Below are 106811 nucleotides of genomic sequence, written 5' to 3'. Positions count from 1 at the left end.
GAAGTATTACTTGCCAATCTGAACCAAAGCGAAGCCGAACGCGCCCGTGACGAAGTGCAAGCTACCCTCCAATGGCTACTTCGAGAAGCGTTGCCTCAGGTATCCTCTTTTTTTTTTTTTTCTTCTCTTTCTACTTGTAATTAGAAAATGTTCTAACTTGTAATTTTCTTTTGTAGGTTGTGCGTCGGGTCCTTTCTGAGACCTCTTATGATGATGCGATGAGCGCAGCCCTCAACGCTTCTCATGAGGATGGGGAGAAGACTGGCTTCCTGCTTGGTCTAGGGTTTGCTGAGAGAGGCTTTCCGCCCTCCAACTTCCCTTTATTCAATGTTAATACTGAAGCTGCTTATGACCAAGCTGTGAACCAGTACGCTTCCTTCCCGCATCCAGTGGTGGAAAAGGTGAATGAAGCTGCTGCTGCTGATGATGGGCTAAACATCCTTAAGGCTTTCCTTGGGCAGCCGCGCTCTGACGGTGCTGGTCCAAGCGGAGGTGGCCCTGAAGCCTGATCCTGAAGATCTTTTCCCACTGCTAGGATAGACTTGGCTTTGTATAGATTTCTTTTAGGCGGGTAGTTACCCAGCCATTCTTGTAATAGATTGTGAAATATTAATCTTTTTGCGTATAAGATTGTTATTTCCTTCCTTGGGTTCCTTGCTTTATAAACTTATGACTTGCATACTTAGTTTGAATTAGCAATTTTCCAAGTGTTTAGAATAAGGACCTTTGAACGTGGTTGATGATGGGTTAAAGTTTTGCCTCCTCCTTCGTGATTGTGCGGTTAAAACCATCACTTGCACTTGGTAGGATGGCTAATCTTTACCCTCTATCTGACCTGCGTGTAGGTTTTCCTTTTCGAAATTTCTAAGGCATTAAGTTAAACCTTTGAACGTGGTTGATAATGGACTAAAGTTTTCGCTTCCTCTTTCGTGATTGTGCGGGTGCAACCGTCACTTGCACTTAGTAGGATGGCTTTAACTTTAGACCTATATCTGACCTGCGTGTAGGTTTTTCTTATCCTTTTTTAAGTGTTCATAAGTTAACCTTTTAACGTGGTAGATGGTAAGTTAAGTTTGGCTTCCTTGTTTGTGATTGTGCGGGTAAGACCGTCACTTGCACTTACAAGGATGGCTAAACTTTACCTACATCTGACCTGCGTGTAGGTTTTCCTTAGAACTTTTTAACATTTTGGCGTTGTGTTTATGCGGGTATTGCCGCCTTCCACACGCAACTACTTCTTCCCGTAAGGGAAGTTCATAGGTTACAAGCTATCAATACATCATGAAAGGAGAATCATTTCCATTAGAAGTGGCTCTAGGCCTTTTCTTTACAAGTTGGAATTGATCTACATATAACATTTGCGTAATTGAGCTCCATTCCATGTTCTAGGGATGGGAGTGCCATCGAGCCTTTCGAGCCGGTATGCGCCCTTTCCCAGAACTTCTTTGATAACGTATGGCCCTTCCCAAATCGGGGCCAACTTTCCTGGGCGTTGTTGGTTCGAAGCCTCGTTGTTACGCAGTATGTAGTCTCCTTTATTGAAATTGCAGAGTTTTACCCGCGTGTTGTAGTATTTTTGCATTTGTCGTTTGTAGTTTTCTTCACGCACGGCGGCTAAGTCTCTGCGCTCTTCGGTTAGCATAAGGTCTAACCGTCTTTCCGCATCATTGTCTTCTGGTTGGATTAAGACCCTTGGTGAGGGTAAACCGATTTCGACTGGGATCATGGCTTCAGTGCCATAAGTGAGACTGAACGGGGTTTCTCCCGTACTGGTCTTCTTCAGCGTTCTGTTTGCCCAAAGGACGTGTGGAAGCTCGTCCACCCAACCGGATCTATGTTCCAAGAGTCTCCTCTTTATGCCTTCGACGATGCTCTTATTTGCTCTTTCCACCTCACCGTTACCTTGCGGGTGTGCCACTGAGGTAAAGGTGTGGGTGATTTGAAGTTCTTTCAGCCACTGCTGTAGCTTCTTGTCAGCAAAGTTGGTGCCATTATCGCTTACCAAATTCTGTGGAAGTCCAAAACGACAAATAATAAATTCCCAAATAAATTTTTTGATATGCTTTGCGGTTGTTTGGGCTAAAGGTTTCGCTTCTATCCATTTGGTGAAGTAGTCAATGGCTACCACTAGGAACTGAACATTCCCAGCTGCTGTAGGAAATGGGCCTGTCACGTCAATGGCCCACTTCTGAAATGGCCACGAGGAAGTGACAGGAACAAGTTCATTTTTCGGGCGATGCGTGTTGGGTGCGTAAAGCTGGCAAGATCTGCATTTTCTGATGTATGCCAACGCGTCCATATGCATCCCCGGCCAGAAGTATCCCGCGTTGTTTAGCTTGGCTACCACAGCGCGGGGGCCTGCGTGTACTCCACAGATGCCTTCGTGAACCTCCCTTAGGAGGTAGTCGGCATCTTGGTTGTCCACGCATCTTAACAATGGGCCAAGAAAGTTACGTCTGTAAAGGATGTCATTGACCAGCTGATAATTCAGTGCTTTACAGCGTAGTTTTCTTGCCTGTGACTTCGACTCTGGTAACGTTCCTGCTTCAAGGTATTTTATTATTGGGGTCATCCATGTTTCTGTACCGGTTTGGATGACACAGATTTCCTTGTGCGGGACTGATGGTGTTTCGAGGAGTTCCACGCGGATGTCCTTTCCCAAGTGGGTGAAGGCCAGTGATGCAAGCTTGCTTAACGCATCCGCAGATTTGTTTTCGCTGCGCTTGACGTGTATCACTTTACAATCATTAAAATCGCGCATGATGGCTTTGGCCTGGGCAAGGTACAGGGCCATTGTGTCGTTCACAGCCGTGTACGTCCCGTTTATTTGGTTTGCCACTAGCATGGAATCTACATGGGCTTCCAAATTTTTTACACCCATTTTACGCGCAATCCTCAATCCGGCCAGGAATGCTTCATATTCAGCCTCGTTATTCGTACTTGGAAAATCCAGCCGAATAGCATAAGTATATTCCTGGCCTGCTGGATTTGTTAATTTTAACCCTGCGCCTGAACCCTCGTTACTAGCTGCTCCATCAGTGTAGAGTCGCCAGACCTCATTGATTTCGTGTGCTGGGGAGGGTTGAACCTCCTCCTGGCACTCTTTCTCCCGTGAAGCGGGGACTTCTGCAATAAAATCAGCCAGGACCTGGCCTTTAATGGCTGGTCTCGGCTTGTATTGAATCGCATATTCTCCCAATTCAATTACCCACTTGGCTAGACGTCCCGATAACTCGGGTTTGCCTAGAACATTTGAGAGTTTGAAGTTGGTGAGAATAGTGATTGGGTGACCCTGGAAATATCGTCTCAACCTGCGTGAAGCGTGAATAAGTGCCAAGACCAGTTTTTCCAGGGTAGAGTACCGGGTTTCCGCGTCTGCCAGCACGCGGCTAACATAATAGATTGGCATCTGGATGCCTTTTCGTTCTACAAGCAGGACTGCCCCGGTTGCTCTATCTGTTGCGGAGAGGTATAGGATTAACTCCTCCCCCGCTTGTGGTGCTGTGAGTGTTGGGAGTTCGATCAGGCGTGATCGAATCTCTTGAAAAGCTGCTTCCGCTTCTGGTGTCCAGCGGAAGTGCGTTTTCTTTAAACAATTTCTTAGCGTTGACACAAATGGGAACGACCTATCCGCATGGTTTGCCAAAAAGCGGTTAAGCGCGACTAGTCGTCCATTCAGTGTTTGAGCCTGTTTTATGGTGGTAGGTGATTCCATTTTGACAATGGCTTCGACCTTTTCAGGGTTCGCTCTGAAGCCATCTTTAGTAATAATGACTCCCAAGAACTTCCCTTCTTCCACCCCAAATGAACACTTGCTCGGGTTGAGCTTCATGTTTATCTTTCTAAGTGTGTTGAAAGTTTCCTCAATGTCTTTCAACATCGCCTCTGGCTCGGGGCTTTTGATGACCAAATCATCCATATAGACTTCCAAGTTTCTCCCAATTTGGGCGTGAAACTCTTTGTCCATTAGTCGTTGGTACGTGGATCCCGCGTTCTTAAGTCCGAATGGCATCATTTTATAACAAAATGTGCCATCGGGCGTCCGAAAGGCGGTTTTGTCCTGGTCATCTACAGCCATGTGGATTTGATGGTACCCCTTATACGCATCCAAGAAGCATTTAAGGCGAAATGGTGCCACCGAATCCACCTTGAGATCAATTTCTGGCAACGGATAACAATCTTTGGGGCATGCTTTATTCAAATCTTTGAAATCTATGCACATGCGCCATTGTTTGTTATTCTTCGGTACCATTACGGGATTTGCAACCCACGTTTGATATTTGCTAACGCGCACGATGCCCGCATCAAGGAGTTCCTTGACTTGGGTTCTGCACGCGTTGGTTTGCTCGGGCCCCATTACTCTGCGCTTTTGTACGATCGGCGTAACGGCCGGATCGCATTTGAGCTTATGCTCTGCCTTACCCCGGGGTACACCAGTCATGTCGGCTGGTGTCCACGCGAAGATGTCTGCGTTTCGCTGCAGTAAGCGCTTGAGTAAGGTGCGTGTTGGATCAACAATTGTCGGGCCAATGGTAACGGCCTGATCGGGATATTTCCCATTGAATGCCCACTGTTCAGGTTCAGTGATGGTTTGTTTGGCCATCTTCGGTTTGGGTTTAGAGGAGACAGATGCGATGCATACCTGGGGAATGCCCGTGATCATCGCTACGCCTTCAGTTGTTGGCCATCCCATCATGCCGTGGACTGAGGATACCACGGCGTTGAATCTTGCCATCCCGTCTCTCCCGAATAGGATGTCATACGTATGATGTGGTTTTTTCATTACAACAAAATCCACATCCTCCGTGCGTGAATAATTCCCATCGGTGAGAGTGACGGGGAAAGATAGGATGCCCAAGGGAGTGTTCATGCTGCCGTCAAACCCTTCCATTGAAGCGTAGACCGTCTCCAGGCGTTCCTTGTCTTCATCGTCGAGCTTGTCGAAGAACTGCCTGTACATCACTGTCGACGATGCGCCATTGTCAACGAGGGTGCGGGAGGTGATGTAGTGCCCCAGCTGGCTTTTAATGACAATGGGGCCTTCTTTGTTTGGGCCTCCCGGCACTCGCGGGAAGCGCACTTCTGCTTCCTTCCATGCGCATGGTTCGGTTATCGGTCTCTTTCTTCCTCTGACCTTACCCTGGACCATGTTGATGCTAATGTCGACGGGCTTTCGTCCGTTACCCCTGTACCTGTTGTCGTTCCTTCCTCCCTTCTTGATAGATGCCACGAGGTGTGCGAGCCTCCCATCCTTGACAAATGTCTCGACGATGTCCCTCAAGGATGTGCACTCCTCAGTGCTATGGCCCTTTGTCCCATGGAAGTCACAAGACTTGCTTTGATCCGCATTGGGTTTCTGTCGGATCGCTGGGGCTTTTGGCCATGGCAGTTTTTCCGTGGCAAATATCTCCGTGACGCTCTTGGTGAGTGGCGTCCAACGGTTTTTCCGGTTCGAAGGGTGCGTGTTGTCCCTTCCGCCAACCAGAGGGCGAGAGCTTGAGGGGGTGTCAAAGTTTATCCTTGACTGCCAAATACCTTGCCGCCTCTTTTTGTTTAGCCGGGCGGTTCTCACATTGTTCTCCCTTGTCCTCTGCGTGTAGAGGTTTGTATTCTGGGGGAGATCTCTTCCCAGCTGTTTCTCCGTTTCGGCAAAGCGTTTGGCTGCCGTCATTATGGCATCCCACGTGGATGGCATGCCGTCTTTACCCGTCAGAGTGCGGATGAGTTCTGGGTATTCAGCGCCCTGAATGAAAGCGGCGCGAACGAGGTCTTCACTGATGTTGCCCAGACTCAGCTTCTTGGAGTTGAAGCGGGTGATGAAGTCCAGTAAGGATTCATCCTCTTCTCTCACACAGTTGAGGATCGTCCACTGCTCCTCAGTGTGCTTCCTCTGTTGACTAAACTGTTGACTGAACTTGTTCTGGAAGTCTGCCCAGTCATAAATGTGGTGGACCGGTAAACGGTCGAACCATGCTCTGGCTGCTCCTACCAGAGTCATCTGGAACATGTAGCACCACGTGGGTTCCGTCCAGTTACTGACGGTTGCCCCCGCAATGAACCTGTTCAGATGGTCATCTGGGTCGGATATACCATCGTATGTGCCAATATTGGACATTTGTTTGGCACTCCTCGGGGCGATTGCTTCTGCAATGTCCCTTGCAAATTTTGACATTCCTGCGTTTGTGGCAGTAGGTCTAAAGGCCTTGGAGAAGTCACGCGAGCTTTTTTCCGTGACTGGTTGGAATGCTTCCCCAAAATTCCTTTTTGGCTGGGGATCCGTTTCCTTACGCTTCCCTTTCGCCCTATGGCGAGGGTTCGCGTCGGTGTCGGAGTCTTCCCTCTCGGCGTCTGAGTACTCGTACTCACTACTCATGTTGAGGTGCTGGCGAGTACTACCGAATTCCTCAGCTTGTTGGACTGAACGCAAGCGTTCGTCCAACTCAGCCTGAAATTCTCTTTGACGTGCCTCGGCCCATGCCTTCACTTGATCAAGTGTTTGGCGAGGGGCTCGAGTTCGTTTTTCCAGCTGGTCATCAGTGAATCCCAGTGGAATATTTACTCCACTTGCCCCTACATGAGTGACTGGGGTAGTGTTCGTAAAATGTACTTCACTTGCCCCAGCTTGGGTGGCTGGGGTAGTGTTTGTAAACATTGTGTTGCCGGTGTTTACCCCAGTGGCTGGGGTTGTGGTTACCGGAATTTCTCTAGTCATCTTGGAAGTTTTGAAAAACTGGAGAAAGATGTAGTTCTAGCTTTATGCACGGATGGCGCCAATGAAGAAACACTAAGTGACCCCTGGCAGATTATGGGTAATCTGGGGGCTAAGTAATGTTTCCCACGAAGGTTAGGTCCAGCAGAGTAAGTTGTACTTCAAGGAACCTGCAAAACAGACACCGTAAGCTCGTCACTGAGAAGGGGGGGGGTTCCTCCTTGTGACCACCCTCCGGCGTGAGAATCAGTCTATATTGCTCTTTAAATATAAAAGTATATGAATACTATTAGAGCAATTATCAAGTAAGTTATACGAGATAGTAGATGATGAAATGATAATACCATTTGCTGTCTTTTATAGCCGAAGGTGGGTTTCCAAGGGGTTTAGCCGGCCCAACACGCTACCAACTGTAACCTATGCACGTGCCCTACCTGTGAGTGGTGGATAGGTAGCGGCTGACACAGAGCAGGCGTGCCGTGCACTCTTCGTCTTCTACCCACTGCAGGCTAGGCACGTGGTCTGGCAGGAGTTGGTGGGCAGGCGGCGGCTATTGGTCACAGTGCTGTGGCGTGCTGTCTGCCACGCTGCTGTCAGTGAGCTGTCGCATTCTTGGTCAGATCTCTTGTCTTTACCTCGTCAGGTATCACGCAAAAGATCCTCCATCATACAGACTGGCCCATTTTGGCGGGAGTTTTCCCCCTCCCGCCTCTGCTCATTCTTTCAGGTGACACTGAATATTTGTAAGTGTTAAGCCTTATGCGTGTAGCTATGCTGTGCGGGTAGCCTTCCCTGATGGCTTGTATCCGCAACTGCGGGAACAGGCGGGTTACTTTACCATTGGGAGGCTTTTCCCTGCGTATGCAGCTTGCATACTGCGCGTAGGCTTCTCTGAGCATGGTGGGTCCTGCGGGAGTAGATGGTCTTTGCGCAGACATCCCTGTTCAAGGTGAGTCATGCGGGACAAATATGAATTCTAACTATTACAACTAACACACATAGGTTTATAAACTTAAAAAATGTTGTATGCGCAAAAGTAAAATTTGTTTAACCCACTTCACCTAACTAGGAAATTGATAGCAATAAAAGTTGACATGATTATGATTTTGGCTTTATACCCAATTGTGAAAACAAGGGTAAGCACATGGCTTGCTATTCTTCAAGGAAAGTGTTTTCATTAAAGCATTTTTTTTTCTTGCATATTATCGTCATTATTTTCATTTTGATATAAAATTTACATCTAACATTATAAGTGTAGTTTGACGTGACGGGATTTAAATATTTTGTTAACTCTTATTTGATATAAGTGTTTTGTTCGTTTTCTTATTATAAGTGATATTGCACCCTCTTGTGAATACTAAATACGAGATTAAACTAATGATGTATAAATATGGTCAAACATAATTTCAGGCCGTCTCATAATCGTAAGAACTTTTGTGGCAATTGTAAGTAAAAATACGGGCCCTAAGTTTAAACTTTTATTTTATTTATCCTTAAACTTTTAAATTGCTTAAACTATATAAATGACTTATAACATTTTGTAGTTTTTTTATATATAAAATGGGTTTAAAACTATGCTATGATTGTTGATTCTCTTTAAATATACAGATTTAAATTATTATTTTTTTAAATTACGAGCTTCTTACATAATAAGAGTTTTATGTAATACATTGAACATTGTATAGCCCAAAGCACCATATATGCTCTGGTAACCCCCCAAAAAGTTTTGAGATCTACAAATATAATAGGGATAAAAAAATATGATTTTATAGGTTTCTAATCATGGTAGGTAAATGTCATCCGGTCTTTCCCTTTTCCTAAATTTGTCCATAGAATTTAGACACTTGTTTTAATTGCAATATACGGTGGGCCTCTTATGAACAATTTTCTGATTAAAGCTATATGGTTATTTACATTATGTAAAAGTTTCATAAGACAAGACAAAGTAGAATTAGGTTAAAGATGATTACTAACACTAACCATTCACCGAGCATAATCACAAGTTGTGTATCCTTGCATCTTCATATCATTATATTCAAATCTTGATTTGACACAGGGCTGGCTCAACGTGTTCGGAGGCCTAAAATTAACTAAATTGTTGAGGGTTTTTTTCTTGTGTATAGCTATAAAGAGTATCCACGAATTATAAAATATGGATGATATGCAATGATAATGGGTACGTGACGTTCCTCCTAAACTTGTGGCTAATAACCGAGTTATTAATTCTAAAAAACGACTTTCGAAAACCCATAATACAAACCTGTATTTTAGATTGAAACCCTATAAAACTGGAGGCCCAAAGCCTTCCTTATTTGGCTTACCCTAGAGACGGCCCTGATTCGACGTGATTACTCATGTGCTACATGATTATCGGAAACCTTGGAATCGAATAGAGTAATAAAAAATTTCCCTAAAACCGTCTTTGGGTGTTAATTGACGAAACCGTATATTTATCCTCTTTATGGTCGGCTCAAAATCAGTTTTTCATGACCCAAAGAATTATGTGACAACTTAGAAGTAGCATATGATGATTGCTACTTCGTACGCAAACATCGCACTACCATACGCCACCATTATGCTACCTCTTACGCTACTCAAAATAATGTATGCCAATATCGGCGTAGCATGCGCCGAGGCAAGATTTTGACTTCCTACATCCTTTTCCACTCCACGCCCTCCATCTTCATTCTATTCGCACTCACAATCACCAATTTCACACACAAACCTGAAAAACACAAACATACATAAAGTACCGATGCTTCATACAATTATAACATTTAAAACATCATACTAACTCAATTATTACCAAGTAAACCACCCAACCATCATATACTGCAAACACAGATTCTGCTTGTAGGGAATCTTAGGTATTGTGATGTGATGGTTCAGTTCACTAATCTTTCTAAGAGGCAATTGCTCATGATGTTAAAATATATTTTTCTTGCAACTTTTCTATAGTTGTACGGGGCTTCTTTTGTACTTGGGGCGGCTCTTTACAAGTTTCACCGTCAAATAAGAAGGATTGTTATCCTTATTGCCCGTTTCCTCGGTGTCGAATATACACAACAAGTTGTCAAGCTGATGTGGGCGCTTGTCAACACGATGCTTTGGTTAATCTGGAAGGCAAGAAATACGCTTATCTAATTTCCGCCTAATTCAAACACTATGTTACTTTCTTTTATTTTCTAAAAGAGCTAGGGCAAGCTCTTGAAAGTACAAGTCCCCTTGATATTTTGTAAACATTAAAATACAAAAAACCAAACATGATAATAATACGAAAAACAATCTTTAACCATGTTTGATCAAACCCATGATTGGAGACAAAACCATGACGATGACATTACAACTCACCATCCATTTATTCGTCCTTATGTTATGTTACGTATACATCTTATCATCATTACTTTCTCCTAACCCACTTCATGCATGTCCCAACTTTTTCTTCTTTACGTTTCTCATTCGTATCTTTCGTGGGTGACAATATGACATATATATACATATATATATATATATCTTCTGTGACGGTTACGATGAATACGACCGTGAACTTGTCACTAGCTAAGTGTTTTTTTCCTATATGTTATAGAAGTTTGTAGAACAAGTAATTAGGACCCATTAAGAAAATATAAGTTTTGTTTTATTAAAAACCTTAATGAGTTAATGTAGTATCTTTTGTATTAATTTTTTTTCAATTTTTATCTTATTGATATCATTATAATTTTTCGAATCAAATAAGTTGTTCTTAGGAGCTATAATAGGTTTTTAATTTAATAAACACTTTTTTTTCGAACGGTGACTTTCACAGTTAAGCTAGCACTGCGCGACCAAGTCGCGCCCCACCACCCCACTCAGGCCAGCTATGTTGACATGATCGGGATCCAAGCTGGCGTCCAAGTTTGGCTTGGCGTTCCCGGTAAAACCCAGTTTGCTCACCTCGCCCGAAGGCACGACATGTATTTTTATACTCTGGAAAAATCAGGTCGGAATCAGGATTCGAACCCGTGACATCCGGGTCATCCATCATCTTCCTGGCCATTGGGGCAAGCCCTGCTGGTTAAAAAAGTTATGACACTAATAACAGGATTCTTTATTTCTTTATTTATTTATTTTCTGTTAGTCTGTCATATATACATGCATGTAGCTTGTCATTAATGTATTGATAACCTAATTCTTAGCCAATTAACCAATCACATGATATTGATGAACTCTTCTCTTGGTAATGATAGAAAAGATATCAGAAGATAATCTCATTTGATTGTTTTTATTAAGCAAATGCATTTAATTATTTTACGTAGATCAGTTGTAGCATTTAATTCCAAATTCATGGCATTAATGTGGTTTAGGCTGTGTGTGGTGAAGGTTCAAACATGACACCAAGTCACCAACCCCGAGCCAGATCAGCATGCTTGGGCGTCATTGCCATTATGCGGGTGCCAAACTTCAAGTCGCCTAAGGTTTAACGAGCGCTAGGCCTAGGGATGTTGGAGAATCCAACTTGTTCTCGGTACAAAATATTAGGGAGTTTGTTGAATAAAAATAAAGTTACATTAGGAATAATATATGTGCTCTCTTTCAAATTCGATCTCGAGTAAGGTAGATTACCAACAAAACATCCTTTGGAGAAAGGGGATTAAACATTGTAAGGCGGCTAATAATGATTAGACTTTCAATTAAGAAAAATTCAATATAAGTCAAAACAATTAAGGAAATTTTGATAAACATGTCTCTTTGGATAAGAAATAGATGGTAGTCGTATAAGCTTCAATGGTCTTGATGGGATGAAGTGAATTTTGACGTGGCAATTTGGTTGCGGTTTATATAATATGCTATTATTTTTGTTTAGTGCAATTAGGGTTGCAAATGAGACAAGTCGAGCCCGAGCTCGACTAGGTTCGTTTACCTTACACAAAGCTCGAGCTTGACTCGTTTTGAGCTTTATATTCAAAGCTCGTGCTCGACTCGTTTACTATTTATTAATTACTTTTATATATTTATAATTGTTTTTATATATTTTTTTAATTATAATTTAATGTACAAAATAATATATATTATTTAGCTATTTTATTTATTTTTTTTCATAATATATATTTAGCTATTTTATATAAACGAAAGACTCGTTTAGGCTTGTGAGCCGACTCGAGCTCGATAAATGAAGTTCAGACTTGTTTACTATATGAGCTTACTTTTAGGCTTGGGCTCGGGCTCAATTAAGCTCGGTTCAATCGGATTATATCACGAACCGATTTCGAGTAGTTCATGAGCAGCTCGGCACTTTTACACCCCTAACTGCAATTATCGTTATTATGGTGTTTTATTTCTTCTGATTGTATCTGGCAACTTGCCAACTCAAAGTCTCAATCATCTAAAAAGAAACATGTACACTTTTGGACACAACCAGCTAAAAGAATCATGTACATTGCATTACACTCAGTAAAAACAGTTTCACAGCGGTAATTTGGATAAGAAATAGATCGTATTTATATAAACTTAAAAGGCTAACTTACACACATTAACACATCAATATTACTAATTAATATTGAATTTACACTTTTATAATCAACAAGACTCTAACTCAATCATTTTATTTATTAATTTGTTATTTTTATTCGAACGCCAACAGTCTATGGTATAACTCGGAGGAAACTGTTTTGGGACCCCCATAGAGTTTCTCCCGAAGGTCATAATCCTCCCAGTGTCCTCAGAGGAACCTGCTTCTCTAATGCGAATTTTGTCTTGTTTTGAAAACTCACGGGGCCGATAACTTTCATTCGAAAACCATGGTTTTTCAGAAGATGATTTTGGCTAGGAAACTATCGGCTCAGACAGATTTCGTTGTAACTTTCACGTTACCTTTACACATGTCAAACTGTGAGTGGTTAACCAAATATCGCGTCACGAGTACCAATGTCACGTTGCAAATAAGTTTGTATGGACTATTTTGATAATTTTAAAAATTTTTGGACTATTAAGGGATTCTCTCCCATGTTTTGGACTATTTTGGGAATTGGCCGTCACAAGAGTCGAAACAGTCTTACCTAACGTAGACAGTATAAAACGCACGCTTTAACTCAGATTCAAACTGACGACTTTTCGAAAAAAGAAAGCCTAGTTTTTAGGGGGGAGGGGTAGTGGATGTGGTGTGATCACTCATCACACACCCCACCCAATTATATTGTGCCACAACACCAACCCAAATTCCATCACATGTGATGGTTTTTTACTAGGGGTGGTGGTGTGGTGTGATGTTGTGTGATATAACTTTTTATTTTTTATTTTTTTTGTAACTTTAAAAATTAAAACAATATTTAATAGAACTTAAAAATAAAAACAATAGTTTAATAGAAATAAAAAATAAAAGTTACAACGAACGTCTACTCCTCGTCTGAATCCGGAAATTCCAAACCTAAAGAACCTATATGCGCAACAAGATCCCATCTCAACCGATGATGAATATCTTCATCCCGCAAGTCTAATTGGACATCATCGGGAACGGGAACATGACTACATGAGTCGGAGGATTCGGTACCCAATCTGGAGAAATTGCATTTCCATCTTCTTTTATTAACATATTGTGTAATATGATGCATGCATACACGTAGCTAGAGATCGTGGGTTTTTTCATTGCACGAACCGGTCGACTGAGTATGCACCATCTACCCTTTAAAACACCGAAAGCTCTCTCGACATCTTTTCTTGCCGATTCTTGCAACTTCTTGAACGCCTTTTCATTGGTCTCGACAGGAAACGAAAAGGCTTTCACAAAAACAGACCATTGCGGGTAGATACCGTCGACAAGATAGTAGCAACGTCTGTAATATCTCTCGTTGACAAAGTACAGACAGAAAGGTGCGGTGTCATCTGTTACGTTCTGAAACAACGGTGATGTGTACAGAACAGTGATGTCGTTGTTTGAGCCGGGAACACCAAAATAAGAATGTCAAATCCATAAATCATTTGACGCAACAGCTTCTAGTGAGATGGTCGGTCGTTTGATATCACCCCTAACATACGCCCCTCGCAACTCCCGTGGACAATTCCTCCATTCGATATGTGTACAATCGATGCTACTGAGAATCCCTGGAAAATGCCATCTAGCCTCGTGTGCGGCGTAAAGACGTGTAATGTCGTGTCTTGTTGGTTTTCGTAGGAACTCTTTGGCATACAATTTTATAATCGCGTTACAAAAAAATTGTAGACATTCATGTGAAGTTCTCTCAGACATTTGTAAGTATTCATCGAATTGGTCGGGTGGGTTACCTGTCGCTAGTTGACGAATAGCGGATGTGCATTTTTGAAGCGGCGTAAAACTTCGTTTGCCTCTAGCGTCGTAAGATTCTTGAAACCATTCTTCGTTTGCTTCGACGTCGGCTACAATCTTTAAGAATAAAGATTTCGCCAAACGAAAGCGTTCCCTAAACGTCTCGTCGTTGTACTTCGGCTCCTACACAAAATAGTCGTTCATTAGCACGTCGTGGGCATGAATATGATCACGCTCCACCACCTTTTTCTTTAGACGGCTCGGGCCTTCCAGTTCTTTGTATAGCAACGGGAACCATTCGAGAATGTCATCGTCCGAAGACGAAGAGCTATCGGTGTCTAAGGGCATCGAGTGTTTCGGAAATTCCATATTTTTTTGTTGTGAATGAAGGGGAAGTTTGAGAGTGTTTTTGAGTTGGATTTGGTTTATGTTTTTGTTTTGGTTTTATGTTGGTTTTTTTTTATTATTTAAACCCCCTCCAACGGCTAGATCCCCACCCAACGGCTACATTTCTTCTTGAAAATCACACCCCACCAAGCGTGATGGCCATCACGCAAAATACCATTTTGCGCGTGACCATGGGAGCGGCGGCGGTGTGGGTTTTATCATCACGCGTGACGGGGAGGCCACCACGCACCGCCCGGTCCGCCCTTATCTTAATTGTCAACCAACTAGACTATATCTCTTGGTAAAAGTAGTTCCACAACAGTAAATAAACTCAGAATATTAACTATTACTATTAACTATTCCTATCTATCACATCAGACGATGTATAAAACGGTATGGGCCGGACCACTGTATCAACTAAGTAGTACCCAAGTGTTTCCCAAAATATACCACTCCCAATACGACGTCGTATATAACGTGTAACAATACAATTTACAAAACAGCCCTAACCCTATTTCACGTGGCACCTATAAAACAGCCACGTCAGGTTCATGATGACATAATAAATCAGTACTACTCTCTTTAGATCTAGTGGTCCTCTAGTCTTATAACTTTGCTCATTATCATCATCATCATATATACCACCTCACAACACACACATTAATATTATTAATATTTGCTACTACTACCATTTTTGGTTTGTTACAAAACAAGTGACATGGGGGAGGTTGGTTTTTGGTTTATTTTTGTGTTTTTGTTACAAAATATTTAATCTTTTTGCATGTTTTGATATGTTTTTTTTTTTAGCAAATGGAAAAGCCACTAGAGGAGAAGAAGGTGGAGGAAGAAGCAAAGGCTGAGGAGAAGAAGGTGGAGGAAGCTAAAGATGCACCGCCACCGCCGCCGGAGATTGTGTTGAGAGTGTTTATGCATTGTGAAGGTTGTGCTAGGAAAGTCCGGAGGTGTCTTAGAGGCTTTGATGGTAATTTGTTTCTTAAATCTTGTAGCGTAATGTTATGACTTCAAGATCTATGAATGCAGTTTTTCAATTTTGAAAGAATTTGTTTTGTTGTTTAAAAAATAAGAGTGGTGCAGTTTGTTGTCTGTTTATATCTTAAAAGTTAAATCTTGAACTTTTTAAAGACTTGTAGATGATTAAATTTTGAACTGTGAACGTAGTTTTTTAAAAGACTTTGTTTTGCCGTTATAAAAGGTAGCAGCGTAGCTTGTTATTCATTTACTTTGTAAACGGTACTCTTGAATTATTATTATTATTATTATTATTATTATTATTTTGAAAGGCAAATTTCATTATGGCGGACTCGAATTAAAGGATGTTTGGTTGTTTAATAGAGTTTGTCAACCTCTTGACAACTCTTGGATTATATTATTAATGGTATAACAATATTATTCATTTTTGTTGGGAAAAAAATGATAATTTTTGAATTAATTAATTATTATAGGAGTAGAAGATATTCAAACGGATTGCAAGACTCATAAGGTGATTGTTAAAGGAGAAAAGGCAGATCCACTTAAAGTTCTTGAAAGGATTCAAAAGAAGAGTCACCGGCAAGTCGAGCTTCTTTCTCCGATCCCAAAACCGCCAGCTGACGAGCCGAAAGCGGAGGAGAAAGAGCCTCCGAAACCCGAAGAGAAGAAAGAAGAGGTTAATTTAATTTTCATCTTAATTAAATATTATTAGTGTAGTAAAAATCGGTATAGACAGGTGTCTAGTCGAGTTTCTTCAACTCCGCCAGCGTTACTCAGGATTGATAATAATTAAAGTTTCTTAGGTTAATTTTTTATCTAGTGGTGTATACTTAATTACTAATAATATTATGATGTTTAACAGCCTCCTCAGGTGATTACAGTGGTCTTGAGAGTGAATATGCATTGTGAAGCTTGTGCTCAAGAAATCAGAAAAAGGATTCTAAGAATGAAAGGTGTGTCACTTGTTTTAATTTATTTCATTTTTTACCACCAAATTGTATAAATCTTGTTAAAAAATTAAATATTAATAAGATTTTACAAGATCCAGATCCATTTTGCATCCATCAAATCAAATTCATTAAATTGAAACAATCCATTTATTATTAGTCAAAATATTCTAAGAAAATCCCAACCACCTAACATACCATTTAATATTATTAAATATTAATAGTTGTAGACTTTTAAATTTTAAACTATTTTTTTTTTCGAACGAAAACTTTCATAAATATAAATAACGAAGCACCGATTTGTATTTTTGTGAGTATTTAGGGGTGGAAAGTGTCGACCCGGATTTAAAAGCCTCACAAGTGTCCGTTAAAGGGACGTTTGCGGCCGCGCAGTTGGTTGATTACGTGCACAAGCGCACCGGAAAAAAAGCCGTCATAGTGAAACAAGACCTCGAGCCAAAAAAAGAGGACGATAAAGGTGGCAAAGAAGAAAAAAAAGATGAAGGAAAAAAAAAGGAAGAGAAAAAAGGCGATGACGGCAATGAGGGAAAAGAAAAGGAGAAAGAAAAGGAAAAGGAGGAGAAAAAGGACGAAACCGGTAAAGAAGAACCAAAACCCGACGGTCAAACAGTCGATGGTGATGATGCGAAGGTGTTAGAGATGCGTAAAAACGAATACTACCTTTACCACCCTCAACATTACCAAATCCAACCGCGGAGACAAACCGCGTGGGCTTACGAGTACCCGCCGGCCCCACAAATGTTTAGTGATGAGAACCCGAATGCATGTAGTGTAATGTAAAAATGTGGGCCCACGAGGGGTAAAATGGGAAGAAGGATAAAAAGCACATGGGTGGTGATCGTGGTGGCGGTCATGTGGGTTTTGTCTCTGGCTGAGCAGGAAAAGTTGTAAAATTGTGTGAGGGCTTTTGTACTTTTTTTCTTTTTTTAAATTTTATTTTGGATCCTAAGACCTAAATGGTGGTACTTTATTACAAAAATAGTAAAATAATAATGCGGAAAGTCGTATATATATATATATAAATAAATTAATTAATAATTTTCAACTTTATGTTTAAATAATGTGTGTTAGTTGTTTTAGTGTTTGTTTTATTTGCATGCTTGTTTATTTAGGATGTGGGTTTGAATTAACAACTAACTAAAATCTTGCCCTTATTAAAATAATGTTTGATCTTAATTTGAATCAATGGGAACGGGTGGTGGTTTTAAAAGTCCATGTAATTTGTTCAAATTTGTGATATTAGTTCAAAAGTTTTAAATCTATGATTTCCGTCTCTGTGGTTTCATTTCATTTGCAAGTAAACCTGACCCTACCAACCCCGTGAGGGGGCTTACGAATTAAGACTGGAGTTTATTTGGGTAGAAAAATGACAAAAATGTCCCTTACGTGAGGAGCACGCTGATGGATTTATCGACCAGAATTAATTGGGTTAGTGGGGTCCCGTTTAATTACAAGTGAAATGAAACCATAGGGACGAAAATCGTAGATTTGAAACTATTGAACTAAAACCGGAGATTTGGACAAAACCGTAGTTTACTCTTTTAAAAGTAAACCTTTGAACATTTAGGTTTTGGATGAAGTCTCACGAATGATAAGGATTAAAAAGAATTTGTTGTTAAGAAAACTCTTAATTTGAAAGGATTTGAACTAAAAAATTAAACAAATTCTATGCAAGATACCATGACCTATTGAAAAGATTTAATGTAGATGTTTTTATGGCTTAATTTAAAAATAACTTGTTGAATGGTTAAAGTCATCAAACAAAACTAAGTAGGTACATTTATAAATTTATAAATAATATATGAGAATTGTGTAAGGAAAGAAATTAAGATAAAACTAATTAATTATTGATTATGTGAATGATGGGTAACTAATGTAGATCAATCCTAATAACAAATCAGACAGAAAATGATGGTTGCTTAGACCGGTTGCTATGGGCGCTATCCAAGGCATCATTGGATCTTTGATGCCCCTGCACACATGCAGGGGGCTTGGAATGCCGGACCCGCTTGGGTAATTTTTGTGGGCTTTCTCTCTCTCTCCGTCTCACACACACACATACATATGTTTATATGTGTGTGTGTATATATATATATATATATTATGGGGCGCCTAAGGGGCTTTAACCCACAGTGACATTATAGGTTGGGGCTTCGATGCCCTCAGTGCTCATGTGACGCTGACGTGACATTGTGTAGGGGCTTCTATCCCCCCCTCCCCACCCCCCCCCCCCCACATAGAGAACAGTCTTATAGCTTGATTTGGAGATCCATTCATTACATGAACAATATGCAGAACTCGTCTGGTGAGAACATCCGCTACCATGATCCCCAATTTCTCAGGTTCAAAAACTCGGTTATTACAATGAACAATCATATATTTAGAGAAGAGAACGAGTGAAAATATGGAAGCATTACATGGAGAAATAAGTTACATGTCAATTCTATGATTTATATTTTGAATACAAACTAAAGGTTTAAATCACATATTAGACATATGATTTACACTATAAGTTGTATAGTTTGTGTCCCATAGGCCATAGAGATACAAAAATGGAATCTAATGTGGTTTTGAATTTGATTGATGGTATAAGACTATGAGGTTGTATTATTATTATTCGGAAGTCGGAAGGGACAGTTAAAAGCATTTAGTGGTGTCTGCTATTCTGCCTTGATAACTCCAAATCACTTGTCCTCAACATTGTACTATATCACATGCATGCACAACTACTTCCAATATTTCATTTCTAATTGTTTAAGACCACCCTTAGCGGCAACGTTGCCACTGCGTTATGTGACGAAAACGCGGGGTACACCGCCCCCCTTGCGTTATGTGAAGGTTGCATTGTATACAAAACGCGGGGGTTGGCACAGAAATAAAAAAAAAATAGCTGTTGGGTGGGTGGGTTTGGAGCCGTTGGGAATTTTAAAAAATAAATAAATTATATTAATTATATTTATACTATATAAACAAACAAAACTCATTTTTTTAACACATTCCTTCCACTTCTATACCAATTTATATCTTTTACACTAATATTTCTACCATCATGTTTCCAAACAACAACTAAAATATTCTCGGTTTCGGTCAATATGCCTGTCAAGCCAACCAAAATCCACAACCGAACCAATCTACCGCCCCGACGCCAACCGTACCCGTCCCGCAAATGTTTGACCCGCAAATGGCCGCCTACTTTGCATATCTACAAAACTCTATGCCAAACCCGGTGTCCGGTTTCCAAAACTCGACGGCGAACATTTTTGCCGGTTCAGGTTCCCAACCCGCCCCGGAGACCGAACCCGAGGTCGAGTTCGTGCCGGAGACACAACCCGTCCCGGAGAGTGAAAATTTTAGAAAAATATAAATGAGTTTTAGTTTTATTAGTATTATTTATGTTTTTTTATTTTTAATTTGATGTATTTTTTTTAATTTAGTTTAATGTATTTTTTATTTGGAAGTTTAATGTAATTTTTAATTTTATGTTAATTTATTTAAATGATTTAGTATTTAAAAAAAAACAAATAAAATTAATAATGACTGGCGCCACGTGGCGCATAATGCCTGGATGTGGAGAGTTATGACTACAACATGTTTTTGTACAAAACCATAACTCTGATTGGACGTCACGTGGCGTATAATCCCTGGTAGTGGAGCTTTATGAGTACACATGGTCTAACCATGTTTTCCCATTTTCTATTATCTTTATAAGTTAAGTACATGAATCATGAATGTTTTATATAATTGTGTCATTTTAGGTACACACTCTCACAACGAATGACCTTATCTAAAATTTTTAAAGCTGTATAGGCCTTTTGTTAAAACTTTAGTTCAAACATTAAGTACTCTTGTATACTATTTATGTATACTATTTATGTAACTTACTTAAAATACTAGGAAGAAAAAAAACACAACCTTCAACGTGCGTACATCCTCCCACCTCCTATGTACCAGTAGTTTACGTGAAAGTCATCGACAAAAATCTAATGTACCTATCCATAACTCTTACATGCCAAACCTTTATGTTTTACTCTTATGTATCTTGTATCATGTACCAATCGATTTGTAAGAAAATTATTTTTAGATAACCAATAACTAGTCAAGGGAAATAAACATCGACAATCGAATTATGAACCTAAGGATGATTTGTATCTAGTTTAGGCATTCGGGCTCATACTGCTAGGCCTTCAACGTGGTGTTTTGGTGGTCAGGTCTCATTTGGTTTTGTTTGCGACTTCCACATATATAATTGTTACACATGACGGAGGATGTGATTCTTTTTTCTTTCGCTTATAATTTCTAATAACGTGCATAAATTATTGTGGTTTGTCGAACGGATAAATTGACATTTTGAAAATTTGAATATATATATATTTTTAATTGAATATAATTTTTGACCCGAAAGATGTTACAAAATGAAAGAGAGACCTAAACATGTGACTTTTTAAAGTAAGATCCCTATAATTAATCTTTCTTTAACAAAAATTCTAGATTGGTGTCTTTCTAATTATCTTTTTCTTTGCTCAAACTGAATCCCCTTTGACTGATAGAAGTTATGAAGCTGAATTTTGTTTTAGATGCATTCCCTAAAATTCAAGAATTCTTTTCACACATCTCAATACGCAATTAATCCTACAGTCAGTACAAACTTCATTGACTTATACATATGGCATATATGCATGCTTTGCATATTCAATTATTATTATTATTTTATTTTATTTTCACAATCAACGAATAAAGGACAGTTACCCGGGTAGTCTAATAGTTAAATGTGACCCCATATGCTCAGGATCAAAGACATCGCTCTGGGCTGTTCAAACCCGCCATCTCTTGTTTCGAAGAAAACTCATCACCCGAATCCCCATTGTTGTAAAACTCAACTGAAATCAGATAAACTTTAGATCTTTTAGTCTTTAGTTCAAATCTCAACTTCCCCTTCCAATGCCAGTTGAGCTATAGCTGATTGGCGTTTCAATTTGATAATCTATTAACACATACTTGTAGATAACAATATGATCACATTATTTTCACCGCATGTATACTACTATACGTCTATACTTATATGAACAATTTACACCAAAGTAAGAAAACATGGGGAGTTGTATGAACTCAAACATTGATGCAATAAACTCATATTTGATCACTTCCATTTTCACCTTTTAACACACAAGCCATAATCATATATAAGTGATAAACCAACCTTTGCTAATTAGACTAGTCAATAGACCAATTTAGCATTTTAAGCCATTTTGGCATAAAATACTTATAGAATAATAAACTGAGATTTATTATTAACTAATTTAAAACTTTTCAAGAATTAATCTATATCTGTAATAATAATCATCGCATTGATTATTTTTATATGTTTAATCCCATCATCCTAACTAGTAGCTATAATATTTTAATATATTAGTTTTAACGTTTAAAATGTTGGGCATCCAATAAAGTAATTATAGAGCACACTTGATTTTATAATTCTTTATCATCTAATTAAAAATATGGAATGAAAAAACAAGTTAGGTGTTAAGCTTCTCGAACATTGTCCTTCAAAATCACTTTTTTTCGTATATAATGTTTAGAAAAAAAAAAGTAAATATATATATATTTTTTGAACGGCGAAATTTTATAAAGTATCGACCAACTAGAAGCTAGACGAGCAAGAAAGAAAAAAAAAGCTACATGAGAAACATGAGACTTTTCATTTACTCTTTCTAAGAAACCTTACATCTATTGTTTTCTACTCGAGAACAAATAGAAAGAAAAATATATATATATAACATCATCGAACCAATAGAAAGTAAATATTTTGTATTTGTAGAATTTCAGAAACTAAAGTTACTCCAAATGAAAGAACAAAATTTATTTCTTTAAAATTGTTTCCTTATAACTAATATAGTGTTTTATTATTTAACCTACAATAATATGTAAAGATATAATAAGTTAGTATAAATGTTTTTCCTAAAATTAATTTAATCAAATTAAAGTATCATGTAAAGATGCATTAATAAATGACCACCACTAAATTTAAATTTGTTCCTCAATTGCTATGGAAACCACACACCAAAATGAATATAGTTGTGGAGGTTGAGAAGAGCAGTAGAGTCCCACTCATAGAGTGACTTATGATGAACGTATTAGACATGATTTGCTAGACTTGTAGTTCTATAAAGCCAGTGTCGATGATAGAACTTCGTTGAGACGTATGATTGATGTTGAATAACTTTAAGACGAGGGTATATCTTAGCTTGTCTTAGGGGCCTAGCTTTTCTTATACTTTTGGTGGTCTTTACATAACTTATTGTCCTCCTTTATTTATAATGTTATATTTATCACCAACATACATTTTCTTTTTCTGTATTTTTCTGTTATTGATAGCTTATTGATGCTATGTTTTAGTAGACATTTAATGTCATGATACGAAATTAGTAGTACTTTGTTGACGGCATATAGCAATGTGAAATGAACTCGCGTATTATACGTTTTCTCTAAGTATACCACGTGAAAATGGCGAAAGAATCCTCAAAACTTGTTTTCTTTTTCATACTGTATTTGAATACGTTAATCTCTAACAACGGATACTAAAACCGAGGAAATTAAGTCAACGGATTATTTTTATTAAACTACATGAACGAAAATCGAAATTAACGTAAGTTTAAATTCTATCACTCTAATAGATAAAGTTAAAGTTCATACACTTATTACCCAGATTAACTTGTACAGATCTTCAATCCATAATTATTTGAATTACAGGGAATGTGTGACAAGTTTCATCAGCTAATGACAAAAAATACTTTCATAATTAAAAACTAGATGTTTTAATTAAGTATATATTTATTTACTTTTAAGTTGGTTTGGATCTGGTCTTGAGTCCTGAGTCCTGACAATACTTTGGTACTGGACTGTTGTGGGCCGATATCTATATCTTCAACTTTCTGTGATCCATGTGTGTGGGCCTGAGGGCCTCTAGAAAGTTAACCCATTGAAAAATACCAATCTTTACGTACTATTAAAGCAATACAATTTGTACACATGTCATTCAACTAGCCTATCCACATCAGTTGTCCACATGTCATTCAACTAGCTTCTCCACATCGATGCCAAGTCATCAAACATTTTTTTAATAAATCAAAAATTAGTTGCGTGGACTAGGATTCGAACCTAGGCTTTGAGCGAAATGAAAGTCTTAATACATAGCACATAAACCATCCAACTAAGCTATCTTGACGTCTTTAAGAATGAAAAATATATCCTATATATTGAAAAAACACATTGTATTGGAAGTGGACAATGGAAATTAACTCAAAAATGTAAATAAATCCTATGTATATTAGTGTATGTCCAACAGAATCTTCACAAAATATTAAACAATGAAAATTAACTTAAAAAAGAAAATCTTTAGATTATATATATATATATATATATTAATATTTTTATCTCTCTCTCTCTCTCTATCGGCTTACTAACTTCACCATCCACCATCTTCTATATTCCGGTAATGTAGATCGAGATTAATCGTTTTCCGGTAAGGCTATATATTATACTTTAATGGCCAACAATGTTATATGATTTTCCGGCAAGGTTATATCTTTTTCCGACAACATCATATTTTCTTCCGGTTATTGTAAATCTAACTTTTTTATCTTTATTTTCATTGTTAACTGATGTAGATGTCGTGCTCTAATAAAAAACAAGTATTTATAAAACTTAAATACCTATAACTTGTATGGGTAAGTAAGGTCGTCTCCACAGGGAATTAGTGGAAAGTGCAAGTAAAGTTCATGATTATTAATTAATTAACTAAAGCAGACAGTCGATGTCAAGCAGTTTGTAAAGATGATTATAAGAACACACGATTGCTTTTAAAGCTGTAAACAATTATGAGAGAAAGATTCCTTTCAGGTTCAGGTAAAGTGATAACCGACTAATCACAGATTCTTTAATATTAATTGCGCAGTAATTACTAAACCTAACAGTTGGACTGTGAGGACAAACGATACCCTAACCGAATTGTTGACACAACTGAACTCCGGTTTACCCAATTACCAGTTTAAAATATGAAAATCAGTTATAAGCAATAACTAACGATTATTGGTTCAATGACATAAGAGCTAACCCTACATATGATGAACACAACCAGATAAGTGATGCAAAGTTTGACAATCAAAATCATAAACTGTTTAAACAATCAATTCGTAATGTAAAACAAGATTAAAAATAATCAATCAAGTTTATAATCATTCAAAACATAGAATCTGATCAAAGTTAGTTTACACAAAACCCTAGCCTAAAGTGAATACAATGGTTTAGCCTGACATCGGCATCACGAAGGATTCGCTTATCTGATGAGAAGATGAAAGCATGCGATGAATGGAAGAACCGGAGGCTTCGGGATGGTGGAAAATCGTCATAGGGCTTGTACTTGGTTGGAGGAATGAAGGATAGGTCGAATGAGGGCTGAAAAACTGATTATATCAACGTTAGGGTTATTTTTCCCGTCAGGAGGATCTTAGCGCGTCGCTAACATCCCAGGGGTGTGATTTTCGCGCCGCGCTAAAGACTCAAAATTCTGATGATCTTAGAGATACGCTGACATCACCATCAGGACCTTTTAGCACCGCGCTATAGACGTCTGACAGAATTTTCTTTATTTTCTTCATTTATTTTGCATAGGAAAGCGTGCCAATCATCATGAATCTTCTATATCATCGTTCCAAGCCCGTAATTTATCCCGATAAGCGTCCTTAACGTCAAGCATACTGAAACACATAAACACGCTTGAAGTACCAAAGTTCACATAATATTTAAACTAAAATTAAACAAATAATATAATAATATACACGACTTTTACCCGAACCATCATTTGTCTAATTGTTTTAGGTGAAAGGAAAACGTCATAACAAAGATTTAAATTTCATGTTTTGAGTTTTTATTGTAATAAAGTTTAGTGTGTTTCTTACAGGTCGCAGTTGGGAAGATGGGGTTGCCTTTGATGCCATCTACTGCCCAAATTAGATCTTTAAGAAAGGGGTCAAATGGACAACTTTCAATTACCATTGTCTCAGAGCTTGAACATTTAAAGCAATATCTGTTGAAGATAAATGTTCGTTTTTAAACAAATCATAAATGGCGATTCTATGCCCAACAAAACACCAAAAAATGTGTCAATTAGTTAAAGAGTGACTGTAAGATATTTGTTTAGGTATATGCTTTTTTTTGTTATGCATACAAAGCATTTAACTTCATATTCAGCATGTTCATATTTTGCTAATATCATTGTTCTTAAAATTATGTCTTTCTCACATTATAAATGTATCCTATATATATATATATATGTGTTGTTCAACCTAGCATCATGACTGATGATTTCACAATTTAAATGCGTTCTACTTTTATCTTAAACAAATGCTGATTTCACTTAGAATGCAAAGAATAATGTTGATGACATATTGTCAATGGAGATGCAGTTAACATTTCATTTTGTTAATAATGGTCTGTGCATATCTATCATATCTATCCTGGATCAATTGGTTAGGATTTAAAGACAAACTAGGAACTGCTGCTACAATATGGTGGTCTAACAGTTGGCATCCAACTTCTAAGTTTCTAATGGTAATATTGATGATCAGAAACACAAAAAGTATTCTTGCTGCCATAGATGGGTATAAGTGGACATGTTATTACAATGGCTTTTATCATTTTGTAATAAATTAATTTAACATTTTATGCTAATAAGTTGTAATTTAGTCTTAAACAAAACAGTTTTTGTTTAGAATGCAATTCACTATACTAATGGCATTATGACATTTAAGTACCCCGTTCACCGGACGGGTATAAAACTAGTTCTTGTTTGTTGAACTTTTGCTGGTTTAAATCAATTTAATAAACTTTGAAAATTTGAGTCATTTAAGTTATTGTAAGCCAATGTGCATAGATCGTTTATGACGAATATTTGTAAACCTATTCTCGTAAATAGGTAGGTATAGATCAAATTATAAAACTATGTCTCGTACCATGTATAACACCCGTTGAATTTTTACACTTAGTGACGGATCTAAAGGTTTCGCTACATAGACAAATATGGGTTAACCAAAATGGTTCGAATCAAGTCAATTTCTAAAATCATTTTTAAGTCAATTTGTAAAATCATTTTTTCAGTTTGACCCGTTAATTTTTGACAAAAAATCAAAAGTTAAAACAAACCTAAACAAATCTAATTTTGTAATATTCTTAACTTATTTAAATAATTTGTATTGTATTTGATAATTCTTTACTTTTGAAAATACATTTTTATTATTTAGTTTTTTGTTCTATGTTTAATTTTATTTAATTACTTGTTGGTGCACATTTTGTGGCCGTCGCTTGGCGAATAGTTTAGAATGTTTATGTTGTATGCTGTACACCTAGGTAGTGGTTCACGCCGAAAGTGATCCATTTGAAAGAGCATTTTCAAATGGATACTCATTCGATCGAACCAGTTTCTGATTCGATCGAATGAGTCTGCCATTCGATCGAATAGGACTCATTCGATCGAATGAGTCCTGACCGAATGGCAGCGGGTATAAATACCAGCTTTCAGTCGTGAACAGGTAAGGTTTTCAAGGTTTTTGCGTGCCCGGAGCCCAGGTGCTGTCCGGATGAGGGGGGAGGCCATGCTCGACCTCCCCCTGCCATAGACCGTGATTTCAGTGTTTAACAAGCATGTAACCTTTCGTTTTTATCAATGAAATCGTTTGTTTTCGTGTTTGTTTATGTCCGTCTTTGGTTGTCAAACCTTCCGTCTCGAACCTGCTCGGATCGTCTCGGTCCGACCCGATCCTACAATTGGTATCAGAGCCTTATTCTGCATACAAACTAATCTGTTTAGGGGGAGTAGCTGTGGATTGGAAGCCTCTGTCATTTGTCCAATACATGTTGGTGAAGTAACCGTGTGGGTGAAGATTCGCCGATAGTAAGTCGCGCAGCGGAAGCGTGCATGTATTGTCATGTCTATATATTGGGATACACGTCAACGTCTGAGGGGGAATTTCTACAGTTGGTTGTTTTAAACAGATTATTTAGTCTGAAGATGTCAGCAATGGAGAACACTTTGCATCATTAACCGAGAGTTCAGTCTAAGGGGGAATCTTGCTGCAATGATGGTATTCTTCAACGTGATTATCAAGATAAAGCAGAAGATTTGACTGAAGATTGCAAGAGGTGTCTACAGCAATTCGCAAGCAACGTCCAAGGGGGAATTTGTTGGTGCACATTTTGTGGCCGTCGCTTGGCGAATAGTTTAGAATGTTTATGTTGTATGCTGTACACCTAGGTAGTGGTTCACGCCGAAAGTGATCCATTTGAAAGAGCATTTTCAAATGGATACTCATTCGATCGAACCAGTTTCTGATTCGATCGAATGAGTCTGCCATTCGATCGAATAGGACTCATTCGATCGAATGAGTCCTGACCGAATGGCAGCGGGTATAAATACCAGCTTTCAGTCGTGAACAGGTAAGGTTTTCAAGGTTTTTGCGTGCCCGGAGCCCAGGTGCTGTCCGGATGAGGGGGGAGGCCATGCTCGACCTCCCCCTGCCATAGACCGTGATTTCAGTGTTTAACAAGCATGTAACCTTTCGTTTTTATCAATGAAATCGTTTGTTTTCGTGTTTGTTTATGTCCGTCTTTGGTTGTCAAACCTTCCGTCTCGAACCTGCTCGGATCGTCTCGGTCCGACCCGATCCTACAATTGGTATCAGAGCTTGTATTAATGTTCGATCGAATGAGAACTGGTTCGATCGAATGAACCACAGATTCGATCGGATGAAGCACAGATTCGATCGGATGAAGAACTGGTTCGATCAGCTATTTGAATTTGACACTTTGAGCGGGAAAACCAGTTCGATCGAATACAAACTGATTCGATCGAATGAAGACATCTGGTTCGATCGAATGAACAGGCTGTCTGGGCGGGAAAACTTGCGTTTGAATTTGACACTTTTGAGCGGGAAGACTGATTCGATCGAATCAGTCAATCGAATAGGCCTATTCGATCAAATGGGGAACTCGTTCGATCGAATGTACTGATTCGACTCCTTCAACGCCAGCCCAGAAAACGCGAAGAACACGAAGAACACACCAACAGTTTAACGTCCAGAACGCAGAAAATCAAGAGCTCGGCTTGCTAGATCGGTTGTTAGACCTTTCTAGCGGTAACCGTGGCTCTGATACCAATTGTAGGATCGGGTCGGACCGAGACGATCCGAGCAGGTTCGAGACGGAAGGTTTGACAACCAAAGACGGACATAAACAAACACGAAAACAAACGATTTCATTGATAAAAACGAAAGGTTACATGCTTGTTAAACACTGAAATCACGGTCTATGGCAGGGGGAGGTCGAGCATGGCCTCCCCCCTCATCCGGACAACACCTGGGCTCCGGGCACGCAAAAACCTTGAAAACCTTACCTGTTCACGACTGAAAGCTGGTATTTATACCCGCTGCCATTCGGTCAGGACTCATTCGATCGAATGAGTCCTATTCGATCGAATGGCAGACTCATTCGATCGAATCAGAAACTGGTTCGATCGAATGAGTATCCATTTGAAAATGCTCTTTCAAATGGATCACTTTCGGCGTGAACCACTACCTAGGTGTACAGCATACAACATAAACATTCTAAACTATTCGCCAAGCGACGGCCACAAAATGTGCACCAACATTACTTTAAGGAACGACATGGCTTAAAATGTAACTAAATTCAATGGAAGAATAATGATATGAGCACAAAACTCAAAAGTGGCTACTTTAATGATCAAATGCACAACATACCAAAAGAACATGTACATTTACTATAAAGATAATTAGGTAAAATCGTAGTTCGTAATCTTATTTAACAATTCTATTATTTTAATGATTTTATGCATGGTTGTAAATTAAAATCTTGACTAGACGCCGATTAACCTTAGTTAATACCGATCAATCTCAGTTAATTCTGATTAATCTATTAAACATGCGTATTTTATTTTTAATGATCGTAATTTACTCTACTTTTTTTAACGGCCAACGAATCATTCAAATTGCATACTTGTTAAATTCATCATATCAGGATACACTTATTTTTCGATTCGGGAAACTCTCACCTAAGGCCAACGCCCGTGAACACTCAATCAAAGGCACGGCAGTGCGGTGAGATAAAATTCGTTCAGTTTAAGGATCCAACTACTGAAAGTCTCGGTTAATCTCTCATTATCACATGGTGTCTCTGAAACTAAATATTATGTGCATAAATCAAACCTTGTATATATGAAACACCAAGTCTCTACATTATCACTTCACCACTAACTCACTGACCATAATTAACTCTATTGAATTGAACTATTGAATCTAATAATTACGTTCTTGAATAAACAAGATTTGTACTGCTATATATTATTAAGTCGAGCCTTTAAACATTGTTTACGAATGTTGCCTTTATTTATATACTCGGGGCAATTTTATATGATACAACCAACATAAACATTAGCAAAAATGATTAATTATACATTAATATAATGAATCTGTTGCCATTACAGCCAATTTAAAAACTCATGTTTACCTTGATCTACGACATGTGTGACCGACCTTTATTTTGCATCAAAATCCGAGACACGTGGCTTTTGTCTAGGGGAAAGAACAATCTCATCATCCTCATTTTAATATTAATATATATACTATGTTTTTAATTACACTTAACTTTTTATCAGATTAAGTTTGTTACTAAATTAAATATTATTTATACTGCTTTTGTAAAAGAAATCACCGACACAACCATCAAGATGATAATTTGATAATGTCTTTCTTTTAACTAACTTTAAATAAAAAATAAATGATAACTCACACCATCTAACTTTTGTAATAAACTCACGTAGACTAACTAACCTAATCGAACATATTATTTATGTAACTTATAGCTTATATATTAACTACCAATATATATAATATTTATAGATACATTAAAATATAATAAGTAATAAATTAAGCGAACCCCTACACGAGCTCAAATTTGAAATATTACTCGTGAATAAAGCTTTAGGTCTAGAATTAAAGCTCGAAATAAAGTCTTATTTAATTTTATCATATAACAGTTAAATGGATGTTAACCGTGTATAAAATATCATTTATTATTACATGTTTTATTTTAACGGCAACTCACACCACAACCTCTAACGCTAATATTTATGACACCCAAGTGACCTTGTCCAACTCCTTAATACCGTTTATTCAGTATTTTTATTAGCAGTTGTAATAGCTTGGTTTTGAAAGAATCGACCTATATGTGTTAAGTTTTCAACCATTATTTTCATAGATACAACAATAACATATTATTATTATTATATAAAAGAGAATTTTGGTGCCGCTAACCAGGTGGCGGCACCAAACTTGTTCATACCATTTTGATATTTCTATTTTAGTGTTGGTAGCATAGCGAATGTAACGAGAACCGACCTAACGCCAATTTTACGTAATGGAAATAAACGAAATTCTTGTAAACTCACTGTATAAACGTCCGGGACTGACAATGCAGGGGTTTTGATGCCATTTGGTTTTTTCGTTTTAGTTCTGGTACCATAACGAAAACCGACCAGATACCAATTTTCTTTTTTATTTTTTGTTTTAGTTCCGGTACCGTAACGAACGAGAAAGAAACCAACCAAATCCGGGTAAAGTCACTACATTTTGTTTTAGTTCCAGTACCACCGTAACGAAACCGACCACCTGCCATATCTGTTTTAGGTCTGGTATCGTAAGAAACCGACTGAATTCACGTCGACTTATCATCTCAACGCTCGAGACCAACAACGTCTGAGTTTTACCACTACCTAGATTTTACCAACCAGCACGCCGGGCAAATTCTTAATTATTATATAAAACAAAAAGAAACTTAATTTCAAAAAGATATAAAGCACGTATCATACATATTTCACACCTCACCTAAGAAAAAAAAACACGACCAGAAAGAAAAAATCCTCCAAGTCGGCCATCAAAGCCACCCACTTCACCTGAACCGTTGGATCACCGCCACGTTTCATCATCTCATTTCCCAAACCCGAATCCTAAACCTTCCTCATCTTCCGACACGTGTCACCATCTTACTTCTATATATATACACCTCTTTCCCAAAACCCCAATATTATTATTCCCCAAAATCATTAAAAATCTTTACTTCAAAACCAACTAAAAATGAGTCGATTTTGGACCTTGATGTCCGGTCTTCATCAATTAGCTGGGTAAGTGAAGAGGTAGGTCCCAGCAGGGCTCAGTTGGTCCCGCATGACTCACCTTGAACAGGGATGTCTGCGCAAAGACCATCTACTCCCGCAGGACCCACCATGCTCAGAGAAACCTACGCGCAGTATGCAAGCTGCATACGCAGGGAAAAGCCTCCCAATGGTAAAGTAACCCGCCTGTTCCCGCAGTTGCGGATACAAGCCATCAGGGAAGGCTACCCGCACAGCATAGCTACACGCATAAGGCTTAACACTTACAAATATTCAGTGTCACCTGAAAGAATGAGCAAAGGCGGGAGGGGGAAAACTCCCGCCAAAATGGGCCAGTCCGTATGATGGAGGATCTTTTGCGTGATACCTGGCGAGGTAAAGACAAAAGATCTGACCAAGAATGCGACAGCTCACTGACAGCAGCGTGGCAGACAGCACGCCACTGCACTGTGACCAATAGCCGCCGCCTGCTCACCAACTCCTGCCAGAGCACGTGCCTAGCCTGCAGTTGGTAGAAGACGAAGAGTGCACGGCACGCCTGCTCTATGTCAGACGCTACCTGTCCACCACTCACAGGCAAGGCACGTGCATAGGTTACAGTTGGTAGCGTGTTGGGCCGGCTAAACCCCTTGGATACCCACCTTCGGCTATAAAAGACAGCAAATGGTATTATCATTTCATCATCTACTATCTCGTATAACTTACTTGATAACTGCTCTAATAGTATTCATATACTTTTATATTCAAAGAGCAATATAGACTGATTCTCACGCCGGAGGGTGGTCACAAGGAGGAACCCCCCCCCTTCTCAGTGACGAGCTTACGGTGTCTGTTTTGCAGGTTCCCTGAAGTACAACTTACTCTGCTGGACCTAACCTTCGTGGGAAACATTACTTAGCCCCCAGATTACCTATAATCTGCCCGGGGTCAAATAGTGTTTCTTCATTGGCGCCATCCGTGCATAAAAGCTAGAACTACATCTTTCTCCAGTTTTTCAAAACTTCCAAGATGACTAGAGAAACTCCGGTAACCACAACCCCAGCCACTGGGGTAAACACCGGCAACACAATGTTTACAAACACTACCCCAGCCACCCAAGCTGGGGGAAGTGAAGTACATTTTACGAACACTACCCCAGTCACTCATGTAGGGGCAAGTGGAGTAAATATTCCACTGGGATTCACTGATGCCCAGCTGGAAAAACGAACTCGAGCCCCTCGCCAAACACTTGATCAAGTGAAGGCATGGGCCGAGGCACGTCAAAGAGAATTTCAGGCTGAGTTGGAAGAACGCTTGCGTTCAGTCCAACAAGCTGAGGAATTCGGTAGTACTCGCCAGCACCTCAACATGAGTAGTGAGTGCGAGTACTCAGACGACGAGAGGGAAGACTCCGACACCGACGCGAACCCTCGCCATAGGGCGAAAGGGAAGCGTAAGGAAACGGACCCCCAGCCAAAAAGGAATTTTGGGGAAGCATTCCAACCAGTCACGGAGAAAAGCTCGCGTGACTTCTCCAAGGCCTTTAGACCTACTGCCACAAACGCAGGAAGGTCAAAATTTGCTAGGGACATTGCAGAAGCAATCGCCCCGAGGAGTGCCAAACAAATGTCCAACATTGGCACATACGATGGTCTATCCGACCCAGATGACCATCTGAACAGGTTCATTGCGGGGGCAACCGTCAGTAACTGGACGGAGCCCACGTGGTGCTACATGTTCCAGATGACTCTGGTAGGAGCAGCCAGAGCATGGTTTGACCGTTTACCGGTCCACCACATTTATGACTGGGCAGACTTCCAGAACAAGTTCAGTCAACAGTTTAGTCAACAGAGGAAGCACACTGAGGAGCAGTGGACGATCCTCAACTGTGTGAGAGAAGAGGATGAATCCTTACTGGACTTCATCACCCGCTTCAACTCCAAGAAGCTGAGTCTGGGCAACGTCAGCGAAGACCTCGTTCGCGCCGCTTTCATTCAGGGCGCTGAGTACCCAGAACTTATCCGCACTTTGACGGGTAAAGACGGCATGCCATCCACATGGGATGCCATAATGACGGCAGCCAAGCGCTTTGCCGAAACGGAGAAACAGCTGGGAAGAGATCTCCCCCAGAATACAAACCTCTACACACAGAGGACAAGGGAGAACAATGTGAGAGCCGCCCGGCTAAACAAAAAGAGGCGGCAAGGTATTTGGCAGTCAAGGATTAACTTTGACACCCCCTCAAGCTCTCGCCCTCTGGTTGGCGGAAGGGACAACACGCACCCTTCCAACCGGAAGAACCGTTGGACGCCACTCACCAAGAGCGTCACGGAGATATTTGCCACGGAAAAACTGCCATGGCCAAAAGCCCCAGCGATCCGACAGAAACCCAATGCGGATCAAAGCAAGTCTTGTGACTTCCATGGGACAAAGGGCCACAGCACTGAGGAGTGCACATCCTTGAGGGACATCGTTGAGACATTCGTCAAGGATGGGAGGTTGCAACACCTCGTGGCATCTATCAAGAAAGGGGGAAGAAACGACAACAGGTACAGGGGTAACGGACGAAAGCCCGTCGACATCAGCATCAACATGGTCCATGGTAAGGTCAGAGGAAGAAAGAGACCGATGACCGAGCCATGCGCATGGAAGGAAGCAGAAGTGCGCTTCCCGCGAGTGCCGGGAGGCCCAAACAAAGAAGGCCCCATTGTCATTAAAAGCCAGCTGGGGCACTACATCACCTCCCGCACACTCGTTGACAATGGCGCATCGTCGACAGTGATGTACAGGCAGTTCTTCGACAAGCTCGACGATGAAGACAAGGAACGCCTGGAGACGGTCTACGCTTCAATGGAGGGGTTTGACGGCAGCATGAACACTCCCTTGGGCATCCTATCTTTCCCCGTCACTCTCACCGATGGGAATTATTCACGCACGGAGGATGTGGATTTTGTTGTAATGAAAAAACCACATCATACGTATGACATCCTATTCGGGAGAGACGGGATGGCAAGATTCAACGCCGTGGTATCCTCAGTCCACGGCATGATGGGATGGCCAACAACTGACGGCGTAGCGATGATCACGGGCATTCCCCAGGTATGCATCGCATCTGTCTCTTCTAAACCCAAACCGAAGATGGCCAAACAAACCATCACTGAACCTGAACAGTGGGCATTCAATGGGAAATATCCTGATCAGGCCGTTACCATTGGCCCGACAATTGTTGATCCAACACGCACCTTACTCAAGCGCTTACTGCAGCGAAACGCAGACATCTTCGCGTGGACACCAGCCGACATGACTGGTGTACCCCGGAGTAAGGCAGAGCATAAGCTCAAATGCGATCCGGCCGTTACGCCGATCGTACAAAAGCGCAGAGTAATGGGGCCCGAGCAAACCAACGCGTGCAGAACCCAAGTCAAGGAACTCCTTGATGCGGGCATCGTGCGCGTTAGCAAATATCAAACGTGGGTTGCAAATCCCGTAATGGTACCGAAGAATAACAAACAATGGCGCATGTGCATAGATTTCAAAGATTTGAACAAAGCATGCCCCAAAGATTGTTATCCGTTACCAGAAATTGATCTCAAGGTGGATTCGGTGGCACCATTTCGCCTTAAATGCTTCTTGGATGCGTATAAGGGGTACCATCAAATCCACATGGCTGTAGATGACCAGGACAAAACCGCCTTTCGGACGCCCGATGGCACATTTTGTTATAAAATGATGCCATTCGGACTTAAGAACGCCGGGTCCACGTACCAACGACTAATGGACAAAGAGTTTCACGCCCAAATTGGGAGAAACTTGGAAGTCTATATGGATGATTTGGTCATCAAAAGCCCCGAGCCAGAGGCGATGTTGAAAGACATTGAGGAAACTTTCAACACGCTCAGAAAGATAAACATGAAGCTCAACCCGAGCAAGTGTTCATTTGGGGTGGAAGAAGGGAAGTTCTTGGGAGTCATTATTACTAAAGATGGCTTCAGAGCGAACCCTGAAAAAGTCGAAGCCATTGTCAAAATGGAATCACCTACCACCATAAAACAGGCTCAAACACTGAACGGACGACTAGTCGCGCTTAACCGCTTTTTGGCAAACCATGCGGATAGGTCGTTCCCATTTGTGTCAACACTAAGAAATTGTTTAAAGAAAACGCACTTCCGCTGGACACCAGAAGCGGAAGTAGCTTTCCAGGAGATTCGATCACGCCTGATCGAACTCCCAACACTCACAGCACCACAAGCGGGAGAGGAGTTAATCCTATACCTCTCCGCAACAGATAGAGCAACCGGGGCAGTCCTGCTTGTAGAACGAAAAGGCATCCAGATGCCAATCTATTATGTTAGCCGCGTGCTGGCAGACGCGGAAACCCGGTACTCTACCCTGGAAAAACTGGTCTTGGCACTTATACACGCTTCACGCAGGTTGAGACGATATTTCCAGGGTCACCCAATCACTATTCTCACCAACTTCAAACTCTCAAATGTTCTAGGCAAACCCGAGTTATCGGGACGCCTAGCCAAATGGGCAATTGAATTGGGAGAATATGCGATTCAATACAAGCCGAGACCAGCCATTAAAGGCCAGGTCCTGGCTGATTTTATTGCAGAAGTCCCCGCTGCGCGGGAGAAAGAGTGCCAGGAGGAGGTTCAACCCTCCCCAGCACACGAAATCGATGAGGTCTGGCGACTCTACACTGATGGAGCAGCTAGTAACGAGGGTTCAGGCGCAGGGTTAAAATTAACAAACCCAGCAGGCCAGGAATATACTTATGCTATTCGGCTGGATTTCCCAAGTACGAATAACGAAGCTGAATATGAAGCATTCCTGGCCGGATTGAGGATTGCGCGTAAAATGGGTGTAAAAAATTTGGAAGCCCATGTAGATTCCATGCTAGTGGCAAACCAAATAAACGGGACGTACACGGCTGTAAATGACACAATGGCCCTGTACCTCGCCCAGGCCAAAGCCATCATGCGCGATTTTAATGATTGTAAAGTGATACATGTCAAGCGCAGCGAAAACAAATCTGCGGATGCGTTAAGTAAGCTTGCATCACTGGCCTTCACCCACTTGGGAAAGGACATCCGCGTGGAACTCCTCGAAACACCATCAGTCCCGCACAAGGAAATTTGTGTCATCCAAACCGGTACAGAAACATGGATGACCCCAATAATAAAATACCTTGAAGCAGGAACGTTACCAGAGTCGAAGTCACAGGCAAGAAAACTACGCTGTAAAGCACTGAATTATCAGCTGGTCAATGACACCCTCTACAGACGTAACTTTCTTGGCCCATTGTTAAGATGCGTAGACAACCAAGATGCTGACTACCTCCTAAGGGAGGTTCACGAAGGCATCTGTGGAGTACACGCAGGCCCCCGCGCTGTGGTAGCCAAGCTAAACAACGCGGGATACTTCTGGCCGGGTATGCATATGGACGCGTTGGCATACATCAGAAAATGCAGATCTTGTCAGCTTTACGCACCCAACACGCATCGCCCGAAAAATGAACTTGTTCCTGTCACTTCCTCGTGGCCATTTCAGAAGTGGGCCATTGACGTGACAGGCCCATTTCCAACAGCAGCTGGGAATGTTCAGTTCCTAGTGGTAGCCATTGACTACTTCACCAAATGGATAGAAGCGAAACCTTTAGCCCAAACAACTGCAAAGCATATCAAAAAATTTATTTGGGAATTTATTATTTGTCGTTTTGGACTTCCACAGAATTTGGTAAGCGACAATGGCACCAACTTTGCTGACAAGAAGCTACAGCAGTGGCTGAAAGAACTTCAAATCACCCACACCTTTACCTCAGTGGCACACCCGCAAGGTAACGGTGAGGTAGAAAGAGCAAACAAGAGCATCGTCGAAGGCATCAAGAAAAGACTCTTGGAACACAGATCCGGCTGGGTGGACGAGCTTCCGCACGTCCTTTGGGCAAACAGAACGCTGAAGAAGACCAGTACGGGAGAAACCCCGTTCAGTCTCACTTATGGCACTGAAGCCATGATCCCAGTCGAAATCGGTTTACCCTCACCAAGGGTCTTAATCCAACCAGAAGACAATGATGCGGAAAGACGGTTAGACCTTATGCTAACCGAAGAGCGCAGAGACTTAGCCGCCGTGCGTGAAGAAAACTACAAACGACAAATGCAAAAGTACTACAACACGCGGGTAAAACTCTGCAACTTCAAGGAAGGAGACTACATACTGCGTAACAACGAGGCTTCGAACCAACAACGCCCAGGAAAGTTGGCCCCGATTTGGGAAGGGCCATACATTATCAAAGAAGTTCTGGGAAAGGGCGCGTACCGGCTCGAAAGGCTCGATGGCACTCCCATCCCTAGAACATGGAATGGAGCTCAATTACGCAAATGTTATATGTAGATCAATTCCAACTTGTAAAGAAAAGGCCTAGAGCCACTTCTAATGGAAATGATTCTCCTTTCATGATGTATTGATAGCTTGTAACCTATGAACTTCCCTTACGGGAAGAAGTAGTTGCGTGTGGAAGGCGGCAATACCCGCATAAACACAACGCCAAAATGTTAAAAAGTTCTAAGGAAAACCTACACGCAGGTCAGATGAAGGTAAAGTTTAGCCATCCTTGTAAGTGCAAGTGACGGTCTTACCCGCACAATCACGAACAAGGAAGCCAAACTTAACTTACCATCTACCACGTTAAAAGGTTAACTTATGAACACTTAAAAAAGGAGAAGAAAAACCTACACGCAGGTCAGATATAGGTCTAAAGTTAAAGCCATCCTACTAAGTGCAAGTGACGGTTACACCCGCACAATCACGAAAGAGGAAGCGAAAACTTTAGTCCATTATCAACCACGTTCAAAGGTTTAACTTAATGCCTTAGAAATTTCGAAAAGGAAACCTACACGCAGGTCAGATAGAGGGTAAAGATTAGCCATCCTACCAAGTGCAAGTGACGGTTTTACCCGCACAATCACGAAGGAGGAGGCGAAACTTTAACCCATCATCAACCACGTTCAAAGGTTCTTATTCTAAACACTTGGAAAATTGCTAAATCAAACTAAGTATGCAAGTCATAAGTTTATAAAGCAAGGAACCCAAGGAAGGAAATAACAATCTTATACGCAAAGAGATTAATATTTCACAATCAATTACAAGAATGGCTGGGTAACTACCCGCCTAAAAGAAATCTATACAAAGCTAAGTCTATCCTAGCAGCGGGAAGGGATCTTCAGGATCAGGCTTCAGGGCCACCTCCGCTTGGGCCAGCACCATCAGAGCGCGGCTGCCCAAGGAAAGCCTTAAGGATGTTTAGCCCATCATCAGCAGCAGCAGCTTCATTCACCTTCTCCACCACTGGATGCGGGAAGGCAGCGTACTGGTTCACAGCTTGGTCATAAGCAGCTTCAGTGTTAACATTGAATAAAGGGAAGTTGGAGGGCGGAAAGCCTCTCTCAGCAAACCCTAGACCAAGCAGGAAGCCAGTCTTCTGCCCATCCTCATGAGAAGCGTTGAGGGCTGCGCTCATCGCATCGTCATAAGAGGTCTCTGAAAGGACCTGACGCACAACCTACAAAAGAATTAAAGTTAGAACATTTTCTAATTACGAGCAGAAAGCGTAAAGAAAAAGAGGATACCTGAGGCAACGCTTCTCGAAGCAGCCATTGGAGGGTAGCTTGACTTTCTTTGTAAGCACGTTCGGCTCCGCTTTTATCAAGGTTGGCAAGTTGAATTTCCTTGGCGGCAGCTTCTTCGACGCTTTGAAGTTTCCTCTCAGTGCGGTCAAGCACCCCCCTCTGGTCAAGGATCTCTTGCAGCTTCTTGGCATCTTCCATTGCCAAGGCGTCATGAGCATGTTGAAGAGCTTTTAATTTGCATTTAAGCTGCTCATTCTCTTCGCGAAGCGGCTCAGCAACAGCTTCAGCCTTGGCAGCCCTCTCAGTTGAGTTTCGCGCAGTCTCCTTAGCCAGCCGAAGCTGTTCATTCACAGCTTGGGCAGCCTTGGAGCGGGCCTCGAGTCGCGCCTGGACTTCAACCTCGAGGGCCTTGAATGCCTTCTCCTTCTCGGCTGCGGCAGCGGCCAACTGCCGGTTCTCCTCCCGAAGAGCCCGCGCTTCAGATACATCTTTGGCGCGAGCTGCTTTTAACTTGTCGTTTTCACGACAAAGCAGCTCGACGCGGGGCTGCGTTCGGGCCTGGAGAACCCGAAGCTCATTGGTTAGCCTACCCTCTTGGTAGCTAGCCATGGCTTCCCCCAACGCACCATGAGGAGCAGCGTGGCGAGCCCAGTCCACGCACTCCACAGGGGTGCGAAGGGTTGTTCCTCGGCGTATGTTCCATCTTGGAACATACACTTCATTGGAATCCGACACTGCAAAAGAAACAAAGGCAGTTAGGAAAAGATGACAAAAATATACAAAGAAAAAAGAACCCTACGTACCTGTAGGGTCAATAACAGGCCGATAGCCGCCAAACCCATCACCTGAACCTAAAGGAAATCCATCCAACAGGTCAGGCAGACGGGAAGGTGGCATAGATCGGCGGGAAGCCCGGCGCGTACCTGATGGTCCGGCCGTCGGTGCCGTTGGCGCAGGTATAGTGGCAGCCGCCGTGGTAGCCATTGTTGGCGCCGACTGCTCAGCAACAGTAACCGCCGGCTCCGTGAAAGATGCTGTAAAAACTGCACTCACGGCCGGCGGAGACACCTTCGCAGCTGGAACAGCCTCAGGAAGGCTGGAACCAGCGGAAGCAAGCGTAGACGCTTGGGTCGACGCCTCGGGAAGGCTGACCGAGCCTACTCCAACTCCACCCTGGAATGCGTCAACATCCGCACCTGCACGAGCAAAAGTGTTAGAAAAATTTATTCGAAACAAATCTAGACAAGAATTATGGGGGTACTTACGGGGTCTCTTGAGCTTGAACGCACGGACGAGCGGGGGCGAACCCGATGGAGCCGGCCTCTTAACACCGGTAACCGTCGTCGTCGCTGCCTCCCCGGAGGTAACACTTGCAGCCTCCGGAACGGTGGTCTCTTCACCACCGGGCTTCCCCGCCACCTCTGCATTATCTGACTCCGAGTCAGATAGGACTACCGGGTCGGCCGTAGAGGCCACCTTCTCCTTGCCTTTCCCGACGGCAGCCTTTTTCTTCCGCACCAGCGGAGGACCTTCTGCGGATTCCTCAGAAGAAGAAATGTCATGAACTCCAGCAGCAGGCACAGCATTGAGAGGATCAGGGTAGAAGATAGGCTTACCTGGCCGTCGGTGGCTCAGGATCTCTTGGCCTGGCGGGTAAACCTCCACGAACCGACCCGCAGTCTGCTCTAAGATGGGCAACTCGTTCTCGTCCAGAGCACGAGTACCCATCCGCGCAGGACCATCTTCCTCCCGCGGATTCAGGAGCGATTGAAGATCGTTACCCTCTGAAATCAACAAGAAAGAAAAAATCGTAGTCAGCAAAAAGAAACAAGACATACCATAAGGGGTAGAGTTCGAACCATATTCAAGGACGATCGGAACCTTATCCGCATTCGCCGCCTTCCACACCCGGCTCATCCCCAGCATCACCATCGCCGACTCTGGAAAACGGAAAACCGGGGACTGGACCCGGGATATCTTCGCGAACCATTCCGCCTCCTCGTAGTTGATGGCGGGAAGGTTCGGAAGCGGCTGGCCATTCTTGAACTTCATGGCAATGGGGATGGCTCGAGCGGATATGAAGAAGAACTCTCTCCTCCATGAGCGAAGACTCCGCTCGGTGGCACAAATCTTTAAACCCTTGATACGGGTTGTAAGAGTGTACCACCCTTGGATGCACCTCCAAGTATAGAAGGTCATCAGGCGGTCAACGAGGGGCTCAAGGCCCAGTATCCGGCACACCCACTCAAAGTGCCGGACCTTGGCAATAGCCATGGGGTGCACCTCTGTCAAGTGCACACCGTGCCTCTCTAGGACACGGTACACAAACTTTGTCAACGGAAACCTAAGGTTCCCATAGACAAAGAATGCAGCATAAACCCCGATCTTGCCACTTGGGGCATCGTACACAGTATGGTGGGGCTCAGGAAACTCAGGCTCGAGAGACTCGAGCATGAACTTCCTGACGATATACTGGTACAGCTCGGCAGGAAGAGAACACTGGCATTCACCAGCAGTCTTCTGGTCATCAGCATCGTGAGAAGACATGGTGGAAGAAGAGATTTCGGAATAATGCTTTACTGAAAAAGAAATTCGCCGGAAATTACTTGAGAAGAAGAGAGGAAAGTGGAAAGTGTGAATTGCAAATAACCTTCTCCCCCTTTATATAGTAATCGCAATTAATGCGATGCATTTAATACGGAAGAAAGAGAAAGCAAAGGTGCAATGACACTATGACGCGTGGCAAAAACAAACTGGCAACAGCTGTCAAAAGGACGTGTGCCAGAGATTTCGCGGCCACGCGCCCGAAATCCCGTGCCCACGCGCCTGAAAAAGCAACTGGAATGACCACATAATGTCATGTCGCCATAACTTCTGGCACGTCCTGACACAGTCAGAAGAAACCGTCGCACGACGTTTGAGGTATTGGGTTGTTATCCATCCACCAACCCTTCAAATTTCAAAATTTAAAAATTTGAAGACTTAAGGTTCAAAAAATAAGCGGGAAAATACCCCTTGGCAAACAAGTAACCATAAGCCGGGTGTGGGTACAGTGTAAAGGCAAAACCCTTCACATACCTAACACCCGCAGGGAATTGAAGCCAAAATATTTGGCAACCAAGTAACCATAAGACGGGTGCGGGTACAGTGTAAAGGCAAAACCCTTCACATACCTAGCACCCGCAGGGAATGGACGCCAGGAATACCTTGGAAGTAAAGTAACCGTAAGACGGGTGCGGGTACAGTGTAAAGGCAAAACCCTTCACATACCTAGCACCCGCTGAGAATTGAAACCAAGAAGGATCTTCTGGGCAATGCTTGCGGAAGCGGAAATAACATCCCCGCATAGCGGGAACATCGAGTACTACGTTGTTTGAGGCTCCAAGATGGAATTGGTGGTTTAAACATAATTGATCACTATGTTCAAAACCTACCAGAACCACAGGGAGAATCCGCACAACTAAGACTCAGTGCTCCTGACTTGCGAGGAGGTTACAGACCTACCCGCATCATACCCAAAGACCAAGCAGGAAACTCGGGAATTTCTGCAAGTGACAAGGACTTCCGCGGGAAGAACCCCCATGGAAAACCTTACAAAAACCCCTTTTCAAAACCCTTTGCTTAAGTCCAAAAGTTCACCTCACTTTATTAGACATTCATGAGAAGAACATTGGACTGGGGGGACTTGAAGAGGTAGGTCCCAGCAGGGCTCAGTTGGTCCCGCATGACTCACCTTGAACAGGGATGTCTGCGCAAAGACCATCTACTCCCGCAGGACCCACCATGCTCAGAGAAGCCTACGCGCAGTATGCAAGCTGCATACGCAGGGAAAAGCCTCCCAATGGTAAAGTAACCCGCCTGTTCCCGCAGTTGCGGATACAAGCCATCAGGGAAGGCTACCCGCACAGCATAGCTACACGCATAAGGCTTAACACTTACAAATATTCAGTGTCACCTGAAAGAATGAGCAAAGGCGGGAGGGGGAAAACTCCCGCCAAAATGGGCCAGTCCGTATGATGGAGGATCTTTTGCGTGATACCTGGCGAGGTAAAGACAAAAGATCTGACCAAGAATGCGACAGCTCACTGACAGCAGCGTGGCAGACAGCACGCCACTGCACTGTGACCAATAGCCGCCGCCTGCTCACCAACTCCTGCCAGAGCACGTGCCTAGCCTGCAGTTGGTAGAAGACGAAGAGTGCACGGCACGCCTGCTCTATGTCAGACGCTACCTGTCCACCACTCACAGGCAAGGCACGTGCATAGGTTACAGTTGGTAGCGTGTTGGGCCGGCTAAACCCCTTGGATACCCACCTTCGGCTATAAAAGACAGCAAATGGTATTATCATTTCATCATCTACTATCTCGTATAACTTACTTGATAACTGCTCTAATAGTATTCATATACTTTTATATTCAAAGAGCAATATAGACTGATTCTCACGCCGGAGGGTGGTCACAAGGAGGAACCCCCCCCTTCTCAGTGACGAGCTTACGGTGTCTGTTTTGCAGGTTCCCTGAAGTACAACTTACTCTGCTGGACCTAACCTTCGTGGGAAACATTACTTAGCCCCCAGATTACCTATAATCTGCCCGGGGTCAAATAGTGTTTCTTCAGTAAGCTTTATATTTAATTAGTATCACATGTTACAAATTATATTGTTATTTCGTAACCTCTTTTATATGATGATTATTATTATTATTATTATTTTGTAGACCGGTAACGATGTTATTGTACCCGCTTTACGCATCGGTGGTGGCGATTGAAAGCGCGTCAAAAGAAGACGATCAGCAGTGGCTTTCGTATTGGATTTTGTATTCGTTTCTTACTCTTATGGAGATGCTTCTTCAACCGCTACTTGAATGGTAAACTTGTCATTGATCATAGAAATCCCGAGTGGGCTCGGGCTCGGGCTCGAGCTTGGCTTGTTTAAAGTTGTATTTATAAAGTTTGAGTTTGCCTCGTGCTCGGCTTGTTTATTATTTATTTCTTAGGTATCAGTCTATGTATATGTTTTTATAATTATTTTCATAAATTTACTATTATAATTATTTATATAGTAATATATATTTTTAGTTATTTTATAACAATGTTTATACACATTAATAGTTATCATATACATATACCAAGTAAAAAGTTATGCGCTCGATCTGAATCGAGCTCGATATGTGAAGTTTGGGCTTAAGCTTATTTTCTAAATGAGCCTTAGTAAAAGCTCGAGCTCGTTAAGGTGCGATTCAGTTTAAACTTTAATAAGCTGATCTTGAGTGGCTCACAGCTGGCTCGGACCAGCTCGTTTACACCCTATGTGGGCTTAACATAACTGAACCGTATTTAGACAATCTTTGCTAGTCAATACTTAGCATAATTAAACCCTTATAATAATCTCTATGCACTTGATATCATAACGATTATTGGTTCCTCGGTAAAATATCGGTTAGAAAATTGGTACCGATAATATCGGCGATGTTGACCAATACTGGACTAGTATATCACTATTATTCTCGATATCAGCGTTTTAAGTATTAAATTTTTATCTTTTAGTGTTCAATGTTAGTGTTTTAAGTCTTAACCACTTCCTGCAATTGTTAGTGTTTTGCAAGTTGTAAAAGGTTAATTTGTTACCGGTAGGTGAGTATACTGAACTATTAGTGTTAAACTGCTATATACATGAATTATACATAATATCAAAATTACTGATATCCTATCGTGATAACCGATATCTCATATATCAGTTTTTCAACGATATCCGATATTTTTCTGCATTAACTGCTTAGATTATTCTAATATTTTAATGTGTTTTTAATAGGATTCCGATATGGTACGATGTGAAACTGATAGCGGTGGCGTGGCTGGTGCTACCGCAGTTACGTGGAGCTGCATTCATCTACAATAAGTTTGTGAGGGAGCAGGTGATTCAAAGGTACTGTCCTGGGATTGGTGGTGGATCGGGAACTGGTGGTCACAAGTCGTCGTCGTCTCCGAACGGGAAGTTGAAGACCAAGCTTGCAGATCTTATTACTACTAAGAAGGCAAGTTGATGATTAGGATAGATTAACAGCTGATCTTGTTAATTACTCTTTAATATTTGATGGTGATGTTTTACCTAGAGATGGAGTTTGTTTTGATTTGATTCTCAGATGTAATGATGATATGATGTTAGTTTTTGTTTTACTGTGATGAACAAACTAGTTGTGAACTGAAATCAGTTAGTCCTGTTACTTTTTTAGTTGTATGCTTTGTGTGAGTTGAGCCTTTAGTGGGTCTAATTTATTTGTTGGGCTCCCGACTAGTTAACGATTAATCTTTGATTAATTGCTAGTCCTCAATAAACTGATTAATTTTGGAATAGTCGGCCAAATAATTGGTCAATGGTCAAATCCGACCAAAATAGGCTGTTTGCAGCAAGATTCCAACTAAAATCAGAGGTTTTCGGCTAAATTCCGACCAAATTGACGGTTCCGCGCTAGATTTCAGCAAAAATTAGCGGTTTAAAGCAAGATACTAGCCAAAATATGTTTGTACATGTATAAATATATGTATAAAACATAAAATAACATATAAAAATGTGTGCGTGTATATATAAAACTGAAAGTTATACATTAAAGTCTGATATAATTAATTTCGATTAATCTTGATTAATCGTCAATTCCCATTCCACCAGTTGACTAGTAACTTTTACAACACTAGCTATAAACATATACTAATTAATAGTCTAACAATGGATACAATACCTGGACACCAGTTACAAAGGCGATATATTAATCAAATATAATATAGCATTATAAGCCATCAACAGTTCAACACTTTTTTTTTGAACGGCAAACTAAGTAACGCCGGGTACCCCGTACGCGGCCCTCATTGGCTAAAGGTAGCCCGAGCCGGCCACTACTCCGGACGGACGGAGCCCCTAGCGGTCCACCTGTTGAGGGATTCACCGGATAAAACCCGACCCCCATGCCCGCCAAACGGCACGACAGCGAGGAGCCGGTAAAACCGGGTGAAATGAGAGATGGTTATAAAGGGTTTTCATGTGGGTTTCGTTCATATGGAGGTCATGGGTTCGAGTCATGAAAGGGGAAATTTTGTCAGCACTGTAATTAGGATTGTTGCTTGTTAAAAATAATTTAGGTTTAGACGATGTTCTAACTATAAAAATAATTTTTTTGTTTAGACGACAATTCTAGAGGTGGTCGGCACATGTGCACAAAACGGTTCCAATTGATAAACTGGTTCGAACCAGTTTGGTTTGGATTGAAATTGTTTTTTTTTTATCGATTTATGGTTGGTTCTTGATAGTTCTTTTGCCAGTTTTGGTCAGTTGAGTTAACCGGTTTGGAACCGCTTTCAATGTCAAGGAATAGAAAACGGTCCTGAGCCTACGATATCTATCGGTTCTGAAGTGATTCATATAATACCGGTTCCAAACTGGTCCATTTCTGTTTGGTTCGTCACAGGGCCGGCCTAAGGGGGAGGCAGGGTGGTCGACGGCCACAGGCCCGAGACCCCGTTAGGCCCGGATTTAAAAAAAAAGAAATTTATGTTTTTTTATGAAAAACAAATATGTATAATCAATGTTTCAACAAAATTACATATCCACTAGCTTGGTGTAGGGGCAAAGAAGTATGACATTTAATCTAGAGGTTGTGGGTTCTAGTCTTATTTGAGACATTTTTAAGTTTATTTTTTTACAAAAATATTTTACACTACTTAAATTATAACCAAGTATGCCCATTTAAAATAAAACTATTTAAAGTCAACTAAATGTTCATTTTACTTAAAGCCCAAAAAAATTTCCGCCTTGTCGGAGCCGGGCCTGGTTCGTCAGGTCGGTTCCGTTAACCGGTCAGGTTTTAGCGTGCACCTCTAGTCGGTAAGACAACCCAAATGTTCAATATCAAAAGGGGTTTGGGAGGATGATTGTATGTGGGCTGCTATTTAGTATTGGGCTAATTATTGTTATTCTCACATTGGATCACAATTTGGGTTATAAGGCCTTTTATAAAGGTCAGTCGGTCCAATTACATTCTAGGATATCTGTGCTCCTCTAGTCCGTATGCATAGCCATAAAGGTGCACGACTTGAGTATTTTTAAGAACCGAAACCGGGTAGTTAACCAGTTCCTGAAATGATCAACAAAAGTCATAACTCTTTTATTGGATTGCTAATACAAACTTTTTGGACGGAAATAACAAAAGTAATCAGATAACATGGACAATCTTGACAGTTTACTCTATAAATTCACATTATTATTTTCATTAAGGGTATTTTTTGTAATTTCATGCTTATTAACCATAAATAACTAACAGAGTTAGTGAATTGGACTTAAATGACAAGAAAATGAAACCATAATGACGAAAATGACTAATTTTTTGACGGAGATGACAAATCTGACCAAACCACATGAACAATTTTCGCATTTTACTCATCATATCCACTTCGCCGCATGACAACACTAGAGCAACATATATTGTAGTTGACGGTGACCTATGTGTTATTAGTGTGTAAAAGCATTTTGAGATTAACCTGTATTCTTTTCGTGTCATAGTTTTATCCTAGATCAACAAGTTTGGTTTCTTTTCTTATGATTCGTTAACATTTCGACACATTGAGCAAACCGTTGATTATCTTTGATCCAAACTTCATGTCACTCCGACTGTTTCACTTGCGAGTACTTTTCTCTAGCTCTAAGTTAATGCATGATAATTAATATACCAAACCAATCATGGTCAAGACCAAACAAAGAATACAGGGTGCACAGTGGTGGCGGCGGCAAAGCTTTTTTTTTTTTTTTAAATAATAATAAAAATTATTATTATTTTTTTCCTTAAGTGACCAACATGTTCATTATGGTTTCTTAGTTACAAATGTTGAGATATATATTAAGTGCAATTACTTTAATAGGCTTATAGTCTCTAACTAGATGACATATGTTATTGTGTATCTAAAGCTTGTGTTTATTGTCACACTTTAATTAATTACTAACAAGTTAACTACACACACGTGATAAAAAAATAAATAAATTATAAATATACAAGCTTCATGTAGCTAGCGTGGATGATTAAATTAATTATACATAAACTAAAATTTTAATCGATGTAATTATGAGAAATACGGAAAGAAGATGGAAATGGCGATCCATGTTTTAAGATGTAGGTGGAATCAAATACTCCACAACTTTATTCACCTTTTTGAAGGAAACAAAAAAGGAAAAGACAATGCCTTTAAATCCACACATTTTCTTTAATTACTCATTTTCTTTCTATTTATCATTCTATCCTTTAATCATGTACATGTTACCGAAACATCTATATCATGTGTACATATTACATATGTATGTTTTAAAAAAAATTGTATGGTTGTATATCTGAACCGTGTACTGGTTATGTTAAGAATGTAATATTTCATTGTATCGATCATGTTAAGGTTGTAATATTTTATTTATTGGTATTCAATGAAATTTAAATCTGACTATTTATACAGAATAACAAGAACGGATATATACGACATGTTAAGAACAATATATTGCAATAAGGCAAGATGACTTTATGAAGATAAACCATCACAACGTTTTAGTTTGATGTTAACGTTTGTCGACATTTTTACTGTATACAATATAACAGTCATATAAATGGAAACCCTCTTAGAATAAAGCTACATCCTCGATAACTCATTTACCACAAAGATGAGTTTCCACTTTCCACTAATGAACCAAATTGTCACCGATGTACCAGATTACCCCTAATCAATAATGTCTTGCTAAATTACCACTGATAATCAGTAATCACCGATATTCAATTACCAATATATATAGGGAATGGTTTGTTTGAGGACTCTTCCTGTAATAACTGTTTTTCTCATATGTATTATATGTCGCTAATCTTTAAGAAAATTAAAAGAAAAAAAAATTACATGTATGTAATCAACAAGCTAAAAACATGTGTAATGAGTACTGCATACATATATTTGACTCGTTAATAAATCGACCTACTTTTCTTTTCTTTATTTTTTTTGAAGTTTTTATGTGAATATATATATATATATATATTCTTGAAAGTTGATAGAATATAAAATTTGTAGAAAGAGAGAATAAAATCTCTATGACAGGAAAATATTAAACCGTCGATCTGGTTTAACGTGGTAATGTTACTTGCAATACATACCCTCAATGTACTCAACCAAAGAGTGAATTTATTTATAGTATGTCTGCCACTATCACTGCTTCTCAGTGAAGCAACTTCAACTGTATGCACATATATATATATTTTTAAAAATCATTAACTTCCTAAAGCAACTATTTAACTGTACCTTATAGTTGATTCCAGAAAGCCAACAAAACTATTTTGTAACTAGGTAATAAAACAATTAATATTTAATAGCATACATGTTCAAGTAGAGGTGTGCGTGGTGTGGTTCGGTGCGTTTTTTTTACTAAACCAAATCGAAAATCAAAACTTCGGTTTTTGGAGTTTTTGTAACCGTTCAGTTCCGGTTTCTTGGTTTCGGTTTTATCGGTTCTTGTCATTTGAGCTTGAAAACTTTTGGCCAAACAAAAAGTTGGCAAAAAAATGAATTTAGATGTAAATAATTTTGTTAATTGTAAAATAATATACTATTATACATTTGATAAAAAAATATTGGAGCTGCATATTTATTAAATTCTTATAAATTTCTTAATATAAAATATAAAAAACAAAAATTAGGAATTCAGTTTGGTTCGGTTCGGGTTTTTCGGTTTTTTTACATGCAAAACCAAAACCGAACCGTTAGTGCGGTTTTTACAAAAACATAAAATCGAACGTCGGTTTTTGTTTTGGTTCGGTTTTTTCGGTTTGGATTATTTGTTTTTTCAGTTTCGAATCGGATTTTCCAGTTTATTGGACACCCCTATCTTCATTAAGTGTAACAAATATATTTATAACCCAAACTTGAGACTTATAAACTACAAAAGCAAAATGACTTAAATTATTCAAAATTAAATAATCAATATCTCCAACACAACTTTCCCAAAAGCAACACAATAGTATAAAGAAACCACTTGAAAGATACATGTGATTGAAAAACACCTTATATATATATTCTTCACTATAAATGCAGCCATATGAACTACAAATCCATAGAAAGAAATTAGCTTAAATGGATCCACTTAGTATACATGCTTACAAGATTAATGCTCTCAAGAAACACAAAAGGCATCAGTTTGTGGGTACTATACTACTATACTCCTTAACAATATTAGCATGTACCTTGTTTTGTTCTAGCCCCTTATGGTACCCTCCATTTTGTGCTACATTTAATGTCATTTTCTATTTAACACTACCCAAGATATGTTCATTCTTCTTCACTAGCAAGGTTTTGTTCATTTTGGGCAACATCATTGTCATATTTCTTGTGGGAGAGTCAAAGTTTTTCACCTCCAAATCGAAGGCGTTGAATGCTAACTATAGTAATATTTGTCATGATGAGTACAAATGCAAGATCACCAAGCCTCGAGTTTTGTCGTCAACAAAGGCTAAAAACACGAGGGGACTAGCTACATGCTCTTTGGAAGTGCGTGATGATGAGGAGGTGTTTAAGTGTTGTAGCGGGACGGAAAGGAAATTCGAGATTGAGAAATTGAAGTTTGAGGATTTAGAGTTGGGGGAAGAAGAAAGTTTGCCTGCTGAAGAGTTGAACAAATGGGCTGATGATTTTATTGCTAGGGTCAATAGACAAAGACAACTTGAAGCTGAATTTTCTAGGTGATAATCAACATTGGAGGGTGATTGAAGGCAAATACTAAATGTAGAGGGGGGAAATGTAACTTTCTAAGGTATACGGCATTACAAATAACGTGTTATGTGACAACGTGTCCGACATTGGTTAACAGTGTGAATTTTGAAGCCTCTTGTAAGTTCGTGGTTGTTGTCTACTAATAATTACGTCTCATGGATTTAGTTGACCGGTCTTAAACATATAAGGTTAGCTTATAACTCCGGGTATTTTAGGATTTCCCGGTTATATATGCATCGAGAAAGATGTGTAAGCTAGTTTTAATGTATTTGTATAACTAGCTTGTGTAATAATAACATTAATTTTATTACAACAAATTCTTTAGCAAATTTCCATATTCCTTAATAGTTATAAAGCTATTGATGTCAATGTTAGATAATAATCAAACACTCTTGTAGAGCTGTAGGTACACAAATCCTATGTTGTTAAAAAAAAGGTACACAAATCATATTATTTTAAAATAGCTAGAATTAATATACTGAAATAAAAAGAACATGACTATTTATGAAACTTCACACTTCACACACGTTTTCACTTGACTTACTTTTAACATATTTAAATCCAACATTCTACAAAGTAATATTTTGTTTATTGCCTATATATTTACTAATAAATTACGATTAACATTAAACACCAATAATATATATAACAAAAAAAAAATCACAAGTGGTACAAAAGAAAGTACAGAATCCTATACTCCTTTTACTTTTTCTTTTTCTTTTTCATAAACATGGGCCTCCTCTCTATCTTTGAATCGGTGGGTTGAGAGTTGAAATCCCGTAAAATACATTTTGTTTATGTCTCGTCAATAAATATATTTAGTTTATGTTAATTAATCATTAAAACAAACATTTTTCTTGGTTTTATGTATCTTTTTTTACGCCTTCAAATCCATTAAACATAAAACCAAACACACATCCGACTACAAGAAAAAAAATACTGTTAGAGAACACATATAAAGACGACGAATGTGGTTGCTACATAATCATTTAATTTAAAATTATTGAACTTAAGCTTAAGTACTCATTTAATTTAAACTTATTTAGTTCAACATTTTTAGCGGTCCCAAAAACTTAAGCTCGCTTTAGTTTGTAATTAATGTTGTAAACTCAAGGTCGACTTGTTTATCATTAATATATTCTTTATTTATAAATAATTGTTATATGTGTGTGTGTAAAACCTTAATTTATACTATTAATATAGTTATATATGCATGGTAATAATAGCTGTTAGCTATACTTTTTTATATGAATACTAATTACATGATAAAGTGTTTACTTAGGTTTTCAACCTTATTAAAGCTCGATGTATGAAATTATGAAAGTACTTGAGATTGAGTTTGTTTATCAAACATGCTTTAATTTAGGCATGATCTCATATAAGTGAATTCGGCTTGAGCTTTTAGCGGGGCAATTTAAGTGACTTATCTGAAAATCAAATACTTACTAGACGCGTAATCACTAGTTATGGACTTATGGCCATTGAAAATCATCATATTAGTATTTAATTTAAATTATTATATTACAACTATTATATAATTAATTATTTAGTTTAGTTTATAAACATATATACGGTGAGAACGGACTCTACGCACATATATGATGCAAAAGCTACTTATAAAATTCGGTTTGGAGCATGCTTCCCACTATCACTTAATTCTTAGTGAAGCAACTTCATTTGTAGATCTTTTAAACAAGTTTTTGTGAAGCTTCCTTTGACTTCAATGACAGGAAAGAATATATTAAAATCTTTGTCTTTTTAACACTAACTTTCGTGTCAAGTTGCCGCAAATATTATACTATACATCTATTTTAAAGTAAAGAAAATTTAATTATTGTTTAAAAATAAAAAAAAAAGGGTGTTCACATATGATTATGAATATATGACTTGTTAAACTGCTTTATATTGTTAGGTCATCTTAAAACTTAAACATACATTTTTCTTTCACTAATTACAGCCTTTCTTGAGCCCACTTACGTGTACGTTTCTTGTAGCGAAACACTTGTATGTGTTCTCTTGAGCGCTTATGTCCACATTTACATTGGAATCGAAGTGTTCACTAGTCCGGCCAGTCATATACCTGTACACTTACATGTGTTCCCTAGCATCCATGTCCTCTTACATTGTAACACTTACGTCTCCTCGCTTAATTAAGGGTCCTTTATTGTGTTCATTGGCCTACTTTTGTATATACACTTACATTTGATATTTTGAGTACTTACTATGTCTTGGCCTACTTATGTGTCCACCCTTGGAACACTTTGGTGTGTTAATTAAGGGTAGTAAGTGTCCACAGGTTTTCTTAAAAGCTAGCCAAGTTACAAGGATTTCAACTCTTTCATTAGGGTGGCTCAAATCATTTTGAAGTCCAAAATAAAGTGAAAATCATGGGTCATTTTCAAAATTTTATTGTTGCTAAACACCACCAGAAAATATGGGCTTTGCCGATGAAAATTATCCATTGAAAACTACTGTCAAAATTCACTGACCGTCAAAATACATTTTCACCTTAAAAGTCGATGATCAGGTAATGATTTATGTGGTCAGATGACCGCTTGTGATAAGTGAACCTTCAATAAACTAAATTTGTTTTTGTAATAGTCAATTTATTATGTCTCATATATTAAAAGTATGCATAAACTAATAATAAATTACATAAATTAATTCACTGCATAAACTAAGAACTTAAATTACAAAATATAAAGATAAAGATTGTATCAACTAAAAATGAAAATTAAATAAACTAACTAAAAAGAATAGTAGACCATGCTCCACTACATCAGTTCGAAGCGTTAACTATTACGTAAATCCTTAAACCTTATCAAGTGGCCTTTAAAATCTACTTAAACAGTGGTTTAGGTTCTTCACCCTCATTATCCAACCATTCAGTTGAAAATGAAAGACAAGGTTTAAATATGATGTAAATGTAAATATGAAATAAAGACTTGTACTTTATTTATTATTAATAACTACTAAGAAACTAGCAAGTAAAAGTAGGCTAGAAATTTAAATTGAATATATATTTTTGTAAACTAAAGCAAACTTAATCTAAATGTAAACAAAATTCAAAGTCTAAGTGTATTTAATTGAAAGTAAATAACGAATATATCACTCAAGCAACTATGAACACCTAATAGTTAAAACCCAACACTACCACGTGGCACACACTGCTACGTGGCACACCCTTATCTCTCCATGCAAACACTTATTAGACCACCACCTTCACCTTCACCTTCACCTTCACCTTCACCTCCACTTTAAACTTAACCTCAATATCATCGTCATCCACCAACAATTTCAAACACTTAACACAAACACACAATTAATAACAAACAATGGATTTGTTAAACAGTTTCTTGAATCTTGTAGCACCTCCTTTCACTTTCTTCACTATCGTGTTCCTCCTCCCTCCATGGATGTTCTTCAAGTTTTTCCTACGCGTCTTTCGCACCGTTTTCTCCGAAACGTTGCCGGAAAAGTTGTTCTCATCACCGGAGCATCGTCCGGCATCGGCGAGGTACATATTAATTTTTTTACATCTAAAACTTTGTGTTATATTAAGTTATATTCAAACATGAACATTTGAATATAACTTTTAAAATACTTAGCTAAGTTTAGCGGGTCATGACTAGCATGTCATGTCATGAATATTTAATATCATGAATATAATTTTTAATAGACTTAATACAAAAATGGCTAGGGTGTAGTTTAGGGGAGTGCATGGTTTGGTCTGTGTCAGTAATCTGGGGTAAAACTGACCGTATACGGAAATTTCGGTTTTTGGATGTTTGTAATTTGTTTGGTTCGGGTTTTTTTTGTTTTAGTCATTTGAGCTTGATATTTTTAAATTCTTGGGCTTAGATTTTTGAGTCACATAAATTCTAATATGTTAGTAACTTTAAAAAAAACAACAAAAAAAATTAAAATCTAGAAATTATGTTTGGTTTGTCTTTTTTTCACAAAAAGACAAAAAACCAAATTTGTTCCGGTTTGGTTTTTGAGGTTTTACGGTTTCGGATTTGTTTTTCGGTTAAATGCACCAAGTACCGAAAATTCGGTTTTTGGATGTTTGTAATCGTTTGGTTTCGGTTTTTTTTTCCGTCATTTGAGCTTGATATTTTAAAATTCTTGGGACTTAAATATTTGAGTCACATAAATTCTTATAGATTTTTTAAAATTAAAAATAAAAAATAACAAAAAAAAATAAAATCTAGAAATTTTGTTTGGTTCGGTTTTCAAAAAAAAACATAAAACCAAACCGTCAGTTTTTGTTTTTGTTTTTGGTTTTTGAGGTTTTACGATTTCGGATTTGTTTTTTTGGGTTTCATGCACAACAGTAGCGTAGCTTGTTGGCCGTTCACTTCGATTCCGACACTTTTTACTATATATTTATGATCATACAAAAAAAGTTATGTAAAAAATAAATCAAACAACACAATACAGCATCTAGCTTATGAATATGCTAGCAGAGGAGCATGCTTAGCTCTCTCGGCTGGGAGAGAGGAGCGTCTCCGTGAAGTCGCTAACCGGTGCCGCCACATCGGATCGCCAGAAGTTATTATCATCCGCGCCGATGTCTCCAACGCGCACGACTGTAAACGAATGGTTGATCAAACCGTTCATCACTTCAATGGTCGATGTACACAAACCACTTCCTATATTTCATATTATCATGCATTTGATTGTTGCTTCTTAATCTTAGTGACATCTTAATATCTATTAATTGATTGTATGCATGCAGTGGATCATTTGGTGAATAATGCTGGGATTTCACAAATCGGTATGTTGGAAGAAGCCGATGATATTACGAATTTACGACCTGTCATAGTAAGCTTTAAATCTTTCATATGATTCCAATCTATGAACTATTTTGTGAAGTTTTATTATAAATAATCTCATGGGTTGATATTATATAGGATATAAACTTCTGGGGTTCGGTTTACACAACAAAATTTGCAGCTCCACATCTTAGAAACTGTGGAGGCCGAATCATCGTTATATCATAGGCAGCATCCTGGCTTCCTCTTCCAAGAATGAGTGTATACAATGTAATATTTAGTTATATTAGTTAGGATTATATGGTTAATTAGTTATTTTACCGTAATTAATAGATATGGCTTCATTAGGCTTTGATCATATCTAGGGGTTTAAACGAGCCAAGCCAGACTGTGCTTGACTCGTTTTCACTTACGAGGGCTCAAGCTCGGCTTGTTTCGAGCACTTTCTCTAAAGCTCGAGTTTGGCTAATGAGTTGATTTTTCAAGCTCGAGATTGATTGGCTTGGGCTTGACTTGTTTATTATTGTATAATTATTTTATATAAAAAGTATTTTTATATATTTTGAGAATTTATTATTCTATAATTATTTTATATAAAAAGTATTTTTATATATTTTGAGAAAAGCCTTAACACACTAAATCTCGTCTCTAGCTTGTGTCAGCGCTTAAACGAGCCAAGGCTTGGCTCGAGCTTAATTGTAAAGTGTGAAATTCATACATAGAAGTCTAAAAGAGTTGAAACGTAAATAATATGCGTAGATAATATGCTATCTTCCCATACAAGACTCAAGCATGGGCTCGATAACTAAGCGAGTTTTTTTTCAAGCTCGGGCTCGGCTCATTTTGAGCTTTTTTATCGATCTGTTCTCGAGTAACTCGCATGCAGCTTGGCACGTTTGCATCCTATTCATATCCCTAAATATGGTTAATTTATAGCACATATTAGCGTATATGTTTTTCAGGCTAGCAAAGCAGCATTAGCACAATTCTTTGAAACAATGCGAGTAGAATTTGGGTCGGACATCAAAATAACCCTCGTGACTCCCGGATTCATCGTGTCTGAACTTAAGGAAAGTTCCTTTCACACGAAGGCAATATGGTCGTCGACTATGAAGCTCGAGATGTACGTTATCAAGTTCATTTATTATTAATTATTTGATATTTTAGTTTCTTTATACGAAAAATAATTAACGAAGCGATGATCAGATGCAAGTAAACTTGTCTCCGGTGGGAAAGGTAGAAGGAACCGCAAGAGCGATAGTGAAACAAGCATTGAGAGGAGAACGGTACGTGACCGAGCCCTCGTGGATGAGGATGAGTTACGTGTGGAAGGTGTTGTGGCCGGAAGTGGAGTGGGCGAACCATTTGACCAACATGATGACGGTTGGTGGTGACGAGACTTTCGGTAAGAAGATTTTGAACATTTCCGGAGCTCAGGGTATCTTGTACCCGTCGAGTATTCAGGCTCCGGAGATGAAGTCGGAATGATTTGCGCATGCCTTGACGTAGCCAATTGGTTTTTACTTAGATAAGTTGTGTTGTGTTGGTGTGATTGTTCTTTAGTTTTTGAATGATACTTTGTTGTATTTTCTCGTTGGTGTCTAGTTAAGAAACCATTGTGTTTGTTATGTAAGTTTTCTTGATTTCGGTTCGACTAATGTTTTTAAAGACGTGCATATTGGCTATCAAGATGGTGCTTTGATCCCAGCTCGTGCTTTTTTAGGTAGGCGAATGTTAGTTTTTCGGTACTTTTTTTTTGAGTTCCTGGACGGAAACACGTTCAGTCTTTAATTCTTAAATACGCATTTTGAGTTCCCATACTTTTCGGGCGGGATCTTGTGAGGTCATTGTTATTGTTCTTATAAAAAGGGGGTATGATGGTAATCGCACATTAATATTAAAGGGCATGATGGTAATTTCACGAAGTCAACTGACTGAAGGGCTCACAAGATCCCAGCCGAAAATAACACGATGGTAACTTCACCAGGTCAACTGACGGAAGGACACAAGATCCTGGCCGAAAAGCACGGGGACTCAAAATGCGCAATTTTTATAATTCAGGATGCTTCTGCCGATAAAGATAATGCTCAAGGACTCAAATAATATTAATCATAGTCATGTTATTTTGACCTACAAGTCAAAAGTCAAAAGAGCTCATAACAAGACTTGTTGGCTAAGCAGGCTAAAAGCTTAACAAGCATGCATTGAAACTCATGCAACCTACTAAATGGATACTAAGGGTGATCATGGGCGGCCTCGAGGATGTGCGAGACGGTGGCCGAGTCACAATTTTTGAGCCGGTGGCCGAGTCACAATTTTGTTGGGGGTCAAAAAAATTTTATGTATATATATATATATATATATATATTATATATATATATAGAAAATAATTCTTATGCATTATAATTAGATTTTAATCCCTCTTAAAATAATCGGGCCAAAAATATTGTTTATTCATAATCCATTGAATAAAATTTAGGTTATTAGCTTATATATTTCGTTACTTCTAAGAGCCTACGGGTCTTTCTATTTCTGTTCGACTTAGGTATATAAATTCTCAGAGACAGCCCTGAGGGTGATGAAACACATTTCTTGTTGCAGACTGAAGTAGGCATGTAGATACACGTTACTAGTCGATAGCGTCACATCATCTTACAAGTTTAGCCGACCATAAGAATGTCGGCATAGCCGGCTTATCAGCTTCTAGCAGCTCAAAGGGCCTAGCCGAAACTAAGAACAACGATGAAAGCTAAAAACTTATGCTGCTGATATATGAGGTCATTTAACATTCGCACTGCATATAATGTTAGTTATATGTTTTTCAAAGGCGTCTTACACAAAACAAACGAACAAACGTACCAGTAATATAATACACCTCTCCGTCAATGTATAATGCACATTATACTTATAACCATACACGAGAACACGACCTTTTATGGTTCGCTATAATCATTCCTTCAACTCAGAAGACCACACAGAAGGCGGCTGTGAAACACGCCTCAGTCCAGTCACATCCAATAGCCTCTTACTAGGTGCGTCCAATGGTGAGGCCCCAGGCTTCACAAACAAGAACCACTTGTTCACCCACTCAACCATCTCAGGGAAAAACGCTACCCAATAAACCGTCGTCTGGACCCACCACGGCACCGCCACGTATACATCCCCTCGACAAGCAGCCTCTACAATAGACCGAGCAGTCGTTGCAGCCATCCCTATCGGCACAATACTCATTTCAGCCTATCATTAACCGTAAAAAGTTAAAAACAAACCTCATCGCTCGGTTATATCGTTTAAAAATATTAAAACAAGACTCACGTCTCTCAGATCTTGATCAACGGCTATCTCGCCATCTTTATTCAAAATTTTGCCTTGAGTCATTTCTGACTCGGTCAACCCTGGAGTCACGATGGTGATTCCGACTTCTGAACCGAGTTCCATCCTCAACGACTCGTAAAATGTTACAACTGCCGCTTTGCTCGCCTGCGACAATAATAATAATAATAATAATAATAATAATAATAATAATAAAACTTAAAACAAGTTTCAACAAGCATGAAACTTAATATATTAAATTTTACATTATAAAGACTCATTCTCGGTGCAGGCATCCAAGAAGCAGATGAAGCGATCGCTACAATCTTCCCTTTGCTCTTTCTCAAATGCGGAATCGAAAGATATGTCATATAAACATATCCCCAAAAGTTTATGTCCTACAAAGATATCAAGTTATTAATTAATAAACAATATATTTTGAAGCTTCAAGTTTAAAGTTGTCTAGTGGTTAATTACCATGACTGGTGTGATGCTAGTAATATCTGTGATATCTTCTAGCATGCTCATTGGAGTTATTCCAGCACAATTGACCAAATGATTCACTGTATTTAGTTCAACAAGAGATGATATTGATAATATTTAGTTCAATCTCAAATACCAAAAAAAAAACATGCCAAACCAAAAAAAAATAAACCAAAATAACATAACTGAAACAAAAACCGACTTGTTTGGTTTTATGTTTTTGTAAAAAAGGATCTTCCTATTCAGTGTTGGTTTTGCGTGTAACTAAAACACGAAAAAAGGTACCAAAATCAATAAAAATTTTGTTTTTTATATAACTTTAAGTATATTGTAATACTTTAATATATAGTTTAACTCGAATATTTTAGCCTTAATGTATAATAAGCAATTAATTACTAACTTAAAAGAAAAATCAGGCCCAAATTCATAATTTTTGGCCAAACTTTTTTTTCGGCCCAACATTTTCAAGCCCAAATAACAAAACCGAAAAAACTGAAAGGGAAACTCAAAAAACGTTACCCATACACACCCTTAATAACATATATGAAAAAATGAAACTCACATTGTCCAAAATGATTGATGGCTTCTTTAATCAGTCGCTTACAGTCATCGATATTCGAAACATCAGCAGGAACTGCAATAGTATCCGGTGCACCGAGTGATCGTGCAGTGTCGGTTACTTCACGGAGACTCTTCTCTCTTCGAGCTGTGAGAATTAAGCGTGCACCTCTTCTGGCGTACTCGTACGCCACATGCTTCAGTTTGATCCATACAAATAACAAATTAACTCAACAAAAACTCTTTTAACAAGTAACACCATTTATACTAGAGGTGGCAAGTGTGCATGAGCTAAAATCAAACCAGTTTTTGAGTTTTTAAAAACAGTTTGGTTTCAGGTTTTTTCGGTTTTGATTTTGGTTTATTAGTTCTTCGTTGATTTCAGTTCGGTTTGGTTTTAATTTTCTTTATTGTTTTCGACATTTGGGCTTGAAAATTATGTTTAAATAAATGTTAAGCAAAAAATAACTAATTTAGGCCTAAAATTTTCAGGTTTTCGGTTTTTATTTTGGTTTATTCGGTTCTTCAATTCGATTTCAGTTTTCTTTTGTTTATGACATTTGGCCTTGAAAACTGAAAATTTTGTTTAAAAACTGAAATCAATGTTAGGCAAAAAAAAACACAACTAGTTTAGGCCTAAAATACTTTTGTTAGTTTATAATTTACTAGTTTGAGGCCCGTGTATTACACGAGTAGTTCTTGAAAATATAATATTTAATAAATAATCAATATACAAGAAACAATAAATCCGTTAAACACTATTAATACATTCGTTGTACAATAGTCTTTAAATCAATTTTAAAGTAAAAGATAATTACAAATATCAAATGTTTGAAAAAAAATATGAAGTAAATATTAAATTAGCAAATTTTGAAGCATAAATTTTAAGAATGATAACTATTATTTTACTATTATAAATTTGTTAAAAAAGGTTAGGTTTGATGTAGAAGTGACAAGTGGCAAAACTTGTAGTCTTTTATTAGAGAGTATAGATTTAATTATTCGGCGTGTGTACTAAAATATTTGATATTTGAGTTAAACTATATTTTATTTTTTATAAATAACTTAAAATCTAAATCAAATCTAAATAAAAAATCAAAATATTTAAGTTAAACTATATATTAATTATTTTAAATAACTTATAACCTAAATAGAATAAAATGAAAATCTATAAGTTCCGTTTAGTTCATTTTTTTTCACTTTTAACTACACGTAAAACAAAACTCGTATCGAAAGTTCATTTTTTTTAAAGTAAAGACCACCAAGCCGTCGGTTTTTGTTTCAGTTCAATTATATATAATTGGTTTTTCGATCTTTTTTTGGTTTTGAAACGGTTTTTTTAGTTTCATGCACAACCCTGGTGGAGAATGAATGAATGAGTGAATAACGAACCTCGCCGATACCGGAAGATGCACCGACGACTAATACGACTTTACCGGAGACATCTTCTTTGGAAATAGAAGTTGAGATGAAGCAAAAGGCTTTGAAAAGAGTATAAAGTGGTGTGAGAATAAAGAATGCAAAGGCAGTTGTAATATAAGTGATGAAAGTGAGAAGTATTTGAATAATATTCATGATTATAAGTTGATGAAGGTAAAGTTGATGGTGATCATATAGAACATTTGAACTTTTGAAGTGAAGAAGATGAAGAAAACCGGTGGTCAAAAAGTCAAAACTCTAAACTCCAGAAGCATGGTGTCGGTCTAAGCGTGTAACACGTGGCAGAAGAAAGTCAACAGGACACGTTGGATGCATATAATTTATATTATATTAATAATGTATTAATGTTACATTGTTAACTAATAAATACTTAAATAGGATAATGTTTGCTATTAGTAGGGCCGTTCAAGCCGCTCGTTTATAAGTTGCTTGGAAATTGCTTGCTCGTTTTTTTTGCTTGATTGTAAACGAGCCGCTTTGCTTGGTTCGGTTTGTAAACGAGCCAAGCAACGAAATATTTTTATTGTATTTTATGTATAATTATATATGAGCAAATATATAAATATATAGACAACACAAATAAAATATAAGTATACAGTTTTTTAAACCCTTTTAGATTTTTCCTATTCCGTTAATTCTATAGTTTTATTAGTTTGATTCAAGTTTTCACAATACTCAAGTTTTTTTACATGTTCATTATATCTCACTTTAAACTTTTTTCTGTTAAAAATTTACAACCAATTATATGTTTGTTTAAAAACTACTAATTTATTTACAAAACATGTTATTTACAGCCTTCAAACTTGTGCTCGACTCGATTTAGGCTCGTTTCTTTTTATGATCAGTTCGAATTTCAACCGTGCAGTTCGGTTCGATTGTAAACAAGCCAAGCAACAAACAAGCCTTCGCTCGGTACAGCTCGGCTCGTGAACAACCCTAGTTTCATATGTTGATAGATGGACTGATATTAGGCTATCAGTATTAGCCCATCTTGAAAGGTCAAGCCCAATAACAATATTGATTAAATATTTGTTTTAGTTTTATTTTTATAGTTGTTTAAAGCTTTAAATATATTCAGTTCATCATTGTTTATTATTTTAACAATCCGTTATGGTAAAGGTGAAATATGTATGAAGAGAAAAGAAAAACGTTATAATGTGGAGTTTCAAATTTCACACCTAAGAACATGTGTTGTGATAGTGTAAAATGTGGTGGTGAGCTGAGGTGGACCAAAACGATTGGGTTGTATTTTTTATATATATATTTTTAAAATAATTAAATAGTCTTGCCCCTCGCCCTCGCTTCCGCAAACTTCTCAACCCTGGCCGCCCTTGCGCCCCTCCACACACCCTATGTAATCGTGTTAGTGTGTCACGCGCCCAAGCTAATTATGTGGTGGGCATTGCGCCCCTCTCGTAGCATACGCGTGTGGTCTCAGGTTGCTTTTGTACATATTTTTCTAATCTTTTTACCTTTTTGTGACGTGAAACATGAGTAGACTTGTTATAAAACTAACCATTTTACCTATCCATTAGTTGGACCAATTTATAAACCTAATCACATTAAAATTTATAAATAACTTAAAATACAAATATAATTAATTTAAAATAAAATAAGAAAGCAGTTATCTTTAACATATGAATTTATGATGTCAATATAATATATAGGTTGAAGTAGTAAATAATCAATAAAACAGATTTGGAAGGGAAAAAAGAAAGTAAAAAAAAAAATTAAATCCACTCTGCACAGATTTAAATAGATTTAACCAGAAATTATTAACAATAAAATTATATGTTGTCAACCAATCCAAATTATCTAACAAAAACATTAACACAACTATCAAACCTTGTACCAGAAATGAATCTTATTAGAACCTACAAACTTGTTGGTTTAGGCCTGAAATCTAGAGTTTAGATAATGTATGTAATGCACTATTAATTAACTAAAATAAAATGTACAAATGAACTAACTACATAAATTAAAAAAAAAAATTACTAAATGTACCAACAAAGCCATGATTCTACGGTGATAGAATAATCGGATCCATCTGTGAACGTTGACCATCGCCACCACTCGATTTTAATCTTCCAAGAAGCAACCATGCATCAGATAAAGAGCAGCCCTGCTCCATTTCTATGGCAACCGGAAGACTTGAGGCTTCATTTATCCTAACAACCATTGTTCCCTGCAATTCAATACCACCCGTAAATCAAACAACCAAATAAACAGCTTTGTGTAATTAAATTTAATTATTAAGTAATGGCTAGTTGACCTCAAAGTTGACTAAATAATCTTGAAACTGTTTCATTATATTCTTCATGTCTTGAACCCGAGATGGATCTGAAGAAGACAAGGCAGTGTTTATCTCTGCAGGAGAATAACCGATCTTTTTCTGTACAATCTGATAGATCAAAATGTTATCACAAGATTTATATGATTTAAACATTCGGATTTTAATATTATAAACGGAATAATATTAGCTAACTTACATTGTGATCAATGAGGATCTCAGATATTAAACTACCATCATCCACATATACTTTAAGCTCATATGTGTTTCTTTTCTTATACTGGAATTCCTTAACTCCAGTCACAAAACACTGTAGTTTTAAATGAATATTGTTATAAGTAAGATAATTTAACACATCTAAATAACATGATTAAAGGAAAAGATAATATCACCTTAATTTTACCCTCAACGTGAGATGCTTTATCTTTTGATTCAGCCCATTTGACTGACAAGTTGACCAAATATGTGAACGGATTTTCACTACTTCTATTCGCCATTTGGACATCTTCGCCATTAGAAAACGCCACTGGTGATGCCAGCTGGACGGGAACGGTGGTTTCTTCTCTAACCCTGCACGGGGTTGTTTCAACAGTTTCTCTGATGATGGGAGAAATAAAAGAAGCATTTTCCATGTTTACATTAACAGAATTTTCTGTTGCAGCCGTAGATGAAAATGGTTCAGTATTCATCCTACGGATGGAAACAGAAGATTCTACTTCGGTTCTTGGTGGCTGCTGTCCAACATGTTCCCGGTGAACAGGAACTGCAGAACTTGATGACACTTGACTGTTAGCGGGAGCTGCAGAACTTGATGGCATTCGACGGTTAACGGGAGCTGCAAAACTTGATGGCATTCGACTGTTAACGGGAGCTGCAGAACCTGATGGCACTCGACTGTTAACGGGAGCTGCAGAACCTGATGGCACTCGACTGTTAACGGGAGCTGCAGAACCTGATGGCACTCGACTGTTAACGGGAGATGCAGAACTTGATGACACTCGACTGTTAACGGGAACTGCAGTACTTGATGGCACTCGATTGTTAACGGGAACTGCAGAACTTGATGACACTCGACCGTTAATGGGAACTGCAGATTCTGATGACACTTGACCATTGAAAGGATCTGCAGCATTAACATAAACTGCAGGATTTGATGACATTCTGCTATTTATCGGAACTGCAGAATCTGACGACACTCGAGCATTAAAAGTATCTGCAGCATGAACAGAAACTGCAGGATTTGATGGCATTCTGCCATTAACCGGAACTGCAGAATCTGATGACACTCGACCATTAATAGGATTAGCAGCATTAACAGAAACTGCAGAATTTGATGACATTCTGCTATTAACCGGAACTGCAGAATTTCAAGGTTTGTTAACAATGATGAGGTGGACTTTAATACATGTTAATGGGTAAGAAAAACATAATGTGCGTACCTTCATTATCCACCTGCATTGGAGTTGCACCTTGAGGAATGGGATTGTTTAAGGGCGATAAATTTGAAGCGGGAATATCATTAGCGGGCCACGCTGCGCGAGTAGCTCTAGTTGATAAGGGAGGGATAACTCCTGTTCTTGTCCTAAAATTGAATTAAAATAACTTAATCAAATTAGCATATGTAATTTGCTCTAAATATAAAAGATTCGATATTTTTTTCTTTTTGTAGTGTCTGAAAACTGATTCTTTCATATTTGTATAAAAGCATTAACCACATGACATATTACAACTAAAAACAGTGGCATTGCTGCACTTGAAAAATATATGAGAATCTCATCAGAGAAAACATAATACCTATTTCCCCTTGGGGGCTTATTGACTTCAGTAACAAGTCTTTGCCGTGCTGCTTCCAGTTCCTCAACCGAACCTCCTAAAACTTGAATAACTTCTGGAACCAGCATTACGAGCCCGTGCCGTACATTTACATTAGAAATAGCAACCTAAAAAAGAACAAAATAATATTCATAAAATACTTGTCATGCACAAAATTTGTAGTATCTTTAGACAAATTAGAATAATTGCAATCAAGGTTGAAATAAGAATCAATGTTTGCAAGATATCAACTACGCAACAAACTAAATCATGTTCACAACTACAATAATAGGTTGCAAGATTTATAACATAACACCTTCAGTCCTGCAGGAGCAAGAGCATCTAGATCCTTGATAGGTTGATATTCCATGCCAAAAACGCGTTGAACACCATCAGTCATAGACAGCTTTAGGCATCTCTTTAAGCCAGGATTCGCCTTCTTGTAACGCTCTCGAAGAGGCTGACTAATGTTTACTATCTCATCAACCTGCAAAAATGAACTTATGTCAGTTTAGAGTGATAATGTTGAAGAACTCAATTACACATTCAAGATGCACAATCATGATTGCAAAAATCGCGCCTACGCACCAATTAATCCTTGATTAATAGCAAATCAGCGCTCGGCCGATGAGATTTCACCAATTCAATCCAATTAATCAGTAATCACAGAATTTGTCAAAACTGGTCATATTTCAGTCAACACTCGACAAAACTGGCCATATTTCAGTCAACACTCGACAAAACTGGCCAAATTTCGATCAAAATCAGTAAAATTGGGTCAAAATTGAAAATTTATGTACAACTTTTATCTGTGTGTATTTGAAAATTTACATATAAAATTTCAATCCAATTAATCCCTAGTCAGTACCGCACCACTCGACTAGCCCCTTGTGAGTTCTACAACACTGCACACAATGGATAAGACATTGCATAAAGTAACCTTTCAAAACTGAATCTGCAATAAGGTTTTCAACATTTGTGAACCAAAGCGAATAATAATGGAATCCCATCATTGCATTATTTCAAATTCCTAATAAACTTAATAATCTAAACAGTTCTAAAGTTATTTCAGTATCCGGAAACTTAGCAAACTTCAACTTACACAACAAACTTATTAACTAGTGCAATACATCACAACTCATCCAAGCATGCATATTTATGTTTATACTTATATATAACTAACTAGTTATGCATATATTAAAATTTAAATGAACATAAACGAACGTCCATGAACATAAATAAACGAGCAAAACACGTGTTCATGTTCGTTCATTTATTAAATAAACAAGCATAAACGAAATTCCTGCTGAACGTTCACAAAGCCTAAAACCGACACTAAAAATATCCAAACCACCTGTAACACAAACGGTCCAGGAAGATCAACAAGGTGCATTTTATGCACATCACTCGGAAGCACACCACCACCACAACAATTCATATCGGCATCCAAAAACCTCTCGAAACACAGTTTCGCCTTCTTCGCATCATCGAAGGTTACAAATCCCGGAACGGCCGTCTCGAGACCACGTAAACACGCATCCAACCATTCACGTTTTAATCTCAACCCTAACTCTTCCAAAACCCTACCAATTGGACTCTGAGACGTTGAATTCGTGTAATGTTCGGAAGAGTTTACAACCGGCGGTGGTGAATTGAAGATGTGTTCCGTTGCGTCGGTGAATTCTTCTTCGTCGGAGAGTTCGATTTGGATGGAGTTAGGGTTAGAGGTTTGGAGATTAAGAGGTTGTGGTTCGTGTTGTTGTGGTGGTGGTTGGTGCGTGACGTCATCTCCTTCTTCTTCTTCGTCAGATGAAGACGAGACTATACGTAGCAGACGTCTTCTAGAGGACATTGTTGTAGTCTACAATGGTGTGTTTCTTTTCCCTCCAGTTTTTCTGGCATTTTGAAATGCCACCCGGACTGATTACCCGAAAACACATACCCATTTACCTGAACCATACCCAAATTATATACCCAGAAATTTCTTTGTATTGCATAGGTTGTGAAGCATATATTATTTATTTATTGTCACTCTTCTATATATGAAATGTGCATTATATTTAAATTTGTAATAACTGTTGTATGTATAAAAGTTATAAAATAATTATAATGATTAAAATAATCTACTTGAAAGTCCCAACGGGTATACCCGATACCCGACGGGTAATGGAACCGGGTATGGGACACGTTTTACAAACGAGTATGGACATAGGATTACTAATACCCAGCCCAAACCCGACCCGTTGCCATCCCTAGGTATAAGGTGGGGCGTGAACAATAGGAGTCGGGTCTGAGTAATCTCGGCTCGTTTATTATTTATTAACTCATTTATATATGTTTTTTTATTATGTTATACATTTTGAGGAAAATCATAAACAAATTTAAGCTCGGCTCAAGCTTGTGTAGTATCTTGAACTGGCCAAAGTTTGGGCAAGTTTGGTTGTGTAGTATCTTGAACTGGCCAAAGTTTGGGCAAGTTTGGTTGTGTAGTTTACAAATTAATAATTAGAGCTCCAAAAGAGGTAATCATTAGAGATACATAGGGTTCGTTAAGGATTGAAAGCGTAAATGAGCTTCTCATACAATGCTCGATGATAGAGATCGATTCGAGATGATCAATCTCCCGATAAATCCGTATAGTGGGTTAGGCTTCAAGAACAAAAGAGAAGAAGAGAAACCGATTTGAGACAAATTTTATGATTATTTTCTTATTCTTTTTCTTAAACCGGTTTTGTACACCTGTAGTAGTGGTGATGGCAGCAAGAGAAGTGACTAGTGGAGTATATAGCCGAGTTTGATTCGCATAGCTTAAGTATTAGTCAAGTCAAAACCATATATAACAAATTGTGTTTGCATACTAGAGAACAGACTAGTCAATTTTCAATTTATTTTATTTTATTATTATTGTTTTGCTGTTTTACATTTGAGAAAGCATTTAATCATCCAGATAACACAATAGGGTACTGAATATATCAAGTCACTTGGGTTTTCAAAATCATGGGTTCTTATAAGTTATAAAAGTCACCAAAGTTTATAAATACTTAAGATTGATGTTTATATTCATGGTGAAAACCGTTGCAAACGGAAGCATGCAAATGGCTCAAAAGCTTCGACAATCAGACGTCCCCTAGACCAGAACGGTTCAAAGAGCATACCGTTCTTACATAGAATTAATCAACAAAACAAACTACTTATAACTGTAGAAGCTTTAAAAAGCAGTCTAGTTTACTCGTTACATTTAGAGCTATAAGGTCCAAGTCGTCTCCATGCTTTAACACTGATCCGATACATGAAGCAACACGATGGTACTCTTCTATTAGTAGAAACTGCAGAATATTAAAGGTTTGTTAACACTGAAACACACATAGCATTAAAGATTTGAAGTTGTACTGTGAGAAACAGTGTTGGTTAACAGTGGTTAAACATGGATATCATTATCGGGCCACGCAGCACGAGTAGCTAAATATTAACTTAAACAATCAAAATAACTTACATATATAGTACTGATTGTCCTTTTGTAGTTTCTGAAAACTGACTCATTCAGAGTTGATTAAACACATCCCACCAAGGCGGTTTATTGACTTCAGCAACGAATCTTTGCCATGCTGCCTCCAGCTCCTCAACCGAACCTCCTAAAACTTGAAAACCTTCTGGAGCCAGCATCATGATCCCAACGCTTACATTAACATTGGAAACAGCAACCTAAAACGGAAATATTAATCACAAATTCACAATTAACTTATTTTAAAAACATGTCTTGCAAAGTTTATAATACAGAACCTTGAGTCCAGCAGGAGAAAAAACTTTTAGATCTTTAATAGGTTGAAATTCCAAGCCAACAACCCTTTGAACACCATCAGTCATAGACAGCTTTAGGCATCTATCGAAGCCGGGACTTGCCTCCTTGTAACGGTCTTGACAAGGTTGACTAACGTTTTCTATCTCATCAACCTGCAAAAATGCATTTGTTAGTTTAAAGTGTAATTGTTGAACTCCATAAGGTGTGCAAACGAGCTGAGCTTTTTCGGGGTCAAGATGAGCCCGACCTCAAATAAAGTGTTATCGAGCTCGAGCCTTGTGTATATTTAAGTTTTACCTCCTTTGGACTTCTATGTATTAATTTCACACTGCTCAGCCGAGCTTTGGCTCGTTTAAGGTACCACAAGAGCTCGAGAAGAGCTTAGCCTCGCATATAAATTAATTAACAAATAACAAACAACCCGATCCCAAGCTTTAAAAAACAACTTGGGTCAATAAAAAACCTCAAAACGAGCCAAGTTTTTTCGAGCTCGAGACGAGCCCAAGCCTCAAATAAAGCTCGTTTAATTATCGAGCATTTGAGCCCGAACTAGAGCCATGTGTATCTTTAAATTCTACCTCTTTTATTTTAGACTTCTATGTATTAATTTCACACCGCACAGCCAAGCTTTCACTCATTTAACATACCACACGAGCTTGACCCAAGCTTAGCCTCATTTAAGGTTTTCTCAAAAAATATATAAAATAACTCAGAACGTGTATAAATTAACTAATAAATAATAAACGACCTAATCCCAAGCTTAAAAGACAACTCTGGTCGATAAGAAGCTCAAACGAGCGCCTTGTCGAGATCGAGATGAGCCTGAGCCTCAAGTAAAGCTCGTTTAGTTGTCAAGCCCGAACCCGAGGTCCCGAGCCTTGTGTATCTTTAAGTTCTACCTCTTTTGGACTTCTATATATTAATTTCACACCGCACAACCAATCTTTCGCTCGTTTAAAGCACTACATGAGCTTGAGCCCAGCTTCGCCTCTTTTAACGTTTTCTCAAAGTATATTAAAATAGTTCCAAACGTATATAAATTAACTAATAAATTTTAAACGAGTTTAAAAAACAACTTGGGTCGATAAAAAAGCTCAAAACGAGCCGAGCTTTTTGGGGCTCGAAACGAGTCCGAACTCAAACCTTGTGTATCTTTAAGTTCTACCTATTTTGGAGTTCTATATATTAATTTCACACCACACACCCGATGTTTCACTCGTTTAGGGTTCTACACGAGCTTGAGCCCAGCTTCGCCACTTTTAACGTTTTTCTCAAAATATATAAAAATAACACAAAACGTATATAAATTAACTAATAAATAATAAACAACCTGATCCAGGTCGATAAAAAGCTCAAAAGGAGCCGAGCTTTTTCGAGCTCGAGACGAGCCCAGTCCAATTAAAGTCCGTTTGGTTATCGAGCCCGAACTCATGCCTTGTGTATCTTTAAGTTCTACCTCTTTTGGAGTTCTATATATTAACTTCACACCGCCCAGCCAATCTTTCACTTGTTTAAGGTACTACATAAGCTCGACCCAAGCCTAGGCTCGTTTAAGGTTTTTCACCAAGTATACAAAAATAATTCAAAATGTATATAAATTAATTAATAAATAACAAAGGACCTGATCCCAAGCTTGAAAAAACAACTCGCGTCGATAAAAACCTCAAAACGAGCCGAGCTTTTTCGAACTCAAGACGAGCCTCAAATAAAGCTCGTTTAGTTATTGAGCCCAAACTCAAACCTTGTGTGTCTTTAAGTTCTACCTATTTTGGACTTCTATATATTTATTTCACACCGCACATCCAAACTTTCACTCATTTACGGTTTTTCTCAAAATATATAAAAATAACTCAAAACATATATAAATTAATCAATAAACAATAAACGAGCTAATCCCGAGCTTGAATAAACAACTCACGAGCTGAACTCGAGCTTTTACAAGTACACAAAAATACCTGTAACACAAACGGTCCAATCAGATCAACAGAATTCAACTGATCCACATTACTCGGAAGCACCCCTGCACCGCAACAATTCATATCGGAATCCAAAAACTTCTCGAAGCATAGTTTCGCCTTTTTCGCATCATCAAACGTTAAAAATCCAGAAACTGATGTCTCTAGGCCACGTAGGCAAGAATCCAACCATTCAGTCTTCAGTTTCAACCCTAACTCATCTTCCAGAATCCTACTAATAGTACTTGTTGTGGAATAATATTCCGTCTGATGTTCGGTGGTTTGTTCCGTTAGGGTTAGAGTTAGTTAGGGTTTGTGGTTGCATATCGTTGGGTGAACGTAAACACACTGGTTCGACAATGGCGTCTTTTGTTCCCGCCATTTTTTTTTGACGTAATGTTTTGAAATCAAACGGTGGATTGTAGAAGAGATAAAAAGTTAGGTGAAGATATTTTACAGTTAAGAGTAGAATAGAGAAAGATATCTTTTTGTCGGTTTGTGTTTCTAGCTATGGGCAAACTGGGTATTTTTAGAAACCGGAACTAAATAGGAACCAGTTTCGATTTTTTAGTATGATTAACAAAAGTTAAAAGCGGGCCGGGTAAGAACTGGTTTCGGGTATAGTCGGGTATTTGATCGGGTTTTAGGATTTTTTTCGGGTTTCAGGTAGACGTCCGGGGAGAGACACAATATCAGGTCGTACCCGCGGATCAAATACTGGTAGGAGTCGGTTCTGGGCCGGGTTCGGAAGCGGGTGTGTTGTGCACTTCTAGGTGTGTAAGGAACCAAGAAAACGATACGAACATAAAAAAATTGAAACTAGTTTCAAGTATGGTTAGCAAAAGTTAATATCGGGTTGGGTAGGAATCAATTTCAAGTATAGTCGGGTATGTGACTGGGTTTTGGGATTTTTCAGGTTTAGGGTAGACGTCTAGGGAGAAACACAATATCAGGTCGTATATGCGGATCAGGTACGTGCAAAAATCGGGTCCGGGACCGGGTATTTTGTGCAGGTGAGTAAGAAACGGAAAAAACGACTCGAACATGAAAAATCTAATCAAAACAAAAACTGATAGTTTGGGTTTATGATATTGTAAAATTGAAGTTTATGTTCGGTTTTGGTTTTGCATGTAATCAAAACCGAGAAAAACTAACTGAATTTCTAGATTTTTATTTATATTTTGTTTTAAGTCATTTATAAGAATTTAATAGATATGACATATGTAACTCAAATATTTATTTTGTAAAATGTATAATAACTAGTGATTTAACCGGCGCGGTGCGCCGGGGCAAGTTGGTAAAACCTTGGCGGTGCTAAAACTAAAGTGCTGTCGGTGCTAAGCGTTGAGGTGGTAAGTCGACACGATTTCGATCGGTTTTGGTTACGTGTGTTAGTGTACCGTAAATAAAACAAAAACAAAATATAAAAATTGAGTAGACCAATGGGGTGGTGTTAGTAGGTAAAACTCGAGCGTTGGTAAAACCCGACTTTGTCTATCTCGGGCGTTGAGGCATTGAGCTACGCAAATTCGATCGGTTTTTATCACGTTCTTTATGGTACAAGAACTGAAACAAAAACAAAATTTGACATTCAGTCGGTTTCGTTGTATTTGTTCGGTATTGGACCTAATATATAATGCGATAAGTCTACTCGAATTCAGTCAGTTTCCGTCATGTCCGTTATGCTACCGAAACTAAAATAAAACAAAAACAAACGTTACTGCATATTTTACAAGTCATCAACGAACTCTTAAGAAAGAGTTGGCAGGCATGGCCCAACACTAAAGATCCAATATAAAAAAAGTAAAACAAAAATACTATACTCCTTGATCGGACCTGCGCAAGGATAGCAATTAACAACACACCACCACCACCAGAATAACCACCCCACCATGACCAAAGTTATGACTTGATGCCACAAACATGTAATATATACTTATTAGATAATTAGTTAGTTTATAATTAACAAAATTATGTATAATTTAATTCATTAAAATCAGACAACATTGTTTTTTCGTCCTAAAATTTTCAAGCTCATTTAGTAAAACCAAATCAAACCGAAACCAAAATGAAAACTGAAAAAATCGAAATTGAAAGCTTTCAAAATCAAAAAATCCAAAAATGAAAATTAATTTTACTATGCAAAGGCATCTAACTGAAACTAATTTTAAACATAAAATATTATTAAAATCAAACTTGAAAACGAATTGTATTAATCTGGTAACTAAACCGACTTTTGATTAGCAATGAAAGTTAACTATCAACATAAAAAATAATATTAAGATCAAACTTTAAAAGAACTGAATTTGCAAACATAAAATAATTGCTTTGTACATATGTGAAAGCTTAAGAGATATATTTTGTTAATGTTCATGAATATTGTTTTGTGTGAGACAAATGTTACTTGTGTGTATATTATATATATATATATGATGTCCATTGTCACACTCGTAAGCTTGAACTTGGCAGCTTCAAGCTTATGAGTTTGGCAAACACTGTATGAAGTTTCGCTTTACCAAGAACGCGTATTTTAAATCTTTCAAAACAACACATCAACCACTTAAACGCCACAATTGACAATTATTTATTTCCAACTAGAGTCGCATAAAATATAATCCCCAACAACACATGATTAAAATTAGCTAACTAATCTTAGCCCTGTTCAAATATCAATTACAAATGCTACATTTTCTTACAAATCAGATAGTTAAAAAAGACTAATAAACAACTAATCTAAACTTGATAACGACGATTTAGAGTATAATCTGCTCTTGAGGCTTCACCATCGTCTTTTCCTTATCCCTCCGTCTATCAATCACCTTCTGAACAGCGTCCATTCGCTCGGTTAGCAGTGACTCTTCAATTTCCATCATCTGATTATACTCTTTTTCCATCAACCCCTCCGCCTCATTCAATAACCCCATTTTATATTCCAATTTCTTCAACTATTTAATACAAAATCAACGCCCGTTTCATTAAACAAACAAACAAAAAGACTACAAGATAATATTCTTATTCTTATTATATTGTAAAACAAAGCTCACCTGTGCATTTATTACAGACGACACAAGGTTTTCAATTTCTCTTTCTTCTTGCACTGCTAATAATTTGGCGTGTGCAGCTGCAGCTCCAAGAGCCGTTGCACTTGTTGCTCGCATTCGTAAAGGTAACGGAATTAAACCCTTTTCTGCCAAAATAATAATCAAAACTTACTGTTAATACCTCGTGTACAAAAGTAATAACACATGAGTAATTGAGTATCTTCTGATAATAACTGCCAATACCTGACTCGATCGACCTTGCATCCATATCTAACTCATTGCCTTGAACATTCCTGAAAAAATAAAGAAAAGTAATTCATAAATTCTGATAAAACCAGAAAGTAAAATGATCAATAAATAGATAAATAACCTCTCGGACGCGTTTCCATTTTCTTCACTATCGAATATTTCCTTTGGAATTTCATTTTCGTCGCAAAGAGCTGTGATAGCAGCCTCGGCTGCAGAGGCGGTGACATGTGGACCAACCACAGCAGTGATATGAGCAACCTAAAAATATAAAAAAAATATACACCCTTTTAATGAATAATTGTTAAATTCACCAAATTTAAAAAACACAAAGACGGATACCTGCTGCATTAATGAACTACCGACATCAGGAAGATGTTTCTGATTCTTAACCTCACAAACTTGACCATCTTTTTCCTTCATTTCTTCACTCAAAGGTAAAGACGGTGGTACTTGCTCCTCTTCTTTATTTATTTCCATTTTTGAGTTGCTGGAATCTGAAACCGGTGCAAGACATATTCTCTTTGAAGGGGGCTCTTCGATATCAGCATCACCGTTCTCTTGACTTTTGTTTTCAACTTCGACATGTTGACTCTTGTTTTGAACTTCAACATGTTGATTTTCGTTTTCAACTTCAATATGTTGAGCTTTGTTTTCAGCTTCAACATGTTGACTTCCAATATCTTTAATCTCTTGTAGTCCTTGTTTCCCGTTGTTTGTATGTTTATTATTTGTGGGCCCCAACATAAGGTGCCCGAAAGGTAACTGTAGAAGCTTTGAAATACAATCTTGTTTACTCTTTGTTTGCACATTTTGAGCTACAAGGTCCCAATCATCGCCGTGCTTTAACACAGATTCTAGAAGAAGTAACGTTTCTGATTCACTCCAAGAAGCAGCAAGCGTCCCGTTCTCTGGAGTGTGGTCGACAAATTTGTAATCATCAACAGAATTGTTGGTTCCATAAGATCCCTCTTTGAAGCATTTGGTACAGATGATTGAAGACCCGGTCTGATACGGTAAAATCAAATGGAATAGGGGTTATAATGTATGGTAGTCAAATACTCAAATATGATGTTTTTTGAATCAAATATGGTAGAAAATCATGGATCATAAGTGGATTTATAAACTTATACAACATTAAAACTGCAACTACAGGTAGGCCTGTAAACAAACCAAGTGAACACTGTTCGTTGAACTTTCTTTGGCCAAACACAAACAATCAAACAAACGGATCCTGTTCAAGTTCGCTCGTTAAGAAAAAAGAGCATGCCGATGTGCATTTATGTTCATTCATTAAAAATTTAAACTAACAAATCGCAAACACAAATGAACACAAACGAACGACATAATCGAACACGGACATACACAAACAAAAATGAGCAGGCATAAACACGCAAACAAACTTTATTGAACATAAACGGGAGACAAGCGTCTGCGATTTTGAAATATGTGGTTTGTTGTTTAGCATATTGCATGTTTATTAGTTTCAAAAAATTATAAACTTACATAGTTAATGGGTTAAACATGAACGTTCATTTAAATAACATTGTTCATGTTCCTTCCTTTATTATAAAACAAACTTTCTGCCAAACTGTTCACTGAACGTTCAGTTCGTTTATAGATTTAAATGTTAAACATCTTAAGGCAAAACTAAAAGGCTGTAATTAATCAATCAATCAGCAATATATGAATAAAAATATACCTTCAAACACTCGTAATAACCCGACTCGCATCGTCCCTTACACTTCCCACAAACCAACTCAACCAACTCTTGAAACACATCCGAATGTGACGCCAACGGTGGCATCTTAACCTCCCCCTCCACCACACCACACCCATTCCCAGACCCCACACCAACCGAAACCGGCTTCAACGAATTCGGCACCGCCACAACCCGAACTCCATTCGGCGGCCCTTCCTCCACCTTAACCAAATCCTCATCATCCCCATCCCTATCCCCATCACCATCGCCGTCAATCGCCTTCTCCGACAACCCATAATTAATCAACCCCCAATTCTCTAACAACCTAAACACCTTCAACAAATAATTAACATCTCCAACCAACGACTTCCGAACCTCGGACAACGTTAACCTTCTAGACGGATCTTCTCTAAACTTCGAGATAATGAAATCTCGATACTCCTTGTAAACCCTAGGGTTTCGGGTAATCGAAGTACCGTTAAAAAACTCTGGCAGTGAGGTTTTCTCGATCTGGTGAATATAATCCCATGAAAACCAATCTAAACAATAAACATAGAGGCAAAGTTAGCGTACAAACTAAAAAACTGTACTAAACATGCGAATCAAATAGTGTAATTAGGGGTCGCTTCATGTACAAAATAATCTAACCATGAGAACGTTGGAAACAATACCACCTACAATACCAATTTACATAAGCAATATTTTATAATAACAAAGAAAAAAACCTAATAGTAACAACAAAAGAATCAGAATCTAACCAGTTAATACGGAAAAATATCGGATATCGGTCGATGACCGGTATTTGAGAAATCGGTTATCGCGGTGGGATATCGTTAATTTTAATATCATGCTGAATTTATACATATAACAGTTTGACACTAACAATTCGGTATACTCTCCTACCATTAACAAATTATCCTTTTGCAACTTGCAAAACACTAACAATTGTAGCAATTAGAAACCTATTAAGACTCAAAATACTAACACTAAACATTTAAACACTAAAACTTGAAAATTAGCATATCGTTGATATTATTGGTACCGATATATTCTGACAGATATTTCACATTGACAGCATAGATCAGAATCAACAACAAAATATTAACAGCAGATACTAACAAAAGAAAACCTAATTATAATAATAACAAAATGTAAATCAACAAATACTTATAATCGGAAACCAGCAAATCCGAACATAATAATAATAATAATAACAGCGAATTGGTTGTTCTCACTGTTATCATGATAAGAAGTATTTGTATTTGATGGTTGTATGTATAATTACACAAATTGATTCGCACGTGTAGGACGTTAATTGAATTTGAAATTGATACAAACCGTAAAAGAAAGAGAACACAATTGAGCTAGGGTTAGGGTTTGAGATAACGGCGGAGACTTACCGGAGGAGCTTGGGATGGTGTAGAGTTCGAATTGGATACGGTGATCTACGGCGGGAAGTGATGGTTTTAAAATAAATTGATGATGGCTTGAGCTGTTCTCCATTGAGATGGGTTTGATTCTGCAACGAGTCTTGGATATTAAAAATATTGAGTCAGCCGAGTCGTTTTAGTCACAACTCGCTCTTATTATGTGAAAGCCTTTGATAGCGAGTTATATGATGCCCATATCCTTTTTATTTGCCCCTTGTGTTTGTTACTGTATATTATTATTAGGTTTTATTTCTGCTTCCGTCATTTTGTTTTAGCGGTACGAGTAGGTGGCGTTAAATAGTTTGATCCTTAAACTGAATGTGTTTTTATCTTATCGTACTGTCGTGCATTCGGGCGTGTGTTCATGGGTGTTGGCCTTAGGTGAGGGTTTTCCCCGGATCGAACGGCGAATGTATCCCGATGTGGTGAATTTTCCATTTGAAGGATTCGTTGGTCTTTCAAAACGAAAAGATAAAATAAGCCCACTTGGGGTTTACGTCCCACCGTGTGTACACACTAGAGGTTCTGCTGTTGTGGTGGCACAGTGACTGTCAAGTGGCAGTTGACAGTATGGTTTCCCGGAGGGACGATCAAACCGAACTCTGAAGCCAGCGTGGGCCCCAGTGGCGAAGCTTGGGCATACACGTCGAGGGGGCCAGACTCAGTATGTATAAAAAAAACATAGACTAGAGGGGGGGCTCAAAATTTCGGTCGGAAACGGATGAATTTATACCATGTATAAAAATTTTCGGCTGAAAAAGGATAAATTTACACCGCCGAGTGAAAAAAAAAAGAGGTCGGGCTCAACATTTCGATCGAAAACGGGTAAATTTACACTATGTATAAAAATTTACGGGCAAAATGTGGATAAATTTACACTACCGAGCAAAAAAACGAGGGGGACGGGCTCAAAATTTCGGTCGAAAACGGGTATATTTACACCATGTATAAAAAATTTCGGCCGAAAAAGGATAACTTTACACTACCGAGCGAAAAATCGGAGGGGGGCGGGCCACCCTTGGCCCCAACTAAAGCTACGCCCCTGGTGGGCCCGGTTAAGACACCATGGTCAGAGTGGGGACAACAAGACTATCCAAATTAAAGAATGTTATTATTAACAACTATGCACAGTAAAATTAACACTTTTATCTAAGTAAGGTGTTGTGTAACAACTTATAACACTTGAAAGAATATTTCTATAGCTATACAAAGATACGGTCAAAACATGAAATTAACACAAACTTTAACCCAATGCCTATCTATTTTCTAGATTGTGATGCATATGTTTCCAGATGAATACTTTGAAGAAGAACATTGCTATGTTTTACGGCTTTTCTGCTCTGATGATGGCCATTTGCAAGAGACATTCTAAAATCTATACGCTTCGGTTCAAATTTTTCATCACTATGTTATTGTTTGAAATTTTAGAAAATTAAGGATTATCAAATTTGTATTCAGCCCTCAAAAGCCCATGAGATCAGTAGCCTTTTAGGTCACCAGCCCATTTGACCTACAGTCCATTATTCTTTTCCATTTAACTATAGATGCACAAATTGAGTTTTTCAAATACCCGGTTTCGAGTATGAAACTGGTTTAGTATGATCAGGTATTGGAAAGTCGGGTATTAATAATACCCGGCTTGGGTTCGGGTCCGGGTATTGTTTCTATAAACCATACCCTATACATCATGCTCGGGTCGGGTATAAAACCGGGTATTTGAATACCTTATTTCTGGATATTTTTCAGATACAGATTGGATTTTTAGAGAAATTTTATACATTTTTTCGGGTACAAATCGGGTATTTGAAAAAACCTGGTTTCGGGTATTGAAAAAACCCAGTTCTAGGTATGGAACCGGTTCCGGGTTTCGGGTATTACCTGGTACAAATCGGGTCCAGTTCGGGTACGGGTTTTGATACTGAAATGCATACCCTATCAGTACCCTACAGGTAGGTCGGTACATGTTCGGTATTAAAAACCCGGGTACAAAAAACGGTTCCGTGTTTTGTTTCAGGTCCGATTTCGAGTTCGGGTTTTTTTTCACCTCTACATTTCACTAGAGGTGAAAAAATTAAATCGGTTTGGGATATGAAACTGGTTTGCCCAAATGACCTTATTTGTTAGTATATGTAGTTATGAGTTATCAAATGTGTTAGTTTAGTCACACTACTCAAAAACCCTTTGATCATCTCCCAAATTCAAAAACTCTTTTTATATCAAACCGGTTTCACTTGATCCGGTTCCTATCCTTGAAAGCCGGTCTGGCCTATGACCGGTTTTGACTTCCAATGGCCAAATCGAAACTGGTTTAAAGGAAATCCAGATTCACGGGAAATCCGGTTTGTGTGCCTATACATTTATTCGTGAAACAAAACAATGCATATTAAATCTGGTACAAAAACTCTTAAGTTTATGATATTTGAACATATGTATTTTAATAGTTAACTTAACTTTTTCCCTCATCAACATCCATATATACAATTATTTCCAACAAATTTTTAGTGTTGTTGGCTAATTAGCCCATGTAAGTTAAAGCATACAGTCATTGTCACATAAATAGTTGACTTTAACAAATACAATAACAAAAATGCGGATACAAGTCCAACACCCAGACAAATACCCCCCCCCCCCGGATTCTTGAAGCATAATGTTGGGGCATTATGAAGCAGCCTATGTGGTACAAATAACGCCCCCTTAGTTAGCCTGCAACACGCAGTCTTAAACTAATTACCAGTCTGATCCAATGTTTTCAACTTAGTTATGTTACGAACACGTTTGGGTCAGTATATACTGCATAGAGTCGTCTTGGTCAAAACAAATTGTTTTAAGTTTTAAAAAAGTATAAATTTGGTTCGGGTGAGAACACGTACATTCTAGTCAAAATGAGTCAGTTAAAAAAGAGTCGTTTTTAAAAAGAAGTATCAAAACAAGTTCATCATCTATAATTTTTTATGCTAGCTAGTAGCGACACTTTTATGATTTTTATTATATGTCTTCAAAAAATAAAAATAAAACAATACTTGGGTGAGAAAGTTTATCAAGCAACCAAATCTAGAACGCCAACCCTCACCAACCCTACCATGGACTGCATGTTTGGAGGAGTAGACTACCCACCATCTCCAATATAATGCTATTAAAATAATCTTAATTTCCTATTTTGTCATGAAATATATATATTTTGTTTGGTTTAATAATAGCACTAGACTTTGTATTATGTAAGTTGAAATTATTGAAAACTTTGCCCAATTTAAGCAAATAAGAAATATTATCATAAAATAAAATCATATGAATTCTGAATGTTCATGGAAAACAATATAATAAAGCATTAAAGCATCATAGTTTTCATTGAAATACTCAACATGATATACAGTATTACTTTATAAGAACAATCATTTGTGATATCCAATATTTCATATTTTAAAGTTGACGATAATGAAAAAATTAAATGTTGCAATATTTTAAGTTTTCTCCACCTTATCTAATTACTACATTATTTAGGGTAAACTAATAATTAAAAGGAAAACTAGAAGATTGATCACAAGTCATTTTCAAAATTTATTGTTAACCAAAGTTTTGTGTTTGTTCATCTTCCCATCTTATATTTCAACACTATATAATATCCATGATTTCTTCTTGGTAAACATAACATTTTTAGTATTCCACTCTCAAGCTCTCAAAGGGAAGGCACCATTTGAGGTACACACTACTCATGTAACAAACATGTAGTGGTCATATTAGTATGATCATTTGCATGCTAAAACTCACACTTATTTTCACTTGTTCATACATTTAAGAACATTTGTTCTTTGTTAATATCTTTTGATGTTTTAATATGTGACAGGATTTTCAAAATCATCGAGTTTGCTATAATGGGAGGTGCGAAAACCCACAACGACAACCAAGGGGTCGAACTCATTGTCACAAGGACAGAAGAGCCCACACTTGTGCAACCCTATGAGAAAACCGAAAGGGGACTCTATTTCCTATCTAATCTGGACCAAAACATCGCGGTTATAGTACGCACCATTTACTGCTTCAAGTCAGAAGAGAAAGGAAACGAAACGGCTGCTGAAGTGATTAAAGACGCTTTGTCTAAGGTTCTTGTTCATTACTACCCCGCGGCTGGGAGGTTGACACTTAGCCCTGAGGGGAAGCTGATTGTCGATTGCACCAATGAAGGTGCGGTTTTTGTTGAGGCCGAGGCTAATTGTAATATCGAAGATATTGGTGATCATACAAAGCCTGATCCCGTCACTCTTGGCAAGTTGGTTTATGACATTCCCGGTGCAAAAAACATTCTTGAGATCCCTCCTCTCGTTGTTCAGGTCATCCCACTCTCTTTCTAACTCTCGCTGACTCGACATATTTGTTAAGTATTATGTAATAATATATTATGCAGTTCTCGCAGTTTTCTACTTATAGTTATTAAAAAGAACTTTATTTATATATATATATCATATATAGGTTACAAAATTCAAATGTGGAGGATTTGTGCTTGGACTAGGCATGAACCACAATCTGTTTGATGGAATTGCTGCCATGGAGTTCATCAACTCATGGAGTCGAATCGCGAGAGGATTACCCCTAAACAGCCCTCCATTCCTCGATCGGATGGTTCTCAAGGCTAGAAACCCTCCGCTAGTCGAATTTACTCACGAGGAATTCACTGAGATCGAAGACATCTCAAACACCGCCGATCTCTACAAAGAAGAACTAGCCTATCGCTCGTTCTGCTTCTCTCCAAACGATCTCAAAAACTTAAAAATCAAAGCCACCAAAGACGGTGAAATGCCGACATGCACAACATTCGAAGCACTATCTGCTTTTGTCTGGAAAGCCAGAACTGAATCGTTGAAAATGAAACCAGAACAGAAGACTAAGCTTCTATTCGCGGTAGACGGACGGTACAAATTCGAACCGCCATTGCCAGAATATTATTCTGGCAACGGCATTGTGCTGACCAACGCTATATGCACAGTTGGAGATCAAATCAACAACCCGTTATCCTTCACCGTGAAATTAGTTCACGACGCAGTTAAAATGATTACCGACAATTACATGAGATCGGCTATTGATTATTTTGAAGTGACACGAGCTAGGCCTTCACTCGCGTCTACTTTACTGATTACTACGTGGTCAAAGTTGTCGTTTCACGCTAACGATTTCGGTTGGGGCGAGCCACTTATGTCGGGTCCGGTTGCATTACCCGAGAAGGAAGTGATTTTGTTCTTGTCTCATGGAGAGGAGAGGAAGAGTGTGAATGTGTTGCTTGGATTGCCTACTTCTGCTATGAAAATATTTGAAGAACTCATGAAGGATGTGTAAATCAACTAATTCATCATGAAGTTTGTGTTTGTTATTATGCTTGCTATTTCATTATATTTTTATGCTTGTTGTATCGGAATTTATTTGAATTATGATATATATTGGAAGCTAAATCATACTGAACATGTATTAAATATGTGGGAAACAAGACTTTATAATTATTGTTATAAGTTACATAACATATTGTAGAAACATGAAATGAATCTGACCTGATCCATGACGATGTTCCCGGGTCTTCGGGATGAACGAACTACGTCTTGATCTTCTTATCCGGTTAGCTTGAGATCTGCAATGCTTTTTGGGGGTGTGGAGGTGACTGCTAAGAAATCTCGAGGATCTCTTGTTTACAGACACAAAAATGGTTATGGTGGTGGCTCTTACTGAGAATGACCAACCCTTAATAAGGAGGTGGAGACCTCCTTATATAGGGAGCCTCATGGCCACCATCATGGTACCCTAATGGGCCTAGCCCAGCTAAGGTTACCTCCACAAAACCCCCTCAGCCCAATAACATTGTATTAGTCCATATAATAAAATAAGCCAAACATAATAAATTTAGGGTCGTAAAACCGGGTTTAGTACCATACCCCTACAAGCCCCCCAAGTCCAGTGTTGCTCCTAGGCGTGCAAGCGTTTAGGTGGAGCGCTGGACTTCGTAAGGTGTGTTAGGATATGAGGCGGCTTTTTCCCTTTTCTTCGGCCTTGTCTTTATTGTCTTTGAGTTTTGAGAGGTTTTCTCCATGATGGTGACATGTTGTGATCCTTATGATAATAATGGTGCACTGGCATGAATAAGATATAGCACGCATCATAACAATAGTGGCGCGGGGCCTGATAAAAGATAGAGCGCGTATCTCGATAATAATGTAATGCAATTTGCGCGCGAGGTAGCTTACGAGCTATAAAAATAATGAAGCTTGCGCGCGAGGCGACTTACGAGCTATAAAAATAATGAAGCTTGCGCGCGAGGCGACTTACGAGCTATAAAATAATGAAGCTTGCGCGCGAGGCGACTTACGAGCTATAAAATAATGAAGTATGTGCGAGTTGCGGCTTATGAGCTATAATATGATGATAATGACTGGCCCACAAGGGCCTCTTCTACGCAGGATGACTATCCCAACTTGTTTTCAAAATAATAATGGAGGCACAAACGGCCAGATAATAATAATAATGTCATAGGTGCTTGTGCGACTCGTAGCCGAACCTGCAAAAACATATAAACTAAAAGTGGATGTATTACAAGGTTCCCATCCTCGGGCAAATTATGAGGTGTGCCCAACCTACGTTGGCGCGTGGCCGTTTGGGATATTATTAGGCTCCCGACCATTATGTTTGGCGCGTGGCCATGTGGGATATCATTAGGCTCCAGACCTTTATGTTTGGCGCGTGGCCATGTGGGATATTATTAGGCTCCCGACCTTTAAGTTTGGCGCGTGGCCATGTGGGATATTATTAGGCTCCCGACCTTTAAGTTTGGCGCGTGGCCATGTGGGATATTATTAGGCTCCCGACCTTTAAGTTTGGCGCGTAGCCGTATGGGTTTATAAGGATTCCCAACCTTTAAATATGGCGTGTAGCCGTATGGGTTTATGAGGATTCCCAACCCTTTAGTTTGGCGTGTGGCCTATGGGTTTATGAGGATTCCCAACCTTTAAGTTTGGCGCGTAGCCGTATGGGTTTATAAGGATTCCCAACCTTTAAATATGGCGTGTAGCCGTATGGGTTTATGAGGATTCCCAACCTTTTAGTTTGGCGCGTGGCCTATGGGTTTATGAGGATTCCCAACCTTTAAGTTTGGCGCGTGGCCTATGGGTTTATGAGGATTCCCAACCTTTAAGTTTGGCGCGTGGCCTATGGGTTTATAGGTGACCTGCGGCGTTCGTAATGATCCGCAATGATCGGTGTTCGTCTAACGGAGCGTTGATCTGCGGTGCGCGCATGCATGGAGGCGGAGTGGTGATCCAAGGTCGCGTATGCATGGCGGCTGAAAGTTGAGCGCGCATGCATGGCGGAGAGTTGAGCGCGCATGCATGGCGGCGAGTTGTGCACAAGCATGGTAGAGGGTTGCGTGCACATGCATGGCGTTGGAGTCTTCTACATAAAACCAAAAGCATGGAATCGTCTTTCGAACTCACATGGTGGTTTCCGCGGGCGCGCATGCATGGATGCGGAGTGAGGATCCGCGGGCGCGCGTGCATGGCGGCGGAATGGTGATCCAAGGTCGCATATGCATAGCGGCGGAGTGGTGATCCGCGGGCGCGCATGCATAGCGGCGAAGTCTTGATCCACGGCAGTGTGCATGCATGGCGGCGGAGAGAGGACCCGCTGGCGCGCATGCATGGTGACGCGCATGCGACGTGGCTTGTATTCCACTCTGCTATAGTGGCGCTGTTGCGTTACAATGGCGCTGTTGGTATGCTAGTGTGTATGTGATCCGCGGTGGCGGGTGTTAATCCGTCGTGCCTGTTTTTGTCCACCTACGCGTATGAGAAAGCGGTTGACACGCCGTGAACGGATTACAAATGACAAGCATGGTGGTCTTCGTGATGGCGGCCTTCATGTCCTCCCATTTGAACAGTGATGCGGATGCAAGAATCCAAATTTTTGGAGGCGCCCATCCATAATGACACGGTGTTGTTCCGCGACGGCGCCCACGCGTGTGGCGCAGTGTTCTTTTGTGACGTGATTGCGTAGTGGTGATCCGCAAGTATGATGGCGGTGTGTTGTTTTGCTGAGTTGTCCACCCTTCATTGGCAGCTGTCAACATCAGCACATTCTTTATTCCTTAAAAGATACCTTCTGGAAGGTTGTCTGATGAGTACAATCATGGTTGTCCTTATCCTGATTTGGATAAGGACGGGGTTGGTTGTGTGCGTATGTGATATGCGCCACGCGCAGATGTTTCATGCGCAGATGTGATATGCGTGAGCATATGTGATGCGTGAGCATATGCGATATGCGTGAGCATATGTCATCTGCGCCACGCACAGATGTGATATGCGTGAGCATATGTGATGCGTGAGCATATGTGATATGCGCCACGCGCAGATGTGATATGCGTGAGCATATGTGATGCGTGAGCATATGTGATGCGTGAGCATACGTGACATGCGCCACGCGCAGATGTTTCATGCGCTTGCGCATAGGTTTTGGCTTTATGTCTTCATGACATCCTGATTTCAAGCCTCTTGTCTATGTCTTGTGGGTTGATCCGCCCCGCTCGATGTTAAGGCGGGTGCGTACCCCTTCATATTTCATATTCATTAGCCCCCCCAGTCTAATGTGTGTCTTGTCTCGCGCGAGCGAGGTAAGATAGATATTAGACTTAATAGTTTGTTTTTTCAATAGGGCTTGTTTTTTTTTCTTTTTCTTTTCTTGTACGCGCGTTGCGCGAAATTCCATCCATTTGGTTAAAAGGAATCGTCAATGCACGTGGTTGGTTGGTGTTGACATGCATGGCGGCGGAGTCTTCTGCGCAAAACCAAGGAACGGAGTCGTCCTCCGACCCGCATAGTGGTTTCCGCGGGCGCGCATGCATGGCGAAGGGTTGCGCACATGCATGGCGGAGAGTTGAGCGCGCATGCATGGCGGAGAGTTGAGCGCGCATGCATGGCGGGGAGTTGAGCGCGCATGCATGGCGGAGAGTTGCGCACATGCATGGCGGGGAGTTGAGCGCGCAAGCGACCCGCTGCGGCGGAGAGTAATCGCCGGGAGCGCGCATGCGACCCGCTGCGGCGGAGAGTAATCGCCGGGAGCGCGTATGCGACCCGCTGCGGCTGAGAGTAATCGCCGGGAGCGCGCATGCAGAATCTGAAGCTGACCCCCAAGGCTTTGATTGCGCCTCGCGGGAACTTTGCTCACGGCTCGCGCAAGCTTATCTTTGTGGAAGCTGAAGTTGACCCTCAAGGCTTTGATAACGCCTTGCGGGGAGCTTTGCTTGCTGAAGCTGTTTATGAAGATGCTCCAAAGATATATTTATAGATTTAGTGATTTTGAATATCCACATCAGGTAGGTTTTATGTAAAAACCAACAGATCTGAGAGGATTTATAGATCTATGAATATGAAATGTGACTATTGCTCAAACGAACCCAGATCTGAATAAACCATAACTAGATCTGGTATATTTCACTTAGAAAAACACAGATCTAAGGGTTTTCCCCAAAGTTTGGTGGTATTTCTCCTTGTATATTTCCGGATCTAGAAATATTTTTAGATCTGCGGATTTTTGGACTTCCATAGAACAGATCTGAAAGAAGAAATCGTAGATCTAGAGTATTTGATGAACAGATCGGAGGACCGAGACGAAAAAACGAAGTGTGGTTCGTTGCCGTCCCACGGATGGCGCCAATGTAGAACATGAAATGAATCTGACCTGATCCATGACGATGTTCCCGGGTCTTCGGGATGAACGAACCACGTCTTGATCTTCTTATCCGGTTAGCTTGAGATCTGCAATGCTTTTTGGGGGTGTGGAGGTGACTGCTAAGAAATCTCGAGGATCTCTTGTTTACAGACACAAAAATGGTTATGGTGGTGGCTCTTACTGAGAATGATCAACCCTTAATAAGGAGGTGGAGACCTCCTTATATAGGGAGCCTCATGGCCACCATCATGGTACCCTAATGGGCCTAGCCCAGCTAGGGTTACCTCCACAAAACCCCCTCAGCCCAATAACATTGTACTAGTTCATATAATAAAATAAGCCAAACATAATAAATTTAGGGTCGTAAAACTGGGTTTAGTACCATACCCCTACACATATATATTGGCATTGCTACAACAAACATAGGTGATAACATTAGAGGGACTGAATACACATCCATGTATCCATGATATAAGTGATAACATTAGAGGGACTGTATCAACATTTCGTACACCCTATGCTACTTTAATAAATGTTAGCACTTATATCATGCCACCAATGTTGCATTCGTATAAGTTAATGATGCATGCACAATCAACAATGCGTTATTTGTTCCAAGTATTAGGCCGTGTGTTGTGGAATAACTAGCAAGAGCCCGTTATCGTGCCACGTCACCGACATGTCAATAACAATGTTTAACTTAACTAGCGCGTTGTGGGTTAATTATGTTCATCTAGTATATAAAATAAAAGAACAAAAAAACATGTAAATAAATGTGTGTGTTTAATGATTGGTGTGTTTGAGTGAACTCCGTCTACCAAGAGGGGATGCACCGTTGTTGACATAGCTCTAGAGTGCAAAAAAATGGCTAGGCGCTATCATGATTAGTTGAGTGTTGTGGTTTAACGGCGCCATGAAAGGGTGACTAGGACCATAGCGCCTAAATCATTTCTCCACAACGGAGAGTATTATCATCAATTCATTGACACAATGGAACTAGCTTGGACCTAAAAGTGTGAATCACACCATACTTTGTGGCACACCTTTTAAACACTTCAATTTACATGTCATTAAAGTCATGTCTAATTGTCGGTGTCTTGTCATGAAAACATTGACACAAAATGGTTTTTATTTTTAACTAGTAAATTACCCACCCCGCGCGTTGCGCCTGGACAGGTTAGATATGCTTATATACTTGTCACGTTACTCTAAATCTTAAGACGCAAGCGTTAAAACAAATAAGATATTTAAAACGATGTTTATTTGGCCGTTAAAACCTGAAAGTTGGTAAACCCGAGCATTGTCGGTACCCGACGTTGTGGCGGTGAGTCGATACGAATTTGGTCAGTTTTAGTTTCATTTGTTACGGTACAGTATAAACAATGTTGGCAAAATTTAAGCGTTAACACCCCCCCCCCCCCACACACACACAACAAAAAAAAAGTTCGTCAAATTAACAAATAAAAAAATAAAATATCTAAAATGCTGTTTATTCGGTTGATAAGACCCGGGGTTTGTAAAACTTGAGCGTTGTCGGTCCCGAAGATACGCCGGTGAGTCGACATTAATTTGGTCGGTTTCGGTTACGTTCTTTATGGTCGTTGAACTAAAACAAAACTGTCCGTAAATCACACACGTTGTCTGTTTCGAACGTTGTAGTGGTGAGTCAGGCGCCGTCAAACGGACCAATTATAGTCCAGTGGCGCCAAACTCTTCTTTTATTATATATAATGATTTTTTCCAAAACTCCAAAGCCCATGATAGCCAACCATCCTACTAGGGAACGTATTGTCGAAGGGAAACCACTTGATTCCTGATTGCTAAACATTCAAATACCAAAAAGACTAAACATTTAAATACGAAACCCATTATTTTATTACATATACATAGTATGATAGTAACACTAGTTTCTAAAGTAAGGAAAAAAAAACTTTTAACCTATTTTTTCAATGTCTTTGAATAAAATGATAATCAAATTAGACAACATTTATTAATGACACTTTTATATAGTATAAAATAATTTTAAACATGTTGTAATAGTCACCCGGACCCTATGATCAATTTAATCAGCAGTGCAAATGAGCTGAGTCGCTCGTGAGTAACTCGATATCAACTCATAAAAACTCAAATAGAGCCGAGCTCGAGCTTAAGCTTTTATTAAAGCTAATCCAATACACGAGTTTGAATCCACGCTTTACATATCTAGCTCAGTCAGGCTCACACGCCTAAATGAGCATTTTATTTATAGTCTTTAGTTAACATATTTATATAATAAAACACATGCCATAAATAAATAAAGTATATAATTACTATACAAAAAATCATAATTCCAAATATATGTGAAAATATACTTATAAAAACATATAAATAAAATAACCAAATAATTAATAAACAAGTCAAACCCAAGCTAACAAACTATTCACAAACCGAGCTCAGATCATTCACAATAGCTTCTCCAAATTATGTAAGAAGGTCATCTATTTTTTAATGTGTGGTTGTGAGTGAACAAAAGATAAAATATTACTGTTCATTAGTAATTTCGGATAAACATTGTTCAACCTCTATAATATTTGTTGAAATGGTTTTGAATGAACGAGAAAGAAAAAAATATCGATTTTTATTGTAATCCTAGAGAGTAGAGACGGGATAGATGATCTGTCGAGAATGCTCTCAACTCTCAAGCTTTAGAAAAACAACTCTAAACGAGCCCGATAAGGCGATAACCGGTGGGCTGTTTGGGCTTGAATTTCGGACTTGTAGTTTTCGTAATTGAATCAAAGCGTAGGGATTAAAATTGAAATTGGCCAAATACACTAAACCCTTGTTGTATCCTTCATACTCGTAAACAAACAGCACACACCACCGCAGTCCGAATAACAAACCACCCAGCCACCACCGCCGCGGTTCAATTCCGGCAGTCCGTTGCAGCTTCCACCAGGTTAAGTTTCATTTTTCGTGTTTTCGGCAATTTGTAGCAAATTTTGGATATTATTACAGAAAAAGTATAAGGCAGTTTTTTAACTAGGTTTGAATAATAATAATAATAATAATAATAATAATAATAATAACTTAATATAAGAGAGTAATGTAATCTATAAATGAGCCCAAATTTGATTAGGCTTGAGCTCGGTTCGTTTCGAGCACTTTTTCCAAAGCTCGAGCTCGGAGTTAATGCGGAAAAACATCGGATATCGGTAATTTTTATATAATGTAAAATTCGTATGTATATGGCAATTTAACACGAATAATCCAATATACTCTCCTACCGTTAACAAATTAACCTTTTGCAACTTGCAAAACATTTACAATCGTAGCAAGTAGGAGCTGATTAAGACTTGAAACACTAACATTGAACAATAGAAGTTGATAGTTAATACTTAAAACGCTGATATCAGTGATATATTGGTCAATACCGCCGATATTATCGGTACCGATAGTCTGACAGATATTTTAATTGGTGATATATCAAAGGTATTGACTGCATAGGTTGTGACTCGCGTTTTCAAGCTCGACTCGTGCTTGAGACTCGTTTTTATTATTTACTAATTAGTTCATATACATTTTTTCTATTTATGTTTATGTATTTTGAGAAAAATGTAGCCTAAGCTTGGTATGAGCTCGTGTGCAATACCGTAGCCAAAGCTCGGCTTAATTTGAGCACTTATTCTAAAGCTTGAGCTCGGATTGTGAGTTGTTTTTCAAGCTCAAGCTTGGCTCGGGCTAGACTTGTTTTTGAGTTACTAGCTAGTTTATATACAAGTTTGTTTATTATTGTACATATTGAGAAGAACCTTAATTAGGCTTATCTTGGCTCAAGCTCGTATGCAGTTCCTTAAATGAGCCAAAGCTCAGCTCGAGCTTGGCTCATTTTGAGCACTTATTCTAAAGCTTGGGCTTGTATTGTGAGTTGTATTTTGAAGCTCGAGCTTGGGCTCGACTTGCTTTATTATTTACGAATCAGTTTTTATACATTTCTATTTAATTTTATATATTTTGATAAAACTTTAGCAAGCCTAAGCTCAGCTATGCAGTGAGAAATTACATAGAAATCTAAAAGAGTTATACCTTAGGAAATACACTAGGCTCTTGAGCTTTTTGTCGAGCCGAGCTTGAGTAACTTGCAAGCATATCAGCTTGTTTGCATCCGTTGTTGCTATTATATGCATCGAACGTTATGATTTATGAATCCTAATTGTTAGTTTGTTAATGGTTTTTCATCACTGCAGGTAGTTGATTTTATTGACCAAAAACTCAGTACTGTTATATTTACTTTGAGGGACTTAGGTAGAGAGATGATAAGGGGAGGAAAAAGCTTTGTGTCTTCACAACCTGCATTCTCAAATGATTCGAAGAGACTTTTGGTTTGCACAGGAAACACCGTTTCCGTTTTCAGCACCGACACTGGTTTACAGGTTCTCGTTTGAATGTTTTTGCACTATATATTTTAAACATGTATTTTTCTAGTTATCAAACATGCTACAATATCCGCATTATCTGATAATATCTTTCATAGGTAGCGGAATTGGAAGGTCACACGGCACTAGTGACATCTATAATAGTTGTACCCGCGTCTACGCCTGCAAGCATGATCTTATGTTATTGTTGGACCACTTCACTTGATGGAACTATCAGATATTGGGATTTCTCGGTTCCTGAGCTGTTGAAAACCATAAATATTCAGCTTCCAGTCCATTCAATGGTATATTTGCTTTGTTTATGTTTGTTACTTACGAAATTTGTTGAATAACATAGCTTATAAATGTTAGTCATGTAATGAGAACTGTAACATTGGTAGCTTTGATTTTCAGGTAATTCCATCATTACTCGCTCATCAATCGGAGAATAACGAATCACAATCTGATACTTACGCTTATATCTCCGTGGAAGATACCAAAACCGAACAAAATGATAAAAGAAAAGACCTAAGAGGGAAGATCCTAAAGTGTAATTTATCAAAGTCTCGCTTAGTTTCAGGAGTGATACTGGGAGAGGTGGGCCCCACAATATTAGTTTTATATATACATATACATTTTTCTTATATACCTAATGTTCTAATTATTTTTCTATATTTTGAATTATTACAGAGTAAAAATCCAGAGAAAATAACCATTTCATCAACTGGAAAATACTTTGGAATTTTTGAAAAACGCGAGATTCGGGTATGGGAAGCACCTGAAAAAAACCACAAGAACGTTAGTTACCGGAAAATAAAACTGTCACACACCAAGAACCTCAGCTGTATTGCTTTTCATCCAACGGAAAGGATTATGGCAGCTGGTGATGTGACCGGGAGAATATTAGTTTGGAGAGGTTTTGGTGATAAGACATTTTCTGGTAATAACTCAGAAAATGAAAAACTATTGAATGATGAAGATGATAAACCCGGTGTTAGGGGTACTGAAGATGCTGATTCTTGCACTACTTGGCATTGGCATTCTTCAGAAGTCAAAGTCTTGAGTTTTTCTTCAGATGGAGCTTATTTGTTTTCAGGTAATGTTAAAAAAACAGACTTTATGTTGTTTTTTATAATGGTTATGCTATTTTTAATGTAAACCTTTGAAATATTGAATCATAGGTGGAACGAAGGAGTTCTTGTAGGATGGCAGTTAGATACCGGGAAGAAGAAATTTTTACCCAGAATTGGAACCCCGCTTCTTAATTACATTAGTTCTCCAGATTCTTCTCTTTCATCAGTAAGATAAATCTTGCTAGTTCGACTTTTTTTTTTCTTTTTTTATTTGGACTATGTGTTTACTGATGTTTTTTTTATCCAGATATCTTGTGCAGATAATCGGGTTCATATTCTGAAAATGCCACGAATGGAGATCTTGAAGTCGATTTCTGGGATTAAGGTTACTGTCACAGTTCATTTTGATATTTGTTATTTTGATGTTTGAGATTTAAATGGTGTAGAAGTTTATTTCTGTTCATGTATTTTCAGCTTCCTTCTGCTCTCCCAGATATGTTTGAAGGGTCGTGTAATGATTTTGTGTTTGACCGTTCTGCGGGATTGGTTGCTGTTCGTACTGAGAATTATTGTATACAATTCTTCAGTTTGTTTGATGATCGTGAAATATCAGAGGTACACGAGCTATAGTGTATTGTTTATAACTGTCGATTTTTTCTTTTTAACCATTTTCTTATATTTTGTGCCAATGAGTATTTTAAAGTACTCGAAACTGAAAACACACAAATATTTGATTTATAAACTTTTGTGTGTTGCAGGTTCAGGTTTGTGAAAGAAATCATCAACCAGGTGATGCCATCACGGTAATGCTCTCATTTCTTTGATTAGAGAAGTAATTGTATATAAACGATATCACATAAAAGTTGTTCTTGTATGTTAAGATGATCAAAGATAATTTAGGCTTTATCTTGCCGCTTTCAAGAACCTTTTTGTATTAATTCACATGAAAACATCCTTCATTATCAAAACATGTTTTCATTACTATCTAAATATGTATTTCATGATTGCAGATGGTTCTAAATCTAGTTGCACTTTCATTAGAGGGCTCTATTATGTCTACCGTTGAATCCAGAATGGCTGAAGAAGGAATAGGAGGCTTTGTTACCCTTAAGTTCTGGGAACGTGGGTCCCAAAACAACGATTTTAGCTTATCTACCGTTATATACGAGCCACACAGGTTCCCTTTCTTTTTCATTATCTTATTTAATATTTTTCTGACACAAGCAATCTGTAACGTTATATAAACTTACAGGGATGCTGGTGTTTCTGCGGTTGCTTTCCATCCGACCCGTGGTATGGCTGTCAGCTCTTCTTATGGCGGTGACTTTAAGGTAATATGATAAGCTTTTATTATTACTTTGTTTATATTTTGAAGATGGATTTTTAAATTTGTATAATTGTTGTGATGTCACAGGTTTGGGTTAGCAGTAAGGAGAGTCCACCGAATGATAAGCTGAGTCAAAGGACTCGATGGGCGTGTCATGCGGTTGGTTCCTACAGGAACAAACACATGACTGCTGCTGCGTTTTCCAATGATGGTTCCATATTGGCGGTGGCTGCAGAAACTGTAATCACATTGTGGGACCCGGAGAAGAACGTTCTTGTAGCTGTAATCGGGTCTACTCGTGAGGTGGGCCCTGCATCTTGTAGTGTTTGAATAATTAAATTCCAATACTCTCACTCTATCTATTTTACTTATTTTTGTTTATTATTTTTTGCAGACGATTGAAAATCTTTTGTTTATTGGAACTTCAAATTTTCTTGTATCTGCATCACACGGTACAAATCCACAGCTCTCGGTTTGGAATATGTCAACGCCGTCGGTATCTTGGTCATACAAGCTTCACGCAGAAGGTCTTTTATTTTTCCTTTCTAAATTTAATTATTACAAAGTTACAAAACATAATACTTGATCTAATTGTGTAAATTATACGCAGCTATTGCATGTTCCGAAAAAGATTCCCGTTTCGCTGTTCTTGTTCTCGTACCTGATTCATCTAAAGCTGACGTGGACGGGGCTGTTTTATTATTCAATGCTGGAGATCCGGTTTCGGTTGCTTCATGGTTTGTGACAAAGGTAAGCTTAATATTATGATATATTAATATTATATTAAAGAAAAGGTGTTGGATTTTAGTACAAGTTTTTAATTTATGTTCAGGCAAAGGGTGGAGGGATTGCATTTATTCAAGATAAATCTTTAGATGATAACATGGACGAAAACACGGACTCGGTTTTGCTTGCGTATGTAAACGGTGATCACGAGTATGCGGTTTTTAACCCGCACGGTGTAGAGATACAAGCAAAGAAAGTTAGGTGTACAGACAATGTGTCCATTCTGGAAGCGACAGGTTTGACTTGGTCAACAAAAAACGTTTAATTTGATATTAAATGAAATGATTTTTAACAGTGTTATCTTTTTGACAGGGCAAGTCGGGTATGCATCTCTTTACGGTGATCTGCTCGAGTCCAAGTTGCCAGCGATTGAAGCTTCTGCGGATGCTGTTGTAGCACCTTTGGGAAGACCGTGGGAGACTATATTTAGTGGACCGTCACATAGTTTACCTCCGTTGACTAAGCTATGCTCTTCGTTTCTTGATTCGTTTTTGGAGAAACGAAACCTTGTGGCATAAAGATGCAGTTTTGTCCATTTAATCATATCAATGGCCAATTTTGATCCGTATTGCAAGTTTTGTGGTGTATTTTATGAATATGGTTTATTAGATATTAACATGTTATAATATATTATTTTTATTATTATGAGTTGAATTAGTTGGGTATTCAGTTTGTTAATGGTAGTTAAACTACTGCCTGGTACAAATACTTATCCGTGTGTATTATAGACCTGGAACGACTCGTTTAACTTACGAGAGCTCATGCATAGTTGTTTGAGCTCTAATTCCAAAGCTCAAGCTTGCGTTGTGAGTAGTTTGTGAAGCTTGATGTTTTGTTTATTATTTATTAATTAGTTTATAAGTTATATACATTTTTTTTGTTTTTTTTATATATTTTAGTTATAATTTTGATAATAATGTACATTATTTAGTTGTTTTATTCATTTTTATATATAGTGATAGTTTTAAGAATGTATGTATGTACTTTATAAATTAAACACAATTATATAAATAATATACTTGTTTAGACACTTTAAATGTGTGTATATATATGATTTGGATCAAATACAAATGAAATCAACATGCTAAATGTAAGCATCAAGTAGAGTAATTATGTAATTACATAATTACTCTATGATAATTACTCTACTTGTATATAAAATTACTCTACTTGATTCTTACGTTTAGCACGTTGATTCATTTGTATGTTAACTTTTCCCTATATATATATATATATATATATATATATGTATATGTATATGCAAAAGCTCCAAAAAAGATTATCTAAAAATGAATTTTTATTAATATTAAAGGCAAAAAACATTGTTCTGTTTTTTGTTTTTTCTAATGAACTTATCTCTATATTCTATATGTATGCAAGTATATTATATTGCATTATATGTGTAATATAATAGTGTATATATATAGTATATAGTTATGTTGCTCTCTTACGACGTTGTCGTGATACATAATATGCGTCACTAAAATGTGTCGTCTTTCGGACAAATACATTTAGGTCACTCTCACAGTCTAACGGATAAAAAGATAACGTCTTCATCTAACGTTGCCTGATCAAAATTTACGAAGATCTTTGAGGCAATTGAATTATGTGAGCAGCCAACTTGGCAAATGGCAACATATACTCTTTTTTTGTCCTATCGAAATCTATTCTTCGTATATTGTGTTAAAACACAAAAACCACTTTTTCAACACAATTGACTATATGCAACATATATTCTATATATATTACGCATGCATCAAATTCATATTGACAAATTAGTTATATACTAATATTGTTGCAAAAAGAATAGGTCTAAAGATGAGATATTCATATAAGATATAAATTGTAGAAAAAAACCCGGAACAAGAACAATATCAAAACAGATAAAAAAATCACAACCTGCGAATCAAAAGATCACTTAGAAAAGTTGGATCAAAATCGAAGGAGAACCAATCGACACAATAAGCAACTGACTGAATCAAGTTAAACAAGAACAAAAAGACGAAATATGAATAAGCTGGCATGAAATATATATCATTGACAATCATCAAACGTTGAAATGCAGAAGAATTGTCTGATATCACATGTGTCATTATTCATTAGCAACATAAGTAATGTATGCAACAATGCGTAAAAAAAATACCACCATGAACACGTATAGTGATATAAGTGTATACTACAATTGTACAACGGTACAATGAATAAATTATAAAATGTCATACATGATCAATATATCATTAGCAGCCTATGTAACGCAATTACAATTGCATACATTATATATTTAAAAGTATCGTTACTAACGCGTCTAGTGTATGCAACAATATATACAAAAAAAATATAACGAGTAACATATATTGTGTATGAAATAACATATAAATTGTTAAAATTTCACCAATAATACATCTAGTGTAAGCAACAATATATGAATAAAAATATAAGTACCACATGGTATGTATTATATCGAGTGTATTCACCAAACATATACACTGATATATCATCAGTAACTTATATAGTGGCATGGATGTGATTGCATTCTTTGGTTGTGTGTAACCATTAATAAAAATACTAGTAAATCACATTTCTTAATATTCAAACCCACATATATGTGTTAATTAATAATGGAAGTTGAAACTCCTTTACTACAAAAACAAAATTAAATTCATTAAAATAATGTAAAAGCACTTTTTACATATATATATATATATATATATATATATATATTTTGAAATTAAACTTTCATTCACCACACCAAACCAGTCATCAAAAAAAAAAACATCCTTACAACATATACAAAGGAGATTTACACCAATCTTTTCATACAATCTTCTTAAATCTAGATCTAGACTTTAGCCATAAAAATGATAGAGATTTAATGCTCGTCATAATTTCCTCTACATTAGCCTTTTTGCCATTAAAAATACTATCATTTCTCGCTTTTAAAATATACCAGACAACAACAATAATCACCCCGTGCACAATTCTCTTTCCAATGTAAGCACTTTTTACATATGCTTTCAAATACTTATAGTACCATGATAAATAAGGAAACACATGAGATTATTTCTTTATTAATTGTTTCTTTAATCATAAACTGAATGTCAATATTCAGATGTTGAATAGTATCATATTTAAACTAAAGATTTAAACTAAATATTAATTAAAAACCAATGCTAATAAACTTGTTGCTTGCTAGAGGTCGCCTTCTTTTCTCTTTTGTTATATACGATATCCCACCCGTCGTTAAAAAAAATAATTATAGTTAATTAGTTGTAATTTACTTATCATAATTTACGATTAGCAAATTCTAGCCTTATTTCATATACCTATTAACTCAGAGCATCTCAAACCCGAGGCTCAAGTAGGCCTTCACGCTTACACATTACCTTCATGCTCAGTGAAAAGCCGACTATCCCCTTCTCCTAGGTCGTTTTCACATCAGACGAACCCCTCTATAAGCCTGTCACATCTTCATATTGAAGATGCTTGTAAAAAAATGTCCCGCATTTGCATAAATAACTTTACATTATTCAAGTTAATTTTTTTAATCACACCATAAATATGTGTAGCAACTATATATGTATACCTTATATATATCTATAAACGTTTTACACCAATTTATGATTGTCAAGCTCTTTGTTTTAATGGTAAAATAATATATAGATCTTATCAACCAAACATGATTGTGATGAACGATAAGTTTTCATATCAATAACCGTTACATGCTAACAAAGTTATTATTAGTACTTAGTAGACTAAAATGGTTTATTTAAGCATGTTTTTCTCATAAGTTAACGTATATTTACTAAAAGATTAAAAGCCTATAGACTTTTCTTTAGGGATAGTACTTACAAAATTAAGGTGTTATCCATACAACTTGATAATGATAAAATATATTTTGACTTTATGTATTTGTATTGAAATTGAAATAGTATCATGGTTGAGTAAATTAAGTGTTGGCTAATATCTGATCTAAGATGGATATTAAATATACAAGTGGGTCGAAACATATATTCAATTTAATCGAAGGGTAATATTAGCTGTAACGAAAAATGTCATCAAATAGTGATCAAATTTTAAAACTGTTTTAATAAGGTCACTCGTACATTTTTTTAATATTTTTTTGTCTAAAATTGAGTTACTAAACCTATAAATCGAGCTATCATCCGAATTTTTTTGTGTCAATAATGAAATGGAGGAGAAGATGTTGGGTCGGGATTTTAATATACGTAATTATATTAAAAAAATAAAATAATTTCATAACTAACTAAAAGTTAAGTATGGCTACAAGAAAGAGGGCAATTTCATAGAATAATAACCGAGTTTAAAAATTGTTCCAATTAGGTCACTCAACTTTCATATTTTATTAAATTAAAGGTTTTAACATGTTTTTTTAACGTTTTTATTTTTTGTTTCACATAGGAAATCTTTTAATCTATTTTTATGTTGACGTTGAGTGACGACGTGGATTTTATTTTTTATTTTTGAATTTTAATATAATTAAAGTTTTTTAATTTTTTAAAAATATAACTACATATATTGCAAATTCCGACCCTCACATCCTATCCTCTATTTCTTACTTAACAAGCAAAAAAATCGGTGAGACTCGATTTAAATATTTAGTGACCCGATTTGAGAAATATATGCATAAATGACCTAATTGAAACACTTTTGAAAGTTGGTTACTATTCTATGAGATATTCTCTATAAAAAATACTTCAAAACCATTATTTGTTAATGTTTTTTTCTTCTTTTTTCATTTACATATACTTTTACTAACATATTCAAAGAAAACAACTATACCAAAAATTGAGAATTTTAATCTTTTTATTTGTGTATGATATTTTTATATTTAAATTGACGTTTTGTATATGTTTGCATCATCGTAGACCATAAAGGCGTGTTAAAACAAGTTTCAACGGTGCATCTAACTTTGTTGTTGTAATGAGTTCCGATTACGCAAGTACCTAGCACTCTCCTATCAGTATAAAAATGAATAAATAATTTACAAATTCAAAACCGGGTATTAACACCCAGTCGTACCCGGTTTCAATACCCGAACCGATTATACCCTACCTGGGTACATAGGGTTGAGTTTTTCTCGTCAATACCCTTCCCGATTTCTCTCAATACCCGATCATACCCGAAACCGGTTTCATACTCGAATCCGAGTATTAGAAAAACCCAATTTATGCACCTCTACGACAAAATATACAAGTGGCTTGAATTTTTGATAAGTGAACACTTTGGGTAAAAAAAATGAAGACATGAAAGTAAAAAAATGTATAATTTAAAAGTCAAAAAGGAGTTACATCACTGGAATAAGATGGAAAAACAATGGGCGGTTTATAATTTCATCAACCAATCCGTTTATTCAAGTCCGGTAAGTTCGAAAATCACGAAAATCACAACGAAAGCGTTAAACATGTCAAACCACAAAGAAAAAAAACGTAATTTGCTAATTTTAAAACTATACAACACATAATCATATTATTAGTTTTATTATATTACTAAAACTAATAGCAATATATGCTAGTATCTAATTAATACCACTGTATTCTTATATCTCTTTAATTTGAAGGTGATATTAATTTATTAAGAAAGATTTTTTTTTATTATTGTTTGAATTACTGTTGATTACTATGATGCGTCTAAACATGTGAAAATGGTTCGTCTATCTTTGTTGTTGGAATTATAATTACACAAATACCCCTCTCCCATTTACGTGTCAATTGTTATAACTATGCGTTCAACTTATGAATATTGTCAAATACTTGCTCACTTAAACGGACACAATTACCTCTCATCCTAAGATACACGTCTTAATAGATTCATACTATTTATATAGAGACTGACATTTTTTTATGATAAAAGATAATCGCACTCTATGTATACTGGAAATAGAAATAGTGTCGTGTTTTAGTCAAAATATTTTCATGGGGCGTGACATTGAGACTTAACAGACTCTATGAAAAACGAAGGTATTGGTGATTTAAATGAACACCAATACCTTCGTTTTTCATCTTAATACAATTTTAGCTTAATTAATTTAAATTTCCTGAACTAATGATATAATTATATAACATCTCCGATATTGAGGCATGCTAATTGTCTATAACATCAAAATATTACATCGAATTAAGCGGGTTTTTAAGCTGCTCGGTTATAGTTTCTCATTATATAATATATCAAATTATAATTTCATACGTATCAAACACAAAACTTGTGCAAATAAACATACTTCTCATTGATTCTTTAAACATGATACGATTATTTAGTATGTTATTAAAAAAATTATTTTTTAGTTATGTTCATTTTCTATAAAATGTGAGTTGGTAAACAGTCGACGTTTATAAGTTGAAATTATATAATGTGAGACATAAAAACATTGCTAAAGTCAAAAAAAGGTGGTACATGCATGCATCAATCCTAATGGATTGAACAGAGGGAAAAACAATGTGCGGTTTGTAATTTCATCAAGTAACTACAAACACATGATTTGTCAACTTTCTTTTAGTAAAGTTAAATAATAATAATAATAATAATAATAATAATAGTTAATTAAACTAATGAAATATAAGAGTTACAAATTAATATATATATAAATTTAAGGTAAGTAAACCTTGCTAATATAAACGTGTGTCATAACTTTTGATACATTTTAGATTAGGGGGGAATTTCATACAATAGTAACCAAGTTTCAAAAGTGTTCCAATTACGTTATTCAACTTTCATATTTTATTAAATTAAAGGTTTTTAATATGTTTTTTTAACGTTTCTATTTTTTGTTTCACATAGGAAATCTTTTTATCTTTTTTTTATGTTGACGTTGATTGGCGACGTAAATTTTATTTTTTATTTTTGAATTTTAATATAATAAAATTTTTTATTTATTTTTAAATATAACTACATATATTGCAAATTCCGACCCCCACATCTTATCCTCCATTTCTTTCTTAACAAATAAAAAAAATCGGTGAGACTCGATTTGAAAATTTAGTGACCCGATTTGAGAAAAATATGCACAAGTGACCTAATTGGAACACTTTTGAAAGTTGGTTACTATTCTATGAGATATTCCCTTTAGATGGGGATTAACCTATAACTTTTAAATTTATATAACTTAATTATTTATCGTTGTTTATTATGCTTTAAGAGAAAAATGACATAAAGATTTAAAAAACAAAACTTATTTATACGAGTACGAGAAAGGTTATAGAACTATATAACATTATAACTAGTGACGGACCCATGAATTATTTTCATGGGGGTGACATCGAGACTTTCACATGCAAATAACACTAAAAAAAATTTACGGTAGGCGGCCACCCACCCGGGGTAAAACATGGATCTGTCCTTGATTCTAACTAACAAGCAAATGAGAGAAGCTTAATAAACCATGATAATATGCCCCTAAAACTAGACTTTGATTTTCATTCGATGTCTCAAAGTTATATAGATGAAAAACAAAACATAAAACTGAAATACATGAAAAACAAAATAGAAAACCAAAATAACGCCTATGTTGATTCTTCTTGTGCTCACAAACTTTCTTATCTATACTTTGATCTTTTGCGTTTCTTATTATTTTTATTTTCACTCTTTATTTTTGTTTCAATTTTCACTTTTTTTAGCAATTTAGATGCATTAAATAAAAAGTTCGGCAAGGAACATGACACAAAAGAAGTCTCCATCAAAAGGAGAGGGCTTTTTAGCCACTCATCTTAAGCAAACTTACACTTTCGATTTCTATTAGAAATAGAATACCAAATGAAATAAACAAATTACTATGAAAGTATTCTAAGAGAATTGAAAATTTCTACAAGTAATAATATTGTTTGCATTTCAAATAACTCAATTCATTTTTTTTAATGACAAACTCACTTATATTTTAAACCTACTTTTAAATTTAAACCATTTGTTTACGACATGAATAAAACTCACAATTAACGTATTGGAAAACAACACCTAAAATCACACTTGAATACAATTGTTAAACTAGTATCTAATTACAAATTATTTTTTGCAGCTTTAAATTAAAACAAAATATCTAAATCACAAATGACACATTGGCATCTTAATTAGACACGATAATATTCCAATACAAAATCATACAAAAAGACCAAATATTAACTTATAAAACTTTTAATAGACCAAAGTTAATTAATTCATCTTAATCCATGTTGAAGGTGCTAACACTTCAAATGAACCATACCCTTTACCCATGATCCCATCTCCACCGTTGATCCCCAACCGACGGCTCGGATTAAACGGGCTACATGAACCATAAGCAACACTATGATCTTTCACCTCCATCTCCGCCAACACCTTGTAGAACATATCCACGTCACACGGAAGCAATATAGGGCCGTTGGAGTAGTACCCGTATTCGGTTACAACGTCCTCTAGAAGCATTGAAAATAACGGATGATTCACGTGTTTTGTCTTCACGGCAAACCTTTGCTTGTCTGGTCCCACGTACACCGGGAAAAAACCTTTTGGTGTTATTTTTTTCTTTGTCGTGGCCTCGTCGCCATTCCACGATTTGCTCTTTGCCAAGATTTTGGCGCTGATAACTCTGCTGCTGCGTGGGAAAGATCGACATCGCCTCCATGTCTTGACTATAAAGTTATTGTTTTTTGTGACGGAATATTCCATCGGTCAGTAAAGTTAGGGTTTGAAAATAGAGATTAATTTGTGATGTGATTTGGTTATTGGAAACTGAAAAAAGGTGAAACATTTTATAGAAGGAAGTTGAGTTGAGAGCTGAACCGGGTAATACCCTATGAGGCATAATATTATTATCATATATATTATAGTTTTTAAGTTTTTAGTTTTGAAACTGAGATTCGTGTATCGTGGTTAAGTCAATTAATTGTTTCAATATCTTTTCTATGTACTGGACCATTAAATGTACAAGTGGATAGAAAGTTGAACATGTCAGCATATACAACTGTTTTTATTTTTAACAACCGTTTATATTTAGGTATCCATTTACCTATTCTTTTTAATTAAACTCGGATAACATTCTTATACATTTATACATCATTATTTTAATAATACACACACACATATCTATCTATCTATCTATCTATCTATAATATATATAAACTAAAACATAATAATCCTACGTGTCGCGATGTTGTCGCTCCCCTTTTTTTGGAGTCACCAGATTTGCTTGATTTTTAAATGGAGGCTTCTCATGCATTTGACCCGAATTCACGGGTATGGGTCTTACCAAACCCAGATATTCCTTAAACGGGTTATAACATCTCATTAAATTTAAAATTATTCTCACAAAATTATTGATGTGAAAATCCTATAAAATAAGATATACTAAAATATTATATGATTTTTTTTAAAAATATATTATTTATAATTAAGAAACAATTTTATAGTAAAAAAAATAAATGGGTCTTGGGTCTCACCAAACCCAAATACCTTTTAAACCGGGTTATAACATCTTAGTTATTTGTGAAACCCTTTTTACATCAAACTCTAAGTATATTATAAATTTACTTAAAATAAGTAAAATTAAACTTCAAAAAAATATAAAAATATTAGAAACAAATAATGTAAAGCAGCCCAAGTAATACGGGGAATAAAAACTAGTATATATATATTAATTTAAAATATTCAATCTCTTTAATTTGAATACGATATTACTAAACTAAAAAAACACGTTTTTTAATGGTGTACGCCTAAACATGTCACAATGACGCATCTAATTTTCGTGTATTGAGTTTTGAATGCGCAAGTACCTCTCCCTCGATATATATATATATATATATATATATATATATATATATATATATATATATATATATATATATATATGTATATATATGTATATATAACTATATCGGTTTTTGGTAATTTTAAATCTCAACCATTGATTAACATGATCCAATGGCTATGATTTATTCCTAGTTTTCTTAGAAAACTACTTTTTAGTATAACCATCCCCTATATATATATATATATATATATTATACTAAAAAGTAGTTTTCTAAGAAAACTAGAAATAAATCATAATATATATATATATAGGGGATGGTTATACTAAAAAGTAGTTTTCTAAGAAAACTAGGAATAAATCATAGTCATTGGATCATGTTAATCAATGGTTGAGATTTAAAATTACAAAAAACCGACATAGTTTCCTATTATATATATATATATAGGGGATGGTTATACTAAAAAGTAGTTTTCTAAGAAAACTAGGAATAAATCATAGCCATTGGATCATGTTAATCAATGGTTGAGATTTAAAATTACCAAAAACCGACATAGTTTCCTATTATTATTCTTTCACCACTATAACCGACGTAGTTTCTTAAAATTGTTCTTTCAACATATGTTGTAATGCCAATTGTCAAAAATCTATTGGTTCTTACGATTCCTAGGAAACTCTTTCTTTTTATTTGAACTTTTATATATATATATATATATGTGTGTGTCTAACTCATTGTGATGATGCGTTCAGATGTCCAACTTACATTAGTTTTCAAAAAATTCGCTCTCCTTATAATCAATCAAGTGTGCGCAGTTACAGCTCACGCCAAAATGTATGAGCCACGTGCTAATACATTCCTACGACCTTTTGACTTATAGTATCTTTTTTCTATTTTTTTTGGATAATACCTCCTATGTTTTCATATAGAAAATTGAAGTAGTGTCATGGTTGAGTATTTATGCAACTTGTACAATAAATATACACGCGGGGTGGGAATATCCATCTTACAACATAAATTTAAACGTCTTCGTTTGAATCTTATATGCAGTTTTTAGGTTTTAATTATTTGACTTTTTATCAAACTATTGGTATAATTATATATATGAGATTAACATTACGACTTATGACTTAGTCGTAATACCTCCTTTTTATCAAACCCGTTACGGTTTGTAATCGCTTTCTATGCTTGAAATCTATTATCATAAAAACCGCTTAGATTATTAATTGAACTAGTTAACTGGTAACGCGTTAGTTACCGGATTTTCTAAAATAATAATATAAAATTAAACACAAAGTGTAATAAACTCAGTTAATTAAACTAAAACAAGTAAAGACAAAAAACTGGCAATACAACTTATTTAATGATATATAATCATCGTTATTCGTTGTCGTCGTATAGGCTTCGTCTTTAATTTGCTCTCAAAGGCTAGCAGTGTATTGCCAAATGAGATCACAAAGTGGGGATGGACATCGCCATAAGGAAGACTCGACACTTTTTAAACCAGCCATGCCAGTGTTGTCCGACATAAGACATAGGTCAAACTTAGGCTAGAGTTCTTTTTTTTTGGGGGGGGGGGGGGTGGGGTTCTTTTTGTTTCGAGTATTAAAAAAAATGATTTTCTCATGTGCCTATAGTTCAAATTGTGTTGAGACTTGAATGAGATGAGCGGTTTTGCGAAGAGTATTTGAGAGACTAAGGGGGTGTTTGGGATTCCTTATTTTTATCAACTTATAACTTATAAACTTTTTGAAAAGTTAATAAGGTGTTTGGCAAAACATAAGGCATTTTGGATTTTAACTTATGGTGAAGGCAAAATAGAGGGGTTTTGAAAAGTTAGGAATATGTAACTTATTAACTTAATGAGTTTAATTTACCTATTACACCACTCTCACCCTTAAACCCCATTACACTCCTTTTAAAAAAAGAGTGTCCCTTTTGGTTATTTTGGTTTTCCCCAACATATAAGTTAATCCAAACATTCTTTTAAAAACTTCTTTTCAAAATTTCATAAGTTTATAAGTCCTTTTAA

The 106811-nt window shown here is 37.6% G+C and overlaps 10 protein-coding genes and 1 pseudogene across 11 annotated transcripts; 6 read left to right on the top strand and 5 right to left on the bottom strand.

Moving 5' to 3' along the window:
- Positions 1–14982: 14982 nt before the first annotated feature.
- On the top strand, positions 14983–17269 carry LOC143543332 (heavy metal-associated isoprenylated plant protein 7-like). The gene is made up of 5 exons (XM_077035678.1): positions 14983–15081; positions 15162–15336; positions 15818–16020; positions 16207–16297; positions 16614–17269. The coding sequence occupies exons 1-5, from the start codon at positions 15073–15075 to the stop codon at positions 17090–17092; spliced, it is 957 nt and encodes a 318-aa protein (XP_076891793.1). The 5' UTR covers positions 14983–15072; the 3' UTR covers positions 17093–17269.
- Positions 17270–31464: 14195 nt separating this feature from the next.
- Positions 31465–45286, top strand: LOC143543331 (HVA22-like protein e). Its single transcript, XM_077035677.1, has 3 exons — positions 31465–31556; positions 43873–44022; positions 44967–45286. The coding sequence occupies exons 1-3, from the start codon at positions 31510–31512 to the stop codon at positions 45196–45198; spliced, it is 429 nt and encodes a 142-aa protein (XP_076891792.1). The 5' UTR covers positions 31465–31509; the 3' UTR covers positions 45199–45286.
- A 5007-nt stretch (positions 45287–50293) lies between these two features.
- Positions 50294–50902, top strand: LOC143543311 (uncharacterized). The gene has a single exon (XM_077035665.1). It carries the CDS (start codon positions 50294–50296, stop codon positions 50900–50902), a length of 609 nt encoding a protein of 202 aa, XP_076891780.1.
- Positions 50903–54211: 3309 nt separating this feature from the next.
- On the top strand, positions 54212–57335 carry LOC143543330 (11-beta-hydroxysteroid dehydrogenase A-like; annotated as a pseudogene). Its single transcript, XR_013137056.1, has 6 exons — positions 54212–54446; positions 55373–55568; positions 55671–55756; positions 55846–55977; positions 56670–56830; positions 56914–57335. The product of XR_013137056.1 is annotated as an 11-beta-hydroxysteroid dehydrogenase A-like (transcript).
- A 1239-nt stretch (positions 57336–58574) lies between these two features.
- Positions 58575–61635, bottom strand: LOC143543310 (11-beta-hydroxysteroid dehydrogenase A-like). Its single transcript, XM_077035664.1, has 6 exons — positions 61453–61635; positions 60065–60257; positions 59497–59582; positions 59286–59417; positions 59023–59187; positions 58575–58944 (listed from the first exon to the last, which is right to left on the bottom strand). Exons 1-6 carry the CDS (start codon positions 61633–61635, stop codon positions 58657–58659), a joined length of 1047 nt encoding a protein of 348 aa, XP_076891779.1. The 3' UTR covers positions 58575–58656.
- Positions 61636–63445: 1810 nt separating this feature from the next.
- LOC143543329 (recQ-mediated genome instability protein 1-like) lies at positions 63446–67454 on the bottom strand. Its single transcript, XM_077035676.1, has 8 exons — positions 66957–67454; positions 65919–66089; positions 65585–65730; positions 65230–65372; positions 64183–65147; positions 63990–64100; positions 63773–63901; positions 63446–63685 (listed from the first exon to the last, which is right to left on the bottom strand). Exons 1-8 carry the CDS (start codon positions 67452–67454, stop codon positions 63521–63523), a joined length of 2328 nt encoding a protein of 775 aa, XP_076891791.1. The 3' UTR covers positions 63446–63520.
- A 1665-nt stretch (positions 67455–69119) lies between these two features.
- On the bottom strand, positions 69120–71738 carry LOC143543309 (recQ-mediated genome instability protein 1-like). The gene is made up of 4 exons (XM_077035663.1): positions 71706–71738; positions 71357–71623; positions 69383–69553; positions 69120–69304 (listed from the first exon to the last, which is right to left on the bottom strand). Exons 1-4 carry the CDS (start codon positions 71736–71738, stop codon positions 69143–69145), a joined length of 633 nt encoding a protein of 210 aa, XP_076891778.1. The 3' UTR covers positions 69120–69142.
- Positions 71739–73888: 2150 nt separating this feature from the next.
- LOC143543358 (SWI/SNF complex subunit SWI3A-like) lies at positions 73889–77997 on the bottom strand. The gene is made up of 7 exons (XM_077035699.1): positions 77746–77997; positions 76346–76884; positions 74986–75651; positions 74768–74904; positions 74641–74690; positions 74401–74543; positions 73889–74301 (listed from the first exon to the last, which is right to left on the bottom strand). Exons 1-7 carry the CDS (start codon positions 77846–77848, stop codon positions 74110–74112), a joined length of 1830 nt encoding a protein of 609 aa, XP_076891814.1. The 5' UTR covers positions 77849–77997; the 3' UTR covers positions 73889–74109.
- A 3634-nt stretch (positions 77998–81631) lies between these two features.
- LOC143543359 (omega-hydroxypalmitate O-feruloyl transferase-like) lies at positions 81632–83100 on the top strand. The gene is made up of 2 exons (XM_077035700.1): positions 81632–82100; positions 82240–83100. Exons 1-2 carry the CDS (start codon positions 81645–81647, stop codon positions 83098–83100), a joined length of 1317 nt encoding a protein of 438 aa, XP_076891815.1. The 5' UTR covers positions 81632–81644.
- A 7214-nt stretch (positions 83101–90314) lies between these two features.
- On the top strand, positions 90315–95566 carry LOC143543308 (uncharacterized). The gene is made up of 16 exons (XM_077035662.1): positions 90315–90406; positions 91695–91880; positions 91982–92167; positions 92277–92459; positions 92553–92983; positions 93044–93161; positions 93243–93320; positions 93410–93550; positions 93694–93738; positions 93946–94112; positions 94188–94266; positions 94350–94565; positions 94657–94789; positions 94873–95012; positions 95095–95284; positions 95361–95566. Exons 2-16 carry the CDS (start codon positions 91761–91763, stop codon positions 95564–95566), a joined length of 2433 nt encoding a protein of 810 aa, XP_076891777.1. The 5' UTR covers positions 90315–90406; positions 91695–91760.
- A 7642-nt stretch (positions 95567–103208) lies between these two features.
- On the bottom strand, positions 103209–103703 carry LOC143543307 (auxin-responsive protein SAUR71-like). The gene has a single exon (XM_077035661.1). It carries the CDS (start codon positions 103701–103703, stop codon positions 103209–103211), a length of 495 nt encoding a protein of 164 aa, XP_076891776.1.
- Between the last annotated feature and the right edge of the window lie 3108 nt (positions 103704–106811).

Source organism: Bidens hawaiensis, unplaced genomic scaffold (assembly GCF_021521415.1).
Source record: "Bidens hawaiensis isolate Kalapana, Puna unplaced genomic scaffold, B.hawaiensis_p1.1 tig00013117_1, whole genome shotgun sequence".
NCBI lineage: Eukaryota > Viridiplantae > Streptophyta > Magnoliopsida > Asterales > Asteraceae > Bidens > Bidens hawaiensis.
The sequence above is the reverse complement of the archived record's forward strand: the minus strand, read 5'-3'. Positions and strand labels throughout refer to the sequence as shown.

What these genes read in the sequence shown, in the direction of transcription:
- LOC143543332 (XM_077035678.1), top strand. An exon ending in GTGTCTTAGAGGCTTTGATG is followed by an intron (nt 15,337 to 15,817) that starts GTAATTTGTTTC and finishes TAATTATTATAG; the next exon opens with GAGTAGAAGATATTCAAACG. An exon ending in AAGGATTCTAAGAATGAAAG is followed by an intron (nt 16,298 to 16,613) that starts GTGTGTCACTTG and finishes GTGAGTATTTAG; the next exon opens with GGGTGGAAAGTGTCGACCCG.
- LOC143543331 (XM_077035677.1), top strand. Translation starts at nt 31,510, where the DNA reads ATGAGTCGATTTTGGACCTTGATGTCCGGTCTTCATCAATTAGCTGG. An exon ending in GGTCTTCATCAATTAGCTGG is followed by an intron (nt 31,557 to 43,872) that starts GTAAGTGAAGAG and finishes ATTATTTTGTAG; the next exon opens with ACCGGTAACGATGTTATTGT. An exon ending in CTTCAACCGCTACTTGAATG is followed by an intron (nt 44,023 to 44,966) that starts GTAAACTTGTCA and finishes TGTTTTTAATAG; the next exon opens with GATTCCGATATGGTACGATG.
- LOC143543311 (XM_077035665.1), top strand. Translation starts at nt 50,294, where the DNA reads ATGGATCCACTTAGTATACATGCTTACAAGATTAATGCTCTCAAGAAA.
- LOC143543310 (XM_077035664.1), bottom strand. Translation starts at nt 61,635, where the DNA reads ATGAATATTATTCAAATACTTCTCACTTTCATCACTTATATTACAACT. An exon ending in CATCAATCATTTTGGACAAT is followed by an intron (nt 59,583 to 60,064) that starts GTGAGTTTCATT and finishes AACTAAATACAG; the next exon opens with TGAATCATTTGGTCAATTGT. An exon ending in CGAGAATGAGTCTTTATAAT is followed by an intron (nt 59,188 to 59,285) that starts GTAAAATTTAAT and finishes TTATTGTCGCAG; the next exon opens with GCGAGCAAAGCGGCAGTTGT.
- LOC143543329 (XM_077035676.1), bottom strand. Translation starts at nt 67,454, where the DNA reads ATGTCCTCTAGAAGACGTCTGCTACGTATAGTCTCGTCTTCATCTGAC. An exon ending in CTGGACCGTTTGTGTTACAG is followed by an intron (nt 66,090 to 66,956) that starts GTGGTTTGGATA and finishes TCATTTTTGCAG; the next exon opens with GTTGATGAGATAGTAAACAT. An exon ending in AGATCCTCATTGATCACAAT is followed by an intron (nt 63,902 to 63,989) that starts GTAAGTTAGCTA and finishes TTGATCTATCAG; the next exon opens with ATTGTACAGAAAAAGATCGG.
- LOC143543309 (XM_077035663.1), bottom strand. Translation starts at nt 71,738, where the DNA reads ATGGCGGGAACAAAAGACGCCATTGTCGAACCA. An exon ending in AAGACGCCATTGTCGAACCA is followed by an intron (nt 71,624 to 71,705) that starts GTGTGTTTACGT and finishes ACCGAACATCAG; the next exon opens with ACGGAATATTATTCCACAAC. An exon ending in TTTCTCCTGCTGGACTCAAG is followed by an intron (nt 69,305 to 69,382) that starts GTTCTGTATTAT and finishes TTTCCGTTTTAG; the next exon opens with GTTGCTGTTTCCAATGTTAA.
- LOC143543358 (XM_077035699.1), bottom strand. Translation starts at nt 77,848, where the DNA reads ATGGAGAACAGCTCAAGCCATCATCAATTTATTTTAAAACCATCACTT. An exon ending in GTTATTACGAGTGTTTGAAG is followed by an intron (nt 75,652 to 76,345) that starts GTATATTTTTAT and finishes TTACCGTATCAG; the next exon opens with ACCGGGTCTTCAATCATCTG. An exon ending in AATGGAAACGCGTCCGAGAG is followed by an intron (nt 74,691 to 74,767) that starts GTTATTTATCTA and finishes TTATTTTTTCAG; the next exon opens with GAATGTTCAAGGCAATGAGT.
- LOC143543359 (XM_077035700.1), top strand. Translation starts at nt 81,645, where the DNA reads ATGGGAGGTGCGAAAACCCACAACGACAACCAAGGGGTCGAACTCATT. An exon ending in TCCCTCCTCTCGTTGTTCAG is followed by an intron (nt 82,101 to 82,239) that starts GTCATCCCACTC and finishes TATCATATATAG; the next exon opens with GTTACAAAATTCAAATGTGG.
- LOC143543308 (XM_077035662.1), top strand. Translation starts at nt 91,761, where the DNA reads ATGATAAGGGGAGGAAAAAGCTTTGTGTCTTCACAACCTGCATTCTCA. An exon ending in AGCTTCCAGTCCATTCAATG is followed by an intron (nt 92,168 to 92,276) that starts GTATATTTGCTT and finishes TTTGATTTTCAG; the next exon opens with GTAATTCCATCATTACTCGC. An exon ending in GTCCATTCTGGAAGCGACAG is followed by an intron (nt 95,285 to 95,360) that starts GTTTGACTTGGT and finishes TCTTTTTGACAG; the next exon opens with GGCAAGTCGGGTATGCATCT.
- LOC143543307 (XM_077035661.1), bottom strand. Translation starts at nt 103,703, where the DNA reads ATGGAATATTCCGTCACAAAAAACAATAACTTTATAGTCAAGACATGG.